This window comes from Cupressus sempervirens, chromosome 9 (assembly GCF_028749045.1).
Source record: "Cupressus sempervirens isolate cs-2001-9-10 chromosome 9, ASM2874904v1, whole genome shotgun sequence".
NCBI classification, from domain to species: Eukaryota; Viridiplantae; Streptophyta; class Pinopsida; order Cupressales; family Cupressaceae; genus Cupressus; species Cupressus sempervirens.
Window position 1 is genome coordinate 539466168 of NC_143126.1, and position 116411 is coordinate 539582578.

At 34.7% G+C, this 116411-nt stretch overlaps 1 protein-coding gene and 1 long non-coding RNA gene across 3 annotated transcripts; both read right to left on the minus strand.

Moving 5' to 3' along the window:
* Window positions 1-6511: 6511 nt before the first annotated feature.
* On the minus strand, window positions 6512-59689 carry LOC149539746 (uncharacterized). Of its 2 annotated transcripts, XR_016356297.1 has the most exons (3): window positions 58978-59689; window positions 7359-7441; window positions 6512-7180 (listed from the first exon to the last, which is right to left on the minus strand). It is a non-coding gene; the product is annotated as an uncharacterized LOC149539746 (long non-coding RNA). The 2 variants fall into 2 exon arrangements; XR_016356296.1 differs by lacking the exon at window positions 7359-7441.
* On the minus strand, window positions 22292-25650 carry LOC149539747 (uncharacterized). The gene is made up of 6 exons (XM_089800944.1): window positions 24930-25650; window positions 24558-24790; window positions 24290-24442; window positions 23741-24141; window positions 23198-23603; window positions 22292-23063 (listed from the first exon to the last, which is right to left on the minus strand). The coding sequence occupies exons 1-6, from the start codon at window positions 25601-25603 to the stop codon at window positions 23029-23031; spliced, it is 1902 nt and encodes a 633-aa protein (XP_089657070.1). The 5' UTR covers window positions 25604-25650; the 3' UTR covers window positions 22292-23028.
* Window positions 59690-116411: the final 56722 nt, after the last annotated feature.

Here is a 116411-nt window from a genome sequence, read left to right on the forward strand (position 1 = left end):
TCTGTACATGGCCACTTCCGCCCTATCTGAGGGTGAGTAATGCCAACACAACCCTTATCGTTTTCCCTACAAAAAAAATGTAAAACATGAAAAGAAAACAATTAAGAAACCCATAATAACCCATCCCTCACATTTTTCATCACACATACGAAGTACAGACACATGCAATGGGTCTACTTAAATAAATAAAAACACAACATCAAGAACAAGGCCATGAAGGATCCTACCTTCACAAGTGGTTATGGAAAACAAAAATTTTGAGAAGCACTAATCCTTCTTCCTCCTTCAATCCTAGCTTGACTCTCTCTAAATGTAGAGAATGAGTGAATACCCTTCAACCCTCAAATTGGCAACTAAGTATGCTTCTAAATTCACTCAGCTAAAATTGCAATAACTCTAGACTTGACTAAGGCCTTCTAGGGTCTTCCAACTTGTTCCTACGATTAAGCCAACCTTTTTTGGTGGAGTGTAGACTTGGAAAACTCATGGAGAAGTTCAATTTTCACACTAAAGGGAAAATGAGATATTTAGCAGGTCATAAAAGTCAACAGAAAGATCTAGAAGGATGGAAAATGTCTCCAACCCATACACATACCCCCCTAACCACTTGGATTGAATTAATTTTGGCCTCTGGGATCATTTTAGGACCTATTAATTAGGCTCAAAATATTTGAACTTTTAAAACCTTAAGAATGACACCTTCCACTAAACCCTAAGTAGGGTAATTAATCTAGGTTACCAACTAATTAGTCTTAGATTACTAACATAATCAATCTTTGGGTAATGGGTTACTTTGCTAACCTTAATTAACATGCTAATACACATATACAAATTATCAGTGTCAAATGACACCATAAGATTCATTGCTACATAACATTAAACACTTTACAATTACAAAATGATACACACATTCAGATTACGATACAAATAAAACACAAAACAATGGGTCTACATCTTTCATTAGACTCAACCCTATGTTTCACAAATTGTACATAGGGTCAATTGTCAATTCTTTGATAAATTCCTTGGTTAATAATCCTGCACACTCAATTCACACATCATTAGTTTGATAACATCATATTCATATATTTAAACCAAACTGCATAATTACATTGATCAAAACATCAAACTTTCATTTACATAACCTTACATAACCTTTATCTTGATGTAAACAAATCAATTACACTCAGGTAGTTTATTCATATTGGTGTATTCAATTGTTGCATCTAGTAAGTCATTCTCCTAGGTTCCAAACACACAAGTTGCATAAGTTTTCTTTTGGAGCACATAAGAACATTCCCAATTTGAATGATAGTATCATGTGTCCACCTTGAGTGGGATTTCCACCTTTGGTGGACTTACCACTTTTATCACTTTTTGGCCTTTGGTGGATATATTGCAAAAACACCTTTTCATCTTCGAGGATGATCCACATTTAATGGTGTATGGCACAAACACCTTTCCACCTTGGAGGCTATCCACCTTTAGTGGACATACGACACTCTCACCTTTCCACGTTTGGTGTGTCATGAGTTATCTCTCTATATATTATGTCATAAGATTTGGACACTCATCATAATATTTTGTAGTTGTGTCCTCAGCTTGATCTATTTAACCAAGGGGTCTTCTTTGTAAAATCATTAAAATTGATTTAAGTGAATTTAGTTAATTCATTCTGTTGCATTGCATTCTTAGTAGGAATATTGTTCATTCTTATCATATTCATCCTATCTTTTTATTATGTTTTCCATTAGGCCTCTATCTACCCTAATGGCCAAATGTTACATGATATCACAGATTGTTGAGTGTCATTGGCTAGTTTTTGAGAGAATTGAATGCATTTTTTGGTGATTTCAGTGGGAGTCCTCTTTGTGGCTTTCTATTGTTGTTCAAAATTAAAACTTGTTCATGCAAATTTAAGGTTACAATTGGATTCAAAGGATCAAAAAACTCCAAAATTGACTTTTGCTCCATCACAATTAGACTCTAGATGCCAAATCTATAAACATTTTAGGTTTGAAGGTTTAATGAGGATTTAGTTGTCATATTTACATGTGTAATTTTGAAACAAGGGTATCTCAAACTTCCAAATTCCTTTTTTGAGCAATTATTTTTTCATTTCAAATAGAATTTTGTACTCTTAACAGTAGTGGTGATGGTTTATGATTTCAATGCCAACTACTGAGCCCTCATGTGGGGTCATCATACATACTCTTTTTCAGGTGAATTGATTTTTTAAGCTACATAATTTTACCTCTTTTTTTAATAGTGATTTTATTAATTTATAGTGATTGTGATAAAAAAAAAAAAATTATACTTTCAACACGTGCCTTTGCCTTTTTGCCTTTGTTTTTACAATCATAATGCATGGATCTTATTTAGTCTTTTGCATAGTGATCTATGTCTATTATAGCCTAAGTTTGGAAAGAGCAATGACTAAAATGGAAAGTCCAAATATTCCTAGTGCAGATTTTATACTACATTTAACAAAAGATTGCAGTAGAATCATTAATTTCAAAGTCATAATTACTTTTTTTGCACCTCCTCTATAACTTGTATCAAAAATTGTGCTCTAGATATATTTAAAGTACAAAGAAAACCAATAGGATTGAACTCTACTCAAGATGGGAAAAGTGCATCTGTTGAGCTCACACCAAAGTGTATGTGTTGTGCTCATACCTATCTAATGTTTCTCTAATAAGTCTAGCTTGTTGATTCACTCACCTAATCTAACTCATGTGATACAAGAGTTGCACTTACATCTCTTATTTTGTATATCTCGTTGGTCTTTTTATGCAATCTAATATCATGTCAAGAAATATTTGCAATATGGTAAGAGGTGATTCCTTAAATTTACCAAACAAAAATATTTAACTTCAAAATCAAAACCCTCAAATTTAGCATAAACTCAATCAAATTCATTCATACAAGGAATGCTAAATGTCATGAGAGCTTCAGTCGTGAACATGTGGGGCTAATAAGGAAAGGAAAAGTAGTGTTTGTATGGTATAAAATCTATGTACAAACATATAAAAGATATCATGCCAGTTTTAGGATGAGAACAACCAAGCACTCACAAGAACTTGTGTGAGTTTCGCCCTAATACTTATCAAACTTTTGTTTTAAAAATTTGTGAACTTACTATGAAAAGTCAACTACATGAGTTCGTTTGCAAGAACTCAATGAACTTTTCATGTATGCTCTTGAAAATCTAATCATTTTATTGGAAGACCAACAAAATTTCTCATCCAAACTCAAATTTGATATGATTCATATGGTCATTGTTCCATTTAGTATCATAGTTCTTCATGTCCATGCCCATATCCATTCACAAAGCAATGATTCATCTTTAGTCCTCACCAAGTTGTCAAGGCTTTTGCTTGGCTATCAATCCTGTCTTTTTAGTAGATTTTCTTTAGTTAAATGACTCACTAAGCACATTTAGAGTTGCCTTGCAAGTTCAATATTGATTAGAGCAAGTGTTGGAACTAATAAAACAATTAAACTCTCCATTTTGCTCACTAAAGGAAAAGAGAATAGTAAGTCATGCCAACAATCCTGGTAATATTTATTTCTTACCTAGAAATGTCTAATGCGTAATGATTTTTTTTTATAAATTTAAACTTGACAAGGAGAATTTTCACAACAACCTCAACAAAATCACAAAATAACTAGCCATTCCATTTGCACATATTGGATTAGATGTCACTATAACAATAAAAGATTAGTTGTTCATGTACCAAAAAGCCTTTACTTGGTTGGTGGTTCCAAGTACCCATTGTGATACATACCTATTACTTTGCCTGTTGGCTCCTTGTCAAATCCAAATGGGATTGGTAAGCTAGAAGGGCAGACTTCTCATGAATGATTCCAACATAAGAAAATGCCCTAGCAATTGCACATGATTGGTACAAACTTCGATGGTGAGCATCATGATAGAGGTTGTTCTGCCAGTATGTGTTGTTGATGCTAGCTATGCTGATAAAGTGTGTGTTGGTGAGAGGTCATTAGCTAATAGGCTTCTTAAGTGGACTTTCCAGTCTACAATTGAACAATAGACTTGTCTCAAGCCCAAGAGCAGGTGTAACTCTCCATTTAAGAATTTATAGGTCACCTAGACATAAGTGCATGCAGGAAAACTTGTCTTGTTCCCCATAAACTTTGCCCAAAAACAAGGCTCAAAGTGATGTAAGACTACAAACTAGAACCTTAAAAATCAAATTTTACAATTACCCAGTAGATACAGAGAGTCTCTATCCTTCGGTGTATCGCACATAGAATCACTATAAAGGGAAAATAGCTTTTACTTACATTCAAATGTTTTAGCAAACATACATAAAATGTGTGACTTATTATTAATTCAATATTGGCCTATCAATGTCCTCTCACATTGCCTTAGCTCTCAAATTTAGCAGTTCCCCATGTAATGTTGATAACCAGACCTAGCATCTACCTTCATCCGCTACTTGCCCTTTCCATTCTATCACAACCCTTACTCAGCTAGGCGATTCTTCCCTTGTGCACCCAGTGCTTACTCAACACTATTTCTATACACAAGCTTCTAACTTTCCTCCCTACACACCCACTTTGTTGCATCATTAAATCCTGCTTGTTATAGTGCTCCATTCGTTTCAGCTTTTTGCAATTTGTTTTGATTTGGAGGAGTTTCATTTCCATTGACGCCTATTTTGGTCAGCTTTCATTTTAAGTTAATGTTCCTCTTCGCCAGTGACACTCCTCCCGCAACACTCAGCGACAAAACAGAGCCCCTGGTCACCTCCATTCATCTCATTCATTGTTGTCCTTCCCTTCGAGGAAGGATCCCTAAACCGTAATCATGTTCAAGGTGACTCATGCTCTCTTCTTCATCTTCTATTTTAGGTTTGTGCTTGCTCTTTTATCGGCACCGTTTGGTGTTTCGTTTGAGGCTATCTTCTTGGTTGTAAGCTCCCAGTCCCATAGACTTGTGTTGTGGTCTCTTGTTGGACATTAATATTATATTATCTTATCTTATTTGAAGATGAAGCTGAATTGTTTTAAGAAAATATAAGTGTTTCTTTGTCTTCCAACTTGATTGGAAACAAAATGGTTGTCATCGACCTTAAAAATAAACAATGCACTTTTCCTTTCTCTTTTATAAAGAAATGTAATGAGCTGCCATTTCTTTGTCTTACAGTCCCATTTGCCAATCTCTGTAACCTATCACTAGCTTCGAGTCCGATCCCTTATTCCTTAAAACTTCTTATGTCCACTACTATGTACTTGCAAACAATGTCAAGAGAAAGGGCATCATTAGTAGAAGAATCTGTTCACAACATTCTAACGTATTTTTTGCCTATTCCTGCAATTCTATAAACCTTTTCAATTGAGAATGTGTTTCATCAGATACAAATATGACGAGCTTGCTAAGAGATCTCACACCAATTCTCTTTAAAACTCTGTCTCATGCAGCTAATATTGATACCAATACTGCTTCACTTGCTATGTCTTGAATAACACCATCCATGTTACTGTTGCAAACCCACTGCTCAGAATTTCCCAAGAATATGCCAACCTGAGACGAACCAAATTTGTAACAGATAAACTGTTTTTGATCGGCCTGATTGTGGATGCAACCAGGTGCTGCTGAACCACAGGGAAATCATTAGTGCAAGTTGTCTGCTACTTGCAAACAGTCACAGTGGTATTCAAAATCAAATCTGCAGTCAAATCTTTCAGCCATAAAAATCAAATCTTCTAGTGATAAAATATCAAATAAACACAAAAATATCTAAATTTGTAGCTAGAATGCATTAGAATGTTACCTCTCGCTGCCTTGAATTTCATTAAATACAAGTTGTAGCAAAGTCTCAGCAGTCTGGTCTGAAAGTCATCCGTGTGGCGTGTGGTGCTACCTTCTTCCAAAACTCAAACATCAACATCTCTCTTCATTCTGCCCCTCAATGTTCTTGTTAATGGTTGGAAGGAGACACAGATGAAAAGTGTAATTATTTTGATGGACCATCAATTAATATAAGGTTTTTTCAAAGAGATGGTTTTGAGTCAAAGAATATAACGAATATTGTTGAATTAAACTGTTCATATTGGAACGAAGATAGCAGAAGCAGAGGACAGGAATTTGATCTCGCTTCTTGCAATTCTTATGATTAATATTACCAACTTATTAATAAATCACTTTTCTTCAGAGGAATATAGTCTATGTTACCTATAGTTCAAAATATCGTTATCGGCAACTTATAGCCAAGGGCCAAAAAAAAAAAACAGATATTGGCAAATATCAGAGATAAAGTTCGAACTTCTCAAGAAAATATCGGGAACTTGAAAAATTGCTAAAAATTAATTAGAAATGCATTTTTTTTACAAAGTCAATAAAGAGATGCATCTAATGAGTCAGTAAATGGATAAACAAACCAAACAAGCCAGTCTAGATATATATAAATGCACTATCTATCTAAGTGATAACTGCTCTGGTAAATAAAATATGGAAACATAAACATTGTGATTGAACCGGTTTAACAACTAGTCTCAGTGATATGTAATCTCATTAAATGCAAAGACTTGAGGAATTTTCGAACAGATTACAAGTCAAATTTGACAAAAAATGTTTGCTGAACATACTGTGTCCATCAAAGCTATCAGATTTCCACAATCTGTATATAATGTTCTATTAGATTTCCATAAAAAAACTTGACAATCATTCCCAGAAATCTAATAGAACAATACTCTGTCCATGCCAATACTAAAATTTTGAAATGTTTCAGTAGACATATCTGCAAAGTGTGAAATCACAGGACAAATGTGTGAACTGTGTAAAACAATGTCACGGAATAATGATCTCAGGCTTGCGAGGTATCCATAATATGAACCTTTGAAACAGATTAGGGTCATCCGCCAGAGTGTAAAAAATGAGAACGTTTGTCAAATGTTACAATTACTACCACTGTGGCAAATATATATGCAATGTACACATAACTAACATGAGCGTGGATAATGTGTAATTTAAATTTCGCAACATCCTATCTGCCTAAGTCGAAATGAGAACTTTGGATTTAGTTACAAAAGACGTCCATCAAAGCACAGGAGATATAGTAAATTATGCTTGGTAGACACGATAGATGAATTATTGGCAGGCAGGCCAGAACGGGTGTGAAGCCAACTTCCCACCATTATTATCAGCATCCTACTTACATAAAAGAAGGTTTTAGTAACTTCAGACAAATGCAAACGGCAAAAGTGAAAAACGAAGTCAATTTAACGCACTAACTATATAAATGCATTTTTTTCTACTTATCACGATAAATAAGCGATTTATTACCGATAGATGTCAAATTAATCTGTGTGATATTTTTTGAACTTACCTGTAATAAGTATCCATGCGAATTTGACATGTTTTATCAGCCAGCAGAAAATATCGCAATAAGATCATTTATCATAGATATATCTGCGATGTTTTAAACTATGATATTACCTATCTTCCCTTGCTAGAAGAAATAGAAATGGTCACATAATGTTCTAAGAAAAAATAATGTGATATCAGATTCAAAAATTTTACAGAAAACAAAGCCGACAATTTACATTTTGGTTAATGAATTTTAAATTTTTTGAATCCCATAGACATTTACTTTATATATTAGGGAACATTAGTGGCAAATTGTGAATAGAACATATTAGTAATCATGCGATATCCCAATTCCTTACAGGCAGTAATTAGTGAGGCTTACTCCTAAAATAAAACTCTCAACATATTTATTTATAAAGAGAAATATGTGATTCATTGTGTACAATTCATGTATATACCGAAAAGGTAGGTGTAGCTTACACAGAAGCAAAAACTGAGGTAAATCATGAAGTAATATGTTTTGAATGTTATCTTAGCAGAAGACAAAAGTTCATATTTAAAAATGTGAGAGAAATCGTCATTTTTGCATCACATTCATAAAGCATATACCTATGCTTATTCATGGCAGAAATAAGAACTTTTAAAATCAAGAAGGTTGAAAAAAATAGACCTCAAATTTGACGAAAATAAAATAGAATAAGCTTCGGATAGGACTGTGCCCATCACTAATTTTATGGATCCTGAATCAACTTTAATATCCACGTACAAAAGACAAATAGCACAAAAAGAGGACTTGATCTACCAATGAGTGCATTCCATCGATGAAATTAATTGCAATAGATGTCATGGCCCAACTAACATGGAAGGCATTTAAATTCGCCTCTAGAATCCATGCACACACCAACATATTGACCTCAAAACACACGCAATCAGTGTACAGCCAAAGGTTGATATTAACTAATAATATAACAATTATTCCTTCATGAAACCATTGATATGAGCATTCAAGGTACGATGCGTATAGAAAAATCCTATTTGATCCATTGCATTAGCCATGTTCTTTAATGTTCTGTATAATATAAGCGTAATCTGCTTCTTGGTGTGCTCAATATATAGGTCTCAAGTCAATATACAAACTCTTCAGATTCTAACAAAAAGAAATATAATCCTATGTTCCATGTTGCTTTTGAGACAGGCATGGGGACGGCAGTGGACAACAATGTGTGTACATACATACATATGTATGTATGTATGTATGTATGTAAGCATATGTTTGTATAACTTTTAATGACAACATTTATGATGAGATAAGAAAATGTCTTGTCTGAGACATAAAATTAGCCATAACAAAAAGAAATATAATCCTATGTTCCATGTTTTTGAGACAGGCATGGGGGACGGCAGTGGACAACAATGTGTGTACATACATACATACATACATACATATGTATGTATGTATGTATGTATGTAAATAAACATATGTTTGTATAACTTTTAATGACAACATTTATGATTAGATAAGAAAATGTCTTGTCTGAGACATAAAATTAGCCCACAACTCCAACATTTTTATGCATGCATGAAACATAGATTCAACTTAACTGCCAGCTTAGAACCATTAGTTAATGTCAAAGCCCACTATGATTTGTTTCCACTTTTCTGTCTTAAGAAAAAGATTGGCTCGTGTTAAAATTTAAAATGTTGCACAATGTTTCGAGGATGGGGATGATGGGGATGACAGCGGACACATTTCTGGGATGTGTTCTAGAGGGCCAAAAATAGGGAGTGCATCCCCATGTAATATAGATATAATCATTAGAGGGGCAGTCATTAATAGCATTTCAAGAAGACATTAAGTATGTGAAATGCATCCTTGTTAATGAGATGAGCATCATAGAGCCAAAGCTATTGATAGAAATATATGTGATATTGTATGAAGCTTTCCCCAACTTAAAAAAACTATTCTTTAATGACATGTCTATTAGTTCTAGAGCTATCTTGGCACAACTATCATTTATGGAAAAACCCATCCGTGCATCGACAAGTCAAATGCCGTATTGCTATACCAAGAGCTCACAACAATCATTATAGTAATATGTTTAAGGTTGTAGCTGTGATAGAGATCTTTATCTCTACTCTTATAAAATGGAAATATGTTTGTTATGACCATTATGGTCAACTTCAGCTGAAAGAGATATTTGTGATTAAATATTATGCAGAAAGACGTGTCATATGTCATGCGAAGAGGCATGTTTATCGATATGTGAAATGTTGAATATGTGGAAATATGAAGGGTCTTACTTTTGGGACTCAAAGAGACCTTCGTGTGTAAGATGAAGAATCTTATGCAATCTATTTATATAATTGTTTGGTATATTGTAAATCAAGTGGAAGCCTTGTACTATGAACATTTCTTGATCAATAAAAGAGATATTTTGCTGGTGTGTTTGGGTTTTTCCCTTCAAGTGGAAGGGTTTTCCCAGTATAAATCTTTTATGTATTGTTTATGGTTTGTTATTACTATTATCTATATTTCTAGGTCAAAACATTAACATGGTATCAAAGCCAGGTTTGATAACAGCACTAAAGAAGTCTCTTTTGTCCATTTGTCAGTGTTTATATCTCAAATTTCTATTTCAATACAAGAGTGTTGTGTTTATAGCTGCAAAAGAGATCTGGCGAAGGTTCCAGATGGTTTTCCTGAACCCATTTCTTCAGCTCTTCTACTTTATTGGTTGATTATTTCCTCTACATCAATTCAAAGCCAGAGTGTCATCGTTTGAATGGAAGTAAGTTCGAGCTGCAATCTTTGGAAGGACATGCTTCTGCCTTGACATATGTCATGTTCTTTTCATGATTTTACCTAACCATGTCATATGTCATGGCATTTTTTTTAAAATATATGTTTTTTCATCTCCTGCAACAGGAAATTGTTTTCATGTATGCTGGGAATTTCATCTCAGAAATATGTTGTATGTTGTTCATCTGTGAGACTTTGTATTATTTCTGTAACTTGGCCATCTTTAGCAACCTTTTCAGGAGTTGTGATGGATCACTGGAAGAACTGGGCGGACATAGCTTATATCTGCTACAGCAAGGAAAGCATTCTGGATCATAGCTGAAAAACTCAGTTTCGACAATATCTCAGCTAGATCAAAAATTGTGAAGATCTCGGAATCGCCAAAACTCCGCAATAAATCAGCACTTTTCTCGAACATTTGAAAATATATAATTTTTATAGATATATATTAATAAATAATTGTGAAGACTATAAATAAATATATTTGTTCTCTGTAATGAATTTATAATTTATAAACACTATAAAGTTATAAAGTTATAAATGCTGTTAATAAACAATGTGTATGCATATTAGCATTAAGAATAAATATACAATATTATACTACTTTAGTATTAATATATAGTATTATTGTATTATAAATCTGTATTATACAGTATCATAAATTTACAAAACCAATTCAAATAAATTAAAAATTTTATATTATAAACTTATCTATAAACTCATGATCATCAATTCATTATTTATATAACTTTACAACTTATAGCTCTATAAAAATATATATAGTGATGTTGATGTGTATACAGGAGCATAATAGTGATGTGTATATGAAGAGATTTGACTACTATGTGTTGACTTTCAAAGTCATTCATTGGGGAGAAAATTTAGCATACTTAGACAAACTTACATTTAATTTCCAAAAATGTTTTCTATAACTTGTTGAAGAGCAAAACCATTATGTGTGTATTCTACAATCAACACTCCATGTGATGGCATCTTTGAGGCATACCATCGAAATAGTTCCTGTGTCTGAATATGTGCTTCTACGTTTTCTCACCAGTTTGAATCTGTGTGCTTAATAGTCCTCAGTAATCGCACCTTTCCTCAGCAGCCATTGCAGCCCTTTGTTAGCCGTCACAGCCTATGGGAAAATGAAAAAACTCTAAACATTTTCTAGAAAACTTTATTGTTTTTCAAGTTGACCTAATCAGAGGTTTTTTGACCAAAAAATCGTAAATACCGTGATTTTTTCATCCCAAATGTGGTGCGATTTTTTCAAAATATTGTTGGCAATTTATTTTGGCAATTATATTGGCTAGCAGTTTTGCTTGCAATATCTTGTGATATTAGTGATATATCGCAGTTTTTTTTAACTACGTTCTGAATAATATATTGTAGAGCTAAGGTTCTTCTATTTGCCACGTGAATATGAATCTCTCAACTTATCGCCTTCGTCACTTCAACTCTCTCTATTCTTCATCTTTAGAGTTCTGATTTATTAAAATATATGTGCTGAATGTTTTAAGTTTGGCAAGTATAAAATAGGCCAAGTGACTAAATATAAAATACAATAGAAGGTTACTATATTTGGGTGTTTCATGTCGTGTTGAATAAAAGTGATGGATGCTATCCACTTGTGCGTGTGATGTTATTATTTAGCTGAACTGTAATTGATAAAAGGCGAATCAAAGAATTTCTTCAGCTGTGCGTTACTAATTTTATGACTATGCTGGTCTTGTGGAGAGGTTGATTGATTCATCTAAATCCAACTCTCCTCTTCTGCTCACAATTTACTGAAAGAAGTTATCACTCCTATCAGTGTGCATTTATGACTATTTGTCATAGGCTTTCACTATTGTTCATATTCAGAAGAGTTTCATAAAGATGTATGTGTTAGAGTCAGATTGGTATATTAAGCTTTGCGTTAGACTCACTTGTATCAAGAGGACATACCTTCAAATGATCAATCTTCTTGCAAATAGTGGTCTTTATGAAATTTAAAGCATTCATATGATGATCATGACTAGGCATCTGATAGTCGACTTACTGAAGTTCGAGCTGTGGATCACAGTCTTTTTGGGCTACATAAAATTTATGATCCGAGTGGTATCATGTGCGGAACTCAGTAGTTTTATAGAAGAGAATTGATAAAAAGCCTTAGCAGTTTATTTGCTTGATGATCTTCAATACTTGCCAGAATTTACTGTGTATGAGATATTCATTGCTCTAGTTTGTTTTCATCATCTATATTCTCATCAGAATGGTCTCCACCTCTTTATCAATAGAGAGATTTCTACATTTTGAATTTTCTTCTATTATGGGTCTGTTGGAAGGAGTTTTTGCCTCCATGATCTGAGTCAATAGAGAAAAATTCAGAGTTCCAAGTGGTGTAGCAAAGACTCGTAGGAGGTCCCTCATGTGATTAAAAGGTACGCTTCTTACAATTTTGCTGAGTCTTCAAGCTAAGTTTTTTTTTCAGCTCAAACATTGGGTCTCCAATCGTGAGAGGTCAATTCACGAGGGTGTAGGCTATCCATTTTCATTGACTGGAATTTTCAAAATTCATTGGCTTCCTTTGATATCCAGGATGGCTGTGATCACCCTCTCTCTTCCCATTGATGAGGTCTGCATTCTGGTCAGATTTGCCATTGTTGTAATGGTGAGTCCAGAGTTTGAGGTATTAAGCATTGTTGTCAAACTGGCATCAAGAGTTTTTATCGAGCGGAGGGATGGCTACGAGCATCTAGCAAGGCGATGATGTCAAGCTGACACTATGTGCTCTTGGTGCAACAAAGAAGCAATGAGATAAATGTTTCTTTGATGATATATATTCAGAGGGAGACTACTTGGGTTCAGAGGGAGGTTACATCTGATATTTTATTGTGATGAACTAGTTGTCCTTGCTGAGAGGGAGTCTTTGTTGAGAGATAATCTCAATTGTTAATGCATTCTTCTCTGGGAGAAGTTTGAGGTGAAAGCCCTTGTTCCACGCTCTACGAGTAGGTATGTGGACCACCCTTTACGAGTAGGAATAGCGGAAATGTATTCTTCTCTAGGAGAAGTCTGAGGTATAAGCCCTCATTCCACCCTCTGCGAGTAGACATAGTGGAGGGAGACTACTCAGGTTCAAAGGGAGGTTGCATCTAATATTTTATTGTGATGAACTAGTTGTCCTTGCTGAGAGGGAGTCTTTGTTGAGAGATAATCTCAATGCATTCTTCTCTGGGAGAAGTTTGAGGTGAAAACCCTTGTTCCACCCTCTGTGGGTAGGTATTGTAATGTCTCCAATATTATTAAATAATAATATTTTGTTATGTGGCCGAGAATCAATGTTTTTAATCTCTCGGGCCCATTGCTTATTTTTGTACTTGTTGGCTTATTGCTATTTTGTAATCCTTTGAGAAGTTTCCCCAAGCCCTTTATAAGGCCTTCTTGTAGGTTGTTTTAGGCATGCTTTTGGATTATTTTTTATGTACTGGGAATTCCTATTCGAGTTCTCAATTGTTCGCCATTTCGGAAGTGAAAGATCTTCCCTTTTTGGCTTGCGCAGTTTCGATGGGACTCTCACCCTATTCCGTCTATATATTTCTTGATTTGATATCGATATATATTTTTGTGGAGCAACTTTGTTGGTATCTCTTGTTTGCATATCTTGATTTCTTATCAAATATTGTTCATCTTCGGAATCGTACCCAGCCAACCAGTAGTAACTTCCTGACAAGCCACGACTTGCAAACTGTACCCCGTCACAACAAGGCTACCATATAGACTGATCCCGTATAGCCTTGGCTGAAGTTGTTGTACGGCCTTGACACCGTGCGGCCTTCCTAGCCTTGTCTACCGTACAACCTCGTTCCATCCTCTGCAAGTAGACATAGTTGAGGGAGACTACTCAGGTTATGAGAGAGGTTGCATCTAATATTTTATTGGGATGAACTAGTTGTCCTTGCTGAGAGGGAGTCTTTGTTGAGAGATAATCTCAATTGTTAATGCATTCTTCTCTGGGAGAAGTTTAAGGTGAAAGCCCTTGTTCCACCCTCTACGAGTAGGTATTGTAATATCCCTAATATTATTAAATAATAATATTTTATTATGTGGCTGAGAATCAATGTTTTTAATCTTTCAGGCCCATTGGTTATTTTTGTACTTTTTGGCTTATTGCTATTTTGTAATCCTTTGGGAAGTTTCCCCAAGCCCTTTATAAGGCCTTCTTGTAGGTTGTTTTAGGCATGCTTTTGGATTATTTTCTATGTACTACGAATTCCTGTTGGAGTTCTCGATCGCTCGCCATTTCAAAAGTGAAAGATCTTCCCTATTTGGCTTGCGCGGTTTCGGTGGGACTCTCACCCTATTCCGTCTGTATATTTCTTGATTTGATATCGATATATTTTTGTGGAGCAACTTTGTCGGTATCTCTTGTTTCCATATCTTGATTTCTTATCAAATATTGTTCATCTTCGAAATCGTACCCAGCCCATTGGCAATAACTTCCTAACAAGCCACGACTTGCAAACTGTACCCTGTCACAACAAGGTTACTGTACGAATTGATCCCATACGGCCTTGACACCGTGCGGCCTTCTTGGCCTTGTCTACCATATGGCCTCCCACTGTCCATACGGTCATACCCCAACACACTGTACGACCAATAAGGTACCATACGGCCTTTCCATCCTGCACATTGACACTGTACAACACACATCCTGAGGCACTAGAAAGACTACCCGAGGCACAGAGGAGAACTACCTGAAGCATACTACAGGACTTCATAAGGCAACTCTAGAACAGGAACATTACAGTGGTATTAGAGTTGGTGATCTTGCTAGCCTGTTGGTGATATTGGATGCCGCCAAGATCCCGATCAGTAGGAAGAATGGGTGAATCAAGTGTTGAAATGATGCAACTTCTAAGGGAGCTAACAAGTGGACAACAACAACTCAGTGAAACCTTGTTAAATGGACAATGACAGCTCTGTGAGACCTTGGCAAAGGGGCAAGATCAAATTGGCGAGACCCTCTGACTTTTGGCACAAGGAAGGTCAAATGAAGGACACAATGGGCATGGTGACAATTCTGTCAATGAAAGGCTTCACACAGAGCGATCCCACACACGACCAATGATGCCAACATTTCCCCAACGGTTGGAACAACCTAGGGAACAAAAGCCTACTTTCCTTGAAATGCAAGATCAATTCCGTCAAGACTAGTTTGATGCCGGATTTGGTGCAGAATTGTCTTTCAAGGATTATGTGGATTTGCATATGAGGTATTCTAGGAGGCAGGGCGATTACAATGATGACATTAGATGAAAGATTGGAAAGATAAACTTATCATGCTTTGATGGATCTGGGCATACATCAACATGAGCATGAGTTCAAAAGGCTGATACATACTTCCAGCTCAACCCCATGCCTAAAGAAGAGGCTATCAAGTTTGTAGCACTTCACTTGGAGGGAATCGCCCATGAATGGTGGCACCATGGGATGGTCACCCTCAGTCATAATCGAATCACTTCATATGCCAAGTTCACGGAGAGACTTATTGACTGCTTTGATGGAAGGGATCCAGAACTTAACTTCAAGGAGTTGGCACAACTAAAGCAAATTGGATCAATAGAGAGCTACATTACAAAATTTCAGAGACTATCCGTACTAGTGATAAACATTTCAAAGAGAAGACTTGTTGTTTTATTCATGGATGGGTTGACCGAACCCTTAAAGGGTTGGGTGAAGGGTTTTAACCCTGACATACTTGTGGCAGCAATCAAGAAGGCACGAGACATGGCAACATCCACTTCTTCGTCTAAAGGTTATTCACATGCCAGGCCACCCATCATTCCGAAGGAGAGAGATAACAAGCCCCCTCCAAAGAAGCAATCAATAGATGAAGCTATGAGACAGGATCTTGTTAGTGTAGTTTTTTATTTTTCCTTTTTTTGCTAGGTTTTTCCTACACTTTTTAATAATCTCGCTTAGGTTAATAAAGCATGTCTTATTAGGTGAATGGTTGTGAGGTGTCACCTTCCTACATGTGAGCATCCATTAGCTATCTTGGGAAGATACTTTTCTATCTTTAGCCCGATAGATGGTTGCTCCTCATTGGTTGGTGTTGACACCTCCTCCCTCTTCCTAGCCTATATAAGCATGCTACCTGGCTTGTATTTGCATCGCTTGTTTTTGCATCCTCTTAATGCTATTCTGCTTCCAGCATTTGCATTACTCTCTTGGAGACTAACTCTATGATGCTATTTTGATTTTGTATCATTTGCATTCATAGTTTAGATATTTACTCTTTGCACTAGTTTTCTGGGTTATTAATCTTTTCAGATTCTAACATGGTATCAGAGCTTTTCTATGTGCAAGAGTAGATTTTAGTTTCCTTATTTGAGAGATTCGGGGGGGGGGGGGGGGCAAATAAACTTTATTGTAGTATTTTGAAAAACAAAGTATGCTCTTCTCTTGCATCTTTGGATGATCCTGAGAATCAGAAAAGTTTTGACAAAAACAGTTTTTCTCTGGGGTTTCAATCTCAAATTTGACAACCAACTTGCATATTTGGAGTTTTCAATCAGTTTTGCAGGTTCCAGCATGCCATTGATGGACTTAAGAAGCTGATCCAGCATTTGCATGTCATATTTTGGTTGCTGGGGTCGTTTTCTGATTTTTGGAGCCGTTTTTTACTGTTAAAAGCGTCTGATTTACACTACAGCAACATCTTCTATTCATCAGCAAGAAAAACGCTTTCTGGGTTTTGTTCGCAGCCCCGAAAAACCATCTGGGTATCTTTTAGATTTTGCATGCAAGTTGTATATTTTTCAGAATCGAGCATGCAAAGCTACAGCCATACCCCTCTCCGTTGGCAGCCGCAGATCTGAATGCAGTTTTCAAATGTCTCGTTCTTGCTCATACGGACTCCGATTTTGATGATTCTTGTTATGAACTTGGCTATTTTTTTGTGCTCTATCCACTAATGGAGTTAGTTTTTGATTTTCATGCATGAATTTTTCAGAAATTGCAGATTCTCAGCCGTGACTGTGCACAGTTCTCGTTTTGAAAACTTCGGAGGATCATAACTTTCTCATACGACCTCGTATCGAGGCGATTCTTTTTTTGAAAGTGCATTATTTTTCGAGTAGATCGCAGTGGTGCTATTTGTTTCCTTGATTATTATGCCCAAGTTTCACTTTTAGCATATGCTCTTCATGAGGGTTTGTAATGCATTGAAATCAAGACCACTAAACATCTCTTTCTAGTGGTAATTGTAAATGCACTAAAATAAAGTGCCAAATCATATTTCTTTGGGGGGGGTTCTTTGATTGAGTAAAAAGGGGGGGGCATTGTCGTGGCTGGATTCTCTTCCTTTTAGCATTTCTTTGCATTCCTTCATCATGGATCAAAAAAATATGCCCATCCTAACTCCATACAATTACTTTGAGTGGAAATCACGCATGATAATTCACTTAAGGAAAGCTGGATTAAATAGGATAACTATGGGACTTGAAACTGAACCTGCTAAAGATGAAGACAAGCCTAAGTGGTTTAACAAATGTGATGAGGCATATGGAACATTGTGTTTGTTTGTTTCTCCTGACTTGCTATTTCACATTGAGTCTTTGGATACACCAAATGAAGTATGGACAAAGCTAGAAACATTATTTGGCACACAAGATTCAATGAGGGGTCATATGTTGGAAAATGAATTAATTAGTTTGAGTCCAGGCAATTTCAACACAATCCAAGATTTCTTCACCAAATTGAAATCACTAAGGCTGCAGTTAAAGCAATGTGGAATTGAAAAGAAAGATGAACAACTGATTCTCAGTATTCTCTCTAAGCTAAGTTCAGAATATTCTGTGTTTGTCTCTACCTTCTATGCTACTAAGGGTGCACTTGGTACTCAATTCACCATGCCATCTCTAGATGATTTTGCTGTCAATCTTACTCGAGAACAGGACAAGCTAATCCAGATGGGCACTCTTAAGTCCTCTAAGTCACATGCCTTAGCAACCAACCAAGGCACAAAAGAACAAAAAGGACAAAGTAGTAACAACAATAGTAAGGATGAGAAACAAAATAATAGTGAGGAAAAGAAGGATCAGATACCAATTGCTTCAAAAGCAACTATTGATACCTCATCCTCCAAGGGCGATAAGCCTAAGAAAGAAAAGGTTAAATGTGCCTATTGTAAAAGACCCGGTCATGATGAACATAAATGTTTGAAGAAACAAATTGATCACTTGACATACATTCTTGAGAAGAATAATATTAGTGTTCCTGAGTCTATCAAACAAAGTTCTAATGAAGAGTCTAACAAGGCAAAAGAAAACAACAAGGGGAAAGGAAAGGGCAAAGCTCTTGTTGCAGTTGCTTCCTCACCATCCACTTGGGTTCTTGATTCGGGTGCTTCACACCACATGGCTTCATCTAAGGAAGAACTTGCATCCTTAGAGCCATGTACTATGCCTTCTATTTTGATGGGTGATGACACTCCTATTGAGGTGTGTGGGAGAGGGTCTGTTGATGTGGGGGATGGCACATTCCATGATGTTCTTTGTGTACCCTCATTATCAACTAATCTCCTATCAATATACCAAATCACTCACACAGGTTTAGGCAAGCGGGTTGAGTTCACTCCTGATTCAGTGGAGATACGTGAGTTGCATAGTGATTCTGTAGTTGCAGTTGGGAGAGCAGATCATTAGTCACGGCTCTATCTGTTTTCTCACTTTGTTCCTGATCCTCCTTCATCTGTTTTGCTCACTCACTCTAATGATGTGAGTAAATTATGGCATGAGCGGTTTGGCCATCTTAACTTCCGCTATTTGCATCAGCTCAACCAGCAGAGCATGGTCACAGGGTTGCCTTCGGTTCAATTCTCAGGAGGTGTTTGCCAAGGTTGCATTCTTGGTAAGCATCCTAAGGAAAAGTTTGACAAAAGTAAGGCATGGAGAGCTTCACAGATACTAGAGTTAGTTCTCAGTGATTTGGCTGGTCCATTTCAACATCCTTCTTTCAGCAGGGCCCGATATGTCCTCACATTCATTGATGACCTTTCTCGATATACATGGGTGTACTTTCTCAAACAAAAGTCAGAGGTATTTGACCATTTTCAAGACTTCAAAATTTTTTGTAGAAAAGCAATCTGGGAAAGCCATCAAGATTTTGCGCATAGACAATGGTGGTGAGTATGTCAACCATCGGTTTGAAAGATTTTGCACTTCAGAGGGGATTGATTTACAGCATTCAATTCCATACAATCCTCAGCAAAATGGTGTTGCAGAACAGAAGAATAGATCCTTGAAGGAAATGGAAAACTGTATGATTCACTCTAGATCTCTTGCACCACAGTATTGGGCAGAAGCCATTAATTGTGCTTGTTATATCCAGAACCGTGTTCCTCACCGAGCCTTGAAGGGAGTTACTCCTTTTGAAGCTTGGAGCGGTCGAAAACCATCAGTTAAGCACTTTCGAGTTTTTGGCTCCCCTGCATGGGCCCACATTCCTACAGAGAAACGTAAGGCCTTGGATCCGCAAAGCAGACCTTGCATATTTGTAGGTTATCCTGATGGTGTGAAGGGTTATCGGTTGCTCCACCCTACTACACATGAGTTATTCATTGAGAGGAGTGTTCAGTTTGAGGAGGGATCTTCAAGCTCACTTTCTATCACTTCTCCAACTTCTACCTTGACATTAGAGTCACTTGGAATACATGACAGATCTTCTGATGAGTCAGATTCACCTGAACAGTCTTCTACCTCTACTTCTGATGCAGAAAGTGATTCAGAGAACTCACCTCCTTCCTCTCCTAGTCATCATTCAGAGGTTAATGATTCCCCTCCAGATTCTCCATCTTCTTGCCCACTTTGGGCTAGACAGACCTTGCAGTCTGCAGGTGATTGGGTTGGGGATCCATCAGACACCAAGCGAACTCGTTCACAATTCCAGGATGCTCCACATGTCTTCATTGCTACTGCCTCAGATCCACAGTCCTTTCATGAGGCTTCTGGTATTTCTGAGTGGGATAAACTATGCAGGAAGAGTATAGTTCCTTGATGAGGAACCACACTTGGGATCTTGTCCCTCTTCCTAAAGGAAGAAAACTTGTTCGATGTAAGTGGATCTATCGGACAAAATTTGCAGCAGATGGGTCAGTTGACAAACACAAGGCTCGCTTGGTTGCCAAAGGATTCTCCCAGGTTCCTGGGATTGACTACTCTGAGACTTTTGAGCCAGTTGCCCGAATGAATTCCATTCGAATTGTTCTTGGCATTGCTGCAGCTAATCGTTGGGAAGTACATCAGATGGATGTGAAGAGTGCTTTTCTTCATGGTGACCTTCATGAGGAGATCTACATGGAGCAACCACAGGGCTTCCTTCAGGATTCTTCACTTGTGTGTCGTCTTCGAAAGTCTCTCTATGGCCTCAAACAGGCTCCTCGGGCCTGGTATGCCAAGATGGACTCCTTCCTTCTATCAGTTGGGTTCACTCGGTGCCATTCTGATCCTAATGTGTACATTTTGCAACAGGGTGATTCACTTCTAATTTTGGTTTTGTATGTTGATGACTTGCTGATCACAGGAAGTTCTTCACCCACCATTAAGGCTGTCAAAGTGGCCCTTCAGGACAGTTTTTTGATGACTGACTTGGGCTTGTTGCATTACTTTCTCGGGATTGAGATCCTTCAGTCTCCTTCTGGGATCACCATCACACAATCCAAGTATGCTCTAGATTTACTCTCGAGGTTTCATATGGCTGATTGTAAGCCTGCTCCGACTCCCTTCCTTTCTGGAGTCAAACTTGAGGCTCAATGTTCTTCTCCACTTGTTGATGGCACTTTGTACCGCCAACTTTTTGGGAGTCTCATTTATCTGACTCATACGAGACCTGACATCTCCTATGCTGTAGGCATGGTCTCTCGATTCATGTAGGAGCCCCATGAGTTACACTGGAAAGCAGCCAAGCGGATCCTTCACTACATTCAGGGTTCTCATAGTTGTGGGATTCACTATGCAGCAGGTATTGAGCTTGATTTGGTGGGCTACACAGATTCAGATTGGGCAGGTGATTCTGAGGATCGCAAGTCTACTTCAGGGTATAGCTTCTCACTTGGGTCAGGTCCTATTTGTTGGTCGAGTAAAAAGCAGTCTGCTATTGCTTTGTCTTCTACTGAGGCTGAGTATCGGGGGGCTGTAAATGCCGCCACTGAGGCCATTTGGATTCAACATCTTCTCACTGAGTTTGGTATCCAGATCAGACGGCCATCAGTCATATTTTGTGACAACCAGAGTGCCATTCAGATCTCACGGAATCCAGTTCATCATCAACGGACCAAACACATAGAGGTCCACATGCACTACATCCGGGAGCTCATCCATGGTCATGTCATTGACCTTCGCTATTGTCCGACTTCTGAGCAAGTTGTTGATATCTTCACCAAACCCTTCACTGAGAGCAAGTTCCTTCATTTGCGAGCTTTACTGGGGGTGCGGGATGCTTCATCTTTTGGGGGGGCCTCTTCCTCTCACTCGGAGTCCTGACTTTTTTGTGGGGGGGTTTCTTTTCTCTCTCTCTTTTGAGAAATCTTATGTACATGGGTACCTCATCAGGCTTGACTTGCCGGGACCCATTTCTACATCCACCTAAGCTTCGCTTATGGGGGGGTGTTAGTGTAGTTTTTTATTTTTCCTTTTTTTGCTAGGTTTTTCCTACACTTTTTAATAATCTCGCTTAGGTTAATAAAGCATGTCTTATTAGGTGAATGGTTGTGAGGTGTCACCTTCCTACATGTGAGCATCCATTAGCTATCTTGGGAAGATACTTTGCTATCTTTAGCCCGATAGATGGTTGCTCCTCATTGGTTGGTGTTGACCATAGAAACGTGAATCGGAATCGGATCGGAATCGGCAAGGCCGAATCGAATCGTGAATCGGCAATGAATCGGCGATGAATCGGCAAATTTGAAAAAACCCTTTAAATTTAAAGATTTTAACAATTTAAAACTTATTTCATGCACCCTTTATTGAATATAACTTAAGCACACTATAACATCATCAAATAGAAGTTAAAACTTAACATACATAAATATGAAACATAAAATCCATCACATACGTAACTATGTTATCTAAGATTCTAAAATGTAAATTGTAGGCTAGCTGAAGTAAATAGAAATCAAATGATCATAATGATTTAAATCATAGAATGTATGTAAGATGATCCATAAGACATCAAATCATAAATTTATGTAAGAATCTAAGATGAAGATCCATGAAAGTTTGAAACTTTGAAACATATGTCTATCAATGATTCAGTATCAATATCTGTAAACAAAATATAAAAACAAGGCTCCAGCTCAAGCCTCAGGCTCATAGTCATCATCATCCTCAACATCATCCTCAAGCTCGGCTACAGCCTCAGCCTCAGCCTCTGAGTATCCAGTCTGCCTAGTAGCAAGGCGTCTAATATAGGTCCTAGAGGACTGTCGAGCCATATCTCCCGCATATAAGATGGGCTCACGAATGTCGCTAGGGCCTGTGTCTGTGCGTGCACGTGTGCGTCTACCAATGCCTGAAGAACGTGCTCTAGCTGCCTCAGCCTCTATATCCACCTGGTCAATCCACGCACGGTCTTCCTCAGTGAAGACTGGATCTACAACCTCTATGAGCCACTCTGATTCTGGATCAATCTCCTCCAGAATGATCGGAGAGGAGTCAGTGCCCAAAATCTGTCTGATCCTAAGACGGAGGTTGTAATGAACGAAGACAAGATCATTCAACCTCTGCACTGTCAACCTGTTTCTCCTCTTCGAGTGGATGTGCTCGAACATGGACCAACTGCGCTCACATCCAGAAGCGCTGCTTGGCTGACTCAGAATACGAATGGCAATTTTTTGAAGTTTTCAGGTTGTGGCCCCAAACATTTGCCACCATCTATCTGAAATAAGGGAAAATAAAAATAATTAGTCTCATTTACAAATTACAAATTACAAGTTAACTCTAAAATTACATAATCAACTTTAAGTTTAGAATCTAGATTCATGAACATTGAATATATTATTTAATTTTTACCTGGCTGTATTGTTTCCCGAGCATCTATGGCTACCCTGCTAGAGAAAAGTGGCCCTTCTTTATTATTGAACTTATCAAGCTCAATAATTGCAGCACTACTATCCTCATCAGTACTCAACCTCTGGATCACTGTATATAATCCGGTGAGAACCTCCTCATCCGCCTTGAAGTCAGGACGGAAACGAAATGCCGAATTCAAAAAGTAAGCTGCTGCATGGATGGGTCTGTGGAGCTGATTCTGCCATCTCCTATCAATGATGTCCCAAATAGGGGCATACTTCTCCTGCACTCCTGCATACTGAGCTCTAATGGCCTCCTTGGCCCTATCCATGCCCTCATATATGTAGCCCATAGAGGGCTTCTCCCCATCAGCAGTTCGTAGGAGAGATACAAGAGGCTCAGTGGCCTACATATAAAGTAAAACAAAAATTTGAGTCAAAACTTAAACATAGAATAATTCAATAATATAAGGTAAAACTAAATCATTAAACAATTAGCATAGTAAATTGTAAAATATTAAATGTTAAATTGCAATAAAATTACCTTAAGTATTTCTCTAGCAGGTTTCCAAAAACCATCATCATCAAATATGCAATCCACCACATCTATCCCTGCAGTGGTCGTAGCATAGGAAGATGAAATCCACTCCCGCCCAACAAACATGCTCCTCAAATCATCTCTTGATGTCAACAAGGACTGCAAGGTGATGAAATTCGAGGCAAACCTCGTGATCCCTGGACGAGCTAACTCTTTGTCTCCTGTGTACTTCCTCATTGTGCTAAGGACAAATGAATGATTATAAATAAACTTACATATGTTTTTTGCCCTTTCCACACATGACTTGACCCACTCAAGTTTGCCAATTTCCTCCAACATGAGGTCAAGGCAGTGTGCTGCACAAGGGGACCAAAATATGGTGGGGTGCCTCTCCATCAAAAGTTTGCCTACAACAATTTTAAGATAATTAGAAATTCAAATTTCAAACATGTTAGAACTTAGAACTTAGGAAACTTAGAAATTCTAAGTTAGAATTAGAAAAAGTTCAAAATTCAAATAAATTTATTTTCAAAACTTAAAAAGTTAAAAGTTTACCTGCAGCAACATAACTTGCTGCATTATCCGTCACCACTTGCACCACATGTTGTTCCCCCACCTCTGCTATAACTTCCTCAATAACCTCACATAAGTATGTGGCGTTTTTTACATGAGCAGAAGCATCAATGGATTTGAGGAACATGGTATATCCTACAAGTAACAAAACAACGAATTATAATTACTATTAGCAATCAACAAATCAAAATTTGAAATAGTCAATCACGATTCAAAATTATGTATGTAGGAAAGTAGAATGATCAATCACCTCCACAGGATACAAGAAAATTGAGGAGTGTTCTTCCCCTCCTATCTGTCCAACCATCAGTCATGATGGTGCAACCCTTTTCGATCCACTCCTTTCGGTTGTCCTCAAGCTCATGCCTCATATCCTCAACCATTTCCTCCAGGAGGTATCCACTCAACTCAGCCTCAGTTGGGGCTTTAAACCCCGGACCACAAATGGCAACTGCATCTATCATGTTCTGCCAATAAGGAGTCCTGTCACAAATAGATAATGATATTGATTAGAAATTTAGATGTCAAAAACTAAAATCATAAAACAAGTAGATATAATTAAAGTTTTACTTTTACTTTTAACTTTAACTTTGAAGATAACAAAGAAAAAATAATCAATTACCTGGCTGCAATAAATGGAATGTTGCAAAAGTACCAGAATTTGCAAATCTCTTTTCTGGCAGCATCATGAATCTCCTTGTTCAAACCCATGCCCTCAAGCGTGGGTTGGGAGCCAGGAGTAGTGCGGGGCACAAAGTAACTATCCATTCTGCTTTTCCGCACTCTAGGCCGCAATAGGTTGGTGTTGGACTCTGTCTCAGTATGAGACCGACTACCACTAACACTCACATGAGCACTAGCACTAGGATGAAAAGGAGGCCTAGAAGAACCCTCCCCAACACAACCTACGGATGCGGAAGCTGATGCAGATGCACTTGCAGATGTAGATGCGGTTGCGGATGTGGGAGCACGGGAGCCAATACCTCTTAACCCTTCAAGTTGCATTTTCTTAGTCAACTTGTCTTGTTCAATTTTTTCTAATGCCACTAAACAAGAGCGTTTTGCCTCAGCGGTTTGTTGAGTGCAAACTGTGACATCATGGCCAGGTATGCCAGCAATGTGGTATTTCAATCTATAGATACCTCCCGAATTTATTTTTTCTTTGCAAAATATACATTTTGTTTGATATTTGGTTCTCCCAGGAAACTCTTCATTATATTTCCAGCATTCATCTTTTTTACCCATTGTGGAAATTGGAAAATGAAAGCAAAGGGCTGCTGCAATAAAAAAATTCATGTAAAAAATCAAAGTTTGCAACTAATAAACAAAAACTACAAAACAACAAACCCTAGTTTGCAATTTAGTAAAACTAAAAATAAAAAACATTCAAGATTTGGAAATGAACACTAAAAAAATTTAACAAAAAATGCATACTACACTAACATGCAAAAAAAAAACCAACACTTACCTCTTGCAAATGAGTTGAGGAGTGTTGATATTGACTCCTTAATGCTCCCAATGCAATTTATGGCCTCCCCAAATGGACTTCTGATCTCTTTGGTGCTCTTCCTTCTTGCCGGTTGGAAACCTATGGATTCTCTTTTCTCTTCTTCTCTCTCACTCTTCCTCTCTTCTATTCATACTAAGCAAATAGAAGGCTCTTTAGGGTTATAACAAAGAGGAAAGTCAACTTAGAAAGCAAATAAAACATGTGTTTTTTTTTAAAAATTGAACTTTCTATCCTTGCTGCCGCGGCCGATTTCTGGAGATTCACGATGGCGATTTTGGCGATTTTTGCCATGAATCGCCGATTCAGGCGATTCAGGCGATTCACATGAAAAAATCGCCACCAGCGATTTCCGATTCCAAAAAAATCGGGAGCCATGAATCTTATCGCGATTTCGGCGATTTCGGCGATTTCATGGCGATTTTTGGAACTATGGTGTTGACACCTCCTCCCTCTTCCTAGCCTATATAAGCATGCTACCTGGCTTGTATTTGCATCGCTTGTTTTTGCATCCTCTTAATGCTATTCTGCTTCCAGCATTTGCATTACTCTCTTGGAGACTAACTCTATGATGCTATTTTGATTTTGTATCATTTGCATTCATAGTTTAGATATTTACTCTTTGCACTAGTTTTCTGGGTTATTAATCTTTTCAGATTCTAACAGATCTGAGGGGAAGGAAGCTATGTTTTAATTGTAAGGAATCATGGGAACCAAGACACTGATGCTTAGGGAAGGGGAAGATCCATTACATAGAAGTGATGTCAGACAGTGAAGAGGATGAGGAACCACGAGTCAAAGAAGATGATCAACAAATTGCAAAAGAGGGAAACATAAATCATGGAAAGAGGATTGCTGCACTAGTACGTCAAGGAGGAACCATTGCTCTTGTGGGCACTCCGAAGTGTACTATTTTTCGAGTACGAGGAACTCTCCAAGGACAACCGGTCATAGTTATGTTGGATAGTGGGGCCACACTTAATTTCATTAATTCATCATTTGTGGAACGAAGAAGTTTAACTCCGGAGACACATGCAGGATTCCAAGTCAAGGTAGCCGAAGGAAACCTCCTATCATGTACCCATTTGTTTCCACAACTTAGCATTACCATGGGAAACCATACAGTGACCGAAGATTTCTTTGTAGTAGATCTAGATGACATGGAAGTAATTCTTGGCATCCAGTGGATTGAAACATTGGACAAGTACATGCAATGCTTCAAAGGAATCAAGTTTAAATTCGAAGTGGATGGAAAGAAGGTGGTCCTCAGGGGAATGTCAAATGGAGGGCCCAAGGAAATCTCAGCACAATGGATGGAAGCTATTCTTCGACATGATAAAATTGTTTGGGCAACACAATGTTTGATATCAACAAAATTGATGAAAGGACAACAGATCGACCATTGGGATGATGAGCTTCACACAGTGTTGGATAAGCATAGTACAATCTTCATCAACATCCCTCCAAGTATCCCTCCATACAGAGGATTTGAGCACATCATTGAATTGGAGGAAGGAGCCAAACCCGTCATCACAACACCCCACCACCATCCAAAAAGGTTTAAGGAGGAGATAAAAAAACGATCCAAGAACTCCTAGAGAAAGGATGGATTAGGCCTAGTTCCAGTCCCTTTGCATCATCAGTAGTTTTGGTTAAGAAGAAGGATGGACCCCTCCGAATGTGTGTGGACTATCGTGCACTAAACAAGAAAACCATTAAAAATAGGTACCCCATCCCCAGGATCGACGAACTATTGGATGAGTTACATGGTGCACTCTATTTTTCCAAAATAGATCTTTGTTCGAGATACCTGAAAGCTTATAGGCAAATCCGAGAACGTTTTACATGGAAAGGCCTCAAGAATGACATCTTACAATATGTACGGGAATGCTCTACCTGTCAGCAAAACAAATTTGAGCATACCCTACCTACGGGATTTCTCCAACCATTGCTCATCCCTAATCAAAAGTGGGAAAGCATTTCAATGGATTTCATCACTGGGTTACCCAAAGTTCAGGGGAAGGACTGCATTTTTGTCATGGCTGATCTTTTGACCAAGTATGCCCATTTCTTTTCCATTTCCACTGGGTACCAAGCATCACAAGTGGTCGAGTTGTTCTTTTGTGACGTTTTCCGTTTACATGGTCTTCCACGAAATATTGTAAGTGATAGAGATAGTCGTTTCCTTAGCAATTTTTGGATGGAGTTATTTACACTAGTGGGAATGGAGTTGTCACCAAGTACGAGCTACCATCCATAGTCAGATGGACAGACTGAGATTGTGAACAAATGGTTGGAGGGCTATCTGAGGAATTATGTTTCAGCATAGTAGAAGGAATGGGTGCATTGGTTGCATCTGGGTGAGCATTGTTACAACACTATCTATCACATGTCAACACGCATACCACCCTTCAAAGTGTTGTATGGTTATGAACCTTCATCATTCATGGATTTGGCATTGGGAGATAGTCGTGTGCCGAAGGCTAAAGATTGGCTATAGGAGCATTTAAATATCATGAGATCTCTCAAGGAAAATCTACAAAGGGCTCAAAATCATCAGAAGATATTTGCAGACTCACATCGAGTTGAGAGAAGTTTTGAGGTGGGTGATCTGGTATACCTTCGACTTCAACCGTATAAACAATCCTCCTAGAAGTCGTCTGGTAAGGAGAAACTAAAACCACGTTTCTACAGACCCTACAGAGTGGTTCGAAAAGTAGGAGAAGTTGCCTACGAATTGGAGCTTCCTGAAGGGAGTCGAATCCACAATGTTTTTCACGTTTCATCGCTGAAGAAGGTTATTGGACAACCTATCACAGTGACAAAGGAATTGCCTCTAATTGATGAAGAAGGGAAATTAATTTTAGAAACAGTAGAGATCATAAATGTCCGGGAGAAGAACCTCAGGTCCCATACCATTAAGGAGTTTCTTGTGCGATGGAAGGATCTTCCTATTGAGGATGCCACCTGGGAAGGCAAGAAAATTCTAGAGCATCCAAGTTTCCAATTGCTTGAGGGCAAGCAATTTTTGGGCACAGAGGACTGTAATGTCCCCAATATTATTAAATAATAATATTTTGTTATGTGGCCAAAAATCAATGTTTTTAATCTCTCGGGCCCATTGCTTATTTTTGTACTTGTCGGCTTATTGCTATTTTGTAATCCTTCAGGAAGTTTCTAGGAAGCCCTTTATAAGGGCTTCTTGTAGGTTGTTTTAGGCATGCTTTTGGATTATTTTCTATGTACTACGAGTTCCTGTTGGAGTTCTCGATCGTTCGCCATTTCGGAAGTGAAAGATCTTCCCTATTTGGCTTGTGCGGTTTCAATGGGACTCTCACCCTTTTCCATCTGTATATTTCTTGATTTGATATCGATATATATTTTTGTGAAGCAACTTTGTTGGTATCTCTTGTTTGCATATCTTGATTTCTTATCAAATATTGTTCATCTTCGGAATCGTACCCACACCATCGGCAGTAACTTCCTGACAAGCCATGACTTGCAAACTGTACCCCGTCACAACAAGGCTACTGTACGGACTGATCTCGTACAGCCTTGGCTGAAGCTATCGTACGGCCTTGACACTGTATGACCTTCCTGGCCTTGTCTACCGTATAGCCTCCCATTGTCCATACGGTCATACCCCAACACACCGTACGGCCAATAAGGTACCATATTGCCTTTCCATCCTGCACATCGACACCATACGACACACATCCTGAGGCACTAGAAAGACTACCCAAGGCACAGAGGAGAACTACCTAAAGCATACTACAGGACTTCATAAGGCAACTCTAGAATAGGAACATTGCAGGTATAATGGACTATCCTTTACAAGTAAGAATGGTGGAAATGCATTCTTCTCTAGGAGAAATCTGATGTGTAAGCCCTCATTCCACCCTCTACAAGTAGACACAGAGGATCACCCTCTGCGAGTAGGCATGGTGGAAATGTATCCTTCTCTGGGAGAAGTTTTGAGATAAAAAGCCCTTGTTCTACCCTCTACGAATAGGTATGATGGATCACCCTCTATGAGTAGGCATGGTGAAAATCATTTGTGTGACTCCATGACTCTAATTTTATGTGTTTATTTAGCAATTATGGTGAATAATGTTATGCTGAGAACATATGTTATGTGATGAGAATATATTATTGACATCTTTGGTTGTAGCTATGTGTGCCTGCCTCATTAAAAATCTCTCTTGCTAAGAGGAAGTGTTGAAGTTTGTAGCTGCGATAGAGATCCTTATCTCTGCTCTTATAAAATGGAAATATCTTTGTTATGACCGTTATGGTCAACTTCACATGAAAGAGATATTTGTGCTTAAATTTTATGTAGAAACACATGTGTCATACGTCGTGCGAAGAGGCATGTATATGAAAATGTGAAATGTTGAATATAGAAGGGTCTTACTTTTGGACTCAAAGAGACCTTCCTGTGTAAGATGAAGAGTCTTAAGTAATCTATTTACATGATTGCATGGTATATTCTAAATCAATAAAGTGAAAGCCTTGAACTATAAACATTTCTAAATCAATAAAAGAGATATTTTGCTTTTATGCCTGGGTTTTTCCTTTCAAGTGGAAGGGTTTCCTAGGATAAATCTTTTGTGTCTTTTGTGTATTGTTTATACTTTGTTATTGTTGTTTACCTATATGTCTAGGTCAAAACATTAACATAAAAACAAATTCCAATGTCACAGTTGAACTTGACTTTTTTCAAACATATAAAAAATCTAATGGAAACTCACAATAAAATCTTTCAATCTATTAGTTTCATTACTATCTCAAGTTTATATGTTTTACAAAAATTATTTCTAATCTAATACCATTCACAATTTCACACATTCACGATGTATTTGTGGATGCTGACAATTATATATCACTGCATCAATAATTAATCCTGCTTAAATATAGTTTCTTCTACTTATTTCCTCAGTTTAACAAAAATTAACCTTATTTTGTCTATCATAAGATCATGCACAACTTTTTGATATATGTCCAATAATGCTATGTTCCAATGTGTTGGATATTGTGAATTGACATGCAAATAAAATTGAATATGTTACAAATTATCCCTTCAACTGATTATAATCAAATATGAAATACAACAATTTTAATATTGGTAAATTAAACTGATATATCTTTTATACAGTTGCCAAATTATACCCTCTAATATGTTGAACTGCATAAAGTTTTTTGTTGGTGCAATTGTCACGTGCAAGTGCTAGTATAGTTTCTTGTTTGGAAAGATAAAACTCTTTGAGAGAGTTTCAATTACCTCTGCTAGCCTCTGACCAAGCAAATTAGAGAGAACAAGTGTCACTCCCAAGGTTGCATGGATACACGTACCCATACCCCTAGGACACATACCCACCTACCCAAGTACTCAGCACTCAGTAGCGAGCATCATAGCTAAGGACCTCGATTAAGATTTCTGATTTTGGTTTTGGTTTTTTGTTTGCATATCAGCTTTTTCATCATAATCAGCTTGAAACATTAATTAAATTCTGACTAACAGTAAATTGTATCCTTGAAACATTAATAAAATACTGATTAACAGTAAATTTTATCACTGTTCAAGTCAGAAATTCTTCATTTGCAAGATGTCATTGTTATATGATTTATAATCTTCTTGTTCATAATTAAAGTCTGCCTTCTCTGTTATGCATCTAAACATTTAGCATATATTATTATTACAAACATATTGCAAATATGAAACTGAAAACAATACATTACATATGCAAACGTTATCATTGTTTTTATTTTTAAAAACTATTCTTATGACTCATATTTTCAGATTTTCTATAAATATTAAATTATTTTTAAAAAAAATTGATGCACAAAAGTACCCCCGTCCCTAGTTTGAAAAATAGTCGTACCGTACCCGTACCCGTAGCCTAAGTACCCAAGTACCCCCATTCCCGTGCAACCTTGGTCACTCTGTTATACATCTCCGAAGTTCCTGATATGGATATAGGGAAGGGCACAAATACATGATATGTGTATGCCGATATAGAAAATATGTTTCCTTGACCATGCTTATAAATCTATTAAAAATCACCAAAATTTGGGCACACATCCCCTACCCCAGAACCTGACATCCCCATCCCCTAGTCATTCTGGGGAAGGGCGGGCATCCTTATACCATGCTCGGTGCCTATCCAGCCCTCAAAAATGCCAAGAAATGTCCCTATCATTCAGTGACAGCTAGCCATCCCCGAAATGGCTAGGGAATGTCCAAGGTACAGCTAATTGTCCGCAAACAGTAGGGGATGTTTCTTGGCATTGAAAAATAATAAATAACATTTTTCTTTAATTTTGTCTACTTCAATACCTTCGTATGAGAATCAAAACAATATATTCAAATGTATGAGAATCAAAACAGCTATTCCAATTCAGGTGTATGAGAACCAAATATAGTTAATGAAATACATAATTAGAAGTTGCATCTGATTAATTTTCTCAGTCATGCTTATTGAAGATGGTAGCTGTGATAGAGATTTTTATCACTGGCTTTAGAAGTATAACCGTTATGGTCACTTTTAGTTGAAGAGGACATTTGTAAAAATAATTGAGATAACATTAATTATAGTGACGTGTCATACATCATGCGTAGAGGCATGCATTTGTAATATGAAGGCACGTTTTGGGAAATTGAAGAGACCTTCGATTATAATGTGAAGAGTCTCTCTATTTGTTATATATATCACATCAAGTGAAAAGTATTTACACATGAGCATTTTATGATCAATAAAAGTGATATTTTTGTTGTGTGGTTGGGTTTTTTCACTTCATCTAGAAGGATTTTCCCAAGATAATCTTGTGTCTCTTGTTTCGAATTTGTTTCTTCCTTATAGCTGTTTATCTTTATTTATCAGTTATACTTAACATGGTATCAGAGCCAAGTTAGATATCGGCAATATTGAAGTCTCTTTGGCATGGGTTGAGAATCATGTCTCTATGGCAAGTGCTGAAGTTTAAGTTATGTGAAAGTTTCTTTTATCTTGATGTATATAGACATTGGTTCATGCCTTGCTTAGACTAAAAATATGGAGGTTAAAGAAAAGATCAAGTATTTTCTGAGTAATGGCGCAAACAAAGGTGGGAAAAGGATGTTAGATTTCTTTCTCAGATCAACAGGATTTTGTTGGGAAAGCGTATCTGAATAAGGCCTATGGATATTATGCCACAATCTGGTGCGTATTTCATTTTGAGGTTACTAAAATCTTGTGTGGACTCTAAAGCGTGCTTCCTTGTCATTGGCTCAACGTATTTAAATGCATGATTATTATCATCATAAATGCTTGGAATATAGGCTCATAGAAAACATTTTAAAAAAAGCTCCAAAGAAATATGGGTGTCCTTCTAGATGTCTCGTAGATATGAGATTTATTTTCTTTAGCTCTCGCATTGGCTATGTTTTCCTCATACTCTGTGAAAGGTTTATTAACAATACTTGTCTAGGATCGTGTGATATGAATCGTTCATAATTGCCTTCTATTTCTTGTGATGATTGAGGCATCACTTCGTTTTCACCCTACTTTATTATTCTGTGCAATTATTATTTCCCTTGCATGCAAATTTTCCTTCCTGAATAAATTTTATGTGTGTTTTATGTCCTTGTTGGTGGCCTTGATTATGCAAGCGACCATGGAGAGGAGTGGAGAATTGTGTTCTCCTGAGATGTCTCTAAACTAGTTTTGTGAAGCTTTCCTAGATTAAGGTTTGTAAGTGGCGTTGTTGTCGTAGATTCTATGAAGCAAAGAAAGCATTCGGATTTGTCGTAAATGACGACAAGAAGAGCAAATGACCATCATCTTAGCTAGGTCTTTGTATATTCCACATTTTTGCATAAAAATGAAATGTCACGTTGATTCCAACATTCATTTGAAAAGATACTATTTCTTTACAAAAGGAAAAGGAGGTTGGTTGGCCTCAACCGTATTTGCAGTTTGAACCATCAATATATCGACCCTCAATTATAATTCTCGTTCGCAGCAATACTAAAGATTATTTAAATTTGGATCACATTCTGTAATGTAATGAATGGGAGCCGAAAGCTTATTAGATGCTTATCAACAATCGAGGCATTTGCTATTAGAGGTCAGGGATGGATTGGAAAGGTTGGAGCACTATATATCTCACTATTCGATTTCATCTCCCAGAGCAAGAAAATGGTCACACAATGACTCTGCTCCTAACCTTGCTCAAACCCTCAAGAACGACCCATCTTAGCTCCTACAGTGCCAATATGGATAGGTCTCAATCAAATCTGGGTAAATGAATGTTGAACAGGTCTCAGAGAGTGAATGGGGACTCTTTTTGTTTATTGCAAATTTTTGGCAGGGAAGCACAAGCCATGAAATTGGCTCAAAATTCATCATTCATGCTTGACGAGGCATATTCCACAAGGATAGTTGTTTTATCTTAATTAGTTGAAGTTGTGTGCTCTTAAGAGGGAGATCGATAATGTCGATAGAGCAGGCATTGCAGATCTTCCACGTTTTGACAAGTAAAGGTGTCGTGTAGTGCCTTTCCCATTTGATTTCTATTATTCATCTTAATGGATGCAACCGTGATGATCTTGCTTTGTGAGTAATCGTGATTAGGACTCATGAGTGGTCTACACCCTTGGGGTTATTTGTTAATGTTATTGTACCGGTTGAATTAATTTATGCTTATGCCTGATTCATGAGATTATGATGTATTTGGTGGTTTTACTGAGGTTTGTTCTAGTAGTTACCTGGATTGATGTGGCATCACAATGTTGTTCCATGATTACCCTAAGATGTGAATAGTGGTTACACTGTGTATTATTGTATTGCTATACTTGACTAGGTTCTTGCAGCAGTGTTTACTCATGTGATGGACTATGTTGACCTATAGTGGCATTTATGTTGTTGAATAATTATTATTAATTCCATTATTAAATGCTTAAATTAATTAAAAATTTATTTATTTGTGTTGGATTAATTGATTATCGTGCTACAAATAATTACCTTGTCTCTTTAGTAAATTTATGTAAAAGAGTTATTTGAATGATTATTTAAATGAAATTAATTGATGCTTTAATTATGTAATTTATGTACTTGTTGCTTCGGCTATGATATATTGTGTGTCCACACTTGATTGTGTTCATTTAATGTGCAAGACCTATATCCTCAACAATAGCACATGGAGTCAGTGATCGGACCTTTTATGTTGAGACAATATTGTCCCTGTATGGACGATGTATCTTTTATCATTATTTTAATCCTCTGGTAATTGGTAAATCCGGATTCATAATGCATTATGTGATTAGACTCGTGAGTGTGTCTGTGCATTTAGGATTCTGCAGTTGTTGCGGAAAAGATTAAATTAAATGTTATTTTAGTGGCTTAAGGGGATTTAACTATTGGATTTAATCTTGATTTTATTGTCGGCTAATTTGTCGTAGTTGAATTCCAAGCAATAGGAATTGCCTGATTCATTTGGGTTGAGGGGCCAATTGGTTATTAAGTTATTCTAATAATCTAATTTATAAGTCACTTTGGAAAAGTGCTTATATTGGCAAAAATAAACCTTATTGTTCACTTTTCACTTTGAGTTTCATGTTTTGAAGAGCAAAATGCTCAAACCCTCTTGGCGCTGAAACAAAGATTTGTTCGTTGTGGGAGTTTGGCTTGGCAGATCTTTGCGAGATTGGTCTCGTTGAATTCCTATTGGGATTGCTCCACTTTGCCAAAAGTTTCAACCGATTCGGCGTGGTATTCATTTATTTCTTCCCGTTCTTTATTTTTACTAAACGTGCAAGGTAGAGCTTTTTGGTTTAAATAGTTTTAGCCCGTTTGAATTCATTCTTTCAATTGCTAAATGTTAGGGAGTGGAGTACTAGTGTTTCCCTCCATTTTTATGTAATTCCATCACCTGGTTGGACAGGTTTGAGCATTTGATGTTTTCAACATGTGAGTTTGAGGGTTTTCCTATTGTTATGCTGTTGGATTTTTGTGAAGTGTCCAGGTCCATGATTTTATTTGAAAAGTGCAATGTTGGGTGCATTTAGACCAATGGGTTTTACTTTCGTTGATTTTCAACAATGTTGACTTTTGAGCAATTTTCGCATTGCCTTATTTACTGTGCCACCTAGTTTTCTTGGATATTTCTTGGCTTTTGTTTTTGGTCATGGATCTGGAATGTATGTTACTTTCCAATCCAACCATGGTCTTTTTCATTGCATCATTGGGATTCGTGTAGAATCCTACTCTAGATTTAGGCTGGATGAGTGAGTTCATGATGTTTGGTGTTTTGTTGCCTTTTTGGGATTCAAGTCAAATCCGTACTCCCGAATATAGGCCAATTGAGTGACATTGTTTTACTTCTATCAATTGTTGCATTTCTCATATCCAACCCTCGCATTAGTATTATGTGATTACATTCATGGAGTTGGTTGTGCCCACACATGAGCATGTGTGCATGCGTAGGACAGGATCTTGTGAGACCCGAAACTCTCTAATGTAGTCCGGTTGAGGAATTGTTCATTTGAGGGTCGGGTTGGGAACTTGCATTGCCTTTGGGCACTCATCGTGTGATGAGCATGGGTATGTAGGGTAGACGTGTGGAGTGGCTTCTCTCGTATACCCCAGCTTGAAAGTGGCTGGCAAGGTAATGTGAAGAGGTTCTAACAAATGATAATCAAAATTAATTAATGGGGATTAAACTTAATAATAAGAGAACACCTAAACAGTTAAGCCGAGCATGTGTACCTAAACGGTTAAGCAAAGGGCATGTATCTGAACGATTAAGTCAAGGACATGGTGTGTTGCCTTGATTGGAGTTGATATTACCACACAGACTTATAGCTTGGGCTTTTCGATGCCAAGTGACTTACACTCCACTAGAGTCCCTACATAGTTATCCTATAGAGGTTATGATCAGTGACCTGATGTACTGCACTGTCTCATAATCATATCGATGTTGGGTATCATGTTCCCGATTGGCGTGTGTGTTAGCCTTGGGTGATTGTCTTATGTGATTGTGGTTGGGTAATTATCTTCATGAGCATGGTGGGTGTGGACCTATGGGTACCACGTGGTTGGGAGACGTAGCTACCTATACCATTGCTGGGGACCGGTGTAAAGAGATGGTCTACTTTGAGTTTGAGGCCAGTGTTAAATATTCACTTGGTACTTCGATGTATCCGAAGTATGTTCTCTTTTGATTTATGTTTTACCTTGGATGCAATAATATCATGTTTAGATGATGATTAGTATGTTACTTGATGCATTCCTTTATCATATTGCTTAGTTAAGACTTCTTACCATTGGTTTGGATCAGTGATGCTATTGGTAGATTAGCATGTTAGATGTTTCTTATTTCATGTGATGTTATTAGATAGATTATTAGTAAGAAAGATTTCCTGAGACACTCCAATGATCTTGTTGGCAAATTGAGGTTCATGCTTGGGGGTATAGTTAGGGCCCTTGAGGTCTCATGATGTCATTATGGCAGGGAGGAAACAAGCACGGTTGTATTGAGTTTGTTATATCATGTTTAGAAAGGAATATCTTATGGTTTTTTATTCCTTCTTACTATGATGTTGCTTACATTCATGTTCTAGTTATGATGTTATGGTTTAGATGAATACATGCTTTTGCTTCTTCATTCTAGTATGTGAGGGTTCTTTGATCTCTTTTATGCTTTGGAGTAATCATTCCTTGAGCTTAGTAGTTCTGATACTCTCGATGTGGAAGTTTTTACCCTACTTTGCCTCTTAGATGGCTAATTGGCCTTATGTTCTAAACCTGGGCGATATTTGTTCAGCATTGTGCGATACTAGTAAAGTAAAAAGTATCGCACTACAATAGTGCAGAGTATCATACAATACTGGTAAAGTATCGCACTACAGTAGCAAGTAGTATCATACGATATCGATAAAGTATCGCATGGCCATAGTAGAAAGTATTGCATGGCTATAGTAGAAAGTATCGCACGGGGTCTATGGGAAAATCTGCTTAGGCAAATAGCGAGCACTTTCCAACTTGTTTGATGTGCTCTTGAAGGAGATTTGGGTACCCTTTTGGGGGTTCTTGTGTTCTCTTCTTCCTTTACTTTTCTTCTTCTTCTTCCTTATACTTAAGACATATTTTATATAAGACAATTCATTTCAAATAGGTTCCAGACCTCTCCGAATTAAGATAAAGATTCTAGAATATCACAGGACTTTAGCAATTCAGACTTGATCAGATTTCAAGGCTTTAGGATTTCAGACTTAGCCAATTTTAGGATTCAGCATTTGTCTTTCAGCATGGGGTCCAGTAGATGAGTGGGTGTAACCTTGAGCCCTCATTCGATGCATGACTGTTTGAGGGTCTCTGCTTATAATTCTCGATTATGTTATGGCTAGTGGGGAATGGACTTGTATGTTTAACTATGCTAAGAACTTTTACCTTGGGCTTAAAAAGAACATCTCTTTCGAGTATTCTCATGATTCATGTGATCTTTGATTTTGGGTTTCGTTTGGTGCTTGGGGATTGTAGGAAGTGTTTGTAAGACTTCCATTGGTGTAAGTGAACATGTGAGTTTAGCCATGTTCCCTCTTTTGTTACCTTGTTTAGATGTTTCGTTCTTGCACTTGGTTACTTATGTTGTTATCTTATCTAAAGAAAAAAAAAAATTTATTCAGTGCATGTTTGATCCTTGTGTTCAAAGGATCTTCAAGTAGGGCATTACATGTCAACTAAGGATTATTAGTAAGGCATAGTGATCAAAAAAGAAATTATCGTGAAGTTTGCAGGTGTTCGGATGTCTAGTTTTGGTGTACCATGGATCAAACTGGCAGCCTCAAGCTATGGAATTTGAGTGCAGACAACAAAGAAAGAAATATAATGAAGAATTTAGGATTGACAAGACTGGTGATAGATACACTGGGGTTTTTATCTCTAGAATGCTATGTATCGAAAAAGACGGCGGTTATTTGCATAAGTTGTCCGTTGATCGTATACCTGTTGAACATAATTCTAGGATTGGGTTTGGAATACCTTATAGGTATTGAAGATATTACCATATGTTCTGTTGGAGTTGTCAGTTGGTTTTTCAGTACTGCCAGACATCAGCTTGGTTCTCAGTATCTCGTCCTAAATGTCGGTGCACTGTCATCAACTTATTCATCTTGGGGGTTAGAGTACATATCATTATTTTTCTTGTTTTGTGAAGAGTGTGTTTACTGCATAGGTTAATTAAGAAATGATTAATGCACACAAATAATGAATACGAACAGCAACCGTAGTACTCCTTTATTCGCATATGCCAACAGATTACATCTAGAGCATAGGATAAGATCAGATCCAATAAGATGATTTACAATGATCCCAGACAAGGTATAAATACTTTTTGCTAAACCTTCCCGAAGGAGTCCGTCGGCTACAAAACAATCCTAATCTACCCGTCAGCCAAAATCTTTACCGATGACATGAACCCGTCGGCCCGTCGGCTACAAAATCTTTACCGACGACAACACCCTGTCGGCTACAGTTTCTACCGACGACATCATCCCCCCCAAAAGAAAAAAGTCGTCTCCAGACGACAATTACAAAATATCCATGACAGATTAACAAAACAAAATACACTAATTGGTCTCCAAAATGTGTTGCATCTGCACCCTCTGTGAACACCATAGTGTCTCCTTAATCAAGCTAACCTTGACAGCCACCCGTGTCGCTTTCTCTGCTTCCAACTGCTAGGTACCCTGAGTCAAGCGTCACTGAATTGCCTTCAATTGGATGATCAACTCCTCTCGAGCTCTCTATGCATCCACCAAGATAGCCTCACGTCCAACACCTACTCCAAGTGCCTCTGGTAAACAGACACTCTATGCCTGCAGCAGCTTCAGGTCTCATCAACTGGTCACACTTCCCACGATTGATATCCGCAACGACTAGGGGTCTAGGGGGCAACGCCCCCCGCAGGGTCGAGGGGCAACGCCCCCCGCAGGGTCGAGGGGCAGCGCCCCTCGCAGCCAAGACCAAATTAGCACTCAAAAACCCACACAAAACTACATGGAACACACCATTTTTGTGATTTTCTTCCGATTCCACACTCTTTCTGGCAACCACTGATGCTTCCCCTTCCCTTTGGCATCATCCGTTACTCATTCCGAACTGCCTCAATCTGTCGTCATTTTTTTTTCTTTTTTAGAAAACCTCCTGTCGCCCTTCTGCATCTACCGGTGTACTGCAATCTTCTTCTCCCTCTCCAGTTCCTAACCGTATGGAATGGCTCCCTTACTGTTGCCTTAAGATCTATCCGTGGGAGATTGACCGACCGCCAAACTCAACACACCTCCATGGAAGCATAGTATAACCTTGCAAAAATAGGGACACACTACCTGCGGGAACTAGATAGTCATTAGAATAAGGCCACCTACGGGAGAGGAAAACCAACTGCGGAAGCACAAGGGTAGCCGCAGAACAACAGACCGCTAGCAGCCTGCTGAAGATGGAACATCCACTACAAAATCATCTGCAGGAGCCAATCGATGTCCATGGAAAGTCAACAAGCGCCCTCAGGGAAACAATAAGAGATCGAGGGGAACAACAGGTGCCCGTGAAAAATAAGACCCTCGCGAAACATGTTGTCCGTGGGACAACCTGCCTGCGGAGCAGCAGTCCGCAGATGAGTCCGCGGGCACACTTTGCCTCACACTTTCTTTTTTTTTCTTTTTTCTTATTAACTTTTTATTCTTTTTTTTTGAACAAAAGATACAACTACTCAATTTTCCATCCCAACCTTGCCAACCTACGACAACAAGGGAGACTGTCGGGCTTGGTCATTCTGCAACAACGACGAGCTTTTCTTGGCATGGTACATCTTCAGTTCCGACTCGTTGACTACCTGAGGCACTTCTTGCCTGTCCAAAGTCCACAATTTTATTGCTCCATTGTCGCCTACCTCCCGGATCTGATATGGTCCGACCCATCTGACCTTAAACTTTCCTAGTTTAATTTTATTCCGACCGTCGTACTTGAGTATCAATTGCTCCGGCTGAAACCTGTTGAGTTTGAGATGCTTATCATGCCACGCCTTACTTTTGTTCTGTGTCACCTCCGTGGCCCACTGTGCCTGCAGTCGTTGCTTATCTAGATTATTTCCTTGCTATCGGATCCCTTCAATTAATTTTATGGTGCGGTGTATTCTTTTCTTTCTATGCAATCCATTCACCATGTACCGGACAGTGGGATCTTTCTTTTTTTTGGGTTCGGACTGTATGTTCTTCCACTCAGCTTCAGTCGTAACCACATTTCTTTCTTACGCTTCTCTGTATTCCTTCGAACATTCATTTTTCTCTGTTTTCTCACCTCTGTCGACCCTTAACATATTACAACTTGGAAATAGTTCGTAGTCTTCTATCTGCCAATGGAAAAGGCCATTTGCCGAGTCTAGGTCATCGTCATTCGATCCTCCTAGTCTCAATACTCCTTCGTCCAGTTCCATTCTCCTCTTTCCTTCATCGTCACTTTCGTCTTCACCTTCTAAATCTAACGATGCTGCCTCCTCGCCTACCATTTGTGTGTGCAGGTCAATTATGAATCTTTTGCCTCTGCGCTCCATTGATGGGGTATTATGTTTCCAATCATGTTTTACTTTTGCTTGCATCAACCAATTACGCCCCAAAATAGCATCATATCCTTTTCTTTTCAATGGAATGACCACGAAGTCCAATAAAAATGGTTGCATTCCAATAGTTACCGGTTGCGCCCTCAAGGTTCCCAAAGGTTTGATCCCGTGCTGGTTTGCCGTGAGCAACTGGAATGTAGGTGTATATGAGCAATGTTAGTATGCTAATAGAAACCAAATTTAAATAAAGCTTCTACAAACTAAACAAAATTCATAAACTTCAAGATAGACTAAGATGAGCTCTCAATTGAGAATATGAGCCATTAATGGGCTCTCTCAATGAGAAGCTCTCTTGTTGAGTAGCTTCGTCTAAATAGATAGGATGTATGCTCAAGCTTATGTTTCAAAAAGGGCTTCAAATGGAGTTGGAATTTGGGTGTGAGTGTATGGTTTTGATGTAAAATGGCTTCTCAAAATGGCATTATGACTTTACTTCATGGATTGTGTTATTTTGCAAAGGGGAAGGATCCAATTTATAGGCAAGAGGCTTGAGGGATTGAGGGCTAAGATGCAAGGAGGGGAAAAAGCTCATGGAGGGCTCAGATTGCATGAGAAGAGAGCACATGGATTGTGCTTCCTTATAGCCAATCAAGGAGTGACACATGTCACATGGTGAGAGGATGGAGGAAAGGGGAAGGATGAGTCAACAAAGGAGGCTCAAGGGATAAAATCTTCATAAAGACCCTCATAATGACTTGTAAGAGCAATAACTTGTAAGAGCAATAAAAGGGCTTGTAAGAGTCATTTATGACCTAGTGGACTTCATAAAGTTTTATGGTTGAGATATTTTGAGGGTGATGAGAGCAATTTCGACTTGGACTTGATTAGAAAGGTTTTAAGCTTGTGCAAATGATTAGAGGATGGATTAGGATGGTTTAGGATTAGCGTAGGGATAGGCAAGTGGATGGCATTTAATGAGGGTGGGTGGAGGAGATATTTGTTAACTTTGGCTTGGGTTAGTAAGTTTTAACCCATGTTTAGGGAATGTGACAAGGTTAGGAGGGGATTAGGATTAGGTTTAAAGACATCTTCTAGAAGAGTCTAGACTTTGGATGAGGATAAAGACTTTTTAGAATAGTCTAGAATTTCCTAAGATGAGGATGAAGACTTTCTAGAAGAGTCTAGAACTTCTTAGGATGAGGATAAATTAGATTTTTAGGAAATAAATAAAGTTTTATTTATTTCAAGGGTTTGGGTTGAGGAGATATTTATTAAAACTTTTTTAATAAACATGAGGATTAATATTTAATCTTAATTAAATATTTTGAGTTGGGATTAGGGGTAGGAAATGATGGGATTAGCCTTTAATTAAAATTAAAGAAGGATTAGAAGATTTTGGAAGAGGTTAGTGGTCTTAAGGAAATTGGCCAAGTTTTGCGCAAAAAATAAATTTTGTATTTATTTTGGATTTTTTGGTCAATTTATTAATTAAATAATTAATAAATAAGGAAATAATGTTTAAATAAGATTTAAACATTTTTGGGAGGGATTCCTTAATTAAATATTTTTAATTAAGATAAAGGGATTTAATAGCATAAAAATTAATTAATTAATTAAATAAATAATTAATTAATAAATGATGATGTCATCAGGACTTTTTCAGAAAATAAAAATACTTTATTTTCTAAAGGTTTTTTAGGTGTCTACAGTAGGTGGCCACAACGTCGACTTTCCCAACTTCTTCCAAGTATCCTCTGGTAACACATTCACGCCGGACCCTCCATCGCAATTGTCTGTCAGAACATTTTCCAAAATCCCCATCTTGACGACCGCCGGATGCCTTCCCGTTGTGAGTGTCAGAAGCATTGGGTCTGTTGTCGTCGCTTCACTGCTGTCCCTTCCTGTGTCCTCCGTTGCTTTCGAAAATGGTGTATAATTCAGAATGGTCATCCATAACTAGGGCATTGTGAGAAGGTCACTTATCTTGACCGGTACCTCCATTTGTAAGATTTGCCATACAATGTTTTGTTCCGCGGAGTTCCTTGCCGAGGTGCCGATAATGTCTTTCAACTAAGATGTCTCTGCCTAGGATGCCTTTTCAATTTTCGCCCGCGCTTCCCCCAATTTCCTCTTTTCTTCCGCCAGGTCCGGGTACACCTTTGCTTGCCTCCATGTAATTGCCAGAACCTCCTCTTTGTCCGTCCTGACAATGATCAAATTTACTCCGAATTTTGGGCACTTGGCATCTTCATGGTCACCAAGTCTGCACCATCTACATAACAGTTTCGGTGTGTTCGTCGTTGTACAATCTCGGGGAAGTGGCCCCACAAATTGCATGTTCGACATTGAACAATCGGTCGTCCGTTTGCATCATACTGGATTCGATTTCGGTTGCCATTGTTATTGTTATTGTTCGCATTGTTATTGTTGTTTTGCCCTCTGCTATTATTCCTGTACCCACCCGAAGTGGCACTATCAATGTTTGCATTTTCGTTCCCTCTTGACGTGGAAGCTGCCTGTGCCAGAAACACCTACTGAGGTCCTCTGGTTTTCATGTTGAAGGGACATTCTTTTGTGGAATGTCCCATGATCTGGCAAATCTCACAAAATTGGTTGTTTGGACAGGACCCTTTAGTATGACCTTCCGTCTTACATTCTGTGCACCACAGCTCGCTTCCCTTTGTCTCCTTCTGCATGTTTTTAAACTCCATCATGCAGATCATGTCATTTTGTAGGGCGCGGACCTTCCTGCTACTATTTTCATCATCACTAGTATCCTCTTCCGAGGACTCGTCGTCATCTAAGTCGGAGGAATTATTCTTCTCCTTTTTCGTCTTCTGCTCGCTTTCCAAGTTTAGTGCTCTGTTGTATGCTTCCATGTATGACAACGACGGCACAATTTTCATTTTCTTCCACAACTTCGAGCGTAAGCCTTCCGTGAACCATCTTTTCTGAAGTCCGTCTGTTGGCTTATTTTCCATTTTATTTATCAAATCTTTTAATTTCCTGACGTAGACACGGACAGTTTCATTCTTCCCCTAATTGGTATTAAAGATCTTGCCAACAATTTCATTATCATCGCGCAACAGTTGAAATTCTGCGAGAAACTCTTTTTAATGTTATTCCAACTGTTTAGCTTCTGCGGATCTGTACTAGTAAACCAGTCAATTGCCACACCCAGTAGGGTGGCAGGAAATTGCCTCATCCAGTCGTCTCCATCAGTTATGCCATTTGCCCTCCAGATCATTTCACATGTTTTGCAGTGTCGAATGGGATCGATCGTACCATCACCATCGAACTTCGGCAATTTTTTTTTGGTCCCGCCATCACAATTGGATTTTGTAAACAGGCGTTGCTCGGTCCTGCAACACTAGCATTGTTCATTCCCACACTGGCGGTCTGTACTCCCACACCAACGGTCTACACTCTCGCACTGGCGGGCTGGTCTCCCACACCAGTGGACTATTCTCCCACACCGGCGGTCCACACTCCCACACCGACAAACTGTTCTCCCACACCGGCGATCTGCACTCCCACACCGGCAGTCTGCTCTCCCACACCGGCGGACTGTTCTCCCGCCATCTCAACAGCTGCAAACGTTGGTGAAGAAAGATCTTCTGAAGTGTATCCCGAACGAAGAGTTCATGCTCTTGCTCTGTCGGCACTCCGAGCCGTGCTAGTCGATGCTCTTTTGTCTGGATTCTCTTCCCTCGGCGAACACAAATTCAAAAACTCCTCCCATGCTTCTTCCACCAATTCCACCCGCTATCGAATCTCCTCCAACAATTCTTCTGCGCTCCTGTTTCTGTCAGCAATCTTCTGGAATCTCCTTTGATGTTCGGCTTGCTGTGCTAGAATTAAATTTTCTTGCACAGTACGGATTCCATCTTTTCCCTTGACCTTATTTCGATCCTTGTTAAGCTAATTTGGCATTAATCTTCATTCCTCCCACCTTCCAAGTTCATAGGGCAACGGCACCAAATGTTTACCGCATAGGTTAATTAAGAAATGATTAATGCACATAGATAATGAACACGAACAGCAACCGTAGTACTCATTTATTTGCATATGCCAACAGATTACATCCAAAGCATATGATAAGATTAGATCCGATAAGATGATTTACAATGATCCCAGATGGGGTATAAATACTTTCCGCCGAACCTTCCTAAAGGAGTCCGTCGGCTACAAAACAATCCTAATCTACCCGTTAGCCAAAATCTTTACCGATGACATGAACCTATCGGCCCATCGGCTACAAAATCTTTACCGACAACACCCTGTCGGCTACAGTTTCTACCGACAACAGAGTGCATGCTTACTTATGGATCTCTTGACTTAATTGAGAGGAGTTCTCTGTAAGCCTTGTTCATGCATTTTTTATCATCTATAGATGAGTATTGCTATGCATGTTGTGAATACGCAATTACAAGAACATCAAGAGAGACTGGACTACATACAAATAAGTATCCTATGATTATTGAATTTATGTCACAGAGCTAGAAGTATTGATTACTTTCGAATATTTATCTCTACATATCTTTTGATGATAGATTGATTTTATTAATCGCTCTTGGTCATAGGATGCAACAAGAATCAATGAGATGGGGAGATTGCTTACTTAATTGAATTGATGATGCATATTTACATTCAGACATGAGATTCAAAGGGAGCTTGTGATTCAGAGGGAGATGTTCTACCTCAGAGGAAGGTTACAACAACTATCTTATTGTGGTAATTTTCTTGTTGATTATGAATTCTTATTCATGTGAAAATGATAAAGTAGTAAGGACAGCTTGAAGAACTCTTTCACTCATGAGGGAAATCATAGTAAGCATCATGTAGAGAGAGTTTGTGATGTCATCATGTTGAGTGATTCTATGATGAGAATTGGATGTCATGTTGAGAGAGTCCATAACAGCATCATGTTGAGAGAGTCAGTGATGTAAGCTGGTTGTGAGCCTTCCAGGCATTTCATATTGAGAGATTCCATGATAACATCACTTACAGAGAGTCTGTGATGCAAACTGGTTGTGATTCTTGCAGTCTTTGATTTTTCATGTTGAATGATTACATGAATTACATTATTCTGAGATAACATGTTTTTTATGAGAATCTATGTGATTAGAATTTATCATTGATATTTTTGGGTTGCAGCAATGTGTGATTGCTATGCTAAAGATCTCTCTCTCGCTAAGAGGGACGATTGAAGATGGTAGCTACGATAGAGAACTTTATCTCTAGCTTTAAGAATATGGTCGTTATAACCGTTATGGTCACCTTCAGTTCAAGAGGACATTTGTAAAAATAATTGAGATAATATTAAATGTAGTGACATGTCTCATACATCATGCATAGAGGCATACATTTGTAATACGAAGAATCATGTTTTGGGAAATTGAAGAGACCTTCGGTTATAATGTGAAGAGTCTCTCTATTTGTTATATATATTGCATCAAATGAAAAGTATTGTACACTTGAACATTTTATGATCAATAAAGTGATATTTATGTTGTGTGGTTCGGTTTTTCCCCTTCATCTGGAAGGGTTTCCACACGATAATCTAGCGTCTCTTGTTTCAATTTTGGCCCTTCCTTATTGCTGTTTATCTTTATTTATGAGCCAAACTTATCAATGCAAGTCGAAGTCTCAATACTATTCTTGAAAACTTTCATACTTGAGTTTTGCAGATTAAAAAGATGCACCATTATATTTCTTTGTATGATTGTACTTGATTTTCTTTGAAAATGTTTACTATGTAGCACTAGTCATAGTGGCTACTGTTGGATGATCCACTTCTGCCAAAGGAGAATAGTGACTCAGATGATTTCAAGTCTTTGGATATGGATAGCCAAATAGTTTCATAGTCAGTCATGTTTTGATGTTTAAGGCTTCTGAATATATGTTTGTGACTTTAAGATATTTATAGATTATGGATCTTTTATGTTATAGACTACTATTATAATGCTATATTGAAATTTAATATTCTGATATACTAATGCTCTCATGATTTATTTTCATATTGATATTGTCATTATCAGTTATTGGCATTTCTCTCTGTAATACATTTATACATTTGAAAAAACATATATATAAACTATCACCCCCCATCCTTGTCCATAAAACACCATGGAACATGTTGATGTTATGTAGCTGCAGGAGTTATCTTTTACTGTTGGTGAACTGCAGAAATGATCTCAGTCGTAGAAGCAAGTATTCTCATATACCATCTCTTTTTATAATGCCTGCCCAAATGTTTCTACTTCATCATCAGTGGTTATCTTCATATGGACAGACACTTCAAATAAATGAAGAGTCGTTTGTTTTGGCATCAATTGTATTGGTGTCGCTTCATTGGCAATGAAGGGTTCACCTCTTTGTGTGCGCAAACATATTATTTATTCATGGCACTTGTGTGCCTAAAGGTTTTTGTTCTTGATATTTTGTGCTTTTTGGTCGACTATACTATTCATTCATTGTTGGAGAGCTTAGATACTGATTTGGATGTGGATCCGGACGCAGATGTGAGAAGTAGGTGCACGGATGAGCAAATTTTTTTATGGGGATGCGGATGTGTTTGGCTGCATTGTATATGTATATGTATGTGCAAAGAAATGAAAGACATATACAAAATTAAAACATTTGATACTATGATACTTAAAACTTCACCAATACATATTCAAATTTGAAATTCAAATCTTCAATAAGATTATAAGCCATATCATATACGTCTATGTTCACGATTCCAATGCAAATCAAAAAACATCACAATCACAAAACCAAAATATAGTTCATGATTAAATGTTCATCAATCTGAATCTGAATCATATGGATTTGTAAAAAAATCTTCAACATCTCCAACTCCTCCAATTGCCGCAAGTTCAAGATCATTTGAAGCGAAAATGCTTCCACTTGTGTTGGATGCACCATGTATCGTGATATTATCAGCATCATTATCCATGATTGTAGTAAGATCTTGAGTCGTTGCATCCAAGTTTGCACACTTGGGTTCTACATCCGGATTCTTGGGTGCCCCTTCCCTACAGTGATTCTCCTTACGTGACAAAGACACAAGTTGATATGAATTAAACTGAGTCTTTAGCTTTTTTAGAGCCCAACCAGTTACGCTTCAGTAAGTGGATAAAGTGAGTATGTTCTCTAATTTTGTTCAGCAACAAAAGAACTTGCAACCTGGACAATGTTCACAATAACAAAATTAATTATTAAATTAAAACATAAAAAATGTAAAGCAATTTAAAAAATTGTAGAATACAATTGGTAAAAAATAAACAAATAAAACTTACTTGACTGCAAGAGGATTATGATTGCGAGAGGTTGTAGATGCTTAAATGGTTGATCATAGAAGCACCACCATGTGATAGCTCCCATGTCCCATTGGTCCTTTATTACAAGTTGACTTAGTTTTGCTCGCAAATCAAATAAGCCAAATTCAGTCCTAACTTTTTTGTGAATGTCATTATCTAAGAAGAATCTTGCAAAAGCTTTGTAGCGCACACTAGCAACTTTTTCATCAGCATATGGTGATATTCTATCTAGTATACAAAGTACTTCTTTGCAATAGTACCTTGGAGATGAGGCATATGCAAGGAGGTGCAATGGGGTAATCATCTTTTACCAATGATGAATGATTATTTCTAGTTGATTGCATAAGGCTTCACATTTTGTGAGGTGATTCTCATGTTTTTGTATAGTAAGTTTTACCTTCTCTACCATTGTAATATGCCATCATAGACATCCCCAAACAAGGTTGATCTATATTAGCAAAGCAAAGCATAGGCATGATAGGGTTTGTGAAATCTAATACAAATTGCACATGTGCCCACCAATTGTCATCCAAGATCAATGCCTTGACCTTTTGTGCCATCTTTGAATTCAAAGCATTCTAGTACTCCACTGGCTAGAAATAACCATTTGTCTTAATGCCCCTTGCACCTTGACAAATCATCTCATAACAATAGTATGAGATGCAAATCGGGTTTCAGCCACCTAAGTAAGTTAATCAAAACAATATGTCAATAAATATTAAGCAAAGTTATACACAGTTTGATGATTGAACATGACATAAAATATATTCAAATTAAATTAATAAGTTAAATTAAGTAATTACAACTTACCTTCAACAATTCTAATTTGGAGAATGATCTAAATATCGATTGTGACATGTGATGATTCATCACAAACATTTGTATCTCCTCCTCCTCTTAGTAAATTTGCTTAACCCAATCTGAATGCTAATCTATTGCATGACCAAGTTTAGGGAATGTACGATGCATGGTGTCCAAAAGATATGGTCATATCGACCCTTAACCAAAGCCCTTGCACCCCTACAAGTTTTGGGATTATTTGTGATCACTTGGACTACATTCTCACTACCCACTATCTCTATGGCCTCAATGAGAATTTTGGAAATGAATTGTGAATATTTCACTTTCCCTTCACTGTCAATTGCTTTCAAAAACATTACCCCTTTGGGTGACACTGCAATCACATTATTCAATGGTCGGTTTCTCATATCTTTCCATGCATCTGAAACAATAGAAACACCCAAAGTTTTCCATGAATATCTAATTGGTTGAATAGCTTTCTCTACACAAGCCTTCTCTGACGAAGTGCAAGGCAGGAGAATCCCCAAAGGAGATGTCCTAGCCTCCATCTATACAACCACATGGCAGAAACACAACAACAAGAAACAACAATGCAAGATCTAATACCAAATTACAATAATATATTCATAAAATATAACTGATTACATGCAATGTGTCGGGCTGTAAGGCCTTCCCAATTACGGCCAAATACAAAGCAAGTAATAGTTCTGCAAGATCACTCAAGATCCAATCCAAACACTAGCTAGTCCAGATCCACACTCTGGTAGAAACCCCCAAGGAAGATCTCAACTTGTGCTCGCAAGCCCACCAAGCAATACCCTTGTTTTCCAAGCCGCAACTACTAGCTCTTCTCCAAATTCGCTCTTCAAGCTCCTCTTCTCCACAATGGATAATGATGACTAAAGACTTCCCCACAACCCCTACTTATACCAATCTAAGCCACAAGTCGGCCTGCAACAACAATTAAATGCCCAAAATCGATATCTAAGTAAAATAGCGATATCTTCTAGCTCCGGTGGAATTAGAACTCATGCTTTGAACCATAGTTAGTACTCTAGGCCCTCTTCAATCTCTAAAATTTTCATAAATTAGTTACACGGCCTTCAACAAGCACCAAATTCCTAAGCAAGGCCGAGCTCCTCCCAGACCATGTTGAGCAAAGAAAGACCATGCCGAGCAACCAAAGACTGTGACGAGTCCTCAAACCATGCTGAGCAACCAAAGACCATGCCAATTCCCCAATCCATGCCGAGCAACCAAAGACCATGCTGAGTTCCCAGACCATGCCGAGCTTCCGGTGTATGCCAAACACCAGTATCTGCCAAGCTCCACAACACTTAACCAAAATACCTCCAAACATGCAGGATTGCAAGAAAACCCAAGATGCTCTTGCATTAGACATCCTAGGTTTGAAAAGATGTTCTAGTAACTGAAAGAACATCTTCTGGGATTCAACACATAAATCTCAAACTGGTTCTTCACATACATATCCTCTGAGTCTTCAACTTGTACACTCTTTCCCTTGTTTTTCTTCTTCACATCCACCACAGGTGTTCTATAGGTCTGCTTTCCATGCTAATCTCCATCCTTCTCAGAATCTGCCAACTCAACTTGGCTGCCAATACTCACGTCACTCCAACTGAGCTCTTTATTCTGCACAGGAATTAGGGAAAACTTCCTACCACCTTTCTCAACAGTAAACACATTACTAACACAATCATGCACAGCTGTGCAATCATACTGCCAAGGTCTACCAAGTAACACATGACAACTGTTCATATCCAATCACACAACACTTGATCCTTATACTGCCTAATTTGGAAATCAACAAGGCATTGCTCCCTCACTTCCAAAGCATGCTCACCTTGCAACTAGCCAATCCTATAAGGATAAGTATGTCTCATTCTCTTCAAACCAAGTTTCTGAACCATCTCTTCAACAAGAAGGTTATCAGTACTACCACCATCCACAATCACTTTGTAGACTTTACCACCAGACTTACAACGAGTTTTGAACAAACTAGTCCTCTGACAAGAATCCAATGTTCTCACCAACCAATAGTCGTCAAGCCAGCAAACTCTCTCTTTGTTCAGGCTGACTATCCTAGACTTCGACCTCATTCACAATAGCAGTTGTCCTACCAATCAAACATTCAAAAGATCTATGCCCTTCTTGACCACACTTGAAACAATTACCTCTAAACTCACCTCCACCTATCCTCCTTTTCTGTTCAACAGGTTTTGGTTCACCTTCTACTTTCGGTTTAGCTTGTGCTGAACTATCCTGCTTCTCCTTCCCTTAGGAACTACCTTGATTCTTCCTCTTTAGCTTCTCCTCTGCTCTCAAAGCATACTAGTAAGCATCCTCAACTAAAGAAATATTTAGCATACCAACCTCATCTTGAATATTGAATCTCAAACCATTGATGTACCAAGCTACCTTCTCTTTTGATAACTCTCTAAGCCTAGACTGAACAGTCAACTTGTAGAACTCCTCTGTGTAATCTTTCACAGTCATATCCTTCTACTTCAGATTCTACAACCTTTTAAACAACTCAAGTTCATAATCAACAGGAATAAACTTAGCCTTCAACTTAGCCACCATCAATTTCCATCTAGTGATCCTCATTTCACCTTCCTCTTCTCTATCTCTTTGCAATTCCTTCCACCAAAGAGCAGCATGTCCCTTACACTTTGTTTGTGCCAACCTTACTCTGAGCGGATCCTCAATATCCTAAAGCTCAAAGTAGTCTCCCAATTCACCAATCCAATCAATCAGGTCTTCAGGATTCAAAGTACCCAAAAAATTAGAAACCTCCATCTTATGCTTTAGCTTCAACTGAGATTCAGGTTGAGCAAACTGACCAACCCTATTTCCCATAGGTCTCTCCATACGATTAGTTCTGGCCTCACCACTTGATATAGCAAATTCAAAGTCTTCAGCAGCTTCCTCATAACCATCTTCAGTACCTGCATGTCTAGGTACACCACCCAAAGCACTTACAATTTTAGCAATCATGTCACTCTTCATCGATGCAATCTCAGATCTCAACTCTGCTCTCATCTTCTCTGAGATCCGTTCTTCTATAGTATTAGTAAGATCAGCAACTGCCCTAGGGTCCAATCTTTTTGGAGGCATCTTCCATAATTTTAGGAAATCCTAAGCAACAAATCCACCAACCAAAAGATCAATCAACCGCAAGATCAACCTTCATCAACCCAAGTCCTAGTACAAACTGTCTCAGCTTCGATGATCTGTCTACACACTCAGGAAAAACCTTTGCTCTGATACCACCTGACATAGTGCAAAGCAGAAGAATCCCCAAATGAGATGTCCTAGCCCCCAGCTACACAACCACACAGCGGAAACCCAACAACAAGAAACAACAATGCAAGATCTGATACCAAATTACAATAATATATTCATAAAATATAACTAATTACATGCAATGTGCTGAGCTGTAAGGCCTTCCCAGTTACGGCCAAATACAAAGCAAGTAATAGTTTTACAAGATCCTCAAGATCCAATCCAAACACTAGCTAGTCCAGATCCTCACTCTAGTAGAAACCCCCAAGGAAGACTTGTGCTCGCAAGCCCACTAAGTAATCCCCTTGTTTTCCAAGCCGATGCTACTAGCTCTTCTCCAAATTCGCTCTTCAAGCTCCTCTTCTCCATGATGGATGAATGATGACTAAAGACTTCCCCACAACCCTTACTTATACCAATCTAAGCCACAAATCGGCCTAGATCACAAATTAAATACAAATACATAAATAAAATGCCACAAGTCAGCTTGCAACAACAATTAAATGCCCAAAATCGATATCTAAGTAAAATCGTGATATCTCCTAGCTCCGGTGGAATTAGAACTCGTGCTTGGAACCGTAGTTAGTACTCTAGGCCCTCTTCAATCCCTGAAATTTTCATCCTCTAACTCATTGTGGAAAATTAGTTACACGGCCTTCAACAAGCACCAAATTCCTAAGCAAGGTTGAGCTCCTCCAAGACCATGTCGAGCAACCAAAGACCATGCTAAGTCCCCAAACCATGCTGAGCAACCAAAGACCATGCCAAGTCCCCAAACCATGCTGAGCAACCAAAGACCATGCTGAGTTCCTAGACCATGTCGAGCTTCCAGTGTATGCCGAACACCAATATCTACCAAGCTCCATAACACTTAACCAAAATCCCTTCAAACATGCAAGATTGCAAGAAAACCCAAGATGCTCCTGCATCATTCTCTTTTTGCAATAGACTGCTACGCACATTTTCGTACCCGAGACTTGTGTAATCAATCAGTATTTTATTTATGGCTGCTACGATTTTCATTCAATATGGAGATCTCACCAAGTTGAAAGGAAGACCATTGGCATAGAGGCAACATGCATTGGCTTGATCAGCAAGATTTGTTGCCTCCGTTTTAAATGCAGTGTCCAATGGATCTCTCTAGTGGATGGTAGTTTCTACTTCTTCCTCTTCCCCTCCTAGTACAAGTACTTGCAAGAAAGGATGTTTGGAGGATACAATTGGTTCAATGGGTGATTGCATTATTTTGTTTACAGATAGAGGTTGATAAAAACTATGGTCTGATCTTTTAAACAATTTATCAGCAGCTTCTTGTTCTTTTACAAATGAAGTTATTTGTGCATTAGACATCCCCTTCCCATTTGTGCCTTTGCACATTGCAAATCCTTTACCAGCAGGGCCCATAAAATAAAGTTTGACCTAAGAATATGAGCTATTGAATGCTTTGCCTTTGTAGCTTTGACAATAAATACACTTCCAAATATATGAGCCACCTCCAAAAACATGTGAGATTCTTGTAGTATGTGTCCATAAAGGTTATCCTACATCAATTTTAAGACTATCAGCTCCTTGCCCTCCCACCAAACTTTGACTACCATTGGCGGTCATTCTTGTACAATACAATCTAATTTCTTGCTATGCCTTTAACAAGATATAAATAAATTTAAACTAGAAAATAACTATGAACATCAAGCATAAAAGTGCAAAAATATGATACAAAATTACTTAAATAGATAGCCAAACTTGTTTCTTTATTTCTTTTTTTTTAATAAATAATGAGAAAAACTTTAAAAATTTCTTCACAAACTTGAAAAAAATCATCCAAATCTCAAAAAAATTTATTAAATAACTTGAGAATGGGATCAAATGCTTAAAACTTCTTTGTATAAGCCATCTCTTGCCTTGTGAACGATCTTTTCCGAAAATAATCACCTTGCCTTCAAAATGTCAAAATGGAGATCAAATGAGAAGATAGTCTAGCTATAAACAAAATGAGATGAAGAATGGTTGAATGACCTCTTTTAGGGCCGTTATAGGGTTTAGAAGCAAAAAATAGGTTTTAAAACTCTTATTTGCATGTGCGAAATTATAAGTCAAAAGGCAAAAAAGCAATAATTTTTTTTTATGAGTCTAGGCTTGTGGTATTACGATATATATAGTTTCTATTTACTCTCTCTTCTGTCTTATTGTAATGGTCACTCTTTTTGTAATGTTTTCATAAACTCATTCTGTTTGTTATGGAAACTTTCTTTTTCACTCTACAAGAATGTTTTTATTTCTTCTCTCCTGTTCATTATAGAAACATTCCCTTGTATCTTGTATATATAGATCATTCATGATCTTTGTTAAATAACACATTCATTATTTTACCATAATATGGTATCAGAGAAAATTCTTGGCCTCTTCAAAAAAAAATTCATTTTGAAATTATTAGTTCAAAATTTTCGAAATATTTGCCCGAGTGTGTTCAAAATTTGCATCTTTTCTTTCCTCCAAACCCGACTAGGGAGTTAACGTTCAATTTTTTTCTACAATTTTATGGCCTTCTTTTTGGGCATTTTCAAGCTGACTTTTTCTACACATCTTCTTCAAAGGACGACATCTAGGGTGTTTTAAACCCCTCCATCTCTGATTTTCGTCTAGCAGTTTTGTTTTCCACCATTCTTTTTACAATCAAATCTATCATTTTTGTTTTTTTTAAATGGCTAGGGTTTCTTTCAAAACTCTCCTTTTCCGTGCCAATTTTAAAAACTTTTTGTAGATTCTACTTGAGTTTTTGCAGATCTTAACTAGGTCGGTCTATATATTTTTCTTGGGTGCATCATTTTTCGTGCCTTGAATTTCAAGCCAGCAAATTCAAAATCTAATTTCAAATTCTTTGTGGGTTTTTTGAACTCTCTTTTGAATGACTTCAAATTTTTTGGGTCTTTCATCAATCTGCCTCGAAGTTCGTGTCATCTCCTTTTTTTCACACTTTTTCATTGGAAAGCATGTAATGGCATCTCTCACCAATCTTCTCTTAGAAGGCAATCAACGATTCAACAGAAAGAACTACAACACTTGGAAGCAGAGAATGACAATGATCTTCAAGTATTCAACGATTCATCCTTTTATGCTTTTTGAGGACATGCAAAAAAAAAGAATTTTGAAGATAGATTGACCATTAAGGGAGGGTATTACGATACTAGATAGTTTCTATTTACTCTCTCTTCCGTCTTTCTCTAATGGTCACTCTTTTCGTAATAAGATTGTTTCTAGTTTCTATAAACTCCTTATGTTCGTTATAGAAACTTTATTTTTCACTCTACAAGACTGTTTCTATTTCCTCTCCCAAGTTCATTAAAGAAACATTCTCCTATATCTTGTATATATTGATCATTCATGATCTTTGTTAAATAACATTTTCATTATTTTACCATAATATCTAGAGGCTTCCAGAAATGCCCGTATGCCCGTGGAAAAACCACCCGGAAGCGCCTCCAGGCATCCAGAGGCAAGTGGAAGTGAGTGACAGGCTTCCACTTGCCTCTAGATGCCTGTGAAGCACTTTTGGGTGGCTTCCACAAGCATCCACCTCTAGAACCGCCTCCACAAGTATTTGCTTCCACTTCTGTTTCCCAACCCAAAATGCCCGCATCGGCTTCTAATTTGCAGAGACATTAAATTTGAGTATTGATTAGAGCATTCTTTGTATCAGAGAAGAATTCTTGTTTGTGTCTGCAGATTCAGTAAAGAGATTATTATTACTTTGTAAATCAGAATTATGTTCTTCGTTAATAAAGTGATTCTGTTGTGGCTAGGTTTTTACCCTCAAGTTAGAGGGTTTTCCAGGGGTAATTTCTGTGTGCTGTGTTATCCATTTTGTTTTTATGCTGTGTTCTTTTCTCAAAAAAATCAACAGAAGATAGTTAAAACTTTAAAGAAATATATAGAATTGTAAAACTAATTACATTTGATAGTATGATAATTTGTCCTTGATCAGTGCAAAATGCCAAAATTGTAGTGACAAATAGATTAAGTGCCAATTGATGGTTCACAATTTCAATATTATGTCATATGCCACATAATATATATCAGCTGCCCTTTAGAAAACCATACTGAGAAGAATGAAGAGAGTAAAATACCTTTTGAATTGGGTGAAATGGTGTTTGGAGGGCGGGGGGTTTAGGGCCTTTGGATGGATCAAAAGAAGTTATTAAATGTCTTTTTTGTTAGTTTTTCGAACTGAATGCCTTGGGTGCATGCAGCTACACACTGGTATGTACCCAGCATACTAACGAATGAACCCGTACTCAAATGCACCTGGTATGGGCGAGGAACAGAGTTTGAGTATACACATAACATAGTAGATCACTACTTCAGATGAAAAGCTGTTCCATAAAAGAGGTCTTAATCATCTGAAGGATTTAGTTATTTTAAGGCTTGGTTGAGAAAAGCAATTTGTTGGGCTCAAAGCCTCAATCTCCTGATATGTACTTGACGGGAGTTTCCTTCCAAAGCGAGCTTGAACAAATTAGTTTTGGTAAGATGTCTAATCAGATCAAATCACTTGAAGGAAAGTGATGACCAAATGAAGCCCACATCAGCTACACATATCTCATTTTTTTCAAGATCTAATTATTCCTTCTTCCACTTGCAAGCTGGGAAAATAAACTTCAATTATGAAGAACAGTGACTGCAACTCAGCGATCAGACCTGAAAAGTATGCTTGTAGTTGCTCATAAAGCAAGTATAATACTGAAAACTGCTTACTGCATAAAAGATAGCCTATCTACAAACAAGATATTGATTATTTTTGTTCATGTACCGTGGCTATAATTAAATACTTGCAAATAAAAGATCGGCATCTTTACACCAAGTAACTTATAATATGTAAGTGTGGTCAACATCATGATAACTAGGGATTCAAAACCTTCTGTTCGTTTGGTTCGTGGAATTTAAAAAACCGGGATTTCTACAAACCTTGGTTTAGCCAGATCAAGGTTTTGCAAATCTTCGTTCTGATTTTTGAGATTTTACTTGAACCGTTTGTTTCACTCGGAAGATGCATGTGAAGACACATTTTTATGTGTAAGCTTGGAGTTGAAGGCAAATTTCAAAAAGTAGTCCAATCTATTGTTTTTACGCTCCTTACAAAACATAACCAGGTTTTGATTTTCAATTCCCACTTGCTAGTAGGAAGTTGGAAAACCTGGTTTTGAGGCAAAATTGGAAGTCCGGTATGCTAATTCCATTTTGTCAAATTTGAAACAAAGGCAAAAAATTTCAAATCTGGATTTTGAAAAAGTCAATTCCTGTCATCTTCCAGGAACCAAACAGAAACTTAATTCAAGAAATTATAACCAATAACACAGAGCTGTTTCCATTTACAAATCATATTACCTTTTCCCTTGACAAAAATAACACAATATGAAACAGTTTATTCGTACAGATAAACATTGTAGTTATACAATATCATATCCGATTCGAGTATTGTACTTTAAAGTAAATACTCATTTTAAACATCAATGTTGAATCTTGATGATCGTACTCGCGATAATTTGTCTCGATCTGCTTATATGCACTACTCACTGCAGATATCAATGTTGAGGACTGCATTAAGAACATGGTCATTGATGATTGCATTCTGAAAATACATATGATAGTAAAAAGAAGACCCAACTAATTTAAGATGCAAAGTTGAATTGGTGAGGATGATGGTGTTTAACATCATCTACCAAGCTCGAAATCTCGAAAATGAAATTTGGACTGGGTTTCATTTATGGTAATTTTGGCAGAATAAATTCCCCTTTTATGACAGCTTAGCCAAAAGTAACTTCAAGAATAGGTAGGAGTTTATTCAAATGATTGTAATCGATGTAATCTTGTTGAATTTATTTTTAAAAAACAGCAAATTCAAGATTGAACCTGGTAAATCTTCGAGGAACATTCAATGATTTCTACACCAAACGTAAAGAATCGTTTATAACAGAACTTAATGTAATCCAGCTTTAATACAAGACCATACATAAATGTTCTGTTTAAATTCAGGGTAGAACCATAAAAGTTCTTCACAATTAAAGGGCAAAAATGGATAGCAGGAATGTGTAGATTCAGTGGATATATGCAAGTACCTCTGTATAATCAACGATACATACCTTAAAAACGCTACCTGATGCATTGCAAATCACCATTCAATTCCAAATTATCTTTGGTGAGTTGGTAAAAGTTCAGGTACTTCAACATCCGCCGTCTTGCCCTTGTAAATTTCAGATAACATTTCGAACTCCGGACTGCCGGATAGAAACCTTCGAGTGAAATATTCCTCACTTATTATCAGACTTGTAAACAGACCGATTGGAAGATCATGGCGAGCTCGCAATGTATGAAGGTGCTGAAACACTTTATACCGTGGCATCATCCTTTTCTCTACACTTAATTTGAAAAGTACGGGACATTTAACCACAACATTTGGATTTAACCCCAGAGTACATGTCAAGAACTTCATGTTCTTCTCTATCTTACGTACAGATGCACAAAGTAATCGAGGATCCTTGACAAGAATTTGTTTGATCTCATGCTCTAGGAGGCCCGCGTCTTCCAAAATCTTTATTTTTTCATTCACTAGTTCAACATCACAAGACGCAATCCCAGGTACCTTTCTAAGAGCCTTAAATAGGTTAGTCTTTGACCGAAAAAACTTGATTAGAAATAAGATTTTCGGAGCGAGAGTTTCATCCAATCTGAAATTGAGAATTCTGGGATTGTGGGAGATGATATAGTTCATATGGTTCAAATGCATACATGAAAAAAGACTCATTTTGATTGCATGCTATAACCGATTGTCCTCGACTATCCTCAATCTGCCAAAAAAAAGTCATTTAGTTGAGGTGAGATTCATTTTCTATAATAGCATGACTGGCTCACACTATTGTAATGTTGGATAAGATTGTTTTTGTTTTGAAATGTCTTGCAATCTTGTGTTTTTTCAAAATATATGAATATTTTGGTGCATATCAAATACTTGAATATGCAAGTAAATAATTCAAACATATTAATGCCAAATATCAAATTCTAAACAATCTTGCAATTATTAACTTGCAAATTTATTGCTTCACAAATTGAAAATTGCAATTGAATATAAGGGAAACCTAAAATATTTGATATAATTCCAATTTGTAGTAGACTAAACACATTCCACCTTGACCTTTAAATGACTCCAATCGCAGCCTGTATAAGAAAGGCCCACATCCTTTAGTAGTTACCAACAATGGCTCGAATAATGCAGCCCTATAAATGCCCAAATAATGGCATTAAAACCCGACCCCTGATCCGTTTCTAGATGCTTAGATTTGTGATCGCGGAAGCTTGGGAAAGCGCCAATAATGACGTCTGAAAGTTGCAGTCGTGTGAGAATAAACAAGACGCAAATGTTATCCAACGTTGCCCAAATATATATCACCACCGATTTAAAAACCCAATGCCAATATGCAACAAAAGTTGGTGCTAGGAAACAAAGACATGAAATGCCCAAAACGTGCCTCTATATAACAAAGGAAATTATCAATAATACCTCCAATTTCCTTCACAAATTCAGCTAGCTAAAACCCTCTCCTTAGAAATAGTAGCAACACTTAGAGGAATGACAAATCGTATACCTCAACACAATTTGCCAACCAGTCTCAAAATAATTCTTGAAATTGAATCTACAATACTTTAGCTCCAAATCCCAAACCCTTATACTTCAATAAGGGCACAAAAATCAAAACTTCAGCAATGTCACAAAGACAGCAAAGAAAGATAAGGTAATTAAATAATTGGATGTTTTACTCATCAAATGGGCTCATATTTATAATCTCCAAATGGCACAAAATTTTCCAAATGAACTTTACTTAAAAAGTTTCCCACACACAACATTACAATATAATAAAGTGCCATTATAATCTAATTTATTAATTACTTTTGGCTCTGAAAATGACCTTTTCCATCATAACTTAATATTCTGACACGTAAGTCCATTGTTTCTTGTTCCAACAATTTAAAACTTTTCATCTTGGTCCCAATGAGCTATGATACTTAGGTGACCAAAAAACAACACCAACAAAAAAAACAACCTCAACGTATTTAGATGAATAATAATAATAATTCACCTGTCTTGCGAAAACAACTGAAGAAGTATCAGAATTAAAATCTGATGAGACCAAAGTGATCCTGATGATGAAAGATGATGAATGAACCTGACAGGGTGACTTACTATAAATAGACGCTCCCTCCAAGATTCTTGGAGCTCAAACTGAAAGCCCAAAATAAAAATTGAGAGCATCACTGAACTCCTATAACTCAACTGAGCTCATCGAAACTAATAGATTGGCTTACTATAAATATTGATTCTCTCAAATAGAGCAAAAACACACCATAGGTTGTTGGAAAGCCTATAACCACACAACTGAGACCCTCAAATCCCATTGTTAGCTCACGAGGGTCACGATGGTGAACTAACCTGGCCAACTGCAAGAACCTACTAAAAATGGGGACATTACATTTTCTAGCTTTATATTGAAAAGGATTTTCAAGATAATTAAAGAAGGATTCCTTCAATAGGATTCAATCAACATTCTGCACAAAGTCTTGTTTGGAAACCCTACTTTGAGCACTTTCGATTGAATGCCCATATACAACATAATTTAGAACCTATAGACATAATAGTTGTTGTTCTTGTGGTTAGGCATGATTTCTTCTATCAAGCCAAATTACATTTAATATATTATTGCAACTATAAGCATGGTAAGTTTGGTGGTAATAAACACGGTTTTCATATGTTGTTTAAAGTAAAATTCTAATATACCTTGTTTCATTTTTAGATATATGCGTGTAGAGCAAATAAAAGAGCTAATTGACCATTTGGATCTATATGAGTTTGAACATACAAATCCATGTGAGCAGGAAAACAAAGTCATATTTTTACTTCTACAAATTTGGTTTGCATGGACTCTTAATGTGTCACGCCCACTTAGGAACCCAAAAGAAAATTAATGTTTGTTTTCCTCCAAGTTCTATTGTTGAAATTTTCAATATAGGGTTTAAGATTAATATATAAGGAGGAAGAGATACCAGCAATGTAGGCCAAGTAAAAAAGAGAAACCTTAGTGTGATAAACTGAGCAACAATGAAATAAGCAATCCATTCGAGAAAAGTTTGGTTTGTAGTCCTCTTTTTTGGCTTTGGGGTTTTGTAGTTGCCATACAATGAATAAATAAATAAAATAGCTGAGGGGTAACACAGTGACCAGGATGGCCATATTAGCCTTTTTTCCACTTTTTAGGTGTATATGGAAGGCTAAAATTTTTTTGGATCCTATAAATTGTAATTTTTTATAAAATCGTCAATATAACACTTAAATTTATTAATAAACCATCAAAATTTATTATATTTGAATATATAATATATTTTTTAAAAACTACAAAAAACTTGTTTTAGCAATTTAAATTATTAGTATCAATATATAAACTTAGAATCTTTCTTATTTTGAGATATATTATTAATTGATAATTATTTTTTGGAATTTTATATTTGTTTATAAAACATATGATTTAGAAACTCATAAATCTATTGTTTGTGAATATTACTAATTAATACTTATATTATATTGAATGGGGTAATTCTGAAGGTTTGCAAGAGATGACTTGATTAAATCAAACCATTTACCTAGGTGCCAGTTTTGGCATTCGCCCTAGAAATTGTATTGATGCAAAGCAACGAGTCACCTTCAATTTCAACCTCATCAATGCCCAATTTTAGACGAAGATTGATCTCGAGTGCAAAGGCCTCACACTCCATTGTATTGTTAGTGCAAGTATTCAACCTCTTGGAAGTTGCCCAAACTAGTACACCTTGAGTAGCTCAAATGATATAACCAACACCACCAATCCTCAGGTAACTTTTGGTTGTGTCATTGAAGTTGAGTTTCCATTTGAAGAGCTTAGGAGTCTTCCATTTAACCATTTGAAGAACTTGAAGCATTACTTGCAAGAAGGTTATCAAGAGGTAAAGGTAAATTACCCCTAATTTATTTCAAGTGCAATGAAGTTGGTCATTTTGTTGCCAAGTGTGATAATAGAAGTAAAAGTGACAGAAATTAAAAGAAAGATTACAAGTTAGGAAGAACAAGGATGATAAGGACAAAGGAAAGAAATCATGCTACATTAGTGAAGAAAAGCACATCGAGTCCAATACTAATGAAGAGAAGTAGGTAGTTGAGATAAGTATAAGTTGCTATCAAGGATGATCTCAATGGAGAAAGGTATGAGAATGAAATTTCCCTTATTTCACATGTTAGCAAGAATGATTCATGGATTATAGATAGTGGATATTCACATCACATGACTGGTGCTTAAGTAAGTTTGACAAATTTGAAGAAATTAATGATGGCAAAACTGTTAAGTTAGGTGATGATGTTACATGTCAAGTGAAAGGAAGAGGATCACTAATGTCAAATGATAAAATTAGATGTGATGATGCGTAGTGGGTACAAGGACTAAAGTATAATCTTTTGAATGTTGCTCAGTTGAACAATTCAGGTCACAAGATGGAATTTCATAACATAAAAGTCAAGATCTTTGATAATGATGAAAATCTAATTAAAACTTAGATGCAAACTAAAGGTAGCTTATTCTATCTTGATCCTACTATTGAGACATTTTTGTTTGTTAAAGTTGAAGATGTATGGTTGTGGCATAAAAGGTTGTGTCATGTGAATTTTGAGAACACAGTGAAGGTTAGTAGAAAGAAAAGAGTTATAGGCTTACCAAATCTACTAAATCATGAAAATGCTATGTGTAAAGAATGTCAGCTCAATAAGATGACAAAGTCAAGATTTTCAAGAAAGACACACACTTCTAATGATGTTTTGGAACTAGTGCATACTAACTTGTGTGGACCTATTCTTATGGAAAGTTAGTATAGTGATAGATATTTCATCTTGTTTGTTGATAATTATTCTAGAATGATGACTGTCAAGTTCATGAAGTTAAAATCACATGCTTTTGGTATCTGCAAATGGTATAAAGCTAGAGTTGAGAAATAAATTGGCAAATCATTTAGATGTTTAAGATCTGATAAAGGCGGTGAGTTTATGTTTAAGGAATTCTCAAACTTTTGTGTTGAGCATGGTATTAAGAGAAAATTGTCTGCACTGAGCACACTACAACAAAATGGTATTTTTGAGAGAAGAAATAGATCAATTACGAATTCTGCTAGGGCATTGATGATTGAAAAAGATGTTGCAAATATGTTTTGGAGATAAGTTGATAGCACTACTCTTTATACTCTCAACTGAGTTTAGTTGAAGAAAGGAAAAAAAAAACACCCTATGAACTCTGGTATGGTCATACACCTAATGTAAGTTATTTCAAAATATTTGGAAGTAGATGTTATACTCACAAGGATGCAAGGATGGTAAATTTGATTCAAAAGGAGATGAAGGCATATTCCTGAGCTATTCAAAGAGTATATCTTATAAATGTCTGAACAAAGCTACTAACAAAATGATTGAAAGTGCCAATGTGAGAGTTGATGAGTTTGTAGACAAGAATGACATGGAAAGCAAGAAGGAACCTAAAGATTATAATAAGTTTGTGTATGTGTATGAAGAAGCACTCAATACACTACTCGAGTTACAACAAAGAACCACAAACCACTAAACAGTGTTACCCGAGTCACGAACTGCCTTACCTAAGAACTAGATAGTATAACCCAAGTAGGAATAAGCCCCTATCGAGTGAAGAAAATGTTGAGAATCAACAATATGAACTTGTATTACCCAAATATGTGAGAAAAAAACATTCACCTAAATAAATCATTAGAAACAAAAAGTACTATAGTATTGACAAGAAGTAAGTTAAGAGATAGTATATGTTTGATAGCTGATTTTGAACCAAGAACAGTTAAGGATGTACTGGAAAATGAAGATTGGATAAATTTTGTGAATTAAGAGATTAACCAAATAGAAATAACAAAACATGGACATTAGTACCGAGGCATAAAAATAAGAATGTGATCGATAGAAAATGGATTTTCATAAATAAGCTGAATGAAAATGGAGAACTGGTGAGAAACAAGGTAAGACTAGTTTGCAAAGATTATACACAAGAAGAAGGAATAGATTATGGTGAGACTTTTTCACCTGTGCAAGAATGGAAGGTGTAAGAAAATTGTTGGCTTATGCTACCTACAAGAAATTCAATTTTTATCAAATGGATATTGAATTTACATTTTTGAATGAAATACTTAAAGAAGAAGTCTATATAGAACAACTAGAAGAATTAATTGAACCTAATCGGAGGAGCATGGTGTAAAAATTGAATAAGGCCTTGAAACAAGCACCGAGAGCATGGTATGAAAGGTTACATTCTTATTTGATTAAGATTGGATTTGATAGAACAAGTGAGAACAATAATCTATATTTGGAAGGTGAATGTGAAAATATGGAGTTGATTATTGAAATATTTTTAGATGAAATTATATTTGGAGAAAATGACATGTTATTTAAGGCATTTGTTGATCAAATGAGTAAGGAATTTGAGATGTCTATGTTTGGTGAGATCAAATTTTTCCTTATCCTACATGTTCATCAACCAAGGAATGGTATATATGTGACTCAATCTAAGTATGTAAAGGAAATTTTGAAGACATTTGGTATGGATGAGTCTAGATCGGTTGATATGCCTATGGTGAATGGAGTGAAATTATCAAAGGATGATATTACTACAAAGGTAAATGAAACACAATATACATAAATGATTAGTGAATTGTAGTTTGTTGTGCATAGTCAAACAAATATTCCACATGTTGTTGGAATTGTTGCAAGGTTTTCATCTAATCCAAAGGACACAAACATAACTATTGTGAAGAGGACATTACAATATCTAAAAGGATTCAAATATTTTGGCCAATGGTACAAGCAAGATGGTGACTATAATCTTAAAGTCTATACTGATATAGATTGGGTTGGTAATGTGGATGATAGAAAAAAAACAACTGATGGAGATTTCTTTATAAGAGAAAGACTGGTGACATGGTTAAGGAAGAAATAAAGTTGTATTTCACAACCTACGGTTGAAGATGAGTATGTTTTTGTTGTAATCAATTGTTCAAATATTATTTGGATTAAGAAATTGTTGGAAGGTATGCAAGAAGATATAACCAAGCCTCTTACTATTTATTGTGATAACACTAGTGCAATAAATATATCAAGGAATACGGTGATGCATGCAAAAACAAAGCATATATCAATCAAGTATCATTAGTTGAGGGGCCAACTACAAAAGAAACAAATTAGGCTTGAATATGTGAAGTTAAAGAAAAATAGGCTTGAATATGTGAAGTTAAAGAACAAATTGTAGATATATTTACCAAGTCATTGCCTATGAATACTTTTGAGTATCTAAGAGATAAACTGGGGGTCCTGCACATATCCAAAACTCACTAAGATAAGATGTATTTTGCATCAATTCATGAATGATCATATATATCTTTGTGGAGTTAATGCATGAGTTCACTATCTAGGAGTTTCCTGAAGTTGTGAAGATGGTGACTATGATAAAATTGATGTAAATTGTACATGCAAGGTACAAGAATAACTACAAGGTTTTATAATTTTCACATTGGAATTTAAATTTACCTTTGACATTGCTATCAAAGGGGGAGTGAATCTATAAAGAGGGAGAGAATTGGTATAGAAGGAAAGCTGTAGATTACGTCAAAGGGTTGTAAATGACCAAGATGGAGAGAATATGTATGAGATGGAGAAAATCAATAAGGATGCTTATGCAAAGGAGTAAGTGAATGAGAAAGATTTCTTTTAGAGTGAATGATGATGCTACTGAACAGAAAAAAGATCATATCCTAAGGGGGGGAAATGTTGAAGATTGTTACTATTAAAGATACAGACTGAGTATGGAGCTTTCTAGCATGAAGATTTATGAGCTGAAAAGTTGTATTATTGTCATGCATATATGTGATTATCTGATGTAATGTTTTGTAATGTAAGATCATATGTTATGTGTTATCATCAATGCCAAAGGGGGAGATTGTTAGCCCCAACTGATGATGCAACTAAGAATGCTAACAATGTATGTCAAAGAATCATATAAGTTGCTATATTGTCATTGATGTCCAGTCTTAGCTGATTAGACATTATGCTAATTTAATAGAGTACCAGATTATTTGATTGATGAAGATGATTTGAAGAAAGTATGTTGATGATAGAGTTGATAAGTATGGTATTCAATGGGCACTTGAATGAGTTGGACAATGATAATGTAATATTGATTTGATTGGTTTACAATAATGTAATCTTGTAATGTAATGAGTTATACAAGCTACATTGAGTGACAAGGTGAAAGAAGGAAGACAGTGTTTGGCAAGTGAATACAATTGTCATTGAGTAGTTGACAAGGAAAAGAAAAAGATCAATGTTAACCGAGTAAGTTTAGTATTGATTGAGTGATGTATTACCCAAGTGAAATGTTATGTTGACCAAGTAACAACACAAAGAATAGGTAAAGAAAGATGGAATCTTTGGCCAAATTGTAGTGAAAATAAAGAATGTTCAAGAAGTTCAAAGGTGTAAGTTGAAGTCTTTTACAAGATCTATAGTTGGAAAAATATAATGACAATCCAATGATGGAGATTGAGGAAGGATAAACATGAGCACATAGCTATATGAAAGTCCTAATTTCTAAGTGATTAAATGTAATGGACTTGAGATCGACGATTGTGGTTAAGCAACAAAACATCGAAGAATCTGGAAGCAAGGAGAATAGGATTTGGAACAGGTTTTGTTTGTTGATTAGTTGTTGGTTAAATGTTGAATGGATGTGAATTGTTGAAGAATTATAAACTAAAAGAAGCAAGGAGTATTGAGCAAAACAAAGAGAAGATCAAAGCAAAGTTAAGTGCAAAGTGAAAATGAAAAGGTGTGAATTAGCTAAACAAAGATTAGAGAAAATAGATCAAAAAGAGATTGAGCAAAACAAAGATTTGAACAAGCAAGGTAGTTTTAAACCTAACATTTCATTTATATTATTACTTTTTAATCATTGTAGCAGAAAAATCTCTTAACTGAAGAAAATGTTGTAGTAGAGGTAGTTCTAAACTCATAGGAAGAGAGGCTTTTTAAAGCCATTTCTAAGATTGGAAAAAGACCTAGAATTTGATGTTCCCACATTTTTGGGAAATCTTAACCCAGAGGAATTGATCAATTTGATTAATGAATTGGAGGATTACTTTGAATATGAAGATTTGAATGGGGTCAAGTTTTCAAAGGCCAAACTAAAAGGGTTGGTCACGTGATGATCTGGTGGCATGAGATCTAATTGGAGTGAACTAGAAGGGGGAAAGAAAAAATCACTAGATGGGATCAAATCATAGCTAAAATGAAGCAATAGTTCATTCTAATGGATTATGAGCTTGATGTACTAAAGAAAATGCAAGGGTTGAAGCAAGCGGGAATATTTGTTCAAGAGTATACTGAGAAGTTCTACCAAGTTATCATTAGAACAGGCCATGCGAAAGTTGATAAGGAGAAATTTGTCCATATCTTAATGGGTTAAGGCCAAGCATTCAAGAGAAGATGAGGCGAGTTTGAATGACTAGTATTGAGGAAGCATACCAGTTTGTCCTAAGAGTTGATGTGAAGTTGAGAAAAATGTTTGACAACAAGAATAGTGGAAGAGGTTGCGATGAAAGATCTGGCAGATGGTCTTGTGGAGGCCAAAATGATGATCAAAAGAACAAGGATGAGGTAAGGAGTAGTAGCCAGAACTAGAGGAGAAACAATTCCAACCATTTCTATGATCAAAACAACAAAGATCAAAGAGGAAGAGAAAGAGGAAAAGGATTAGGAAGAGGAGGTTTTTGTGGAAAATTCTTTCACTACAGATAAGAAGGGCATAAAGCATTTGAATATTCCCAATGCTAAGGAAGGAAAAATCAGAGAATAGAAGTCCAAGCTAGAGCTGTGCATGTTCATGAAGATGTCAAAACATCTCATTCTGAAGATGTTGAAAGCGGAGAAGTTGTAGTTAATAAGAGAGTCTTGTTGAGTGGTGAGAATGAACCTGACTAAAGAAGGAGCTTGTTTCACACAAGGTGCAAATGTGAAGATAAGTGTTGTGATGTGATCATTGATGGTAGAAGTACTAACAATCTAGTGTCAGAAAATATGGTCACAAAGTTTAAGCTAAAGAGGTAGGAATACCTACATCCATACCGTATTGTGTGGGTACAAGATGACCACAAGGTCATGGTTAGTGAGAAATACTTAGTGAAGTTCAAGATTATAAGCTACTAAGATGAGGTGTTATGTAATGTCATACCTATGGACATATGTCATAGGTTGTTGGGTAGGGCATGGTAGTTTGATAGGCATGATGTACATGATGGGCATGCAAATACCTACACTCTGACAAAGGATAGAGTGAAATATAAGTTGAATCCATTGAAGGAGGAAGAATAAAATGTATGTAGTGCTACTAGAATATGTTTTGTTGATGGAAAGGAGTTTCTCCAAGGTATGAAGCATGAACATATGTGTTTTGTTGTGATCCCAGAAGATGGTAAAGAAGAAGTAGTGAAGGTACCTACAAAAGTTGAAGATTTGTTGGGAACGTTTCTTGATATTATATCTAATAATGTATCTGATGGATTGCCTCCAGTGAGAAAGATCAGTTAGTAGATGGATTTGATTCTAGGAGCTAGTTTTCCAAACAAGGTAGCACACAAAATGACACTAGTAGAAAGTGAAGAGTTGAACAAACAAGTGCATGAGTTGTTGTAAAAGGGGTTGATTTGAGAGAGTTTGAGTCCATGTGTTGTACCAACAATATTTGCACAAAAGAAGAATGGAGAATGGAGGATGTGTATAGATTCTTGAGATATCAATAAGATAACAATCAAGTATAGGTTCACATTGTCCCAGATGGATGATATTATGGACTGCTTGAGTGTAGTTGTGTATTTCACAAAGATAGATCTAAAGAGGGGGTATAATCAGATTCACATCAGACAAGGAGATGAGTGGAAGACTGCCTTCAACATAAGGGGAGGATTGTACGAGTGGTTAGTCATGCCTTTTGGGCTAACCAATGTACCAAGCTCTTTCATGTGGCTCATGTATGAGGTATTGAAGGAGTTTCCAAGTAAGTTTTCCATTGTTTACCTAGATGATATATTGATCTTTAGTAAGACATTGGAGAAGCATTTGACACATATTCAAAAGGTCTTTGATAGGTCGAGGGAAGACAAGTTACTCATAAACCTAAAGAAGTGTAGTTTTGTGAAGAAGTTTGTGTACCTGGGATTTGTAGTCTCAGTAGAAGGTCTAAAAATGGACTTGGAGAAAGTGAAGGCTATCCTTGAATGACCTACTCCAAAAATTGCTACAAAGGTAAGATCTTTTCATGGACCATCTAGTTTTTATAGAAAGTTCATAAGAGGTTTTAATAGTATTTGTGGACCCTTGAGTAAACTAATGAGGGGGGATAAGAAAGAAGTTAAGTAGATTGTAGGAAGAGTTAGGAGTTTTAAGCTATTGAAATGGAAAGTTACAAACCAACATGTTTTAGCACTTCTAGATTTTAACAATGTGTTACAAGTAGATTGTGATGCTAGTGGTACTGCAATAGGAGTTTTTTGAGCCAAGAAGGTAGACCTATTCCTTATTTTAGTGTAAAGTTGAATTAATCAAAAATAAAATATTTTATTTACGATCAAAAATTTTATGCTATAGTTCAGGCATTGAAGAATTGGAGACACTATCTTCTTCCTAAGGATTTTGATTTGTACTGATCATCAAGCTTTGCAATATTTGAATAGTCAAGGAAAATTAAACTAAAGGCGTTTGAAGTGGGTTGAGTACTTACAAAGTTATACATTTATTTTGAAACAAAGGAGTGGGAAGTCTAACAAAGTTGTAGATGCTCTTAGTAGAAGACAACTTTTGCTAACAAAAATGCAGATTGAGGTGGTTTGGTTCAAGGAACCCAATAATTTGTATCTAGAGGATCTTGATTTTGGTGAAGCTTGGAAAGATTGTACAAAACCTATTACACTTGATAGGAAAAAGTGGTTGGATTTCATGATGTTCAAAGGAAGTCAGTTGTTCATTCCCATAAGTTCTATGAGAGAGAATCTCATCAAGGAGAAGTATAGTGGAGGATTGGTTGGACATTTTGGGAGAGATAAGACCATTGCTTTGGTTACTAAGAATTATTATTGGCTACAGTTGTAGCAAGATGTGAAGAAGTTTGTACTGAGTTGTAGAGTACGTTAGATGGAAAAATGAGTGAATCAAAATACAAGGTTGTATCCGCTATTACCTACACTAGAGAAGTCGTGGGAGGATGCCAACATGGATTTCATTTTTGGATTACCAAAGACTTGACAAAGGCATGATTCTATTTTTGTGGTGGTTAATAGGTTTTCAAAGATGGTACATTTCAATCCCTACAAGAAGACTAGAGATGTAGTTCATATGACAAAGTTGTTTTTCAGAGAAGTGGTGAGACTACATGGTCTGCCAAAGAGTATAGTTTTAGATCTAGATACCAAATTTGTTGAGTATTTTTGGCATTCATTGTGGAAGAAACTGAAGATAGATTTGAATTTTAGTTCATCACATCATCCATAGACTGATGGACAACTAGAGGTGGTGAGTAGGAGTTTGGAAAATTCGCTAAGATGCTTGGTTCAAGATAAACTAAAGGGATGGAATCTAATTTTACCACAGGTGGAATTTGCTTATAATAATTTTTTCAGTAGGAGTATTGGTAAATCACCATTCTAGATTATATATGGGAGTAGTCCTAGAAATGCTCCTGAATTGAGGCAGTTGGATAAAAGAGAAATAAGTAGTGCTGAAGTGGAAGAATTTACTGAACATTTGAAGAATATCTATGAGGAGGTGAGAAAGCACATTACCAAGATGAATACATGGTACAAGGCTAAGGTAGATGTGAAAATGAGATATAAGGAATTTCATGTTGGAGATGAAGTCATGGTTCATTTGAGAAAGGAGCTTTTTCCTGTGGGTACATATAATATGTTGAAAATGAAGAAGTTTGGACCATGCAAGATAGTGAAAAGGCATGATTCTAGAAATGCCTATGAAGTGGAGTTTCCTATTGAATTGAATATTTCACCAGTATTTAACATTTCATATTTGATAGAGTATTATGAAGGAGGTGATGGAGATGAAGTTACAAAAGCGTAGTGGACTATTCCAACAACTAGTTCGACTACAAAGGAAATTGAGGAGATACTGGATAGTCATGTTGGAAAAAGTACAAGGAATAGAATTTATGAAGAATACTTGGTGAAATGGAAAGGGGGGCCAGTAGAAATTCATCATGGCTAGCAAGGGAGGAGGTTAGCTATCTTGGTTTTCCTCTAAATACATAAGATGCGACAAAGTCACTTCTCAAATTACCTCAGGTGTCCGATGCAGGAGCATCTTGTGTATAAGAGCAATCTTGCATCACCCAAAAATATTTCCTTTTTGTTTCTTGAATAAGGGTTGTCTTAGTATAGAGTTATTGTTTATAGAGGCTTGCTACTTAGTACGTCAGTCATACGAGTTCAAAATGTCCTAATCTCATAGGTGGATGTTCATTTTGGATATATTAGCCTACCAATTGAAGCTCAGTACCATAACATGAGTATTCATGGATTTATTGTGCATTTTTGGTGTGTAATTTTTGTATAGAACTTTAGGCTCACTGTTGGAGTCCTGAACATGCCCAGATGAGGCCTAAAAACTCAATGGATGAGTGCTTGTGTTGATTTGAGCATTTAGATCAAAAGCTTATGATTATGAAAAGTGGTTATAATAGACAATTGGAGAAATGGTTTGAGAGTTATGGCCTTTCGAAGTTGGGCTGACCAAAACATCCAAAATAAATGTTAAAAATATATTTAGTCAATTCTATATGTATTGTTAAGGTCTGTCAACCCATGGTATTAAGTTTGAGTGTCTAGAACCTTCTCAAGCAACATAAAATTGGCTATTTAAGAAATGCTCATACATTGTCTATGACAGCTATGGGCGATAGTTAGCAGCTTTGTCTTGCATATTACTATAATTAAGGCAGTCATGTGAGTTAGCATATTATAATGCTAAATTCAGTTATTCCGCATTTGGGGCAATAATAAGAAGCCCATATTTTATTCTTGCAAATTATTGTTATTTGTTTTTTGTTATGTGTTTATGATATTAAATTAAAGGGAGCACCCTTCATCACAATTCTGTGAAATCCTATATGGTAAAATCAATTAGTGATGTTTGTAAGTCCTCTAGAGAAAACCACTATTAAGATAAGATCAAGGAGTGATAAGTTCTAGGTTATCTTTTGGTGTAAATCCTATAACCAAGTCACATTAACAATGTGTATGTAAACCTTTAACAATGTTGTCTCCTAACAGAGCTCACTTCAGAAGAGTGAAATTTTTTGGGTTGTCGATCTTAGGTAGTTATTTTCCCTTATAGGGTTTCCACATTAAAAATCGTGGCATCAAACATGTGATTGTTGTTATGTTGCAAGTTGATTTTCATGGTTTTTACTTTTTACTGCAACTCGATAACAATTAGGTAAAGTAATGAACAACCAATTTATAGTTTGAAGTAAGTTGATTATGAGAGTTATTTATGAAGTTGAATGAGATCACCAAGTGACTTCTTATGATTCTTATTAAGTTTGATTTGGTTATAAAGTGTTTGATGAGACTATGGGATAACTAAACATAACTAATTCACCCCTCCCCCCCTTCTCAGTTATCTAACAACTTGAACATTGTTTCCTAACCTAGCTGAACACTTGTCTCTCTTGGTAGCACACCAAATGATTGAATCCTGGGTGTTGGTGAAATGACATAGTCTCCTATCTGGCCCAGCCCATAGTTCCAAGGAAAGCAATTTAGGTAAGCCCAAAGAAGAAACATTGAACCATTTCCAATCACTGGCCAGATCTGTATGGTTAGAGTAGTGTAAAATTTTACAAAACTCCCATACTAATTAAAATTTGTGGGATAACTAAATAATAATAATTAATTGCAACAACTAATAATAATAATTTTTTGATTGGTAAGAAGCTGAAGCCAAGATTAATTATTATGTACTATTATTAATTATTATTTTATTAAGCACAGGTAGATTCAAACCCAAGACCTCTTTGATAAGAGGCTCACAATTTACCATTGTGTTGTAGGATCTTGCCTAACACCTAATAATAATTAATCTTGCCCTTGCCCTCTTACAAATAAGAAATAAACTAAAAAAATAGTTTAAAAGAGTTATTAAATTATTCCTAAATTTAAAAATGAAAGTTACTATTTGTCTTAAAACATAAAATAAAAGGCATTAAAATGCCTAAACCAACATTAAAAAAATTCATATGATAGGTAGGGGTGATCATCAAATTTCAAGCCCAATTGTGACAAGGAGGTGTGAATTATGAGGATGAGGGTGGGCAATGGAACAATTCATAACTACCACTTGCACTCAAATGAGGTGAAGGGATATTGGAATAGTTTAAAAATACAAGTCTATAATAGTTTTTTGTTCATAACTTTTTTTTAACATTTGATATCAAAGAAAGGAAATGTAAAAATGAAAACAAAATTAAAAATAGTTTAATTGGTATAATTAAGTAATAAAAGGTTGGGTTAGATATATAGTTTGTTCTTAATTTCATAGGTATTTATTATTAAAAAAAACAAACAAATGTAGAAGAGGAAAACAAAAATAATGATGGTAAAAATTGCTATGTGATTTGTTCACAAAGTAAACTATTTTCGAGGCAAAATAGTATAAGCATTTACATTCAATTTTGTTTGTAAGTTTAATATAATGTAGGTATTACACATTAGCTCTTTAACTAGAGCTTCACATTGATTATACCACCATTAAAGATTTGCAAATATGACATATTGAAGTTTAGTTTTCTTTCTTAACAAGAGAATTATTTTAATACATCTAAAATGCTTACTATAGACATTCTAAGACCTTGAAAATCTTGAAATCAGGTAGGCCGTTGATTCTCCTGCTTAAAAACCAAGTCACGAAAAAATACAAATCAAGGACGAAGGTTGATTAAGTCAATTATTCAAATGCAAGCAAAAAAGAGAGTCATTTTGATTGCATACTACAACCGATTGCCTTCTTTTAGGTTGTCAGCAATTTGGTGATTGTATCCTCAACTATCCTTAATCTACAAAAAAAAAGAGTCATTAAAATAAAGTGAGATTCATTTTCCAACAATATATTGAAAAGGAGATTCAAAAATTTTAAAAGAAGGATGCCTTCTAGTAGGACTTAATCAACATTCCACACAAAATCCTAATTGGAAACCCTCCTTTGAGCACTTTTGGTTGAATACCCACATTGGAAACATAATTCAAAACCTTAAGACATAATAGTTGTTGTTCCTGTGGTTAGGCATGATTTCTTCTATCAAGCCAAATTACATTTAATATGTTCTTGCAACTACATACATGGTAAGGTTGGTGGTAATAAGCATGGTTATCATGTGTTGTTTAAAGCAAAATTCTAATGTAACTTGTTTCATTTTTTAGATATACACATGTAGACCAAATAAAAGAGTGAATTGTACATTTGGTTCTTTACGAGTTTCAAAATTTAATTGCGTATGAAAAAGAAAACAAAGTTATATTTTTACTTCTAAAAATCTAGTGTACGTGAACTCCTATGTGCATTTATATGTGTTGTTGCAACATTTGGGACATCTTTCTAGTTGGTTTTCCTTACATGATTGCTTTAGCAATGTGGGAGGTTGTTTTGAGTGCATAATTTGGTTCAAAGGATTTATGAAACTTGGAGCCTAATCCTTATCTCTCTCTTATTTCTTTTTCAGTAGTGTTCATTTAGAAGTAACAAATTATTCTTTTTACTAAATAATTATCAAAAGTAGACAAATAAGTCCACTGAATCAAAATTTTGCCCCTTTAAGACAAAGTATATAGAGTGAAACTAAACATTAAATTCTATTATTTCATAGCTATATAAATACATTAAAATATTCACACAAAATAAATGAGAAAACATATAGAAGGGTGTATTTCTCACTATGAGACTATTATAAGTATATTGCTTTAACTTTATTTAAATCGTGCATTTTACTTTATTTTAGCTTTTCTTTTTTAATTATTCAATTACAAAAATTTAATTGTTTATGGTTTATTTATTTATAGATAAATAACCTAAGAATTCAATTATTTAAGTTGACCTTCTTATTTATAAATAATTAATAAATATGTTAGTCTGTATATATTTTGTTGTATAACTTGATGTGTTAATAAATGAAGGATTAACTAATCAACAATAATCATTGCATTGTATTGTTATATAATATTGATAATATAAAAAGTAAATAAATCAATATGTAAACAAATCTAACAATTTATCATCTTTATCTCTATAATATTTAATAAAATTATAAATGAAATCAAATTATAAATTTAACCTTTCTAATTCATGGAAAAAATTAGTAAATAAATTAAAATTCTATTTTTTAGTTTTTTTTTTTTTTTTAAATATTGGTTTAATATTTCTATAACAAAGCAACAAATTCTATGACATTAACTAGTGTTTTCATATTTAATATAAGTGCTTCTTGCTTGCTCTAGCTTCCTTGATGTAGATGCCAATAGTATATGGTGAAGCCCCTTGGGTGTCTAGATCATCTAAAAAGCTTCTGAATGGTTTCGTTGGCTACAATTACTCATGTAGTTATTTTAATTTTGTATTTGTGTCTAATCATGTTAAGAAGTTTTGTCAAGAAGTGACTTAGTGTCATATATACTCCGCTACTTTATCCATTTCAAATTTTGTCACCTAAGATTTGCAAGATATTTAGTCTAGATTTTATAAAATGAAGAGAACTTCAAATTTTAGTGCACTTCATCTCTAATGCCATTGAGTTGTGAAATAACAATGTTGCTATTTTGTGCTTAGTTGACGTAAACTATCGAAAATGGTTGTTGTTGGGTTGGGTGGTGCTCTTTTGTTTTGTTAAATGAATTCTTGAAAAGTTCTCTTTTGTTTATACTTAGTTTTTCTTGTTTTAATATTCTATAGAGGCATATCTTCTTTTCCTTAATCTACATTTCTATGCCATTATTCATAGAATATAGTTGGAAAGAAGAGTATAGTCATCAACACAAAAGAAATATAAATATCATATAAAGATCCAAAAAATGTACAATATATATAATTTTAACAGCTTGGATATAAATTTTATTATTCATCATGAAAAATAGGATATTGTATACTCATTGTGACTAGTGGATTTCAGGTTAAGTAGTTCATTCTAAGTTTTGATTAATTTAGATGTATCATTTGAAATCACACTAAATTTCCCAATAATATTCATCTATCAATATAGTTTCTCATGAATCCTAAACCAAAAAAGGTTTAACATTTGTTGTTTAAATATAATAGAACAATGATATCTCAAGATTATGAAAATCTAAGAAATGTTTCCTCTTGCTTAGATAACTTATTTGAAATCACACGTTCTTATTTAATAGAACTCATTAATTAGAATGGATTTAATGAGGTATTTAAACAAATCAAACTTCAAAATTTATTTTTAAAAATATAATAGAAGAATGTTATCTCAAGATCATGAAAATCTAAGAAATGTTTTGTCTTGTTTAAATGACTCATTTGAAATAACATTGTTTTCTTTAATAGAACCCATTCATTAAAATAATTTTGAGTGGTCATTCGAACAAATCAAAGTTTATCTTAAATATAACAATGGTATGTTGAGATGAACATATTTAGAATATAAGAAAAATCAAGAAGCAAAAATAGCTTGCGAGCTCTGAAAAAAGTAGCAGGATAAGGAAAATTCAACTTTGCATCCAGAAAATAGAAGTAATAAAAATTATTTGACATAAAAAAATATAATAAGTAGGAGATAATTTCCACAAGTCAGAGTAAGATATTGCTATCATGATTTGACTATGTAGTTTTTGAGTCAAACTCATTGACCCATGTATCATGACTAGTGATTCAACACAAATGCATCTCTCATGAGAATAAATGGAACACTTAGCACTCACTAGATCTAGTTGATTCTCATAGAGGTGATGTTCATGGAGGGGAAGAAAAAAATATGATATCAAGATATCAAGCACTTGTGATGCCCTAAAACATAATAGACATGAAAAGCAGAGGCTGTCCTTGTCACAAAACAAGCCAAGCATAAACCCCCATCAATGTCGTCAACCGGTGGCATTTCAAACAACAATTAGATTACCCAAAAGAACAAAGGCTAAACTAGTATTATGCTATAACAATTTTGATGCCCTCTCACAACTACATGAAGAAAGAACTAAGTTTTTATCTTGGGTAAATCAAGTTGGAAACAACATCACCACCCAGTCAATCAACAGAGGTGATGATGCAAATAAGGGAGGTAAATTAAGAGATACACCCAAAATCCCATGGAAAACAAATACACCAGTAAAACAATATGAGGGGTGGACCTTAGTACAAAAGAAGAAATTACTTGGGGGTCAAAAAGTGTACAACCCTAGGCACCTGCTACAAATCACAAGAGGTTATATGATCCACTAGGAATAACCATAGGGGAACTATTCACCCAAGTGACTCAATTTAGAATCTTAACATCAACACTTGTCAATCAATAGAGGAATTTAGAGAAAATCCCAAAGGACCCATTTGGTTCCCATTCCATTTTTCTATTCTAAAGGATTTTCGCAAAGAGTAATGAGGGCATCTTGAAAGTTAAGTGAACCCAAGGAAATTATGAAAGAACTAACAAATCAACTGGAATGAGTACTAATGAAATTCAAAATAGTAACATCCTTTGTAGGGATTCTTAGGCAAACAACCGATGTGAAAAGGAAAACATAATAATCATCAATAATGAACATATTGAAGACTACTGGGTTAAATGCAAAACACTAGGTCTCTTTGCCTACTAGAACGGGCCTAAAACAATAAAGCCAAATGTTGTTGACTAGTTAAATGCAGCTTGTGGGGAACAAGTAAGTATATCTCCCCTCTTTGATTATCTGATCTATATTCAATCTGAAACTAGATAGAGTAGGTATGAACTATTCAATAGACCTATTTTATTTTAGGGATATAGTGTTAAGTTTTTACAATGGCCCCCAAACTTTAGGGAAGCTAACATAGAACATATAATATTACCAATGTGCATAGGAATTAGAAATCACCTGGTAGAATTGCATCATAGTCAAATAATTAAGCGAATTGGTAATTCAATACGAGATTTCTTAGGAGTGGAATTGAGTTTTATGTGTTCCAACGAGGTCAAAATATTAGTTAATTTAAGGGCAAATTCCCAACATCTTCAACCCATAAAGATTATAACCACTAGATCGATTTACTAGTTGTCCCAAACCCTTTTCCAAGGTCATATTCACATAATGGCACTTCAAGATCCTGAATAAAGACAAAACTATGATATAGAGTATATGACATATTCCCATTGAACATCAAATCTATAAAAGAAATTCTCCTTCACGACAAGGCAGAACATAGATAGCAAGAAAAATTCTAGATCAATGAATTAGAATTAACCCTGAATAAAGGTGAAGCCAAGAATCCCCTTTCACGATTAGCTAGCCAAATACATATCCCAACTCAAGAGGTTGAAGGAGGTGAGTTTTCTAAAGTAGGCAAAGATCAAACTATAGTAATAGACTCTCCAAATCATAAAATAGATGGATAGATATAGATATAGAAAATAATAATCAGATTGAAACATTAAAAGACTCAGTGCATGAAGATGTGAATATGAGAAGTGCACAAATAGGAACCCAAGATTATAAAAAAATTGTTGAGAGAATAAATCGGATGGGGCAATGCAATATATTCCAAAAACCAAACATTTTCATCAAGGATGTCAAAGATAACATTAGAACACTCAATCTATTGATAAAGAACATCATGTTAGTCCATAAGGATGTGTGTGACTAGATTATTTTATGGCAAGATGCCAACAAGGAAGTTTTACTAACAAGTGAATTGGATTGAATCAAAAAAGTTCTAAATCTCCTATCACAAAAGGAAACAACATAGATCATAGAGGATTTCAGATTAGACTTCCTCAATCAAATACAAGACAATACCACCAGGAACCCAAAAAACATGAAAGGATTAATAAATGCATGGGATATGAAAGCATAAGATAAAGTTGATTCAACTCCACCAATAGTAAAAAGGATCAGTGGGTCTGATACTTCAACTAAGTCACAAAAAGCATCAATGCAAATTAGTGCTAAAAAAGAAAAGGACATAACAAGGCACAATGATACAGAAAATTATATTTCAAACTTTAGTAATATAATAGAGAAATCACCAAGGGCACAAGTGGAAGCAAAGGGGAATTCAGATTTGCAAGACAATGTACTAAAGTTTCCAATAGAACTATAGCTTAGATTTCCAACAATAAAGAAGGGGCTAGAAACACCAATAATTGTCAAAATACAAAAGAAGAAAGGTAGGAAATCGCTAGTGGAGCACATAAATAAAGCTAGAAATGAGGAATATTAGGTCCAACTAACCAACATTTTTCATGTAAGGAAGGGGCAATTCCTTTCTAAGGAACAATGAAGATCACTACATGGAATGTTAGGGTATTAATGCCTCTAACAAGAAAATATTAATAAAAAGATACTTAAAATAATTTGAATCAAACATAGTTATAATTCAAGAGACCAAACTCTACATAGTAGAAGTAGAAACGATGAACAAAAAAAATAGGAATCTAGAAAGTAGAATGGGTAGAATCTACAGGGGCATCAAGTGGACTAGCAATAATATGGGATCCTAGGAAGGTGGTATACAAACCGCTAACTAAAGGTACCAATTGGTTAGTAGGTAGAATCAAAAGCATTAATTCAAACTTAAGCTTTATCAATACCAATATTTATGGACCAACACAAAATAACCACAAAATAGAATTATGGAACACATTAAGAAATCATCAATACTCATAAAGAATTACAAAGTGTCCAAATTACGCTCCCATATATACTAACTGACTACCTTTCACATTTGAAAGTATAATTATCTTAACTTTTATAACTTGAATTCAACTTTATTCTTTTAATTTATATTTTTAAATCTATTAGCATTTTGAAGACACTTTTCGAATTTTCCATCCTCCCCTTTGATTACTACACGATGTTAACATTTTCACTTTTATTTATGACGTTATACAAATATATCTATAGCTTTTTATGTCTTTATATGCTCAGATATGTATGCAGTTATATTAATAGTTAGTTTGATATACTAGATTATCTTATACGACTAAATTTTACATTGTCTTATCTTTTAATACTGTTGTTAACTTTCCAATTAGTTTACTTACAATTAAATATTACAAAAAAATTCTCGTCAGCTCCCTTATTTGCTAACTAATCTGCTACTTTATTACCTTTCTGAAAAATATGACTTTAAATATTTTTATTACTAGTTAAATTGAGAAATATATTTTTCTAAAAATGTTTTTCTTATTAAAAAAAGAGGTGGGGATTATTTAAATAAAATTTATTCTAATTAAAGGCAAAACATGTACTCAAGGAAATAAAATAAATTAAATAATAAAAGTTTATTTTAAAGAGAGGCCTTTGCATGCTCGTAAATTGAAAACCTTAGGTAGGGTTAAACTCTTTATTAAGAGATTTGAGCTCATTTCTACACACAGATTTTGGAGGAGCAATTTCTAAGATTGAAAGATGGAATAATTTTGAAGGATTTGGGAGACGTGAATTTTTGCAATCATTGAGCTTTTGTCAAAGTGTAGCATCATATCAAGGTAGAAATATCGTAGAATTCATTGTAGGAAATCTCTTGAAAAACCTCTATCTTATTCGTGCTTTTAAGAATGAGAAAATTATTGTGATAAATATGTAGAAAATTTACATTGCTTCGATTTTCATAAATTTGGTAGAAATAATGTAAAACCCTCATTAGAAAATGGATTGTTCTTGATTGGGAAACATTTGTGAAAATTACAATTTGAAAACCCCCATTAGAAGATTTCAATTTAGAAAGCAAAACACCAGCTAGGGTTTGAAAATGAAACTAGTATTGAATTGAACAAATTTGATTGCTTGAAATTATTTTCCCCATCAGGCTATTTGACTAAAATCTATTATATATATTTTTTAATATATAATTAAATACTTACCATAGTAAATAATAATTTACTATGGTAAATATTTAGCTTCTTTTTTGTTGCCTATAAAACAATTTTTTTATTATAAAAAAAATACGATTAAAAAAGGTTGGGGCCATGACTTCCCCACCTCCCTGCCTTCCAACATAGCTTGGTTGTGAAGGCAATCAAGGTTGTCGTGAAAAACAGAAGCTGCTATGGTAATGGAGGCTACCTAAGCAGCCAAGGGTTGTCGTGGCGACTTCAAAAGTGTCACACGCGAGCAACCAACCCTTAATTAGAGCTTTCCAAGTTTTTTGTTTTTTTTTTTTAAATTATAAATTTTTTAAAAAGTTTTTTTCTTTTAGTTTTTTTAAAATAATAATAATTATTAAATATTTATTATTATGACATTTAATATTATCTTAATTTGATTTAAAATAAAGTTTATTATTATCTTATTTGATATTATTTTAATTTTATTTTTAAACAAAGTTTATTATTATCATATTTAATGTTTATCAAATATAATGAGTATTTAATTTCTATAGTTGGACTTTTAAAATATTATTAAATGGGAATTATAAGTAAAGTTTAGATGAAATAATTTTCCATGTGGATTTATAACTTTGGAATGTAATAAACATGTAGTTTACTTGGAAGGCATAGACACATTAAGTTATAAACATGAAACTTATATTTTGATCAATCTAAACTTGAAACCTTTATCCAATTGTGAAACTATTATGGAATAAAAAACTTGAATTTGACAGAAATCATTTTTTATGGATTTATATCGAAAAACCAAAATGGCTAAATAACTACACTTGTTTTAAATGCATGTCAAAATGTCATGTTTTATCTTGTATGGGTTTTGGGGAAACCTAGTACTTTGAGCAGATATACGTGTTTACTGGAGGCTTAAGAAGTGATTATTTTTATGATGTTGTTTAGTGATAATTTATTTATTCTCAACCTTTGTGATGTATTCACACATTTATGTGGTGAGAACTAGTTATGTTATGTAAGCTCATGTATTGTGATTTTCATGATACAACCGTTAAGGGTTAATCAATTATCTATTGGTGATTTCCAGTTGTTTGTATAGGATTGATGTGATTTGTAATGCCCCACCAAGGGATCCAAAAGAATTAACCTAAAGTTTTACTAAGTTTGCTAAACATTATTTTATTTTATTTTTTAAAGTAAGAAGGTATAACATACACATCACACATACTAGCGGAAGCAATAACATGTAATCATCAACAAACATACATAACACGTTACATTCCTTAAGGATCCCAAGATGTTGAGTCACATTTAAATTTAATTAATTCTAAGTCTGTCAACTACCATATCCACATGAAAGAATAATTAGAAAGTCCAAAGTCCATTTAATATACATTTGTTCCGAATGCCTCTTGGAAAATTAATTTAGAATGCTCATTCATTCACTGTAAATGTCACAAGGTATGCAAGGCTTAAAAGAATATACATGTGTAGAAATAAAGATACATCATCTTCAAATCCATGATACAAAGTACAGTAAAATAAATGAAATCATTCACCATACATGATACATCCATACATCCATAATGTTAAAACATCCATCATAAAATCTAACCATCCATCATAATAATTCGGGAACAGAATGAAGGTAAATGCCAACCAAAAAAGCTCTAGCCACGATGACTATGGATAGATCTCAATGGTAAGAGTAAAAAGCACTACCACTCGACTGCGTGGAACCTAAATGGTCCACTCCCACTGCGCTGAGGAGATAGCCTCAAATCACAAAAAAGATATCAAAACACAAAACACAAGTACTCTCTAAGTCTGAGAAATCTTAAAAGTACACTAACTCAAAGGTTCCAACATAGATTGACATCTTGACCTAGAGGCACACAAAGACACGTAGGAAATCTACCATGTAAGCGGGAAAGTGTCATCGCATAAGTCACGTTGGAAGTTACCCGAGCAATCCCTTAGGAATCCTGGGTCCCCTATGATCTTGCGCTCACTAGTATCCTCTCGCACTAACGAGGCATACTACAGAATGCAAGGTTGCAAACGAGCATTCTCTCTACCCCATCCTAGTATGTACTAGCACTCAAGGCATAGGAGAGAACATACAGTTATCTTATTAGATTCATTTAAGTTAGTATTTAGGTGAGATATTTTTACTTATTAAAACAACTTACAATGGGTTTCTCTAGGCAGCCTCTTAGGGCCCCGACCCCCGTTGCAAGCCACTTCCTGACACTACACATAGATAATCTACCCTAGGCTCATGAAATCACAAATCAAAGAATCATAATAAAATCACCTCAGTCATATACAAGTGACTGAAAGCATTATAAATATAATCCACAATAATCACATCAGTTCTCCATGAGCAACTGAAAAGCATCCAATGATAATCATATTTATCACGATAGTTCTCTATAAGCAACTAAAGGCATCAGTGATAAATCACAATATCTAATAGTTCTCCAATGAGCAACCAACAAGTATCCCAATAATAAATCCGTAGACTCCAAAATGGTCAAGTCAAAACATGTCAAAACATGACATCATCAAGAAAAAATCACTCAAAACATCTCAGTCCTCTCAAAGTGACTAGAAGGAAAATCATATATATATATATATATATATATATATATATATATATATATATAAAACTGATTGATGACTCAAAAATAGTTAAGTCAACAAAATGGAATGCAATAATAAATAGTAAAAACATCCATCATAGAGTATATCAACACATCACCATGGTTGGGTTTTAAAAGATTGAGAACAAAACATTACAATATCACATTCACATAACTCCCAAGCCTCTGGTAAACATCCTAAATTGGTCAACACTAGGACAAAGCCCAAAACCCCAAATCATCGACAACAGAAAAGTCACATAGAACATAATCATCACACAGTTGGGCATGAATGATAATATATTGTTGAGTTAACGTAAGGTTTTAAGTTCCAATTTCATGTATGTCTCAAGTAATAAGTTTACGCAATTACCCCTTACAATTAACCCATTTCTATATTTAAATGATTATACAATTACCCTATCATTTAACCCGATTATTTATTCATGACTATACAATTATTCTCAAATTTAAAGTCAAATTCCCTAAAATAAATTAATCTAGAATAATTTTTATTTTATTAAGTTATAAAAATACTCAATAATGATTTCAAATAAAATCACTATGATTTTATTAAAATCAATTATTTAATCTTCATTAATAATAATAACTCTACTATTAGCAGATATTATTTTAACCATATTTAATTAAATAAATTAATATTTTATTTAAATATAAAAACATTTATTATTATAAAATATTAATAAAGTTTAATATTTAAATTATCAATATATAATAATATAAACTTAATTAAAAAATTTATTAAGAATTAATTGCAATTTAAATATTTGCCACTTAACAAAATTGGATGCCAAATATGGAATAGGTATCATATAATAAAGTTTTTATAAAATCAATTGAAAAGCGATTCAAATCATCGCTTCCTATGGCCATACTGCAACGCAGGGACTGCTGTCGCAGTCGTCCTGTGTCAGTAGTTGCCTATTGTGCGCAAAGACATGACAAGGGGGTAGGGGGTGGTTTAATCCGCCCCTCCCCATTAATTTTTTTTTTAAAAATATTTTGAAAACATTATTTCAATACAACTATAACGTTTTTGTTTTTTTTGAACATTTACTATATATATATATATATTTATTGTTTAAAACATTTTTCCCAAAAATGTTATATATATATATATATATATATATATATATATATATATATATATATATATAATTTAAATTTCCATCCCTATCAATAAATACAATTTTAGAGTTTTAGTTTTAGATTCAACCCTTCCTATAAGTTTTCTCAATCTAAAATCCACTAGAGAGAATTTATATTGAACAATTCAAAACATTCCATGTACAAAATAATTTCCCAATATCCAAAAACCACAACATGATATATATATATATATATATATATATATATATATATATATATATATATATATATATATATATATATATATATAGATATATATATATATATATATATATATATATATATATATTCTTCACCAAAATTATCCAGACAATCATCTAACAAACACGAAGAAGATAAGAATTAAAAAACATATTTAAATTATGCAAATTTTCACAAGCGTCTACTTGGACAATGATACTAATTTGCTACGCTCCAGAAATCTATAGAGAACAATTCCCCTTTCAAAACTTTCTCCTTCTCTGAAAATTTCCTTCTTTTCTTCCAAAAATTTCCAACCCCTTTGAAAAATGAACCCCCAAATTGTGAAAAGGAGTTCTCTCCCTAAAATCAGGGCACTAATTGTGCGTTCACCCCAGAGAACTCTTTGCTCACACCTTTTTAACTCTTTATTAACTTTTATTTGTCTTTCTTTTATCTTTTTCATGCACATACAATAATCCATTAAATTACTTTATTTAATTTTTACTTGACCTCTTTTAAAATTAATTTATTTAATCTAGTCTCATGCACGTATTATGCAATCATGAAACTTTTAATAAATTAATTTCTTTTCCCACTTCTAAATTTATTTTAGAAACTTAATTGATAAAATATTTATTAATTCAATTAATAATAATATTTAGCATTTATTTAAAAATGAACTCTAAATATATTATTATTAAATTAACTAAATATTATCTCATTTTAAATTTATACTAATAACTTTTATCTTCAAATTTAATTCTTTTTATTTAATTAATTTCTCAATTAATTAAATATAATTAAATATTAAACATATCATATTAATTTTTCATTAAATTAAATCATTAATTTAATCTTTTTAATTAAACTTAATTAATAGAAAATACACCAAGGACTCATAAACAACGTACAAAAACCCATCATAGCAAAACACATACTAAATCAAACAAAGGGTTATAATCACGAATTAACATCATTCGACGCATTCGAAGGGTACTCAACTTGAATACTTGTCCTAATTATCAATTATGACAAATGGCTAAAGAGTTTAGGATTTGGACTTAAGATTTATCTCCCCTCTCTTACCATTGAGATAATGCGATAGGGTACGCTCATCTTGGCAATTCAAGAAAGTCGATACCTGGTACTTGCAACTTGCATAAAATCTATGCATGTACAGACACAATATTCTAAGCTAAACAAGCAATGGCAGGAAGTGGTGCATTGTGTAGATCCCAACTAGTAGGTGACTACGACTCCCTTCCTTAACCACATCAGAAACACCATACATAAAGAAAAAAAACACCCACACCATACACATGCAGTATGGGGTAAGTATCCATAAGAAAACACATGTGATAATAAACTATCTAACTAATCATCATCGATAACTGAAAAAACTGAATAATCATCATACATACGTGAATTATAGAGTACCAAGTAATCTCACTATATAATAAACTGAATGTAAAACAATATCTAATAATCTTAAAACAATACTACTAATCATCAAACATAAAATTGGCCTAAAAGAGTTTGGCAATGATAACTGAAATGCGACTTAGGGGTAGGTACTACATGATTATTGTGATTTTATGAGATATTATTTTATGATTTTAGGGTAGGTTATTTATGTGTATACTAGGAAGTGGCTTGCAATGGAGGTCAAAGCCCTAAAGAGGTTTCTGGGGTAACCCATTGTAAGAATGTCTTGTCTGTAAGAAAGCATATTAATGCCAAATAGAGTCACTAGAGGGCCAAAGTCCAGAGAGACTGTCATTGTAACCTTAGAGTTGACTCATGTGATGACACTTGCCGACATGCATACTAGGTTTCCTACATGTCTTTGTTTCCTCTGGGATTATATGTTAGGTACTTGGTCCCTTTGAGATATATTACTATCAAGATTCCTTGACCTAGATTCTTGTTATAACTTTTAAATTGTTATCTGTTTGGGATTTGATTTTATCTCCTCAACATGGTGGGAGTGGGCCATTTCGGTTCCATGAGGTCAGGTGGTAGTTTTTCTTATACCATTGAGATCTAATTGCTAAATATCGATGTTGGACGTACCTTGTGCAGTTGTTCTATTCTACTTATCTTGTGATTATGTTCTATGGTCATATTACATATATTGTACTTTGATTATTTAAGATCATATGGGATGTTGTATCTTATCATAATGTATATTCTTTTAGCATTTCATGCCCTACAATGTGTGCAGAGGATGAGTATACATTTTGGTTATGGCATGTGACATCTTATGTACTTGTATATTCTTTCAACATGTATTTTTTGTACATGTGGTTATTTTGCAACACTCCACTAGGGAACAAAAAAGAAATTAACCTATTATGCCACTAAGTTTGTTAATTTTTTTGAAAGTTTAAAATAAACAAGAGATAACATAGCGGAAGCAATACAATAATAGTTACATCTCTCGAGAGTTCCATAATGTTGAATCACACACATAAGTTTTAATAAGATTAAATCTAACAAATAAACAAAGTACATGTCATAGAATAATCACGTGTACAAAAACACACCTAAAAGAATATACAAGTACATAAGATGCCACATGGCATGCCTAGAATGCGTAATCATCCTCTTTCTAAGTCACATGGTATGAAATGCTAAAATAATATATATCATGATAAGATACAACATCCCATAGGATCTCAAATAATCAAAGTACAATATACCAAAATATGACCATGGAATATAATCACAAGTCAAGAATAATAGAACAATTACACAAGGTACATCCAACATCGGAATCCAATTGTCAGATCTTAATGGTATAAGAAACACTACCACTTGACCTCATGGAATCTAAATGGCCCACTCACACCATGTTGAGGATATAATAACAAGTCCCAATTGATAAGTCTCCTACTTATCAATTGATGAGCTCAAGGGGCTTTCTAAGGAATGGTTCATAAGGCAAAACACTTGGTGAAGGTTTTGCAAATGGGGTTGCAAGCTTTGGGTTTAACCATGGAGGAAACTCTATAGTTAAGTGTGCTCAGGCTGGAGTAGTACTGGGATGGGTGACCTCCCGGGAAGTCTCGGTGCTTCACCCCTGTGAGCATCACCTAGATCCAATGAGTGCTAAGTGTTCCATTTATTCTCATGAGAGATGGATTCATGTTGAATCACTACTCATGAAACATGGGTCAATGAGTTTGACTCAAAATCACACAGTTAAATCCTGATAGCAATATCACAAGTCCCAAATGGATAATAAACCAAAAGTCATAATAAGAATCCAGGTCAAGGAATGTTGATAGAAATCAATCTCAAAAGTACCAAGTACACAAGTAACTTATAATCTTAAAGGCAACAAAAACATGTAGGAAACTTAATATGTATGTGGAAAAGTGTCATCACATGAGTCAACTCTAAGGTTACCTTGATAGTCTCTCTGAACTCCAGCCTTCTAGTGACTCTATGCGACATCAGTATCATTTCTTATAGACAAGGCATACTAACGAGTCAAGGTTGCAACCAAGCATTCTCTCTACTCTCATCCTAGCCTGTATTAGCACTCGAGGCATGGGCGAGGTAATACACTTACTCTTGTTAGTTCATTTTAACCTCATTAATAAAATGTTATCACTTATTAGTACAATTTACAATGGGTTACCCAAGCAACCTCTTTAGGGCTCCAGCCTCCATTGTAAGCTACTTCCTAGTATACACATAGATAACCTACCCTAAGCTCATAAAAATATATCTCATACACCATATTCCCTCAATCCTATACAAGCAACTAGAAATCACCAATAAATAATTGATTGAAAACCTCATAAGTTACACCAAGAAAATCATAATACATGAGCTTACAAAAAATAACTCAATCTAATCACAGAGATACATGAATATAGCACATTGGTTGAGAATGAAATAATCGAGACTAAACAACATCACATAAAAGCATCACAAAAATGACCACTTCCCAAGCCTCTGGTAAAGATGTGTATCTCATCAAACTACTAGATTTTCTCCAAACCCACCACAAAATAAAACATGACATCTTGACATGCATTTAAAATAAGTGCACTTATTTAGTTTTCTTTTAATATAATTTCATAAAAATATATTTGCGTCAAATTTAAGTTTACATTTCATAATCGTATCACTGTTGGATAAAGGTTATCAAACATGCAATATTATCATGTTATTAATTTAAATAATCTTAAATCATGAATGATTTAATTAATAACATAAATATATATTATTAGATTAAGTCATAATATCAATTTCATTTCTAAAATAGTAATTTAACTTCTATTTAAGTCTAATATTAATATTTATTTTTCCTTTAATTCAATATGCAACTTGAGATAACTCAAACTTGAAATTATAATTATAATTAAATTATTTACTATTTCTCTCATAATATTTAAATATTCATAACTAGATGATTATAAAGTTTACTCAGTTCTTCTTAAAATATAGTTACATCACAAATATATATTTAGTAACTTATAACTCCACTTGCATTAATAAATATATAACAAGTTATAACCCACTCACAAATTTTTTTAAAGAATTAATATTAAAAAAACCCACTTATAAGAAAATAAGTAGTGTATATTTATTTATTTATTTTAAAAAATAAATAATTATTATTAAAATATTTTTTAAATTATGAAATTAATAATTAATCATAATTTAAAAAATTAAATCCAAAAGTTAAATTATATGTCTATAAAATTAAAATAAACATGCAACTAGTACTTTCGGATTCTTTCGACCTCTCCAATCATGCAACCATAATATATTTAGTATAATTGTTTTCATATGCATGTATAAGTCTAGCTACAATATATTTTCCTCTCAATTGATCTTTTGCTCTTCCAATAAATTTTGCAATCATATTATTTTAGATATAAGAAGAATATTTAAAGTTCAAACCCTAGTTGTTCAATTGTTGTTTTCTTCCAATTTTCTATAATTCAGTTTTCCCTATATTAAAAAAAGGTTTTAAAAGAATACAATCATAAGGATTTTCTATTTTTTTTTACAATTTTCCTCAGTCATGTTTTCTTAATTAATAAGTTTTCCTTTTAAAAATCTACAACATTATTCTTTATCCACAAATTAATACAATAAATTAATAAGCTTTATGCAAGCACCCAAAAAGACACAAAGTAAACAATTATTTCAATAAAATTCTACAATGGGTTTTCAACCTTACCTCAAAATAATAGATAAAATTTGAGACAATTTGTGAATACATGCAAATCCAAACCTTCCGAAACTTTCAGCAATTATTTTCTTTGATTCCAAATTTTGCTCACAAAACTCTGTATGTGGAGAAATGAGCTCTAATATCTTAATAAAGAATTTCTCAACCTAGGGTTTTAGTTTTACCAACATACAAAAGTATTTCTTTTGATTATTTTAATTCTTAATGCATATTTTTTATGTTTTAAATATAATAAAGTTTATTTAAATTATTTTCACTTATTTTTATTAAATAATAAGGCATATTTAGAAAATATATTTATTAATTTAACTAATAATAATATTTAAAATTCATTATTTAAATGCAACTTCTAAATTTATCATTATTAAATTAAATAAATATAATTACACCAAATTTAGTCTTTTAATTAAATCTTTAGATTTATTTCTTCTATTTGATTAATTCTCAAATTAATTAAATTAGATACTTGTCCTGTATTTTAGGACAATTGCTCAAGTTTAGAATTTGGACTTAAGAACTATCTCCCCTTTTTTACCATTGAGATATTGTGATAGGGTACACTCATCCTGATAATTTAGGGAAGTAGATGTCTAGTACTTGCAATCTACATAAAAGCTAAACGTGTGTGTGTGTGTGTGTGTGTGTGTGTGTGTGTGTGTGTGTGTGTGTGTGTGTGTGTGTGTGTGAATACGCGCGCACACACACACACACAAATTAAACAAGCAATGATAGGGAGTGGTACATCATGTAGATCCCGACTAGCAGGTAACTATGACTACCTCCCTTAACCATGTTAGGAACATCAAACACACATGTACACCATACACATGCAAGTATGGAGTAAGTAACCATAAAACCACATATAAATCATCCATATAATTGTCATCATGAAAGTAGCTAAATGTAATATGCCCCTAATAATGAACTTCAATAACCAAAAATATAAATCTATAAACACTTTTAAATCAAAAGAAACAATATTTATGGCAAACGGATTTATTAAGAGATTATGATAATTATAAGATTATTATTTATTATTAATACCTTATATTATTTGAAATATGATTACATATATTAAAATACATATTTAAATAATTATATAGACCTAAACATTATAATATATATTCATATTAAATATATAGTAATAACAAATTGAATTATATTAAAAAAATGAAAATAAACTTGATTAATACTAGTCACTAGAGGTCATGATTGTTGGTTAGCTAATCAAAGATTTTCCTCTCTCATATAAGAGGAAGAGCAGAGAAGAACATAAACGGAACCACGTGGAAAGAAGGAGAAAACATAGTTGAAAGAAGACAATATTGATTGTAGACATGACATCGAAGAGAAAATTCATGTACTTAGTAGTGACAAGTAAGCATTAGCAAGATAAAAGAAAATATTTTCCAGCGTGGAAAATATCAGTCCAATATAGAAGGCAAATACAATTACTATGATAGTATGAACAAATGGGGATACTCGACAGAAGCCACATCAATAGTTAATGTCATCTCACACTAAAGACTTGCATAATAATTAATGTGAAAGGAATAGCCATTCTCAAGGAAAGGTATCAATAGATAATGAACAGACAGGCATCACATATGAATATTGAAGAAGAAATAACTTCATCAGATGACAATGCAATCAACCAAGCCAACATCAAATATAATCCAAAGAAACATTGACAAGGGTAGCAGACAAAGCCTTTAAAAGATAGCATCAAGTAATCACCAAGTAAAATACCAAGGCTCAAACAACACTCAAACTAATCCAACATGTCCAATCTACTAACATGGCCATTTAAAAAGGAGTTAAAAATTAGGATGTCTCCCTAGCACTATGATTATTAGGAGAAGATAAACACCAAACACCAAACAAAGAAGCTATTAAGTCAAGATGACTAGAATTGAAAATAATCTACCAGACAATATCATTTGACAAAGGTTATGAGAGGAGATTGTTAAAACAAATATTGATGGATGCAAATTGTCCTAAGAATTCTATGGTTATTGCAAGAACCATTTTCAAAAGGGGAGAAAAGAGCATAAGAAGTTACTGTATAATACTCTGAGCCATCACAGTGAGCACTAAACATTACTAGTTAGGAAAACATAAGTTAAAGAGGGCAAGCATTTAAGAAGAATCTGTGACAAGGGATGGGATATAGTATTAGAGATACCGAAATGGAAAAGTAATAAACAAGATACACCCTCTACATAATGTCAAAAATCCATGATGGAGCAACTAGCTATAGAAACTAATACTCATAAGTTAGAGTAATAAAATTATTGAATCCACAGAAAATAGAAAGTAAAAACTACATGCCATCCATAAACTATATTGAGAATCATTCACATTAATTATAATACCAAGAAGTAGAGACAAAAAATTCATAGTGTTAACTAGCTAGACTAATAAAGTAAAATGACAAACATTATTATGCCAGGTGAACATTAGGTAGAGACAATAGAGACTTGCAAGGATTGATATTGGAACAAAGAGTTGAAAGAAGGAATCAAATAAGTAGTTTAGAGGCACCAGGTCACAAACTATAGAGGAAAGACTCATGAGTTTTACGACTATTTGATAAATAAGATGATAACTTTATCTCTCATAGAGAAAAATCAAGATAGACAGAGGACATTCATTTTGAATGTCAAGCTCTCTTCAAAGAACTTAGAGACTAGAGGGCATTCGTAATTGATTGTCAAAATCCCAAATTAGATTCTAGAGAGGGATTTATAAAGAACCCCTTAGAGACAATATATATTGTAGTGGTCAAACATATGCATATGTCAGAGATAAGAGACTTGGTAGAGGTGGGATCTCTACAAAGTACTATTACCAGAGGTCCCAAAGACGCCTAAAGGAGAAGCTCTTTCGAAGAAAATTACCTAATTGAAACGTAGTTCTCACTAGAAGGTTAGGTGATTGGAGAGAGGATCTCTCCCAAAGGATTAGGATGGGTAGCTAGGGTAGTATCTAGATTAGCATTTTCTTATATCCAATATTGCTAATATGTCTTACATACAATTTTTTGGTATTGTACTGACAAATGGTTGTAGGTTAAAACATTCAAACCTAATTAGAAAACGAGGACATCTCACTGAAATCACTATATGAAGTATTCATCACCAAAAGAATAACCATGAACACTTAAATATCCGAGTATAAAGTATCTCATCAAATATATAATCCAAACTTGTAAATAGTATCAACCAAATCAGGTAACCAAGTACCACTAAATCAAATCACATAACCATGAAAGCTCGCTTAAAAGAATTTGACAATATAAAAAAAAAAACTATGGGTAGGCACTACATCCTCCCCCCTAGATTTAGGCTTATTCATGGAAGTTGACTATCACTACTAAGATTAAAAAAAATGATATATATAATCACAAAATAAGGTTTGAAACACCAAGTGTTATGAATCCAAGTTTTATTTTCATAGTTCTATTGTTTCCAATTTTTTTGTTTATATTTTCAATTGATAAGTCTTGTTGCAAGTTTAACTATTTGTTAATTGATGGTGCACAACATGCCCAAAGTTCCCAATGTTAAAACTCTGGCTTTGATACCAGATATAATACCCCACCAGGGAACCCAAAAGAAATTAACATATTATGCTACTGAGTTTGCTAAACATATTTTTTTTAAAGATTAAAACAAATGAGAGATAACATAACATAATTAGCACAATGATAGTTACATCTCTCAAGGGTTCCATAACCTTGAATCACAAACATAAGTTTTAAGAAGATTACATCTGATAAGTAAACAAAGTCCATGTCATAGAATATCCACATGTACAAAAACACACATAAAAGAATATACAAGTACATAAGATGTCACATGGCATAACCATAATGCATAATCATCCTCTGTACAAGTCATATGGTATGAAATTCTAAAAGAATATACATCATGATAAGATACAAGATCCCATAGGATCTCAAATAATTAAAGTACAATATACTAGAATATGTCCATAGAGCATAATCACAGGACAAGAAGAATAGAACAACTGCACAAGGTACATCCAACATCGGCATCCAGTTGTCTAATCTCAATTGTATAAAAAATACTACCACTTGACCTTGTGGAACCTAAATGGCCCACTCACACCGTGCTGAGGAGATAATCTCAAGTCCCAAATGGATAACAAACCAAAAGTCGTAACAAAAATATAGGTCAAGGAATCTTAATAGCAATCTATCTCAAAAGTACCAAGTACATAAGTAACTTCTAATCATAGAGGCAACAAAGACATGTAGGAAACCTAATATACATATCGGCAAGTGTCATCACATGAGTCAACTTTAAGGTTACCCTGACATTCTCTCTAGACTCCGCCCCCCTAGTGACTCTATTTGGCATCAATATAATTTCTTACAGACAAGGCATACTAATGAGGCAAAGTTGCAACCAAGCATCCTCTCTACTCTCATCCTAGCATGTATTAGCACTCGAGACATGGGCAAGATAATACAATGACTCCTACTAATTCATTTTAACCCTATTAATGAAATTTTATCACCTATTAATACAACTTACAATGGGTTACCCAAGTAGCCTCTTTAGGGCTCCAACCTCCATTGCAAGGCACTTCTTAGTATACACATATATAATCTACCCTAAGCTCATAAAATTATATCTCATAAAATCACAATATTCACCTCAATCCTATATAAGAAACTAGAAAGCACCAATAGATAACTGATCAAAAACCTCATAGGTTACACCAAGAAAATCACAATACATGAGCTTACAGAAAATAACTCGATCTGATCACATAAATACATGAATATATATATCTCATTGGTTGAGAATGAAATAATTAGGACTAAACAACATCACAAAAACCTAAGCCTCTGGTAAACTTGCATATCTAGTCAAACCACTAGGTTTTTCCCAAACCCACCACAAAAGAAAACATGACATCTCGATATGCATTTAAAACAAGTGTAGTTATTTTTAAAAAATTAAAATAATTCTATAAAAAATGATTTGCCTCAAATTCAAGTTTACATTTCATAATTATGTCACAGTTAGATAAAGGTTATCAATTGTACAATATTATCATGTTATTAATTTAAATAATCTTGAATCATGAATGATTTAATTAATAACATACATGTATATTATTAGATTTAAACTTAATATCAATTTCATTTCTTAAATATTAATTTGACTTCTATATAAGTCTAATATTAATACTTACTTTTCTTTTAATTCAATAAACTAATCGGGATCACTGGGGTATGCCCCTTTTATAATGTATCATATAAGACTTTGGTCTCGGGCAAGACTTGAGGTTTTCTTACTTCGTTCTTTCCTACCAGTGCCCCTTTGAATGGAGATTACTGTAACAATTACTTTTACTATTATTTAATATTCGACCGTTTATATATATATATATATATATATATATATATATAAAAATAATTAAACTATCTACAATTTCTCTCATAATATTCAAATATTTTAAATATTCATAACTAGATGACTATAAAGTTAACTCAATTATAACTCTTCTTAAATATAGCTACGTCACAAATGTATATTTATTAAGTTATAACAGCACTTGCATTAATAAATATATAACAAGTTATAACCCACTTAGTTTTTTTTAAAGAATTAATATTAAAAAAAAACCCACTCATAAAAAAATAAGTATTGTTTATTTGTTTAATTTTTAAAAATAAATAAATAATTTTTTGTCAAATAAATAATTTTTTTCAATTTTCAAAATTAATAATAAATCATAATTTTTTTCTTAAATTCCAAAAATTATATTATATTTTTATAAAATAAAAATAAAAATTTAATTAGTATTTTTGCATGCCTTTGACCTCTCCAATCATGCAACCATAATATACTTAGTGTTCTATATTTAGTATAATTGTTTTCCCATGCATGCATAAATTTAGCTATAACATGTTTTCCTCTCAATTAATCTTTTGCTTTTCTAATAAATTTTGCAATTATATTATTTTAGATATAAGTAGAATATTTATCTTTAGTTAGAAAACTAGTGATAATCACGTGAAAAAATTAAAGTTCAAACCCTCGCTATTCAATTTGTTATTTTCTTGTTTTCTTCCATTTTATTATTATTGAAGTTTTCCTATATTAGAAAAAGGTATTAAAAAAATACAATCGTAATAATTTTCTTTAAAAAATTACAGTTTTCCTCAATCACATTTTCTTGATTAATAAGTTTTCCTTTTTCAATCTACAACATAATTCTTTATCCACAAATTAATACAATAAACTAATAAGCATTATGCAAGCATCTAGAAAGACACAAGGTAGACAAATATTTCAATAAAATTCTACAATGGGTTTTCAAACCCTACCTCAAAACAACAACTAAAATCTGAGACAACTTATGAATGCATGCAATTTAAGCCCTCTGAAACTTTGAACAATTCTTTTGCTCCAATTCTAAAATTTGCTCTCCAAAACCTGTGTGTGGAGAATTGAGCTCTAATTTCGTAACAATGAATTTCTCAACCTAAAGTTTCAGTTTTACGAACATGCAAAAACCTTTCTTTTTATTATTTTAATTCTTTGTGCATACTTTTTTCATTTAAATTATAATAAAGTTTATTTAAATTATTCTCACTTGTTTTTATTAAATAATAAGTTGTATTTAGAAAATGTATTTATTAATTTAACTAATAATAATATTTAAAGTTCATTATTTTAATGAAACTTCTAAATTTATCATTATTAAATTAAATAAGTATAATTACACCAAATTTGGTCTTTTAGTTAAATCTTTCAATTTATTTCTTCTATTTGATTAATTTTCAAATTAATTAAATATAATTAAATTTTGATTTTTCTAAATAAAAAATTTCATTAGATTAAATCATTAAATATATCTTTCTTTGATTTATAAAAACTAAAAATCACTATAGACCCACAAACTGAAACAAGTAAACTCATCTAAAAGATGAAGTATGAATCAAACCCAAAGATTAAAAATTTCAAATTCACATCATTTTGACAAATTCAGAAAGCTAAATAAATCATACACTTGTCTTATATTTTAGAACAATTGGCTTAGGTTTAGAGAACTATCTACCCTCTTTTACCATTGAGATACTATGATAGAGCACGCTCATCTTGACAATTCAGGGAAGTCAATGTTTGTTAACTACAATTTGCATAAAAGACGAACATGTACATATGCATATATATCTAAACTAAACAAGCAATGGTGGGAAATGGTACATCATGTAGATCCCAACTAGCAGGTAACTACGACTCCTTCCCTTAACAACATCAGAAATGTCAACCATAAAGTAAAACATACATGTACAACATACACATGCAAGCATGGGGTAAGTAACCATAAAACCACATATAAATCATCCATATAATTGTCATCATGAAAGTAACTGAAATCACTATATGAAGTATTCATCATCAAAAGAATAACCACGAACACTTAAATATGTGAGTATGAAGTATCTCATCAAATATATAATCCAAACATTTAAATAGTATTAACCAAATCAAGTAACCAAGTACCACTAAATCAAATCACATAACCATGAAAACTAACGTAAAGAATTCGATAATATAACAAAAAAACAAACTAGGTGTAGGCACTACATATACTATGACATGGACTTTATTTACTTATTAGATTAAATCTTATTAGAACTTATGTGTGTGATTCAACGTTATGGAACCATTGAGAGATGTAATTGTTACTATATTGCTTATGTATGTATGTGAGTTATTGCTTTTGCTTTGATATCTCCTTATTGTTATCTTTCAAAAAAAATGTTTAGCAAACTTAATGATATTACAGGTTAATTTCTATTGGGTTCCTTGGTGGGGTGTTTCACCATAAGAAAAATAAGCATGAAAATAGGTGTTCAAAATTACATATGCAATGTCAAATTGAATATTCTTTATTAAATTTCACACCTTTTTCATTTTGTCACATACATACCACAAGAATGTGCACTTCTAATGTATGTATGCAATATTACATATTTATATAGAAGACATTCATTATCAAGTGTTGGGAAGTTGGTTGATAAAGAATATCAGTCACAATTCACAGAGAAGGCCTGCATTATCAAGGATAAAGATGGTAAGTTGATTGGCACTGGTACAAGATCCAGAGGTAATGTTTTTTAATTGAGCCCTACAAAGTGGATAACCATTGGTTATGACATAGGAGATTTTATCATATAAAATTTGATAAAGTTGTAAAGACTAGTAGTACATTTGTTGTCAGAGATTTACCTAAAATTGTGAAGCCTACTAATGTTGTGTGCAAAGAAGGTGTTATGGCTAAGGAAAAGAAATTTTCCCTTCTTAGCGAGAATTTCACTACCACAACTAAATTAGAGATTGTTCATACAGATTTGAGTGGTCCTACTAGAACAAGAGGATTCTATGGTGAAGGGTACTTCATGATTTTTGTTAATGATTTCACTAGGATATTGTGGGTAATGTTTCTTAAAGAAAAGTCTAAGGCATTTGAAAAGTTTAAGTTGTTTAATAATAGAGTTGAGAATTGTTCGTAAATAGATTTTTCATTTAAAAATATACGATTTGGCCCAATGGAGTATGTGGCAAATCGATGTCTCCAATAGTTGGATAGGCCCTTGGTATCTGACCTTCCTCTGCGTTTAGAGGGGTAGCTCCCTCATAAGATAAAATATGTGATTTTTCAATAGAGATGAATAGAAGTTAGAAAATAAAAAGGGAAACCATTGATAGCGAATGCACCACACGCGTTCAACATATTCATAAAAGTGATGTAAATTGTTAATGGGAGCAATCAAGGACTACGCTTGAGAACTATCACTGACATAATGCTAATTCAACCATTCACGAATACTCACATCATACCATGAAAATACTTATAGATGAATCAACACTTCAACAATTCATATTCCTTCAAAAGAGAATGCCAAATGTGCTTCCTTTATTTCTTTGCACCAAGAAAGCAAGAAATAACTGATTACAAAAATATCAATTGTACACACTTTCCAAAAATTGCTTTGTTATCAGAGCATCAGTGTTCCCTGTCTCCAAATCCAAAAAGTTCCTTATTACATTGAGTTTCAGGAATTTATAACTATTCTAGAATAACTAAACCTTCGAGTTTGTAACTACCTAAAAAGTTAGGATTCTGACATTGGGAATGCATTTCGCAACCAATTCCAACCTTTTACAAAGTAAAGCACAACATCCTAACCTTGTTTACAATAAGTGACACATGTCTCTTTACAATGTAAACTAATCTTGACTTTGCTTCTTAGAATTTCATTTAGCAGGCTCTAACCTCCATTTCTTCATTCAAAGTGTATCTCCAAACATAAGTATTTTTTCCCAACAATTAGCATGTTAGCTTTGACTAACAACAGCCTTCATTATGTATCAAGTGTGTGTCAAGGGACACTTTCATAAATATTTATAATGCATCTTCTGGCACCAATCTAGACACACCATTTATCGTTTCTTTTCTTCTTACATTTAGGAGACATTAAGACAAAATGAAATAATCATAATCATTGGTTCTATGTTCTTCAGTGCTCCAACACCACCATGCAATAATATCTGCTTTATCAATATCTTGCAGACTACATTGGGAATGACAAATGAGTTTTGACTCATAAGATCTCCCCCGTGATTTCTTTTGAATTGCTTACCACTGAGTTTGAGAGAATGGTACACCAGGATATGGAACAAGGGTGGTGATTGGTGTACTAACCTCGCTTGAGTATACAATGTACGTTGCCATTTTCTTATGCCTTCATCATATTTCTTAACAGTTCTGATGTCGTTCCACACATATTATGTCAAATGGTTCCCTTGCTACCTATGTTTCCTAATTTTTCCATTCTCATCTTATAAGCACATCCATGCTTTCAAATCAATAAGCAAGTTCCCACTTTACAGGGATTTTATGAATTCACCTCAAAAGATCAAATTTACTTATTAATTGAAAGTTTATGAAAAATCGGTGCAGGATTTAAGATTTCTCCCCAGATGTTCATTTAGGAAAACTGCAAGAACCTTTTGAGGATTTTAAATTTTTAAGACCAATGTTGCATTGGAGTGAAACAAACAAAAATAATGCTAATGCTTCTTCTATAAGTGAAAGAAATAGTTTCCTTGCTATCACGATTTTTATTCTTTGTTTGAAGATCCAAATCCTCCAACTTGATCAGACAATTTCACTACCGCAGCTGCCATGGTTGCCCTGGTCATTTGTTGTATCTCATGAGACTTTTTATAAAAAAATTCCTTCATGGCCAACTCCACAATGGGTCTCTGCGCTTTTGGATAAGCAACCAACTGTTATGTATGAGTTGGATATAAAATCAAGTTGTCAAAGACTGATAATTGGGCTCTTACTGCTCCATCTGACCCATCATCATCAAAGTCATCATTCTAAGCTTTCATAGAGCTGGTCATCTTAAAAGTTCGTTCCAACCTCACATTTGGATATCTAGATCCCTAAAAAAAATTATCATCTCTAACTTTTCCAACATTTTTGGTGTACTCATCCTCGGGCCACTTTTGGGCACAATTATAATAAGTCATGTTTCTCCTGTAATTCAAAAAGTTGCACCCTAGGCATTCCCATTCCCCAATATTTAATAGCCTTTGGGATGTTCCACCTCACTTTTCAGGAAAACATTATTCTTTGTGAAGCTCAAGAAATCATGGGTTTCTTGCTGGAAATCACAACCCAATATTTTAGGAAAAACCTCAAACACTTTGGCACTCTGCTCACGTGTCCAGTAGCAAGGCACTATAGGTCAACTTTTAGGCATTATATCAAATAGTTCACTGCCTTTTATATCTCCCCTCTGGCATCCTCAATTTTGTATCTGATAAATTTTCAAATGGGTTTAATGTCGAATCTTTTGACACGGTCATGCTTGGTTTTTGCAAAAACTATTGAACAAAGGTCTGTCTTTCCTCTACTTCAAACTTACCTTGCCTGCGGTTGGAATTAAATAGCTCACGTGCCTTGTCTTGGTTTCATGAAATGTCATGGCTTGCTAAGAGATGTAATAGAGTTACATGCTTTGGCTAGGGAGAATGTGCTCTGTTATTCAGCTTTATATCTACCGCCTGCAATTTCCTGAGAACATAATGTCAAGGAGTTCCCATGATTTGATTGTCTTATTCTATGCCTTCATGGTGAGTGGGGAGGAACCATCTTCTTTTGTAAAAGATCGAATTGGAGGGTTCCTAACTGATGAATCAACAAACAATGTCTTTCTTTATCTATCGAACATGTGGTCACCTTCCACAATGCAGTTTCAAGCATTTCTACACTAGTAGCCACTTTGGCTTATCTCCTCAAAAACTTTGCACTTAGTTGGCACCATAGAAATTTCATTTCTGCATACTCTGCCACCATTGTCCTCTGTGATCATCAACTACCTTCCTTTGTTTATACAAAGACGCTCTCATGTTTGCTTGAATGTACACACTTTGGTTCTTGTTTATGTTTTGGTACAGGTTAAGATTAGGGTAAAAAGTTAGAGTACATAGTGAGAGAGTATATTTAGTACGTGGAGAGAGAAATTTTTGTCAATGAGAGAGAGAGCAACTCAAACTCAAACCCTGAACTCCTCTCTACAAGTTGGAGTACGTGGAGAAAGAAAAATATGGGAGAGAGAAAGTTTGGTTTAGCCTGAGGACTAATCTCTCTCTTTCTGATTAATTAATATAAATAATACTCCCTCTAAAATGTTGGGGTAACAAGAATGAATCTAGAGTAAGGATAAAATGTTTAAGATCGAATAGAGGTGGAGAGTTTACCTTGAATGAGATTAGCACCTTTTGTAAAGTGAATGACATCAAGAGACAACTATCAACACTTAAGACCCTTGAGAAAATTGAGATTGCTGAAAGAAGAGATAGGTCCATAACAGAAGTAGCAAGAGCCATGATGTTTGAGAATGATGTATTAAAGACGTTTTGGAGAGAAGTAGTCTATACAATAGTATACACAATGAACAAAGTGTAGATCAAAAAATGTACAAATAAAACTCCCTATGAATTATGGTTTGGACATGCACCCTTAGTAAACTATTTCAAATTTTTTGGAAGTGTTACATAAAGAGAGATGATGATATAATTGGTAAATTTGATGCAAAAAGAGATAAATGTATATTCCTTGGTTATCCATTGAAAATCAAACCTTAAAGATGTTTTATTCAAAGAACTGAGACTATTGTTGGATGCACAAATGTAAAAGTGGATGAAAAGTTAGGAGTCAACAAAAGAATGTTGGATTATAATTCTAATGAAAAGGAAGCTAATCCTAAGCCTATCATTAAAAATATTGGAATTTTCTTTGAGACTAACAATAATTTGCAAAATGGGGTTCAAATTGTTGAATAAAGAGAAGAACCAAGATCAGAACCTAGAGAGGACGTAAGACTTGAATCAATAACACCTACACCTAATAGGAATTTGACAAAGAATCACCTTGCTAATTAGAATATTAGAAGCAAAGAAAAAGGAGTTATGACAAGAAACAAAGTACATGAAGAATTATTTTATATTTTCTCATATTGAACCCATTAAGTCCTAAAATTTGTACCCAACCAACTTCACTGAAAAGAACTAGGAATTTCAAGTAACATTGGACCACTCATAGGCAATGGGATTTTCCTATAAAACTGAGTGGATCTACGGGTTATAGGTTTGCTCCTTGGGATAATCACCTAAGCTCTTGTAACTAAAATGAACTGAACTTGATAAGAAAAGATAGAAAGATGTAGAAAATAAAACCTTACAACTAGACCTAGCTAATAGGTGATGCACCAAAAACTTATTGATACTAAAAATATGACTGCTAACAAACATTGAAACTTCCCTTATTGATCAACACTTTGATCCTATACTAGTTTGCATCAATATTTTATAATAAGGTCCTGACAATGAGAGTTAAGGAAACTAAGGACATTCACATAACAATCCCAAAAATAAAAGACACAAATTATAATCTGCAAACAAAGTACAAACTGTAGCTAGGTGACGACTAAGACAAAATGATAAAGAATCTTAAAATCAAATTTGCACTTCATCAATTAGATATTGTCACACATAGAAACAAAAAGAAAGAAGGTTAAATTTCAAGAAGTAAAATTGTTGCAAGATGACCAGTCCATATATTAAGTTGTCATGCCCAAAATAAAGGGGCAAAACACACAAAATATTTTGTAGTGATAACAACTATGTCAAACTGATGGTAACATTGAATTCCTACTAGAAAGAAGGCGACATGATAAAGTGAGTTTGAATCACAAGGTTTAGGTAGCATTTGAATTTCAATAATAATTTCTAACATCATTGAGTTTCAACAACATTTCAAAAGGATGCAGAGTCAATATCCAACAACTGCATTGGTTCAAAACCAATGAACTAAGTGCTACAGGAGCACTCAGTTCGGGTTGATCAAGTTGTTTATTTAAATCATAGTTAAAGTATTACATCATGTTTGAGAAAGCATAAGGGTTCCATAGTTCCTTAAAATTAAATTATTATGTTTGACTAAAACACATAAGACACATTAGATTTTTTATGGTTCCATATTTCATTTTGTTATGTCAGTTCAATTTCCTAGGTTAACTAAATCTATATCCCTTAGGAAGTGATCGGGTACTTTAATATTTGATCTCATTTAGATTCATACTTTAATATAACTAAGTTATTTTTATTCATTATTTAATTACCTTCAATACTCATTTTATATCTACAACACCTTCAATTTTCACTATTGGGTCAACTACCTAAGACCCCTTTATTTGCATTTGATTTCTAAGAACTTAGCCATTGGAGATAAATAAACCATAACTAAATATTATAAAATATTAAATACAATAATATACTAGGATTATTTACCTAATTAACATAATAAACCTTCTTTGAAAAAATAACTTACCTAAAAGTCTAACATAAGAAAAATAAATCTAACACCTAAATAATCTTATAACAAAAATCTATAAATATAACCTCTCTTTTAATAACCTTTTAACTAACCTACTAACTTAATACTAAATAGATTAATTAAATCCTAAACACCACATCCCATGCTAACTTTATTATACTTACTAACCTTACTTAACTACTAATCAAAAATATTATTAACTTAATCTTAACTAACTTTACTAACCCACTTACACTTTCATTTTTATATAACTAAATGTTTAAAATGAAAACAAAAATTTTCATATACACTTATTTACTAACACTAAATTCAATATAAAATTACCACACAATTTTTTTTAAAACTATTATTAACTCCACATTCTAACTAACTTAACACCTAACTAACCCCCTACCCCTTACCCTTTGACTTGGGCAGTTCACAAGACTTTCCACGCTATCCAAGACCTGATTTTTGCTGCCCAAGGTAGCAGCCTTGTCCCCCCCAACTTGGTGAATGCATGATCTGAAGGAATTAAGCAAGGGAGGATGAGGGGTAAAAAAGTAAGTGCAAATTTATTTCATGTATATATTTTTAAAAAGTTTTGAATGTGTTTTACATGCATATAACACTTGCAAAAATGGGGAAGTGTTGAGGGTGGGGATGGTGTGGGACCCCCCCTCATCCTTCCAATTTTTATTGTATTTGCCCCCAAGTTGCCATGAAGACATGAGATTAAAAATTCGACTTTAACGGGAATATATGTCAAGTTGTTTGTTTTTCTTTATATTAAATTGTTGTGAAAAGTTGGAATTTTGTATGAGATTGATTTAATTATCTCCAACAAATTTTTGAGAGTCTTGTAAGTGCCCTTTTTACTTTTACTTTTTAAACTTTATAAAATGGTTTCATGGGTATTTTCCAACTATCATAGGATTGATTTTTATTCCCTTTAATTTGAACATGCATAGAATCGTTATGAAGTTAAGTAATGTTATCCAAGTTCTAAGTTACTAATGTTTATTTTATTTTATTTTATTTAGGCCAAGAGCTTACCCCATGAATCTATTCAACCAATTTGGTGTGAAACTATAAGTTACATATATCAACCTAAGTGTTGATTTACCCAAGAACTAAGGAACCTTATTTATAATTGAACTTGGTCTCATAATGCAATTTCAAAAGCTAATTAATTGATAATCAAATTTAAATTCATTCATTGTTGATACAAATTTCATGGAGATGAATTTTCACTATGATGCACATCAATATTTAACAATTGCATCTATTATTTCCATTTACTAACAATAATCACAATGAGAGAACTATTGAAATATTATAACAATTTGTTGTAATTTTTACAATGCATGCCCCATTTCTACTAGAAATCGGGACCCTACTTTATTTTTTAGCTTTTTGGATCCCTAGTTCAGGGTATGAGTCTTTTTTAGCATTTTCCGTAGTGCTTTTTCCTAATTTGGGTCTCTGACTGAAAACCCAGATGTCAGAAACCATGTTTCTGCAGGAGAAAATCATATTTGCACTTGCAAAGGGTGTATTAGCGCACCTAGCGCACCTCACCAAGTGCACTAGTGTGCTATTCATTAGAGGAAAGCACATTCCCCTTGGAAGTGTGTAGTTGTGCACCTGTGCATTGTGCACCTCCAAGAGGTGCACTAAATCCCAAGCCTATAAAGCCCAAGACCTTGCCCCTCTCCTCACTTCATTCTCTCCTCCAGCTTTGGCTACCACACCTCCATACTCTATGAGGTGCATCTCTCTGCTTCATTTCCTATGAACAAAACACAAACATGTTAATGAACACAAGGGAAGGGTGCGCACCTTTCTTTTACAAAACCTTAATAAACTTTAAACTAAAACCTAAAGTTAACACAAAACACAACCTAATGAAAGGTGCACAAGTGTGCACCTATTCAAGGGGCGCACATGCACACCTTTCAAAAAGAAAGATTCATACAAACATGGGAAAGGGTGTGCACATAGCGCACCCCATGAGGTGTGTTAAGTGCACACCTCTTTCAAAATTTGTCTTCCTTAGACACATTATAAGGGTGCGCTAAGTGCACAACCTTAGTGTTGAAAGTTTTTCTAAGAGAAGAAGTGCACCTAGTGCACCTTTGAGGTGTGCAAGGTGCACCAATTTTTGTTCAACTAAGGTGTTCATTAGGGATTTTAGGTGTTTTATGTGATGTTTTTAAGGATTTAGAGTTTATGGGTTTACTTTTGATAACTAAGGTTTGTTTTAATTAATATTTTCAACTCTTCGGACTAATATTTGCTTCCTTGTGCAGATAAAAGGGCATCCTCAACTTGTCGGGGTCATAACTTTTGACCTAGAACTTAGAATTCAAATCTATTTACATCATTGGAAAGAAGAACTGAAAATCTAATTTTAGTCCCTAAAACAATGAGCCTTTGGCTGCCCAATTTTAGGGGTTGATGAAGGTTTCAACTTGAAATTTTGAGTAGAAGACCTCCGAAAAAGCTAATTAAAAAGACCTAGAAAAACTTGTAATTGATATATGAAAAAGTTTCAAACATTTGATCGTTTTGGATAATCTAAATCACCTGGTCTCTAATCTAGAATGATTAGACAGTTGGAGAGAAGAAAAGATCAAAGATATAGAGATAGAAGAAGTAGAAGGAATTCAAACTTATGAAAATGTTTGACTATAAAGAGGGTATAAATCATCAAAAAGGGGAAAAATAAGTACACTAAAGTGCTCCCAGACCTCATTCGAGAAAAACCCAGAAACTATTTGCAAAACTAAGAACTTAGATTTTTTTGGACCTAACTTCTGAACTTCTGAGCTTCCAAGCTTTTGAGGTGTCCATATGCGCTAGGTGTGCTACTTTTGAGGTGTGCTTTTTTAGAGGTTTACCAAAAGTTTTTGAAGAATTTAGAGGGGTACTAATAGTTAACTGCCAGTTCCAAATTTAAACCTTTCCATGCATTGGAAACACATTCTGACGATAGTTTAAGTCCTACAAACATCTAATGAACATGGAGCTTCTATTTTTGGCACTTCTAGACACTTCTACATCATTTAATGGCTTTGTTCTTCTTATTTTCTCGTGCTTTTTTTTTTTTAAGACATATAAAGGCTCATGCATCCATTTAATAATATAAATAAGGATGAAGTCCTACTTAACACCAATTAGAGAGTCCATTTGTACAAAAATAGATTTGTTTTATTAGTTTAGAAGCATATGTTTTCATAAAAGGATCTCTCACTCTCAACCCAAATTGAGGAGAAAATTTCTTATAAATTCAAGAATGTAATATGTATCCAGAGCCGTTATTTTGATGCAATAAAATATGTTGTTGGTGCTCACATTTGGAGTGTAGTGATTCTTGCTGGAGTGTGTTATATTTTGCGAATGTATGTTCATGGAATGTAGTTGAGCCAATAGTTTTATTGTGTTATTTTGATTATGCGATCTTTTAATTCTAGTGTTTGCCACGTGTTTATGAATTCTGCTAACATACTTAGTTGGAGAAGAGATCACCATATTGCTCCTGCATAGCTTTTTGTCTCGCATGAGCACATTTTTTGTGACCTTGTGATTTGATGACAAGTAAAACATCTTATAGTCACTGAATTCCCATAGACGATTGCATCAGTGGAATTGAGGAAGCGCTACTCCTATTTTCATGGGTTACCTACCGATTCTTTTAAATGCTTAACTCACAGATGTGTTGTTTTTGTGACTTATGTCCATTAGGAATTTACTTTTCAAGTCATTTTTGTAAACTTCTTGCTACCTTATGTTTGTTATTTTCTTTGCTAACCCTTGGTTAAATTAAGAATTCATATAGTTGCATTGGTAAATTGCATTTCATCATAAAACATAAAATACCAAAAATATATCTCTTTTGTGGTTACTTTGAAAACAACAAGATTGGACATCTTACCTAAATTGGTTTGGACTAGCAAAGTCCTGCCTGTGAAAAAATACATTTATCATCAACTGAGCGGATTTTAGTAGGTTGCAAGATCACTCGAAACCTTGGAGTTGATCCTAAATTAACTTTTCAAGAGAAGAGTTTGAAAGGATTCCTATCATTAAGAATTGTGCAAAACTACAACTCAACATAATTCAATGCAAAATTTCTCCTTTAAGGAACTATCATTTTATTAAAAACCTAATTCAAAGACTCAATCGGAAAAGAATTAGGGACGAAAACCTGATATCGATGTCGATTACAAATATAAGGTTAGCAATGAATTATACATTAGGATCATATTTCCCAAGGAGAAGTCTCCATAACAATGGACTTAAGAACATCAAAAACTTTGAATCCAGTTTTCATATCAAGGAATCAACTAAGCAATCTACAAATTTACATAAAGATAACCATGGAGAACCAAAACTGACCAGGTGCTAATCAGATTCAACACATAGATGCATTCAACCAACTAATCTCATCCCAAGTTTCCACAACAGGTTCTACATTGAACCAAGATTAGGGAGAAGGTGGATTTTTCCAAGGTAGGAGATGTCAATCACAACAACAAAACACATGCCTCTTCCGAGGCTAATAATCAGAAGAACTTTCGTTCTTTCACTCTTTATCGCTAAAAAACACAAAACATTTTTTATTGAAAAGTAGAGGCCCATAATACCCTATTTTCTTCCTCTCATTCTCATGAGGAGAGACTTTGCACTAACCTAGAGTCCAATTGGGGCCCTCCTTCTGTACATGGCCACTTCTGCCCTATTTGAGGGTGAGTAATGCCAACACAACCCTTACTGTTTTCCCTACAAAAAAAAATGTAAAACATGAAAGGAAAACAATTAAGAAACCTATAATAACCCATCCCTCACATGTTTCATTTTACATACGAAGTACACACACATGCAAAGGGTCTACTTAAATAAATAAAAACACAACATGAAGAACAAGGCCATGAAGGATCCTATCTTCACAAGTGGTTATTGAATTTTTTTTTTTGAGAAGCACTAATCCTTCTTCCTCCTTCAATCCTAGCTTGACTCTCTCTAAATGTAGAGAATGATTGAATACCCTTCAACCCTCAAATTGGCAACTAAGTATGCTTCTAAATTCACCCACTTAAAATTACAATAACTCCAAACTTGACTAAGGCCTTCTAGTGTCTTCCAACTTGTTCCTACCATTAAGCCAACCTTTTTTCGTGGAGTGTAAAATTGGAAAACTCATGGAGAAGTTCAATTTTAACACTAAAGGGAAAATGAGATATTTAGCAAGTCATAAAAGTCAGCAGAAAGATCTAGAAAGATGGAAAATGTCCCCAACCCATACACATACCCCCCTAACCACTTGGATAGCATTAATTTTGGCCCCTGGGATCATTTTAGGACCTATTAATTAGGCTTGAAATATTTGAACTTTTAAAACCTTAAGAATGACACCTTCTGCTAAACCCTAAGTAGGGTAATTAATCTAGGTTACCAACTAATTAGTCTTAGATTACTAACATAATCAATCTTTGGGTAACGAGTTGCTCTAGTAACCTTAATAACAAGCTAATACACATATACGAATTATGAGTGTCAAATGACACCATAAGATTCATTGTTACATAACATTAAACACTTTACAATTACAGAATGATACACACATTTAGATTACGATACAAATAAAACACAAAACAATGGGTCTACATCTTTCATTAGACTCAACCCTAGGTTTCACAAATTGTACATAGGGTCAATTGTCAATTCTTCGATAAATTCCTTGGTTAATAATCCTGCACACTCAATTCACACATCAGTAGTTTAATAACATCATATTCATATATTTAAACCAAACTGCATAACTACATTGATCAAAACATCAAACTTTCATTTACATAACCTTTATCTCATTTTTGCACACATATTTAATAATTACAAATTGCATAATTAAGGTATTTAACATATTCATAATCCCGAATTCATTTACTGAAATATACCATCATAATGCATGTCTACACATAAGTATCAAATAATCTATTTAAACATTTTTAAAGTTAAGCATTATGCGACATAAAATAATATGAGTAATGTCTAGTCCATCAAATAATCTCTCAACATATTGAGTCATCATGTGTCAAAATAAAATGTATTAGATGTGCTATGATGGATCAAGGTGAGACCTCACATAAGTATCTCCAAAAATGAATTACAAAGTATGTAGAAAATACATCAAGGACACAAAATTGTCACGAAATTCTCCTCTATGTAATCAGAACTCCTCAAGCAATAATAGTCCAAGACTAACTACAAACCCCTTCGAGTCAAATCCATGAAAGAAGGCTCCAAAAAGGAGTCAATACTCATAAAAAATGATGACAACTAACTGATAAACTACACTAAGTCATAAAAGAACCTATGACTCACTCCTAACTGCCCATAAAACACTCCAACTAGTCATAAACACCCTCAAATTGCTTAGTCGAAGTCCAAATTCGACCCCACGTTTAACTCCTACAATCTCTCCTCGTGACTCAAATAGATTTAAAATATTAAGTTCTCTCTTAATATCTTGGTAACTTCCAAGACCAAGTATTATGGCACATGTCAAATCCATTACTACCCAAGGAAATATTCCAATATTTCTTTATTTTCATTTTTTAATAACAAAACATTAAATGATTTATAAATATCATTAAAAAAAATTATTTTACAATATGAACCCAATGTAAATAATTTTTTTTAAAAACCTAACACAAACTCCTCATACCTAGCATTATTTAAACTTTTCCCTCATTCCACGACATATATGATTATTACATTGATTTTTTGGGAAAAACAAAAGTCCAATTTCTCATCCTTGGATTTCAAGACTTATGTAATACTAATGAAGGCATTATACTTTACATTCATAACCCTAAAATTATTCATTCCACATGTTATGTTTTTTGGAGAGCCTAAGGGGAATGAAATGCATAGGGTTTCTAAAAAAAAAAATCAATGATAGCTACCATAGAGGGTTTGAGGAAAAATACTAGTAGCCACCATGGCATGTAGTTCAAACCTTTGAAGTAAAAAAAAAAACAAGTTCATTTTACTTTCTTTCTGTAGCATTTCGAAGCTAATGTATACTTTGCTACCTTGAAAGGTTCATCTTCTCACATTCTAATTTTGAAAATATGTCCCCCTTATTTCCTTGAACTACCTCTCTTACTTGTATCTCTTTAATACATATGTTCTTCTGATCCATTTTTGTAATATGTACTTAAGAAAATTCATTCCATTGCTGCAATTTCTGCTATTTATAGTTCCTTTCCAGTACAAATATTGTGTAACAACAATAACAATAAATTTGCATTTTATTTATGTTTGAAAATATATTGCAATACATAAGTACTCTACTTGTAGTATCCCTCCTGTAGCATTTTCAAAGGTTCTATGCTACTCCCTCTCTTGCAAATATTTCTTTCATTATATTTAGACATGTAAGTAAAATGTGAAAGGTTTTTCTTCTTCTGCACTTGCATGTAGCTTACTTCAATATTGTCGAAACACACTTGCTTGCATATGTTGAAACAAAAGGTTTCAAAAATGTTAGTAATGTCCCTTTAACGTTCTCATTCTGTTGGTATTGTAATTGCTAAAGAAAATTTTATTTACAAAAGTAAAAGGTTTCATAAGTTAATACATCCCTTCAATACTTCTGTTCTTACTTATCTTGATCAGCTTCGTAGGTCATGTTTCTAGCGGGTATGTCGGGCTCAATAGCCCTTGTGAGAGCCTACTGTTATATTAGTATACCCATTAGAAATAAGACGTTGTACAGGAAACAAACATGTTAGTAGTAAACCATTTCGGTATGATAGTCTTCCTTCCTTGCTGATATATGTTTTTATTTTGTGAAAATGAATGGCATGATAGGAATTGACTGAGATGAAATGAGATGCTTTGCATTGCTTAGATCTGTTGGATCTAACAATTACCTTATGAATAAGGGTTTGGATGCATAGATGGAACGCAACTCGAGTTAGCAGATGGGTGGAGGTAGATGGACGGAAGCCAACCAATCATTAAAGGCAATGAGTGGTGCCCATGACTTTCTACTCTTTCTTTTCCCTTTTATGTCATTTACTTTGACAAAGTAGGAATATATATTAGCAACTTAGGAACTACTCTCATGGTCACTTGTGTGAGAGAATTTACTTTTAGCATTCTCAACATTATTACAGTTCCTTTGTAAATATCAATAGTATATTTGGAATGAATAATAAAAGGACATTTATTATTCTTTTGGCTCATAATGAACATAATCTTGCAGCATGAACTAAATTAAGATGTAAAATTCTTATGTAATTGTATGAAACCTTTTTGCAATCAAAACTAAATTTCAGCATGTGTAGAAATTTAGTAATAGAACCAAAAAGTGTAGATGAAGCATGCAAGGATGATCATTGGATTCAAGCAATGAAGAACTAGATCAGATTGTGAAGAATGAGACATGCGAATTGGTTAGTAGAGATATTGAAGGGGGTGGGAAAAAATGGGCAAAATAAGAATGTTCTGGAACTAAATGGGTTTTTAAAAAAATGAGTAAACAAGGTGAGGTAAGAAATAAAGCAAGGTTGCTATGCAAAGGATATTCAAAGCAAGAAGGTATAGATTATGAAGAGACATTTGTCCCTATTGCTAGAATTGAAGCAGTAAGAATGTTCTTCACTTATGTAGCAAGTAAGAAGTTCAAAGTGTATCAGACGGATGCAATGTCAACATTTCTGAATGGAGAACTTGAACAAGTCTACATTGAGCAACTTGAAGGATTCCCTTTGACAAAAGAAAAGGATATGGTATGGAGATTGAAGAAAGCATTGTATGGCCTAAAACAAGCACCCAAAACCTGGTATGCAAGATTTGACAAGTATTTGGCAAAGTTGAGATTTGCTAAAGGTACAACAGATGGTAATTTGTTTTGAAAGAAATTGAGAATGGATTGTTGATTATTGTGGTATTTGTGGACGACATAATCTTTGGAGATAATGATGAAGCAAGTGACGAATTTTTTGATGAAATAAAGAATGAATGTGAGATGAATATGATTGGTGAGATGAAATATTTCTAAGTGATGGTATCTTTCTACCACAGACTATGTATTTAAAAGACTTGTTGAAAAGACTTAGCTTGGAAAGTTGAAAGTATGTTGGTATACCTATGATAATTGGTCATAATTTATCTAGCAAAGATGAAACACCTACAATGGAGCAGAAGAAGTACAAATCTATGATTGGAGGTTTGCAATATCTGACTCACACCAGGCCAGATATAGAAAATGCAGTTGGTATAGTAGCAAGAGTTCAATGAAATCCTAGAGGCACATTATGTAGCAGTAAAGAGAATATTTAGATATTTGAAGGCTGCTCCTAATTTTGGCTTGTGGTATGAAAAATCAAGTGACTTTACTTTGTGTGCATGTATTGACGCGGATTGGGCAGACAATATGGATGACAAAAAGAGCACCAATGGTGGAGCATTTTTCCTTGGAGGAAGATTGGTTTCTTGGCTAAACAAGAAACAAGGTTGTATTTTACAGATTACAACAGAGGCAAAGTACTTAGCAAACAATTGTAATCAGATTATGTGGATGAAGCAGATGTTGGACATTGGGATAGAGTTTTCAAAACTTGTTATCATGCATTGTGATAACACAAATACAATAAGTATGTTTAAGAATCTTGTGTTGCATTTTAAGATTAAGCATATATCCATTAAGTATCATGTTTAGAAAGAGAAAGTTGCAGAGAAAGAAATCAAATTGGAATATGTTAGTACAAAAAAGCAAATTGCAGATATATTTACGAAGCCTTTGCCTAAGGATACATTTGAGTATTTGGGAGGTGTCCTTGGGGTTATGCCCTTGCCTACTTCTGAGTAGATGATATAGAGAGTGCATTAATCCAGTGGTATAGAGCACTGTCGTTTATCTAGACTAGATGATAATGCATCCTATATGGGGGAGCATCTATAATGAGTAGAGTCATCAAGGACTCTAGGTAGTTGGTATAGAACAGTGTCTTTGGACACTTGAGTTGGTTGAAGACTTTGAGTAGTGAATCAACATAATGATGCCTTTGTCATTGATGTCAATGGGGAGAAGTGTACATGAAAAACATCCTCTAGCACAATGGGGGAGAGAGAGTACATAATAATATCTTCTAGTAGTATGTGGGAAATGTATGTATGGAGGAGAATTGTTCATGAGTGGAGTGACGTCAATAGGGAGAAACATTGAGTTATATCAATGGGGGAGTAGTGTGAACAATTGATTTCCATCCATGTAAAAATAAATAAGAATGGAGAGTTGTTCCTGTGAGTTAGAGTATGAAATACTAATGTTGATCCTAAGGATGAGGAAGCATAGATGGATAAGTGTTCTTGTGAGTTTCATATTTGATTGATGAAGAGGATTTGAAAAGAAGAGAACATCAACAATAGTTGCAGAGTTAGATTTGGTATTCTTGGAGCTTAGATGATTTTTCATCTCTGTTGTCATCAATGTCAAAGAGAGGGATTGTTAGCATAAATGTTGGCGGTATTCCTTTGGGAGAGAATCCTAAGCATTGGAGAGTTTGTTAGCATGATTTTCTTGATAGTGTTTGTCATTAATGTCAACATAGTATTGTTCCTGTAAAGACTAGCAGAGTAGCAAATAGAGGAGGTTGTACACATTGTGTTGAAGATCAGGTCAAGCGTAGTTAGGGATATATTCTACATTTTGTCCTAATGATGTAAATAAGTGTGTGTAAAGAGTTGAAGATATGTAAGAGTTATTCAAGAATTACAAAGGACAATGTGCAAACAGAGCACCTAACAAATGATTCTAATGTTTTGATTGTTTCTCTTAACAAGGATAGAATTGTGATCAACAAAGTAAGACAGTGACAGTAGACAACCTGATGATGACATTAGCGAGTGCACAAGGTCAGAGGTCGCACATGTAAGAATTTGTAAAGACTATGAGATGACAATGTCTTGTAATTGTGAAAAGATTTAATGAATTGTAATATCTTGATGAGGTCCTATTATAATTAATTGGGAAAGCCTCAAGGCCAACTCAAAGAATTATTTTGAGGATGTGGAATAAAGGAAGGTTGTTTTCCTTGTTGTAAAGTGTAGCAATTGTGTGATATGCGATGTACTTGGTAAATGCGAGTAAGCGATCCAAAGGATTATTGGATGCA

Coding starts and splice junctions, on each gene's coding strand:
- LOC149539747 (XM_089800944.1), bottom strand. CDS start 25,603: ATGAATTTTTTTATTGCAGCAGCCCTTTGCTTTCATTTTCCAATTTCC. Junction 24,443..24,557: donor TTTTCTTGTATCCTGTGGAG/GTGATTGATCAT, acceptor TGTTACTTGTAG/GATATACCATGTTCCTCAAA. Junction 24,142..24,289: donor AGCAAGTTATGTTGCTGCAG/GTAAACTTTTAA, acceptor AAATTGTTGTAG/GCAAACTTTTGATGGAGAGG.